At 35.7% G+C, this 104,956-nt stretch overlaps 4 protein-coding genes across 4 annotated transcripts; 2 read left to right on the top strand and 2 right to left on the bottom strand.

The window, feature by feature from the left end:
* The first annotated feature begins 25,381 nt into the window (after nt 1-25,381).
* LOC109107498 (cytochrome P450 26B1) lies at nt 25,382-32,159 on the top strand. The gene is made up of 6 exons (XM_042742075.1): nt 25,382-26,175; nt 27,489-27,713; nt 27,918-28,193; nt 28,358-28,513; nt 29,594-30,019; nt 30,823-32,159. The coding sequence occupies exons 1-6, from the start codon at nt 25,972-25,974 to the stop codon at nt 31,198-31,200; spliced, it is 1,665 nt and encodes a 554-aa protein (XP_042598009.1). The 5' UTR covers nt 25,382-25,971; the 3' UTR covers nt 31,201-32,159.
* Nucleotides 32,160-38,936: 6,777 nt separating this feature from the next.
* Nucleotides 38,937-46,017, bottom strand: LOC109106935 (solute carrier family 22 member 15-like). Its single transcript, XM_042742073.1, has 12 exons — nt 45,774-46,017; nt 44,602-44,745; nt 44,278-44,410; nt 43,715-43,879; nt 43,500-43,629; nt 42,413-42,634; nt 42,143-42,283; nt 41,970-42,052; nt 41,195-41,303; nt 40,881-40,953; nt 40,494-40,652; nt 38,937-39,874 (listed from the first exon to the last, which is right to left on the bottom strand). Exons 1-12 carry the CDS (start codon nt 45,855-45,857, stop codon nt 39,818-39,820), a joined length of 1,500 nt encoding a protein of 499 aa, XP_042598007.1. The 5' UTR covers nt 45,858-46,017; the 3' UTR covers nt 38,937-39,817.
* A 783-nt stretch (nt 46,018-46,800) lies between these two features.
* On the bottom strand, nt 46,801-55,326 carry LOC109106936 (kinesin-like protein KIF11). Its single transcript, XM_042742072.1, has 23 exons — nt 55,166-55,326; nt 54,809-54,935; nt 54,292-54,424; nt 54,086-54,183; nt 53,836-53,914; nt 53,272-53,457; nt 53,031-53,155; nt 52,828-52,918; nt 52,471-52,713; nt 52,289-52,384; nt 52,078-52,166; nt 51,617-51,704; nt 51,296-51,484; nt 51,007-51,214; nt 50,708-50,880; nt 50,021-50,146; nt 49,776-49,934; nt 49,297-49,436; nt 48,942-49,221; nt 47,883-48,105; nt 47,609-47,772; nt 47,367-47,477; nt 46,801-47,167 (listed from the first exon to the last, which is right to left on the bottom strand). Exons 2-23 carry the CDS (start codon nt 54,880-54,882, stop codon nt 47,132-47,134), a joined length of 3,111 nt encoding a protein of 1,036 aa, XP_042598006.1. The 5' UTR covers nt 54,883-54,935; nt 55,166-55,326; the 3' UTR covers nt 46,801-47,131.
* A 2,322-nt stretch (nt 55,327-57,648) lies between these two features.
* On the top strand, nt 57,649-88,063 carry dicer1 (dicer 1, ribonuclease type III). The gene is made up of 29 exons (XM_019120209.2): nt 57,649-57,834; nt 63,398-63,448; nt 64,439-64,542; nt 64,723-64,909; nt 65,883-66,036; nt 66,148-66,275; nt 66,401-66,535; nt 67,451-67,611; nt 67,787-67,955; nt 68,060-68,532; nt 68,954-69,086; nt 69,181-69,423; nt 69,495-69,649; nt 69,735-69,867; nt 70,263-70,338; nt 70,426-70,565; nt 71,105-71,284; nt 71,452-71,665; nt 72,750-72,903; nt 73,030-73,212; nt 73,312-73,417; nt 73,593-73,768; nt 74,704-75,529; nt 76,938-77,090; nt 79,122-79,890; nt 81,051-81,319; nt 81,959-82,121; nt 82,301-82,376; nt 83,881-88,063. The coding sequence occupies exons 4-29, from the start codon at nt 64,763-64,765 to the stop codon at nt 84,044-84,046; spliced, it is 5,682 nt and encodes a 1,893-aa protein (XP_018975754.2). The 5' UTR covers nt 57,649-57,834; nt 63,398-63,448; nt 64,439-64,542; nt 64,723-64,762; the 3' UTR covers nt 84,047-88,063.
* Nucleotides 88,064-104,956: the final 16,893 nt, after the last annotated feature.

The following is a 104,956-nucleotide window of genomic DNA, read 5'->3' as shown; positions in this document are numbered from 1 at the left end:
AATAATAAGAAATGTTTCTTGATCAGCAAATCAACACATTAGATTAAAGAATCATGTGACACTGAAGACTGGAGAAATAGCTGCTAGAATTCAGCTTTGCCATCACAATAATTTAATTTTATTAAATTTATTAAAATAGAAAATCTTCATTATTTTTACTTCATTATTAACTGTTACTGCATTTATTACTATTTATTACTATTTATTACTCCATTATTACTGCATTTTTTAAATCAATGAAAGACTTGGTGAGCATACTGTAAGAGATTTATTTCTAAAACATAAAAAAACATCCTATGGACTCAAAACTTCTGAATGGTAATGTATACAGTTGTATCTTTACAAATGTAATTTACAATTTACATAATGCAGAATTATTAATGCATTGCATTAATGAAAATTGTTTTTTTTTTCTTTTCTTTTTCCACATTAAAGTTGGCTACTAGGGTTTAAATGTGCTTAACTTATGAATTTTTGAATCATGTCAAATCACATCAATCAATTGGCCAAAGTCCTTAGAGAAGATCTGCAGCATAATTGAATTCAAATGTATTTGTTTATACAAGAAAAAAATATTCTGTTAACTGTTCATTACATTTGGCCTGTTTGTCTTCTAGTGTATTTTCTCACCCCTTCAGGCATAATTTGACCATTAAGCAGCGACAAAGCCACTATTATTCAGCACCTTGAGTGACTCCATCCATAAACAACTGACGTCAAAAGACCAGACAGTGAGATTACAGCAAAAGCGTTTTTGGCTTGGGACTGAGGGCCAATGTACATAGGGTACATACTGAACTCTCACTGAAAGACCTGTCCCCTTTCATCACTGTCTGTTAAATCTATTGTGGCAGATCAGGGAAGAGTGCAGCCATTCCAACAGGGCACAATTGACCTTGTGTGGCCTTCCCCAGCAGCTGTCACATTGCCACACTGTAATGGAGGCAATTAGCCGCACTGTGTCTGTTACTATCACAGTCCAATATACCGCACATATCCATGCATACATACAGGTACTGCAGACAGGTCTAATGGATGTGTGAAGTTCACACCATCAGAGTAAACTCAGGTGAAGTTCATCACCAGTGTTGCCAAGTCTGTGGTTTTCCCGCAGAATTGGGCTACATTAACACTGTTGCCGCAGATTGTTTTTCATGTCCGGGGGTTGAAGCAACCCCAATATTGTGATATTTAGCCCCTGGAATGCGAATTTTACTGGAGGATCCCCGCCGAAAAACTTTTATTTTACTCCCCGGAATGCGATTTTTACCTGGGAACCCCCCTTGAAACACGATTGGGCTAGTTTTGAGTAGCAATTGGGCAGGTTCTGTTGCGAATACCTGGCAACCCTGTTCATCACATTAACTATGGACATGATCCAAAAGCATCTGACAGGCAGAAAATTTTTAAATACTTTGACTTAATTGTGAACAATCTATTTATTGTTTTATAATTTGAAAGAAACCTCTTTATGGGAAAATCATGCTTGTGCTATGTTTTTATCTAGTACAATGGTGTCATGCGTTAAAGGAATAGTTTACCCAAAAAATGCACCAGGCCATTCAAGATATAGATGAGTTTGTTTCTTATATAATATATAATATATATATTATCATTTAAGTATTTTAACTTTAAACTGTTCCATCTGTTTACTCCATCAAAAAAAGTCCATCTTCTGTCATCCTCTCACATCAAAATCCACCAAAATGTTTGTTTAGAACTGTTTTGGGATGTTTTCACTTAATCGATGCTTGATCTGTGCATATTTCTGTGCATAGATTATGTAAATTTCAACAAACTGAATGTTTTTTAAAGTGCCCCAGTTATGGATTTTTGAAAATTACCTTTCATGCAGTGTGTAACACAGCTCTAAGTGAAAGAAAACATCCTGCAAAGTTTTAAATCTGAAAGTGCACCATATATAAAGAAAAAGAAAGAGTTGACTCTGAATCATTGAAAGGAGTCGTTTTTAAAATGAATCCCAAGCCATTTCATGTTGACGTTAACATGAAACATTAGCAATGGTCTGAATTAAAATGCACATTTATTCTTTGAATTTGAATTACCCCTAACAGGGGCATTTTAATTTTTAACAAACCTGCTGAAATACAATTCCTCTATCCATAATTCATCTTGTCTGAATCAGGAGTGAAATATGTACAGATCAAGCACCGATCACAAGGATTTTTAATGGACACACAAGACATTTATGGACTGGTGTTATGTGGATTACTTGTGGATTATTGTGGTTGTGTTATCAGCAGTTTGGACTCTCATTTTGACAGCACACATTCACTGTGGTGGATCCAATGGTGAGCAAATAACGTAATGCTGAATTTCTCCAGATCTGTTTTGCTTAAGAAACAAACTCATCTACATCTTGAATGGCTTCAGGGTCTGTTCATTTTCAGCAATTTTTTATTTTTGGATGAACTGTTCCTTTAAATCTGTTTTAAGTGTCCAAACACTTTTTGGGCACTTTCAGATTATGTAAATATAAATGCAAATATAGTTTATCAACTATAGGAAAAGAGGGGATTTAAGGACAACTGCAAGTTAAAATTCTTGGCCAGGAATGAAGGAAATTCCTCTCATACTTTCAAGCATGGGTGTGGCATGTGTCATAGGGTATTGTTGCTTGCTTTTCACAAATGACTGTGCAATACTTTCAAAACACAAACATCCACACCTTAACACATCTCAACTCGAAAGCTCTAGCTCACGGTCGCTCATAGCAGAATTCAGCTCTGAATGGTGGTTGGTTAGTTGAAACATGTTGAAACATTCTTCTCTAAATCTGCACAATGACACAGTTCCTCAATATAAAACCCTCTTGACATCAAAGAGGAGTCCGGGACTGAATCACTCCATTATTTAACATCATTGCCATTCACACAATATCTTAATGAATTAAACAGCTTTCAGATAGTTTAACTTTCCTATGCACCCATCATTCAAATGTTTGGGGGTTTTGTGTTTTAAAAGGAAGTCTTCTATACTCAGTTAGGTAACATTTACTGGATCAATAATACAGTGTAAAAAAAAAGTAATATTGTGAAAGATTTATTAAATAACTGTTTTCTATTTTATAAATGTAATATATTTGTGTAGTGCCAAAGTTGAATTTTCATTACTTCGGTATTCAGTGTCACATGATCCTTCAAAAATCATTCTGATAAGCATATTTTACTGTTCAAGAAACATTATTATTATTATTATTATTATCAATGTTAAAAAACAGTTGTGGCTTAATTCTTTTGTGGAAACTGTGATACATTATTTCAGGATTATTTATTGAATACAAAGTTCAAAAGAACATAATTTACTTGAAATAGATTTTCTTACAGAAAAAAACCTTTACTGTCATTTTTGATTAATTAAATGCATTCTTGGTGAAGAAAAATATTAATTTTAATTTGGTTATACACACAGAGAGTTAACAATTCCTGTCATTCTCTTGGTTGTACTACATGATTAATTTATTATTTATTTTCTAAATTTATTGTAATGACAGAAATGAACACAATTTCAATTTCCTTTCTGAAATTTGAAACTAACCCTATTATCATGTTATCAAAGGACAAATAAGGTCGAAATCTTCCTGTTTCTCTTTTTAATAATGTGGTGTATGGTTTACAGCTGGAAGGCAGAATTCTTTGGGACTTTCCATGTTTCAAACATAGCTGAGGTTAATCTCAGAGCACAACTGTGCTAAGAAATGCAATAATTCTGCTTTTTAAATGTATTAATAAACATTCACAACACCTTAGTCTGATTAGATGTCATAGAGAATTTAACACTGATGAAAACTAAACTGTGAGGGATAGACTAACAGTCTTTACAGGCCTACGTCACATTATTTGTACTTCCATCACTCACAGCCTGTCAAAAATGAAATATGGCGTAATATTGAAGCTAAATCATCAAAAGGTCAGAATGAGTATTATTTTGTATCTGGGATTTTCTTGTAATTCACTTGTGAGGTTGTGAAAAACAAACAAAAATTGTATTACATTTACTTTTTAAATATGAAAATTGACATACTGAATATACATTTTAGCTGTTAATAATGTGAATATATTTGTCGTGATATTAAATGACGGCAGTTTCTTGGAGCTCACGCTGTTTTCTAAAGTCACAGTTATGTTTCTCATTGTCATATGTGAAGATTATTACCATATAAAAGACTAAAAAAGTTCATTCAGGAAAAGAAAAAGAACTTCATTCTATATGACCCGATTCTCAAAGAGGCGACGAGGCCTCAGACAGTTATAATAAAGTTGACCCTGTCCTTGTTTTCTATTGTACTCTAGCGGGTCAGTGGGCCACATAATCTCTGCCTTTGATTTAGGCTTTGAGCTCAACATAGCAAGGCTAGACTGAAGTTTAGCAGTTGGAGACTTGCTCGCTCTCGTTCTTTCTCTCTCTCTGTCCTTTTTTGCAGACATAAGCCTATAGGATGGAGCAAGTGTAATCCTGTGTTCTTAAGACCAGCTCACGGCTGTGCTCCTAATTAGAGTGACCGCACACTCACCCCCAGCAGCAAAAACACACTGAGCTCAAGTATTCAAAGGGAACCTGTTTTTACCATTACGCTTGGTGACTGTTGTGATTTTAATATGCTTTCTTTGGTCATAGATTTGCAAGACTTTGTATTATATATTTTAAATGATAATTGCTTTAGCAATACTGTTGTACATTTAAGGTTAAGGTAAAAATAATTATTATTTATAATAATAATAAATAATTATTATTATTAAAATAAAATATACAAATACATATTAAAAAAAGAATGAATGAACTAGAAAGAAGAATGAAGAAAAATGACAAAAACAACCAATACAATTTAAATAACTAAAACTGAAATTAATAAAAATTATTTCAAAATCTCAATGATACTAAAATAAGTCTTTACAGTTTTATTCCTATCTGTATTAAGCTCTTATAGAGGGGCTGGTTCATTTATCAGTTGCCAGATTTATTTAACATTTTATCTAAAAACAAGGTGATTTTTTTTTCTGGTTGTTGACATTATTTTATGATGAAGTGATAAATGGAAACATCCAAAATCCCCTTTGTAAAAACTCTAATATGTCAAATAAATAAATAAGATTTTTGAACTTGGCTTTAGCCAATTATGTGCTTATTTAATTAGGTAAGTAATTAGATAAACATGAACTAAAACTACAAAAATATTATCAATTCTCCATGTGATCAGTCAGTTCGGGAAGTATGGTTTATAAATCTTATATATCTTAAATGGCCAGTTCACCCAGAAATGAAAATTCTGTCATCATTTACTCACCTTCATGTCATTCTGAACCAATTTAGTTGTTGTTGTTTGCATTTGTGTTGCACAGTAAAAAGAAAGTTTTGGAACAACATGAGGGTGAGTAAATGATACCAGAGTTATTTTGGGGTGAACTATCCTTTTAAGTGATCCTGATAGTATCAGCCCTAGACTTTTCACATCTCTTTCCCATTCCATCTCGAGAACTGGATGAACCTCAAATGTGTTTTAATTAGACCTGCAGATGGAGAAACTGAGAGAGAGACAGACAGAGGCAGAGACAGCAAGACTGCTTTAATCAACAGGCCTTCAGGCAGTGCGTGTCTGTTTCACCCAAGTGGAGGAAAAATCCCCTCTGATCTCACTCCCATCATTTCCTTGTTCTCTCACAGCACCTCTTTTCTACCTTTCTCCCCCTTCACTCTTTCTTTCACCACCAAGCCATGAATCTTTTTCAATTTACCACATAATTTTACTGAATGAATGTTTCCCTGCCTTAAAAACAGCATGTCATGCTCGTTCAGTCTGAGTGCATGGACTCTCTGATTTTCCAATTTTCAAAAACAAACTATAATTTGTGTCTTTGTTAATTTAGCTGCAGGATTTAGTGTAGGTAAAATATGTTTTCCTAAAACACTGTCAGAAATTCATCAGTCCAATCTAGTGTATTTTCTTAGAAGTGATAGAATAGATTTATTGTAAATCTATTAAATTTAATTTTAATGAGTAAATTCTGCTTAATGTACTTCTGGTTGCATTTTTGTCTAAGTAAAAAAATAATAATGTTGGAGCTATTATTATTGTTGTGTTTTATAGATGCACGACATTGCTAAAGTGTGTGTGTGTGTGTGTACATGTGCTCAGAAGTCTTAGATTTCAGTTAGATTTAACATATGCCAACTTTTTGACCCTTGCCTGGTCCCTCATTCAACTTTCTTGGTGTTTCCTTCCCTTCCGTTCTTTCTGTCATTCACCCCTGTTATTCATCTCCTTTCTCCTTCCTTCTTTTCCTTTAAACTCCAGTCAAACACACTCTCTTTCTTTCATATGGGCTTTTTCCCAACGTAAATAATTCCTCAATGTCTCTGCAGAGTTGACAGGTTGAGAGACGTGTGTATGAGGTGATGAACTCTTGCTTAACGCTTAGCGAGTCAGATTCAACAGAGGTCAAAGGAGGCTCAGTGCAGATTCAATTTAGATTACCACCACAGGCAGCTATTGTTTTAACTTGAAATAGAACCTGAGTCGTCTGCTGAAAAAAAAAAAGAGACAGAAGTTCAAGGCTATATATCTGTTGTGACAGAAAGTAATTGGTGGTTTCACAAGTGTTTAATATAAGCAACACTGATAAAGTACTTATTCTGATTGCCAAGTATTTGGATATTATTGCGACCTCCTATTTCACAGTGAAGGTGAAAATGTAATTAATTGATTCACTGATGTTTTCATAAGGGTTTTAAAGGCTCATAATCATCTAGTAACCACCTAGAACACATTGCTAAGTAGACATACAGTAGAACACTAGTTGCAAAGGTGTTCTGGGTGTTATTGCTATAGTGTTCCGAATGTTTTTCCACATTTCTATTCAGTTGCAAAGGTGTTTTGAGTGTTTTTACTCATTTCTATGCAGTTGCTGAGGCGTTTGGTGTATTTTAGCACATACGCAGTTAAGCTGTTCTGAGTGTTTGAGTGGTTTCTATAAGGTTGCTTCAGCAGACATCATTCCTATAAAGTTTATTTTAACTAATTTAACTGTTTAACAAACTCAAGCTTTACACTACTGGTCTAAGGTGTGCCATTTTAACTTAGTCCTTCCTTTGTAGCTACTATATGCTTTTCTGACCACCTGCTACTTGGTGAAAAGACCCATTTGAGACCACCAGGGTAACCTGCAGTCAATACGGTTACCTCCCTACACCCGGTGGCTCCTCAACACCCGGTACACAACACTAGTGCGTGAGTGCAACAGTGCGGAACAGAACATCTGATATTTGAGAGAACATTCTTTCGCCTTTTCTTTCTTTATATATCTCACTCCAAATGCGCTTCTCCCCCACCTCTCCTTTTTTCATTCTTTCTTTCTCTCTATGGCACGTTTTCACTCAGTCTCTCAGTGTGGCATCTGACCTATCACACACTTCAGTGCCCCGTTCGGTTTGTGCTCAAAGCGAAGCTGACATGCTATTCAGCATGTTCACATTCTATACATATTAATGCACACTCATGCACTGATGCTAACAAACTAACACACATAATGGCATAGGGGCCAGCTCTCTGTGCCTGTGTGTGGTACTGGGATTAAATCACGTTTTAGGATAAACGTTCCCATATCTGACCTGTCTGTGCTCTGCTTAATTACCTAATTTCATTGCATGCTTCTCTCATGCCAAAATCTGCAAAGGCAAAGTCTACGATTGTCTGTTTGTGTGCATATATGTTGCATGCTGGGGCAATTCTGTATCTTTCAGCACCCGATAATTAGTCTGAACTAACATGCTCCCCTGTTGTGTAATGCTAGAGAGACAAGTATGTGTTTGTTATGTCCAATAAATGTATGTTCAAATAAGGAGTCAAAGTCAATTTATTTGCTGATTGTGCAACAGTAGAGCTTCATAGTTTGCATTCAGATGTGTAAAAGATTTAGATTTAGGTATAATTTATATAATAATAGAGGTAAACAGTATAAAAAAAGAGTAAGACTAAAAGGCGATGTAAAGTTGTTTGTAAAAAAAAAGGAATTGGTATAATTTTAGGTGTGAAAATCTTTGAAAATGACAAAAGTAGTATACCTGATGAGTGTGAGTGTGAGTGAGAATGTGAGTAATTTTAACAAAATAAGAGAGATCATACAAAATGCATGTTATTTTTTATTTAGTACTGCCCTGAGTACAATATTTTACATAAAAGATGTTTACATTGAGTCCACAGGACAAAAAAATAAAATAAATAAATAGCTGAAATTATTCAAATAACCGCATTCAAAAGATTGTGAACCCTTGGTTCTTAATACTGCGTGTGGTTATCTGGATGATCCACGACTGTTCTTTGTTTTGTGATGGTTGTTCATGAGTCCCTTGTTTGTTCTGAACAGTTAATTGAGGGACTTAAACACAACTATTAAAAAAGGTTCAAACATTCACTGATGCTCCAGAAGGAAACATGATGCATTAAGAGCCTGGGGGTGAAAACTTTTGAACAGGATAAGGATGTCCACATTTTTCTTATTTTGTAGAAATAATAATATTTTTTTTTCCATTTAGTACTGCCCTTCGGAAGCAACAGAAGATACTTGCATGTTTCAAGGAAAACAAATTAAATATAATTTACCTTGATCTTTAAATTCAAAAAGTTTTCAACCCCACCCCAGGGGTTATTTTAATAATTTCAGCAATTTTTATTTTTATTTTTTTTGTCTTGTGGATTAAATTTAAACATCTTTTATGTAAAATATCTTAATCAGGACAGTATTAAATAAAAAATAACATGCATTTTGTATGATCTCTCCTATTTTGTTAAAATTACATTTTCACAGATTCTGCAAGGCGTTCACAAACTTTCAAGTGGCAATGTATATATATAAATATATATATAAAATGTATTTGTCCCCAGCTGCCCCCTCCACGATTTCATAACTAAAGCCATAGGGTGGGACAGATGTCCATCATCTCAGTCTAACTAAGCGCACTCTGAATAGGCACAGTCTAACCCCCCATCAAGACTAGCCGAGACCAGACTGACCTCTGACCTCTCACTAATTACATACGGCTAAGGCAGTGATGATGGCTCAAATCCAGTATTTTCCAAACAAGACGGTAATGGGGATCTAGGAAGTAGAGACACAAAACATGCTTTTAATGTTCACCGAGAGATAAGTCAGACAGACATGGAAATCATAATGCTTAAATGACAAATGTATACAAACATCTATACAAGCTAATATCCAGCCATAATAAACATTATATACATGATAAAAAACAATACGTTTATGTTTGCATAAAAATACATTTTAAATGCATTTTAAGAAAAAAGAAACAAAAGCCAAAATAATAGATGCTGTTGCTTCAGTGATCAGCCTAGTGAACTAGCTTAAGATTTATTTATTTTAAGAATGTATTCATATTTCTGTCTTAATGCTTTCTAAAGCAGAATATGTAAATAAACAAAGAAGCACAACACAACATAATTGTAATCATAATGAGCTATACTGAATCAATTTCCCAGCATTAAAGTGTGTTTATCACTCCTTATTTTAAAACAAAGAAATGCATCTTCTCAGTTCACTATTTACTCTTTGCATGCAATTTTCATCATTTCTCTTTTAAAATGTCAATTTCCTGTCAACTTCTTTCAGATTTAGTTACAAACAGGCTATGCAGTACAGTAGTACATCAGAGGCCAAAGAACATACGGGTCCAATTCCAAAATATTTATATATTACACTTTATGTATCTCATTTCTATTAATCAAACAGAGCACAAATCTATTCTTATTTGCACCCAGATGACCCTCTCCATCATCTTATAACTTAAAAAAAAAAAAGGTGAAAGTGACATGATATACAGCCAAGTATGGTGACCCATACTCAGAATTCATGCTCTGCATTTAACCCATCCAAAGTGCACACAGCAGTGAACACACACACACCCGGAGCAGTGGGCAGCCATTTATGCTGCGCAATCTGGGGAGCAGTTAGGGGTTCAGTGACTTGCTCAAGGGAACCTCACTCGTGGTATTGCTGGCCCGAGACTCAAACCCACAACCTTAGGGCTAGGAGTCAAACTCTCTAACCATTAGGCCATGACTTCCCTTTAAGGTGTAAGTGCTAAGTTGTTATTTGTGGTTAAATTCTGAATAAAACATTTAACAAACATGCTACATTTTAGAACATGTGCAATGCACTTGGTATCAATTTCCTTTGGGATAAATGAACCAGAATATAAGCCGTTTAACATCTGCTTCTTGACATTTGATTGGCCTGCCAAGAGTTGACACTTCTGGATTTTACAAAATTGTTTTATTTCAGATATGAAAACGTCATGTTATTTACTGAATAAAACAGGATGAGGTCATGTGACTATTTTAAATGTTTGTTACACAATGTAGAATGATGTTTTACAGACTATTCTTTAAATATGAGTAGGCAGTATACAGTGGATAATGAACAGTTAGCAGTACGCTAGTATTCCATTCCGGACATTCCTGATCCTGAGTCACGTTATTTGACAGCTTCTGCATGTCTTGACTGCATCTATGTATATATACACATCATCCTCTTTGCCAAAGAACTTTCATAATCTAACGTGCACACAAGGAAAATAGTTTTAGCATTTTTTTCATTTTCAAAACAACCTTTTATTTTTAATCTCATACTTCTCCTGAGTGTAAACGTATTTCTCAACAGAAAGACATCCGCTATATTGAGTAAACATCAGTTGGATGGTGAAATGTCTGTTGTCTAAATGTCTAGATGTTCATGTGGTGTTCTATGGAAGCGCGACTCTAGCAGCCTCAGCATGCTAGCTCATGCCTGGAAAAGAGTGTTTCTTGCTAAGTGTTTCTTGTGCCCCCTTGTGAGGTGGTGCAAAGTTTTGTTGAGTATTACCACAAATATTGTGTTATATCACCTTTAGAATACTTAATAATGCATTGACGGGAATCCTATGAGGTAAAAATTATTTATTCATTTTAAAATATAAAATATCTGTGGTTCTGTAGTTGCAAAAGAGAGACGGAGACAAACTAGATTGTTTTATAGCCTTTTTTTTTGGTTTGTTTGTTTTTTTTACCCCTAAATAAATATTCTATGTATATATGTTGTATATTGTAGTGTTAGTATATAAATGAACACTATTTATATAACTATATGCCATATATATATATATATATATATATATATATATAAAATTTAATAATAGTATTTATTTATTTGTATATAAATATTAACTTATTTGCTTAGAATTATAATTGCTGACATAACATTGTTTCATGTCTCTGTGAATTAAATTCCTTCTTGTTTATGCTTGTGACTCCTATAGTTAACCCTTTTAGCCCTTATTGATTGATTAGTTATCTCTATTCTCTCCTTTCCATCTTGGACCACAACCTTTTGTCCTAAAAAAAAGTTCAGTTGACCGATTAAGCTAATTTTGCAAATGTTTAATTGCATTAAATTGGGGGGGTTCGTATCAGCAGATTTTATCTATGCAGAAGTCAAGACATCAGCTATTCCTGTGGAGCTCTCTACAGGCCGCGGTGCACACTTAGACAATCACACAGATCTGAATGAGAATCAATCCCACAATCCCACCCTCCACAATGACCAACCAATTAACCCTCAGTAAATATTTACCACGACTGAGACCAGAAGCCCCTTAACTACCAGCTGTGGGTGAGAAACCCCTCAAAAAAAGCTGAGGCGGTGTGTGTGAGAATGTCGAATGATTATCAGCTCACTCAACTCCTGCCATGTTAAGACAAGATAAGTACGCTTAGCTTTAACTCTGCTGAAGGACGCTGCAGATTACATAGAAGAAGCACTGAATAAAACAACACACTTTTCCAGCTAATTTGGGTGTCGGTGTCATCGATAATAATTTGTGATAAAGATAAAAACAAAGCAAAAAATTACAGTCTAGAAAATTTCCCTAAAACAGTTCAATGGTTGTCAGACCACATCATCTGCAAAAGATAATTGGTTTGTGGAAATAATCCTGTCAGACTTCATCCTCCGCCCTTTTGAAATCCAGATCCGTACAGCACAACAGCCGTACCAGTGACAGCAGTTCCGCAATCGTGTTTTCATTCAAACTTACACAAACAATCCGTGACAAGTGCACTGTTTAAATAGTCAGCCCTCACCAGAATATGCCATTATCTTCTGTTGTTCCTGAGGTCATAAACTCTGAGCTTCAAGTTCACACTCATCGGAGACTAATTACCATCATGGCATGGGTCTGTAAGAGAAGATCGTCAGAATCGTGCAGTGCGGTGGTAGAAGGAAACAGGCCTTGGGGCAGGCATGAGTAGTGTCGTGTAACTGCTTGTAATTAGTGTAATTAAAGGCAGTGGTGTCTTTAGTGAGAGCAGAGGTTAGAGTCAGGTACGCACAGGGATGGAGGGGAGGGGGTGAGGATGTTTTTGAAATTCAGTCGACCACAAAGCTGTGGAAACACTGGTACTGTGCCAAATGACAACACTGTCTGGAGCTTAATGCGTGTGCGTGGGGGTGGACTGTTCGCCCGTGGGGGTTGTGTATACAGCATATCGAATATAATCATCAAAGGTGTTTTTTAAATCACTGCTTTGTTGTCACAGTTTATTTTAGCAACATATGCTCAGCTATGCGTTAACACCAATGATGCAACAGTTGCCAAATAGTTACGCATTTTTCTATGCCAGGAAAAATCTCTGTTTTTTTTTTTTTAATGTATATCTCTCTGACCAAATATTACATAAATAAAATAAAAAATCTAAGCAGAATCTAGTGATGCAAACTGTGTTGGGTGTCTTTGTCAGTGTTTTCTGGGTGAGCATGTTATGCTTGTTGCTCTGGTAGGTTTTACTCAAGCTCTGCTGATGTAAGGAACCTTAATTTTGATGACTTGAGGATACCTGTTGTTAAGAGAGAGACGCCTAGCAAGGAACCGGGGTCAAGGGGCAAGGGTTATTGGGGTGAGGACAGAGAAATGAATGATACGGAAAGATTGATGAGGTTATTCTGCTGATGTAACACATTTAATGATTGTTTTCCAGTGTATGTGTATGTTGGAGATTGATAGAAATGGAAAGAAATCAGGGGGAAAAGGCTTTTAGATGCAGCAAAGTATGTTGCAAGAATTCTTTTCACAAAGAACAAATTTTCACTGTACTAAAAATGATGGCATATTGAACATTAGATCAATTAGATTAATTCTACATACATTTTTTCCTTAAAAAAAAAACTATAATTAATGGGCTAAAAAAAAAAAAAAAAAAAAATTACTGACTCGACAACCTAAATGAATTTTGGTTACTACTATTCAGAAGTTATTTTGAAAAGAGTCTCTTATTCTCACTAATGCAGCATTTATTTAACCAAAAATACAGTAAAAAGAGTAAAACTGTTGCTGTTATTATTACAGTTTAAAATAACAGTTTTCTATTTTTATATATTTTTTAAATTTGACATTTTCAGCAGCCAATACTCCAGTCTTCAGTGTCACACAATCCTTCAGAAATCATTCTAATATAATGATTTGGTGCTCAAGAAACTTTTCTAATTATAATTAATGCTGAAAACTGATGTGCTGCTTAATATTTTTATGGAAAGCATGATACATTTTTTTTAAAAAAAATACATAATATATGTCTTTATTGCCACTTTTGATCAATTTATTGCATCCTTGCTACTTCTGAAGTGCAATGTATAATGCAACTTCAGATCTATTAGGTGGAATCTAGATTCCATATATTATTATTATTATTATTTTCTCTAAAAACCTATATTGGCCTGATTATTTTAGAACTATTCACCGTGCCACATCTTTCTGACCACCACCTCACTCTTGACATGACCAGGCCTTTACTCTCCAGCTTAGGTTCCTCTTTCTTTCTCTCTCTCCCTCACTCCATCAGTCTTCCAGCAAACAGAAGCGGTGTCACTTAAATTCTGTCAAACGTCTCTCTTTACACAAGCTCAATTTCTAATCCAATTCTAACAGACAAACACAAACTTTCACACTCATCACAGATTAAGTCAGGAGGGTTAAATACCCTTCAGTTTGGTTAGCCTAATGAGCATATAGCAGTTTATCTGGGAGTATAATGAACCCCCTGCTGCTCCAGTACCAACAGGAGTTTCATCTCACTGATAAGACATTTGACACCAGAATGAGCTAAAGGTACTGTTTTGCTGTACACACGATTTCAGTAAACCCTTTCCAAATCTCAAGTCTAACATTAACATTCTTAGGTTTAAGATCTTATAGATCTATAGGATTATATGCACAGAGATGAAGTATTTTTACATAGTCAAGCTACTGTTTCAAAGTTTTGATCATGTGGACAGTTTAGAGGCTTTAGAGATGTGTGTATCAAATAGGATACAGTAGGCATTACAGGGTTAATATACATCAAATCATCACCTATAAGCCTGTATGACTCAGTATATTACACACAATGTTCCAGTTTCCCTTCTGTTATGCTCATTTATAACTAGCATGGTGAGTGTAATCATAGCATACAGCTTCTATAAACAAACACACGTATTGCTATGACCTTAACCCTAGTAACGCCTGATGAAGACTGTATAGTCTGAGCCGGAGGCTTAAGCATTGAGACAGTCAGGCATTAAATGCTGGCACACCCCGGCACACCTGTCTAACTGATAGCGGGCCTCTCGCGGACAGTTCATGAGAACTGTGGTTTTTAGGCGAGAGGAGATATACATCAGGTCTTGTTTGCTATGAAGCAGTACAGGTGATAGGTATAGTTTCTCACCTGAGTGGCCTGCCGTTGAATAGGGCACTAGACATGTCTATAGGGCTTGACACCTTTGGCAATGCTAGTGATACTCTCACAGGTGCTCATACACACAGAATCACTGCGTGTTCATTTACACATAATCATTGATGGCTGTGGATGGGTGGAGTAGAGAGCAATCACTGCGTGTTCATTTACACATGCATGTGTGTCTGTGGATGGGTGGAGTGGAAAGATGTTCTTGCTGGTCATTGTTCACTTGCAAGATTGACAGGTGTATATTGTACCATATTGAGACCTAAAACACACATACACACACACGAGGTCACCAACGCACCTTTTAACCCTCCGCTAAGGTGTCAATCATTTTGAATCAGGCCGGTCTGGGACTGGGCCCTCCAGTCGACCCCCAGCTGAAAAAAGCCCGCCCTCCATCTGCCCCCCAATGGAGTGTGATTGACAGCTTGACTATGAGGATTGATGGTGTATTGAGAGACCCCCTCCTTCCTCTGCTTTGCCCTGTCAGTGCACCAGGCGCTTGGTACATCAATGCTAAAGTAGTTAGCCAGCGGTAGTCATATTTCTCAGTCTGGGAGTTCCCTGAGTCTGAATAACTGCCATAAATCATACTGAGTGACACTGACACAGAGAATAAAAGCCGGCCTGCCACACTCTCAGACTGTATGCCATTTAACCAGGGAAAAGAAGTTGTGTAAAGCTCTCTGAACTTTTACATCCCCTCACTCTATCTATCCTCAAATTATAGCATATTATTCTTTCTTCTTCAAAGAAAAAGTTCTACCTAAATCATTTACTCACCCTAATGTCATTCCAAACCCATAAGACTTATATCTTACATTAAACACAAAAGGTGATTTTGTTGAAGAATACGACCAGTCTTTGAAATATAATGAAAGTGAATGGGTTTGTCAAGCTCTAAGATGATAGACAAAACAAAACAAAACAAAAAACAGAAAGATATGATATAATTGGTCCATATGACTCACAATCTATATTCCAAGTCTTATGAAGTCACAAAATTGATCTGTTTCTTGAGTTTGGATTCAATTTTCCAATCAAAACCATAAACAATGCAGTTGAAGGAAAGATTATCAGGGATGATGTTTGTCACAGAAAGTTATCGCATTCAGCTTCAGGAGACTGGCGTTTTTATTGTGCTTTTGTATCCTTTTTGAAGTTTGAAGAATTTCACTTTGTCATTAATATGTTCCTCTTGCTGTTTTACAGAATAAATAAAGTCATGCAGGTTTGAAACATTGTGTGGGTGAGTAAATAATGGCAGAATTTTCACTGTGCAGTAAATGAATCCTTTAACTAAAAAGAAAGTAAGTGTGAGTGAGAGTGAGAGGAATGTGTTGAATGGGTGTGTGTGACCCCCCACTGAGTGTTTCTCTTTTAAATGTATATCTTGCAGTAATTGTTTTGTCGGTTTTTAAATAGCTTTTGAGCTTCTGTCTGAATAGGGCGACTGAGTCAGCAGGGTTTTTGGGAGCCCGACCTATCTGCGCTGCTAAAGGTTTGGTAGCTAAGGGGAGTACCGGGAATCTCATGCAATGACAGACAGGGAGTGGAGTCTTCCTTTCAGAATAACATTCACTCAGCACAGTGAAACTTAGGTCAGCCGTTAGAATAGATTATGAAAGTGAAAGTCGTGACATTTGTCAAGTATTGTAACCCATACTCGAAATTGGTGCTCTGCATTTAACCCATCCAAGTGCACACACACAGCAGTGAGAAGTGACGAACACACCGTGAACACACACCCGGAGCAGTGGGCAGCTATATCCAGCGTGCGGGGAGCAACTGGGGGTTCAGTGCCTTGCTCAAGGGCACTTCAGCCATGGTATTGAGGGTGGAAGAGAGCGGTAATTCATTCACTCCTTCCCACCTACAACTCCTGCCAGCACCGAGACTCGAACCTGCAACCTTCTGGTTACAAGTCCAAGTCTCTAACCATTAGGCCACAGCTGCCCCCAGATCAGATGTAGTCTAAACTGTAGCTATCTGAGAGTTTGGAGAAGAGCAAATGTCAGTGCAATGTCTGGATTTTTTTTATTCAAGATTTTAGGTTACAGTTATCTATAATATAATCATTGCAGTTAATAGTTTTCACCATCTGTTTAAGTTTAATTTGTTACTAACTGCATGATATGTACTGTGCATTTCTGCTCCTAAATATAATGTAGAAACTTAATATTTTCTGTAAAGCTGCTTTGCAATGATTGGTATCGTGAAAAGTGCTACAAATAAACTTGAATTGAATTGAACTGAAATGAACTACCATGGAAAACTTTGGGGTCAGAAAGATATAACTTTTTTCTTTTGTTTTCTTTTCATTTTAACTTCTTTTTGTTGAAAACAATATGAAATGTTTCTTGAGCACCAAATCAACATATTAGAATAATTTCTGGAGGATCATGTGACACTGAAGGCTGAAGTAATGCCTGCTAAAAAAATCAACCTTTACTTTTTAAAATATAATAAAATAGAAAAGTGTAATAATATTTCACAGTGTTACTGTTTTTGCTATTTTGATCAAATAAATGCAGACTTGGTGAGCATAAGAGACTTCTTTCAAAAATAAAAAAAATCTTACTGACCCTAAACTTCTGAACAGTAATGTGTATTTTTAAAAATTTGATCTTTCATTTATTTATCTTGCTATAGGGTTCTTTAGAACTTAATGCTTCATTCAGGTTCTTCTAATTGGCATATCAGTTTTTGGATTTTTCTAAAGAACTCCTGATAAGTACCATAAGGACTACAATAAAAAAGTTTTTTGTTGAACTTTAAAAACACTCTCCTGTGACATCAGAATGCAAAACACCGTTTGGTTCTAATTGGAACCCAAGGCTGATCAGTCCATGAATCAATGAAACTAAGTGCCTCTTTCTCCGCTGTGTTCATTCTCTATGCCACAAATGTGAATATAATGGATCAGTCAAAGCATGCTTAAGGATTTTACAGAGAGCATCTGAATGTGGCTGATGGATTAGCTCCATGTGGAATGGCCCTTCATCCTCAGATCCGAGATGCTGATCTGCCTTCGATTGACCGAAGAAGCTCATTCATCTGTCTCTGTAACAGGGGGCCACATGTGTGTAATGTGAGTTTGAATGTGAAAGGACAGCAGATAAATCCAGTTAGCTGTGATTAGATTACACTAGGCTAGAATGAATGGGATCAGTTGGAGAGGTGACAGAGAAAGGGGGGTAAAACCACACAGATCCCTTTAACTCAATCCATTAGAGTACAACGACATATTCATTAAGTCAGGCCAGCCCAGGACTGAGGTTTAAAATGAGCTGTGGTCCCCCCTCCCACTGCTTTTCCTTTAAAAACTTCCTTCCTTTTCTCTTTCATATTGATGATCATGGAGAGGGCTTAAAGGTAACCACGGTGGGGGTTTTGTGTGTGTGTGTGTGTGTGTGTGTGTGTGTGTGTGTGTGTGCGTGTGTGCATGTGTGTGTGTACCTTTCTATTGGTTTTTTCCTGACTTTTACAAATCCAATACAGAGTTTTCTCTCTGGCCAATAAGGGCACTTTAAAATGGCCTAATTTTTTCCCATGAATTAAAAGTCATTTGCAGTCATTTTGTAAACATTAACGGGTTCAACTAATCTTGCCTGTTGGTGATTCTTAAGGTAAATCTGTTATATTGTCTGATGTCATGTTAAAAAAGGATATCTCAGGTGTGTTCAGTTTAATAGAGATCTTTTGTCTAAACAATAATTGGTTGTGTTAAAGCTCTTTTTTCAGACATGCAATTAAAAAATTACCGGAGGAATAATACCAGAAGGAATTTACACTTCTTAACTTATTGTACATTTTAAGTAGAGATTTTAAAATGATTTGGAGGGTTTAACTAAACTGAGTTCTTTATTGCAGTCCAGGCCTGTCATTCACCACAGGAAACTCCTGTCAGCGGGGAGGCGGGATGTTGAGTGATTGGCGTTTTGGGCATCCAGACAACTTCCTCTCATCGGAGGAAGAACATTAAAATGTCTGGGTCAAAATAACCTGCCTTTCTAATGTCCTCTTTAACCTCTACCTGCTTTCGAGACAATACCTTTCCATGAGTTTCTCTAGAAAAGTGATCTACAGATATATTACAGATATTGTTTAATTACTTACAGATTATATAATGTGTATACTTGTATATAAATCCATACACACATATTAAATTTAATCTCATTTCCTATATTATCTATTATATTTACATACTTAATGTGAAAAAAAAAAACAATAATGGAAGTTATTTGACATTTCTGCGCTTTTACAATTGAATTATTTCAGTACCAGCTTTGAGCCAAGGTGCTGCATGTTTGGATTTAACTTTCAGTAAGTCTGTCTGTACAAAGACAGACAGAAGGACAGAAAGCGAGGTGCATAGGTAAAGTAGGCTGAAGTGTAGTGGGGTTGGACAGACATCAAATTCACACCCGTCAGAAGTACATTCCAGACAGTGTGTGTCTGTGCAGATTTGTCTGTGTGATATATTCTTGGGTACCACCTACTGTAGCTAAGGGTGAATGTTCAGACAGCTGGAACATAAGACATTCCGACAATGTATTTCCTCTTATATATGATAAGTGTGTGTGTATATGTGTGTGTTTCCCATTTTCAAGTCAAGCTATGATATGTGATCTGCTTGGGAGTATAAATCAAGTCCCTTCTTTCTGACAGATACACACATACTGACACAGTGGTGCTCAACGGGAGGGTCAGGTCTTTTCTGAAAAAAAAAAAAAATGTAAATATTAGATCCCCAATAACCATGAACACACCACACTGACTCCAGTTCTGAAGCAAAAGCAGTTGAGAACCACCAATCTAACACACACGCACAGCCTAAAACCTTTTTGACCTTAGGCCTGAAGACACAGCAAGAGCAGGTGAGTAGAGAGAACAGATAGCTTTAATGGATTCAGTTTTTTTTTTTTTTTTACTAAAACACCTTTTGAAAGCAAGCTTAAAAAACCATTTGAGGGCCTTTTAAAGTCTTTGTCCTCCTCTTTCCTCTCTTCTATCCCTCTGTCTGTCTATCCTTTTTGTACTGAGGTGCATTTGACCTCTTAATCACTGCCTGAGGTGAGCTCCACATGGCTAATGGATCTTTTTCTCTCGCTCACACACACACACACACACACATAGATTGTTGGTGTCTAAGAGTGTAAACAGGGCGCCTCTTCAAATTGCCATTGAAGAGTGTGAGAAGAGAGGGAGATCCTATCCTGGAGCACTGCGACCATGTCATTTTGACCTCAGGAAAAGAAAAGTGTCTTCCTGATGTTAAAATCTCTAGAAATTCCTTTATAATGGATGCATATGTGTTAATTCCACAAAAATACTAAGCAGCACAACTGTTTTCAAATGTTTCTTGAGCACCAAATCAGCATATTAGGATGATTTATCATGAGACACTGAGGACTGGAGTAATGGCTCCTGAGAAATTAGCTTTGCCTTCACAGGAATACATTAAAATGTTAAATATATTTAAATAGAAAACAGTTATTTATAATTGTAATAATATAAAAAATATTTTTTTACTGTGTTTTCAAAACTTTAATATATATATATATATATTTTGTAATTTTATTTGTATTTGTAATAATATTATATATATATATATATATATATTAATAATATTAAAAATATTTTTTTACTGTGTTTTCTAAACTTTATCTTATTTGATAATTAGCCTAATAAGCAAAATTATGTACAGTCAGCTGGTTATCATCGCAAAAGGAATCATTTCAAGGTAATAGAAGACCTGATCACCCAGGTTTAGTTTACTAGATTTTGAATAATTAAACTTTCAACTATTCAGTATTCTCGCAAAAACATGAATCGCGGTATTGTTAATACCGTGTCACTATAGCGGCGGGAGGAAGTGTAGGCCTCAGGGGTCAGCATGTGAGGTCACGGAGCGACACCCAGAACAGAACCTGATACCCGCTCAGCGTCACACCCCTCTGACAGATAAGGAAGTGAGTCGGGTGGTCAGAAGTTGGTACACATCTAAAAACCTCCATCGTGGCCCCAGGGGCTCAATGCGCTTCCCTCAATTCACACGTATACATACAGTGAGATTAAACAGTCTGGGGTTCAAAATCTAATTGAAACCTGAAAAAGTTTTAGGATTTTGAACATTTTAAAACAAAGAAACATTAAGACATTTAATGAATAATAATGTTCCAGATCCTGCACTGTTTTAGGTCACTAATAAAATATGTATAATTGTGCCACTGATCATGTGACTCTATGTACAGACAGTCAGATGAATTTTGGATCATCTCAAATCAAACTAGAGAACATGATCATCAGCTTTTACCCAAACTTGTGAGTTTGAGTGTTTCTGTCATTTAACCAAAAGAGGGACTAAATTCTAAGACATTTCAAATTCATGTTATTTTATTTATTTTTTTCAGCTCAACTTCTCACTTAAATCATTATGCTTATTAGGAAAATTTACAATTTTGGATAGAATTGTAGACTTTTTCAGACTTTGGACCCAGCAATATATCCAACTTGGTATACCGTCCTCTTTTTATCTCAAACACACACACACAGTGATGACAGACAGCGTCTGAGAGGAGGGAAAAACCCTTAAGAATCAAAGCAGGACATCCCGGAGACGAGTATGCATCTGTGTCTCTTTGTGTGTGTGTGTGTGTGTGAGACACACAAGGGTGTTTGGGGACTACCGTGTTGAAAGATTTCTGCAAGTGAAAAAATATTGTCTTCGATTTCTCTTTCTTTCTTTTTCAGTGTTCTTTATCTTTCATTAATAGTCCTTTGTAGTCTTAATAATTCTCTCACTGCATTCTGTTTAGTTATCATACACCTTTATTATAGCATCTGATGGAGCCTGTTCACACTGAGGGGTGTCTCTGTGTTCAACAGGAAGGGTTTTTTGTACCGTTGACAGATGAGGCTGTACCTCTGATCATCGGCCGAGACACTTTCTCTCCCCCTGACCCCTCCACTGAGTCCAGAAGCTGCGGCCGGGAGCTGATGATTGAGCAGCATTAGACAGCGAGGGATAAGGTGACCACTTAAAACGCAGTTGTGTGTGTCTCCTTCTGCATATATCTGTGTTGGTGAGAATTTGTGTGTGCGCTTCTAGATTCCACAGAAACACTATATGGTTTGCCCCTAAGATTCCACATCAGTGAAGTTGTACTTCACTGGAGTTTAGCTTGATCTCCATATGTGCTTTGTTGTCTGTGTTTGACCTAGCTTTACTATATGAAAAATATTACTAGAAACTAGCTAAACTGAAGGTTTAACTAAAGAGAAAATAGCCTATATTTACTTCTGAAAATCCCAAATGGTTGCATGTTTGAAGTCGCAATGAAATGGAAGTAGCAAAAGATCTTTTCTTCCATATTGTGACGTACATCAGAGTAAAACAGGTTTTTAAAAAAAAAAAGGTAGGGCAGACACTTGGTTTTGACTGAATGCGAGTTTGCAGTTGATTGTAAGAAACAGATGGGGTTTAAGTGGAATCAGTGATTGGAGAAGTCTGGCAAATGAGAATCATAACATTTTTAATTAATAATTATGATGTTTATGCACAGATTAATCATTCACAATAAAACCTATAACATGTTTTTAAAAAATAGATGGAGGAATTTTCATTTCACGCCAAATTTAAGGTTTCACTAGGGTTAGTCTGTAAGTTACATTTTCATGAAAAACTCTCCATCATGATCATTGGGGGTGTGGGCTGTTGCTACAGGGTTACTCTGAGTTTTCGTGCATTACTATGTGGTTGCTAGGGTATTTTGAGTAGTTGCTGAGTGATTGTTTACTAGCAAAGAGAGCCTCCAAGTCTGTGTGATTCTCTGATACTTTGATATGCCTAGGGTCTTTACTTTAATATACGTTTATGGCATTTTTGTCGTTTTACCATCTGCCAGGTGAAAAGATACTTAAAAAATAGAAATAGTCTTTTTTAAAAGTATAATCCCAGAATTTGAGATTTTATCTATATGCACAATAGACAACGATTTTAGAAAGGTGTGTGTGTGTGTGTGTGTGTGTGTGTGTGTGTGTGTAGGTAGGTTATATCTGTCATTAAGAGCAAGTCTGAACAAAAAAAGGGACATTTTTAGCACATCACCTAAACAGCCACTGTAAAATGATCCTCCAAATGTATGTCATTACACACAGTTGATCAAAGACAATTGTGATATCAAAGAGCATTGTCATTTAGGGCAACCCTCTTTGTGTGTGTGTTTTAGCTAGGGGAAAAATCAACAAAACAATATTATTGCCTTAGTCAACATCAACAGTTTCAGGTTTCATTAATTATGATAATTTCATAAAGGTAAAATTCTATTCTAATTTATCTGGAGTTGTGATGTGGTTTTGGTGACTTGTTTGATGATGTCATCCTTTGGCATCTTACAAGTGATGGGTAAGTGCTCAGAAAAGTATTTACATAAAAATATTTACATATGCTTTAGCAATTTTGTAAGATTGATATGTATGGAAAAGTATCCATCAAATTATGGCAAATAAAACATAAAAATAAGATCAAAGTATTTATTAGAACTGAGAAGAAGAACAATTACTATAAAAATTAATATAAAATGCAACAGGGTTCCTTTGGCCTTTGCCAAATGATTAATCTTGTATTTGGCACATCTGGAATAAGAATGGTGAATTATCATGACTTTCATTATTTATGTACGTATCTGAACATGAATAGAAATATTTCTGGATATTCTGAAAATAGTAAAAACTACAGATGTTTCAATCTCTGGTTTAAATCTATGCATTAAGGGAAAACGAATTACTCATGAATCACTGATCCTTAAGTGTTTTATTATATAGTGCCTCTGAATGTTTATGTTTGTTGGTGTGCATGTATGTGAGAGGAGACCTGGCCATGAGTGTTTGACTATATGACAAGTCCATGCCTGTCTTTAACCTGACTTCGAGCTTTAGCTGGTATTCTGAGTCTCTGTTGTTAAAATTAATAACGGGATTTGTTCAACCACCCCAGACAGGGATGGTTGTCTTCTGTGCCTCTCTATCTCCTGCCCTTTCTCACTCTGACCTGAAATTATTTAAGAAAGACAAATGCAAACTAGCCAACTTGCACTCTTTGTGTGTGTGTGTGTGTGTGTGTTTGTGTGTGTGTGTGTGTGTGTGTGTGTGTGTGTGTGTCTATAAGTTTTTTATTTTTTTTTTATTTACTGAAATGCAAACTTTTTTTAGACCAATATACAAGTTGCAGTGACTGTGTTCTTATACAATAACAAATCGGCAAGCTTTGATGATTGCAGCCAGAGATACCAGAGCATGAGCGAATGAATTCTAGCACAATTTTAAAACTCTAATAGCCTAATAATAGATATTATTTGTAAGAATCTCAGTGAAAATTGAGCCGCATCCTGATAATTATAGCTTTTAAAAAGTGTGAACCTTTAGACTGTGTATTCAGCGCAGTCTGACCATAATTCAGGATTCGAATTATCTTTAAAAATTAGATTAAAAGTCACACTGCTATAAATATACATTCTAGAAGAAAAATGCTTGAACAATTATAGCAACGATCGTTGTCTGTATCGGACAGTATACATAATACAAATTAGCCTACATTATTTAACACATTTTTATAGATTTAAACATCACAAATATAATACAAAAAACATTAGTTTTAAAATAAGTTAATTGTTCTCGGAGTAACAAAATCAAATAAAAAATGCGCGCATAGACGAAAGTTAAACGATTGGGTTGAGAAACTTACTGATTTTTAAAAGTCGGCCCAAGTAATCCAGAGTCGCTTTAAATACATTGTCGTAAAGTAAAGAACTTTTATTTTTATCGTCTAAACAGTTGTCTCGCATCTTTTGTTACATGCAGCTTCTCTGTAAACACATATAATCATGTTATTTTTGATAGTCTGAAAATAATTCTATCTGACATAATTAAAAGAATAACATAAAACATTTTTTACATAAAACATTTAGGTGTAGCCATTATTGAATGCTTGCCCAAAAAGCCATGCATGAAAATTATGACAAGTGGATCGAAAGGAATTCCACTGAGGAAATAAGTAAACCAATAAGTAAAACCCCTACAATCTCTTTCTTTCTCTCTCTCTCTCTTACCGAATCCCTCTGTGGAACCTACGATCTCAAACGTTTCCCATCCCCTGTGATCTATCCACGACCTCTTCAACTATTAGAGAAAAAACTGCTCACACGTCACTGGTGAAGGTGGATCATAACATGTGCCAATACCTATAAAGCTAGAGCGCGCGAGATGCACAGAAGACAAATAGTTCACCTAAGAGATTCTCGAAGTTTCACTGGATATCTTCGGTATGATTTTACAATCTTGTTGAGGTGAGTACACACTCATTGTCTGTCTCTGTTTCATTTGTAATGTCATTATTAGCTCTGTTATGAAGATAATGTTCTTTTAGATTACTGATTGCATGTTTTAGCCACAGATCTGGGAGACAGATTTTTGTTACACCCTTAAAAATCAAGTATTTGAACTGATTTTAAGGTATAAGAACCATCTTATAAAGAGTGTTTTTTTATGCATATGATACTTCGGAGATTTAAATCTCTTAATGTTTCACTATGTTCTTCAGATAAGAATAAAAAAAATGGATTAACAGAACTGAACTGAAGAATTAATGTAGGCTAGTTTGATGTTAAATACTCTATATTATGATGTTTTTAAGAATTTATGAGTTTTACTTACTCGGAAGTGTTTATAAGCAGAGTGGTCTTCTGTATTAAGCAAAAATGTGTGCTCGTTTCCAAAATTCTCATAATCTCAAGTTCAGTTGGAATCTGATTTACAGTCGGAGTGGGTGAGAGCAGGGCTGTCCAAGGGGTTGCACCCCAAGAAAAGGTGGATAAACTCGGATGAAAGGCATGCCAGCGCATGCAACTTGTAAAAGTGTTTGGAATAGTTATCAGCTTCTGCACTTCTCTGGGAAGCTGGAGAGACTGACAGCACGATAGATCTGCTCTCTTCATAAAGCCCATGTTAGACCCGTGTAATGTCCTGTTCTTATTCCATTCCTAGATATCCAATGAGCGCGTAAAGGGATCTTCTTGCGTGTTACACAACTTTTGGAGGCGCTCCATCAAGAAGAAATCATCATTGGAACAACACGCACAGGCGCACGTGGATTCTTTCTTTTTTGGCTTTGTTCAACGCTGGAGATGTTCGGGCACGATATCTGCCTCGTGTCCGCGTTGCTGGCGGCTGCCGGTGCTGTCTTACCGGCTCTGCTGCTGCTTGTGGTTTCGCGGCTGCTGTGGGAGCTCAGGTGGAGCATCACCCGGGATCGGACGTGTAAACTCCCACTCCCGCAGGGCTCCATGGGCTGGCCGCTGGTCGGAGAAACTTTTCACTGGCTTTTCCAGGTAAGACTTGAGCATATAAATAAAATTCTAGATTACTCTGTTTCTCTCAATTCTTTTTGCTCTTATTTATGATTTATCGATCATGGATTTCATGCACTAGCCTATATTGTAATTTTATATTATTAACGTGCATTAGAAGCAAAATAAATAAATAAATAAATAAAACGAATGAATGAATGAATATAAGTATGATTTAGTTATTTAACAAGGTAAATATAGGCCTAAGTAAAATACTGTTAAAATTAGTTCTCGAATTATTTCGGCGGGGTCATTGTTAAAAAATAAAATGGAATAAAAAAAAAATAAATAAATGAATACAAAATGAAAAAATAAATAAATAAATAGTAGGCTAATTTTATTTATTCGTTCGTTTTACGAAAAACGTAAGTGTATTTGGCGCCCCCAGCGCATTTAACTATCAACAATGCGTTTTAAACAAAATACTGACTTTTCTGATATATATCGTGTAGCTCTATAATAGCTTTAGAAATAATGTCAGTAGGCTACTTACGTTTTATCGATGCACCGTACTTGCAGCGATCAATCACGTGTTGATATGGTTACCTCTGTAACCAAATCCGGGTTCTTTACAGTCATAAACATTAAGGCTAGTGCACTCTGACTCACTTGTGAAACGTAGCTATGAAAATTATACATGAAGGCCCCGGTTAAAATTATGTAGTAGGTAAAAAGTATTAAACGACATATGCTAACTTATGAGGAAAAAATAGAATTCCTTTGCAAACCACCACATTTACGCTATTTAGATTTTATATAGGGCCTAACTTAATTATTTTATCTTATCATTTATGTAGATTAGAGTGATCTATGTTGCATTTTATGTTATTTTGCTAATGTTTTTGCATTACTTTTAGTGCAATGTTTAATGCTTTCTCAAAGGAATATGATGCATATATGAGCCAGTTCCTCTGCTGGCCTGATGTGCAAAATCCACAAGGGGAATTATTCCCTGCATGTGTGAACTTGATGAGGGTGTAATTCTTCACTGTGGTAAAAACAGACGCTTTCACCTTGAATCCATAGCAGAGTGGCAGAACTGATCAATCCATTTCAGAATATGCATTCAATCAATTAATCAATCAATCAATCAATAATATAAATAAATATTACAATATGTAGGCCTGAAAAGTTTATAAAATAGTATGGGAAATTTATATGGAAATATCTTTAGTATGGATATTTTAAAAAATCCTTATTGTCATAACAACTGGAAAAGTCTTAGGGAAGTAGTGGGGACTTGGGGTATTGCGTCGATCTAAAAGGTTTGCCATGAAACTCTTGTTTTGTAACAGGGATCCAGCTTTCACATCTCCAGACGCGAGAAACATGGAAATGTTTTCAAAACTCACCTTTTGGGCAAACCCCTCATCCGAGTGACCGGTCCAGAAAACATCCGTAAGATTCTGCTGGGTGAACACACGCTGGTGTGCACGCAGTGGCCCCAGAGCACACGCATCATCCTGGGGCCCAACACTCTGGTAAACTCAGTTGGTGACCTGCACAAGAGGAAGAGAAAAGTAAGTGTATCTGAAAGGCATGCACCCTGGAAGACGTTTCAGTAAAAAAGGCATCTGATCGAAAGGATTAACCCATTAATTGTTTTATTTCTCCTAAATATCCTTGTAAAGATGAATGCTCACAAAAAAATGAATCTTTCATTTCCAGCCGTTAATGTTGCAATGAATAGCTCAGCATTTGATCAATAAAATTTTGTTTTCTAGATCCTTGCAAAAGTGTTCAGTCGTGGGGCGCTGGAGGCCTATCTGACACGTCTTCAAGATGTCGTCAAGACTGAAATTGCTAAGTGGTGCTCCGAGGCCGGGTCTATGGACGTTTACACCGCAGCCAAGTCACTCACTTTTCGCATTGCAGTGCGAGTCCTGCTTGGTCTGCGTCTGGAGGAGCAGCAAATCACTTCTCTCTCCAAAACCTTTGAACAGCTCATGAACAACCTCTTTTCTCTTCCTATTGACACCCCCATAAGCGGCCTGCGTAAGGTGAGAATGAGTCCAGTTCTGATCTTTCATCAACAAGCCAAAAGTCACATTGGTTCACAGCTTGAGCAAACAAACTCAATTTCCAAGTCACTAGATGAATGTCTAAATTTCATCTACTTTGAAGAACTTTTATGTATGAACATAGTCTGTTTGTTTTGTTGTAGGGAATCAGGGCCCGTGAGATTCTGCACTCTGCCATGGAGAAGATCATAGAGGAGAAACTGAAAAAGCAGCAATCCAGTGATTATTGTGATGCTTTTGACTATATGCTGAGCAGTGCAAAGGAAGATGACTATGAGCTTACAATGCAAGAGCTCAAGGTAAACCATAGAAGGCCAAATCCAAATTTATTGTGCACTCTTAAAAATAAAGGTTCTTTATTGGCATCAGTGGTTCCACAAAGAACCTTTACCAAAGAACCTTACCTATGGACCTTTTCATTCCACAAAAGGTTTTTTACAGTGGAAAAAGGTTCTTTAGATTATTAAAATGTTCTTCACACTAATAAAAAAAAAATGGTTCTTTTAAGAACTGTTCACTGAAAGTTTCTTTGGATAACCAAAACTGGTTCTTCTATGGCATGGCTGTGAAAACCCCCTTTTGGAACCTTTATTTTTTAAGAGTATGTGCTATTTTTGTAATATTACCTAGTTTTAATTATTTTATTTTGCAATATTATATTTAGCTTTCATCACAGATGATGAACCCATGATAATGTTTAGATCCAATTATATGCATTTATTCATTCATACATTCATTCATATATATGTATATATACATACACATGCATACACGTACACATATACATACATTCTGTACACATATAAAACTGGCCAAAAGTTTGGAATAATTAAGATTCAATGTTCTTGCATGGCTGCATTTATTAGATCAAAAATGCAGCAAAACAGTGTTGTAAATATTATGAAAAGAATCATATTTAAAATAAGAAATTAATATCTTTATTCAACAAGGATGCGCTTAACCGATCAAAAGTAACAGTATAGACATTTGTAATGATACAAAAGATTTATATTACAATAAAAATGCTGTTCTTCTGAACTTTCTATTTATCAGAGAATTCTTAAAAATTTATTATTTTTCACAAAAATAATAAGCAGCAAAATCTGTTTTTAGCTCTGATAATAATAGCCATATTATTATTATTATTATTTTTACTGTATTTTTGAACAAATAAATGCAGCCTTAAGCATAAGAGACTTAAAAAAAAAAAGAAAAATGAAAAAATTCTAATGATTCCTAACTTTTGACCTGTAGTGAGTGTGTATATGAGCAGAACTAAAAAAAAATTGCTATTCTCGGTTGTTTGCATGTAATTTTTTTTCCTTTCAGTTTCATTTGGATTCATGTTTGCAAAATAAATAAATGAAAATGCATTTCAGGAAACTGCGGTAGAGTTAATCTTCGCTGCTCACTCCACTACTGCCAGCGCATCAACATCCCTCATCCTGCAGCTGCTGCGTCATCCAGATGTGAGTGAGCGCGCCAGAGCAGAGCTGGAAAGCGAGGGACTGATCGGCGATGTGCACGGATACTGCCGCTCTCGTTGCCATGGGAACGTCATCAGCGAGGAAAGTGATGCTGCTGAGAAGAGTACCTGCGAGGGGAGATCATCTATGAATAAAACACCATGTTTTGAAGCAGGAGACAAGGAAGAGGGGCATCGCTCTCGCACCCACGTCCCTTACCTGAGTTTGGAGAAACTGAGTCAACTTTCTTACCTGGACTGTGTGGTCAAAGAGGTGCTTCGGTTCCTCCCACCAGTGTCTGGCGGATACAGGACAGTCCTGCAAACATTTGAATTAAATGTAAGTGTTGTTTTGTGCAAAATAATTACTGCAAATACCATTTTATGGATAGTGCATTCATACATTGTCTGCAAAAGCAAGTTCATTTTTTTCAGTAACATTTTATATTAGAAACAGAAATTACTACATTATAATATTTGTGAAATTGTACATTATAAAACCATGATATTGTGCAAATAATAATTATAATTATAATTTTTATTATATTAAATCAGATGTTGCTGGTAAAAAAAATGAACTAAAAATAACAGTAAAATATTTTGTGCACAGAAAAAAAAGATATTAGCAACATTAAAATTATTACATTATGAAATGTGTAAAATTATACATTTATTAATATAGTGTGAATGTTCATATAGAATAATAATTGTTTGTGCACTGAACCTTAAAATAGTGTAAAAAAATGTACATTTTATTTTAGAAATATAAATTCAAATTATTACATCATAAAATTGTATTACATTATAATTTTTAATCATAAAAGTATTAAATCACAATATGGTGTGAATTTTTTTATATAATTATTTAATAATAATTACATTTTAAAAAATTTGTAAAATGTTTTTTGTGCATCAAACGTTGAAAATGGTGTTGAAAAAATGAAATGATTTTGTCAGTAATATTTATTTCAGGAACATTAATAAAACAATTTATTTTTAATTATAAAATCATGATCATGATATAATGTGAATAATAATGCTAATAATAAACAGATTTTGCTGATGAAAAACATGGTTTCAAAAACTTTAAATTTTACACAAAAAGCTGTCTAACGTAATCATTCATATATTGTGCATTTGCAGGGTTATCAGATTCCGAAGGGCTGGAGCGTCATGTACAGCATCCGTGACACGCATGAGACAGCAGAAGCATATCAGAACCCAGATCTCTTCGACCCAGACCGGTTCTGCGCAGATCGAAACGAGAGCAAAACCGACCGCTTCAGTTACGTCCCATTTGGAGGAGGTGTAAGGAGGTGCATCGGCCGGGAGCTCGCTTTGATTGTGCTCAAAACTCTTGCAGTGGAGTTGCTTGCCACAGTAGATTGCACTCTGGCAACAAAAACATATCCAAGGATGCAGACGGTGCCAATCGTGCATCCGGTCAATGGATTGCATGTGTTTTTTAACTACAGAACCCACGGAGTTGAGAGAAATCGGAGGGAATCCACGCATATATAGACAAAAAACATCATTTAGACACTGTACCACATAGAACGCCAATGCATAGATGTCAAACTGCTTTTGTGAATCATATGCAGTTATCTTTATAATGTTTATGTAAAGCAAACCATCTGGAAATGGATGAAAAGATGAACCTGACCCATTCATTAGATAATGCAGTCTTGAACTCTTGTTTTTAGTGAACTTGTGGAAAGGGTAAATATCCACTAGAATTCATGAAAAAGTTAATTAAACCTGTGTAAAAGTCTGTTAGGTTTGAATAGCCAAGCCATTGTGATGTGCATGAGGAAATCTAAAAAAAAAAAATAATAATTCTTAAAAAACTATAAAAATAGAAATGCATTTAAATTCATTTATTCTTTCATCTCAGCCTTGTATGTGATATATAAACAAAACCTGTTTTTGTTTTATGACATGAAGTAGGAACACAAATAAGCTCTATTTATATATTTTTTTTCTCAAGTGAATAGGATAGCTCACTAAATAAAAAATTATATTATGCCACTTTCTAATTTCTAGGCCACTGTACTACTAAAATGACTAGTTATCTATACATGCTGTCCTTGCGGCTCTAGTACTTACAGAAGTTACATATTGCTTTAAACCATGTAAATAGATGACTAATGCATAGTTATTTGTGTTTATCATGAATGTAAGCTGTGAAAAATGACCCTTGCGCTGTGAACTGGGGGATCAGTTTAAATACAGGGAAGGAGAAAACAAGCAGCACTTTTTCTCCAAATTAGGAGTATTTGTTGTGTACATGTTGTATATGTTCAATACTTGTGTAATACTTCTTGTAGTTCCTGTGCTCTTGTGTTTGTCTTGTTGAATAGTGCTCATGTTAATTTTATATCTTTTATGGTATCTATTTTGAAATGTGTATTTGGAGCTGTTATAGTGTTTAAGATGTCTTTGTTCAATAAAGAGATTTAATGCGTTTATTTGCACTTTGTTGAGCATTATGTTTGGGGTCAGTATGTTACATATATGTAAACATTTAACAAGATAAATTATACTCCCATTCAAAAGTTTGAGGTCAGTAAAATACGAAAAAATAAAGAATACTTATTTTCAGCAAGGATGCATTAAACTGATCAAATGTGACAGCAAAGACATTATGTTATAAATAAACATTTTCAAACTTTATATTCATCAAAGAATCCTGAAAAAAAAAATTATGACAAAAACATTTGGCAGCACAACTGTTTTCAACTGAAATAATAAAAATAAATGTTTCTTAATCAGTATATTATGAGTTCTGAAGGATCATGTGTCACTGAAAATTGGTGTAAAGACTGCTGAATATTCAGCTTTGCCATCACAGGAATAAATTACATTTTAAAATTACATTAGAAATAATTTTTTTAATTATAATACCACTTAACTGTTTTACTAAAACATAAATGCAGCCTTGTTCAGAAAATGAGGCTTCTATATTTGATACATTGGGGTTTATAAAACAAATTTGGCTACGTTACTGCAATTTCTACTGAGTAAAGGTTTCCTTTTGTCTCATTAAGCATTAAGATTTTATGATGTTAAGATGTACGAAACCACTTGAAAACATGAAGGTCGAGACCGTAGTGTTTAGATAAAGCAGAGCTGTGCCTGAATCCACCAACAGTAGACATGCAGCCTCTCTTATCAATACGGGTCTCTGCGCAAAAGAGGAAGCAGCTTTCACACATGTATGGACATAAAGCTGACAAAATAATCTGTCATGGACTGACACACACACACACACACACACGCACACACATCCTTAAGACTAGCAGCTGTAGGGCACACAGAGATACCAGATGGAGAACATTCAGTGTGCTTCAGTGTTAAGGATGGAAGAGATATTAGAGAGGATGTGAGTGGTGAGAGAGTTGTGATGAAGAAAGGTTATAGTTAAGAAGAAACAAAGAGGGGAAATTGTCTTGAAATCCTAATGGAATCATGTGACTTGTGTCTCTATTGTGATCTTGACCTTTGACATTGCTCTAATAAAAATTAAGGGAAAAAGCACAATATATATAGGCTACAAATATATGTACAATGAATGAGCAAAACAAAAACACAATTTGTTTCTGCTCTGCTGATGAAGTCGATGTTAACATCTTTCTTTCCCTTTCAGCTTGTTTGATCAAACAATCAAATTTCCATCGAAATCCATGCAGTATCATTTCATTTCTCTCTTTATTGTTCCATCGTGCCCTTGAGGCAGGATCATAGTTCACCTGAACTTCTGAACCGGATTACTTTTTGTGTATGCGTGTATACATAATGTCCCACTTTTAATCATCTGACTGCCAGCGGGATAAACAGCATGATTTGTAAATGATGATTTCTTAAACATTTTTATGGTTTTTATATGAGATATTATATATACTTCTCTAAATACGGGCTGGTGAAGAGTTTAGATGTCAAAATCAAAATTCTAAATATTCTTTGAGCTAAATAAAACCATTGAAGCATGGACGTCAGCAGCTACAGGTAAGATGTGAAGTGTTTGTCGGGGATCAGTCATGGTGGAAGCTGTGTGTGATGTGTCATGACTTCTGTTGGCAGCATCAGTGTGTTTTTGGAATGCAGAAGCAGCAGCTGGTGTCTACACTGTAATTACCCCACAGCACAAATGCTTCCTGACCCAAACACGCACACACACATACACACACTTCAGCTACATGTACTCACACCACCCCTCTGTAGTCAAGAGTTCAGAAAACAAGGGCAAAGGTGAGTGCGCACATATTTATATAGACAATTCTCAGCTGCACATCCTTCATCGTCCAGTGTATATATTATTAGACAGACAGATAGATAGATAGAGTGAGTGAATGATAAACAAATAAATAGATAGATAGATAGATAGATATATAGATAGATAGATAGATAGATAGATAGATAGATAGATAGATAGATAGAGTGAGTGAATGATACACAAATAGATGATAGATAGATCGATAGATAGATAGATAGATAGATAGATAGATAGATAGATCGATAGATAGATAGATAGATAGATAGATAGATAGATAGATAGATAGATAGATAGATAGATAGATAGATAGATAGATAGATAGATAGATAGATAGATAGATAGATAGATAGATAGATAGATAGATAGATAGATGTAATACTGTATGTATTTGTAAAAAATATATACATTGAAAAATCAAAAGCGATAGATAATATTTATTTGAGGGCTATAATATTTTAAAATAATATTTTAAATGTATACATTTAAAAAAAAACATTTATGCATTCATATTAAAATATTCATATAAATATATTTAAGTTTTTCAATATTAGCACAAGATGGTCTTTGCCACACCAGGCGTCAACTTCAAATATTTGGCTAAGTTCAGTGGAAGTGTCAAGATTGTCACAGAAAAAAAATGCTTTGACTCTGAACTCACTCTCTAAGCATCCCATCACAGTGAAACGGTGTCTGGTGACAATTCAGCCTTCGTAAGAATGAGGATATCACCTCGACATGACTCCTACAGCTTACTGCAACTTTAGATGTGACAGGTTATAAATCACTTTATTTCCTGTTGTTCTCTGGAACATAATCATCCTCACCTCAGGTGCACAGCATTGCCTACTGTACTTTCCTTAAGGGGAATATTCATTCATGAGAAAAATATGAGGGAAAATATCCAGCTAACTGTGACAAGACTTGCTGTTGTCCCGAGTTGACTGAATTTGAGTTATACAGAAATTCTTCCCACAGCCTTTGGGTGAATCACAGCAAATGGCAGTGCTGCATTTCTAAAGTCATTCATCAGACACAGATACAGAAGTTGGGTGGGTTTTCAGGGTTCAATAACAGAGTGATTGACATGCTTTAATAAAGAAGAATCAGCGCACTGATAATGCTACACCCTCTTTCAGAACATCTGCATAAGCTTTTGATGCAGCAAAAATGCTTATGAATGAATAGGTTCAGCTCGACTGAGTGTCTACAAAAATTCAGGGAGGACTTGGTGGATTTTCATGGGTAAATGCACTTTTTAGAGCTAAAATCGAATGGGATTATAAGTACAGTACAGTGGAATTTCAATTCACAAATCTGTCATCAGACCTGATGGTTAGTAGTGATACTGTCACATAATAATAAAGAAGCTTTTCAAATGTCATTCAGACTGGCTTGGCTAAATTCAGGCATTTGCATTGCATTACATGTGTTTGTGTCTGCATGTTTTACTAAATAATATTCTGAATTAATTCCTTCATTTCCATTCAAGCATTTGAGATATGAATCATCACTCCGTTTCTGGAAAAAATGCTGCATGAACGCAAAATGCACATTGTGTATGGATCATCTAAATGGGCACATAACAGAAACAGGGGTTCCCAACCTTTTTTGTCCATTGAATCCCTTTGATCTAACCCAGACATGTGCAGACCTCCTGGAGAGGCACGTTCAAGTTTAACACCAACCGTCTCCAGCACACCTGTGTGGAAGCTTCTAGTGACCTTGGAGGCCTTGTTTACCAGCTTCAGGTGTTAATTAGGGTTAGAGATCAATCAGGCAGGAAAACAGCCATCCAGGATTGGTGTTGGAAATTTTTAATGTTGTTGTAACTTTTCAATACTCTTAATTATATTTACATAATACTTTCTGTATGTTGTTAAGTCTTGAAATACATGTAAATAAGATAGCATAATAAAAGGCAATATTTTATTGCTTATTAAAAATAAAATAAAAGGTATAAAATAACATGTTTATTTCTGTTATTCTCATATTTTATTCTAAAGACATTATTTTCACAGGTTCTTTTGCTTATTTATTTTTGCGTATTTACAGACAGAACAATAAATAGATTGAATGATATATATATACTAAAACAGAACAAAACAAAGCGCAAACATTTCAGTTTGGATAAGTAAGCCCAGTACCAGCTGTTTATTCCTGTTATTTTCATCCTTTATTCATAAGACATTGTTTGCACAGGTTCTTTTGCTTATTTATACAGACAGAACCGGTACAGTCTGGCCTGCAGCAATGATCTTGCGAGTTCAGTCTCAGGTCATATTGTTCTATGATTTTCCAGAAATCTGGCTTCCTCCTCGGGCTTCATACCTGTGTTGATGGCTCACCTCTCCAACACACTCTTCCCACACCCATATATGAACACAGACAAATGAGCACGCACATGCACACCTGTAAGCTGATAACTCACAAATATCAGCTTATTAAAATAACCAGGTTTCCCCGTTTACATGCACATCAGTAACCTCAAAACACAAGTAAGCTGCGTTTACATGACTTTAATAAATCAGGTTAATTCCCTTCAGTGGCGTCAAAATAGAATTATTTGCGTATCTGACTGCGAGTATTCCATGTTTGCCAGTTGTGATGTTAAATAAAGCTTGCAACATGTCAGCGTTAAACTTGCAGCTCATATTATCCCCTAACCATAACGGTTTAAGTACGTGCATGTAAACGTGCTCACGATACTGACCTGATATTGAACCTGAACTACTTTTCTGTACAGGTGTGTGACAGTTGTTGTGCTTTCTGAATGTGATGAGCTGAAAGCAGGAAAGTCACATTACCCCAGGCTTATAGCCTTCCATTACAAAAATTGTTGGCCCGCTTCCTGATTTTTTTTTTGCATGTTTGTCACACTTTAATGTTTCAGATCAAACAAATTTAAACATTAGTAGAAGATAAGTGAACACAACATGCAGTTTAAAAAAAAAAAAAAAAAAAAAAAAAAAAAAAAAAAAAAGTTTTTTTTTAATTATTAAGGGAAAACAAACTCCAAAACTACATGGCCCTGTGTGAAAAAGTGTTGCCCCCTAAACCTAATAACTTGTTGGGCCACCCTTAGCAGCAACAACTGCAATCAAGCGTTTGCGATAACTTGCAATGAGTCTGTTACAGCGCTGTGGAGGAATTTTTGTCCACTCATCTATTCAGAATTGTTGTAATTCAGCCACATTGGAGGGTTTGAGAGCATGAACCGCCTTTAAGTTCATGCCACGGCATTTCAATAGGATTCAGGCAAGGACTTTGACTAGGCCACTGAAGAAAAAAAAAAAAAAAAAAAAAAAAAAAAAGGAAGTTGTTTTTCTTCAGCCATTCAGAGGTGGAATTGCTGGTGTTTTGGATCATCGTCCTGCTGAAGAACCCATGTTCGCTTCAGCTTGAGGTCACAAACAGATGGCCGGACATTCTTCTCCAGGCTTTTTTGGTGAACAGCAGAATTCATGGTTCCATTTTTCACAGCAAGTCTTCCAGGTCCTGAAGCAGCAAAACAGCCCCAGACCATCACACTAACACCACCATATTTTACTGCTGGTATGATGTTCTTTTTCTGAAATGCGGTGTTACTTTTATGCCAGACATAATGGGACACACACCTTTCAAAAACTTCAACTTTTGTCTCATCAGTCCACAGAGTATTTTCCCAAAAGTCTTGGGAATCATCAAGACCATGCAGACCATTTTTGCCCAGTCTCTTTCTTATGGTGGAGTCATGAACACTGACCTTAACTGAGGCAAGTGAGGCCTGCAGTTCTTTGGGATGTTGTTGTGGGGTCTTTTGTGACCTCTTTGATGAGTCGTCGCTGTGCTCTTGGGGTAATTTTGGTCAGCCGGCCACTTCTGGGAAGCTTCTCCAACTGTTCCATGTTTTTGGCATTTGTGAATAATGGCTCTCACTGTGGTTCGCTGGAGTCCCAAACCTTTAGAAATGGCTTTATAACCTTTTCCAGACTGATAGATCTCAGTTACGTTCTTTCTCATTTGTCTCTGAATTTCTTTGGATCTCGGCATGATGTCTAGCTTTTGACGATCTTTTGGTCTACTTCACTTTGTCAGGCAGGTCCTATTTGAGAGATTTCTTGATTGCGAACAGGTGGGGCAGTAATCAGGCCTGGGTGTGGCTAGAGAAATTGAACTCAGGTGTGATAAACTACAGTTTTAACAGGGGGGAAACACTTCTTCACACAGGGCCATGTAGCTTTGGATTTTGTTTTCCCTTAATAAAAAAAAAACCTTCACAACTGCATGTTGTGTTAACTTGTGTTATCTTTGACTAATATTTAAATTTGTTTTATGATCTGAAACATTAAAGTGTGACAAACGTGGCAAAAAATAAGAAATCAGGAAGGGGGCCAACACTTTCACACCACTGTGTGTGTATGTATATATATATATATATATATATATGTATGACTTACTTTGATGATTTATTTTGTTAAACAATTCTTCATTTAAATTTTGCAAATTAATTGCAATATTACAAACAAACATAACATACAAAATAATTTAATTAAGTTCAATTATAAATTGAACACAGGGTATAGATGATGCACTCAAGAGACCACACCTTCTGTACCTGCTGTTTATCTCCTTGTGCAGGGTGATATAACGCCCGCCAGGCCTTGGAGGAAGACTTACAGAATGAAAACAGTTATTAAAGTTAATGCCTGCTCTCTCTCAACCTGTTCCGTCAGCTAAGTTACATGCAGCGCCACAGGCTGCGATTACAGCAAGGAAAGAGAGACGGAAACCCCAAAAAAACAGGTTTGTGGTTGAAAGTTTTGTGCCAGCTTTTTTGAAACTCCCAGCTCCTGAATCCTGTGGTTTACCTGAGCGCTGCTCGCCTGCGTCAAAGCTGACATCATCACCAAGAGGCCTGGAACAGGTCAAAGGTAACTTCAGTTCAGTGGGGGTGGCCTTCAACACAGTGCCATCTACTGGTGACAAATAGACAGGAACGCTCATGCGCAATAGACATGTGGCATTTATTTCAAAGCTTTTCCCTTAAATCTCAGGATAAACACAAATGCATGTTTAGCTCTGTACAGAAATATACACAAATATATGTGCTTAACACTTCACTTATCCCTTTGGAGAAAAATACCAATCAATAATGGTAAAAAAGAAAAAGAAAAAAAAAAGGGGTCTCTTAAAACAACAGTTCACCCCAAATTTTAAATTCTACTATTATTCACCCCCGCATTGATTCAAACCAACATGCTGATATTTTTTAGTAAAACACCAATGGCAAAAAAAAATAAAAGAAAAAAAAGTATGCATCCCAAATCTAATTTATTCACTGATAATATTTATTGATTTTCAAATCAAGTGTCCAAAATCCAAATTACTTGTGTGTTGCACAGAAAAAATATCAGCATATGAGTATGATAGAAAAATGTTGTCAGTAAAGTTTTAAAATAGTAAATAAATGAAACCTGTAATTTTCGGTTGAACCATTTCTTTAAAACAACCTAAAACTAAGATTCAGTATCACTGAAATTTGCAGCCATTATTGATTAATAATTGAATGCTAATATATAAACTCTGGTGAATGTAATGGCACAGCTCACAAAAAAATAAGAAATTTTTTTCATAAATGGCAGTAAACACATGAAATTAATTGTCATAATTGTCAGACAATATGAGAAAAGCATTAACAAATGAGAATCTGGTCCCTTTTCCATTATTTTCAATTAGCCCTGACAGTTGCTGAACTGATCCTTTGAGCAGACAGATTTCTTCTGGAAGGCACCTTCAGTCTTTCAGTGAGTGTATGGCACGACATTCTGACCATGGTCAAGGAATGTATGTAAACAGGTGTAATAAAATGTTTTCAAGGTCTTTGTCTCAGTCACTATCAGCCCCGTTGTGGTCAATTAAATGCTTTTCTTCCAAAAGATGAACCTATAAAACATACAACAACCCATTATAAAGAAAAGGTCTCACTGGGAGTCTTGTACAGCAATATAAAAAAAAAAAAAAAAAAAAAAACTCAAGAGTTTGATGTGGCATACAGCCAAGTATGGTGACCCATACTCAGAATTCGTGCTCTGCATTTAACCCATCCAAAGTACACACACACACACCGTGAACACACACCCGGAGCAGTGGGGGCCAGGGACACATGAAACGTGGATTTCAGCTGAATGTATTTATACTGCAGTTTTTATTATAATTTTATTTACAATACACTTATTATAATAATTACAATAAATAATTATGCATTCAATAATTATTTATAATGTATTCCTGTATCACGAACAGCAGAGCACGGTGCTACCAATGTCAAAGTCATGGGCTCTATGAAATAAGTATTCAATATAAATCACTTTGGATAAAACATCTGCCGAAAGCATAACAGTAAGAGTAAGAAGACTGTTATATAAGAGACATGAAACTATACAAAAACATTTGGCGGCAGAATGCCGTGATCAACCAACCAGAAGTAAGTATTCCAGGGAGTTATGTAATTAGACAATTTTATAATCTTATGAAATTACAATTCTGTCATGCTCATGTTTACCTGCGGCTGTAAGATTCGCTGGTAGGTGGGGCTGGACAGTTCATCAAGTGTTTCAGCAGCTGGTTTATTAAGTGTCTCCGGCAGAAGAAGCCCCAGGCAGCCCGCGGAGATACCACTCAAACAGAACACCATAAATGGCATGGAGGTGTGCAATGATTTCTGGACAATTACCAATTAATCAGTACACAATCAATCAGTATAATAATAATAATAAAGCTGATAAGATATATTTACAATATTAATTAATTTTATTGATTTTTTCCACATTGTATTAATAACATCTATGAATGCATATATTAATACTTAAATAATTATTCAGCACACAAGAAAATATTATTTAGGGGGAAAAATGGCATTTCTTAAGTCAGACAGCTTACAGCTACTTACCATACTTGGCACAAATGGTGCCAGAATTCCTCCAACTCTACAGGACATGGAACACACACCCAGTCCTGCATTCCTAACACACACAAACACACTTCATCAGAATTCACCCAGCACATGCAGTGAGGGACTTTTGGGTTGTAAGTTGATTATATAATAGCATACACTAGAGAGCGCTGTTTGCTCAAGCACAGAATCTTATTCTGTAAGGAATTAAAAAACATTTCATACAATTAAACACATTTTAATAATATTTTTTATTAAAAATGACAATTGTAAAAGAGACATCACACATGCAGCAAAAGCGTTGGCTGTACCTGATCACGGTTGGGTAGAGCTCTGACGTATACACATACGCAATATTAAACGCAGCACTGACCATCAGTTTTCCCAGTAGAGCCAGTGACGTGGCACTTATTAAGGTCCCTGAGGAAAGCAAACAACAGGCTTTAGACAACCAAATAAGAAATGGGTGATGTATGCTTACAAAGAATATTAGCACTACTGGTCAAAAGTTTGAAATTAGATTTTTTTTAATATATATATATAAATGTTGGTAACAGTTGTGCTACTTATTTTTTTGTGGAATCCTTGATACACTACCATTCTAAGTCTGGGGTTTAAAATAGAAAGGAAGAAAATGTATGTTTTTATTCAGCAATGACTTAAAAATTCAAAAGTGACAATAAAGACATTTATGTGTATTATTAAAAAATATAAAAAATTCATCAAAGAATCTTTAAATAAATGTGTCATGGCTTCCACAATAATAATAATAATAATAATAATAATAATAATAACAACCATTATTAATAATAATGTGAGAAGATTTGTTGATTTCATCACAGGAATAAATTACATTTCACAGTTTTAATAAAAAAAAAAAAATAAGTTCTTTTAAATTTTAATAATATTTATATAATATTACCATTTTACTGATTAAATAAATGCAGCATCATTTTTTTTTTTTAAATGTTAATTATTTCACTTTTGACCAATTGTGTGTGCGGACCCAAAATGTATAATTCCTGAAGCATAAATAACAAAAAATAAGCCAAGTGGCAAGCCTAATGTATTTGGAAAGATGATCACCTGATACAGGTACGAACATTGTGAGCAGACAGGATACGCCTGCAAATGTAAGAAAATTGGCCATAGACTTCCTCCGGCCTGCCCTAAAAAAAAAACAAACAAAAACACTAAGCTAATAATGTGAGAGAGTCTGCTACTGCAGCGTGTGGATGTGATCGAGCGAGTGCATTTACCACTGTTTGTTAATGAAGTACATGCAGAGAGGGTATGCAGGGAGTTCCACCAGACCATACATGGCAACGCTAAGGTAACGATTACCTTTATCTTCACTGGCAATGAGGGTCAACCCGTAATACACAAGGCTACACGAATACCTGCATTATACACAAATACACACACACAGGATGAGTACTTTAAAATGCACAGATCTTTGGCATAATACTATTAGATTGAAATAAAGATGTAGCTTTTGGAAATATTACAGACTTCTATAAAATACTCACCACACATACATGAGCACCACAGTCCTCCAGCGCAGTATGGGATGTGTGATCAGCTGGAAAACCCCAGGGCTGGATGCATCCGGAGAGCAGGTGCTGACGGTCCGCCGGAGCTTCACTGGAATTCTGCCTTTCCCGTTCCTCACAGCAAAATCCTTCAGGATGTCTTCAGCCTTCTCCGTCTGACCCCGAGAATAAAGCCAGCGCGGAGATTCTGGCAAAGTCCTGCCACAGTCATGGAAATTAGACAGACATATTCTTATATCTCATGTTCAAGAGACCTTATGACATTTTAGATAAGATTCCAATATGATTTGAACCTTTTGACGGGGAATATTTTCTGAGAGTGTTTTTGATACAGGCTTAATATTTTTCCTGGAGCTTTTTGCCCCATTTATTCAATGGAATACAAGGAAAAGCACAGAAAAGAATGGGAAGAAGGGGAATGAAATCAGAAAATCATGCAAGTCAGACTTAAACTTGCTTTGCCTATGTATTTGCTCTTTGACTATTAAGCTAGTAATTACCTTCTGACAATGATATTTGTATAACATGCTTTTATGTATTTATTATAAGTGCAAAATGTAAAATGTAAATCAAAATATTGAAAAAATCCCCTTTAAAGTTGTTCAAATCAAGTCCTTAAGTTCTGATATATTTACGTCAGGAAATGTACAAAATATCTTCATGGAACATGATCTTTACTTAATATCCTAATGATTTTTGACATAAAAGAATAATCAATAATTGTGAGTGTGACACTTAAGACTGGAGTAATTCAGCTTCACTATCACAGGAATAAATATTTTTTTTATATTACATATAACAGAAAACAGTTATTTTAATTGTCTTAATTTTCTTCCAAAAAAATATTAACAACCACAAACTTTTGAACGGTAGTGTGTATCCTTTTTTTGTACTTTCTTCAACAGAACACACACACACACAAAAAAACTCTTCTAAACTTTGTTTTTGTTCAAGATTTACTTTTACAAATGCTTAAAGTGTCCTAAAAGCAACACCAAGTGCAGCTTTACAAAGCACTGTTAGTTAAACAGGAAGTAGCTATCTGACTGCACCGCTCACTTACACACAGAACAGGAAGAGCAGAAGTCCAGGACAGTTGGCTGCAGTTGCAAGGTTCCGCCACGACTGAACATAATAACCCAACGCAGCAAACAGAGCGATGCCCACTGCAAAGGTCATATTAGTCAAGGTCCCTGAAACACAGACAATCACATTAGCTTTACATGACTACTATGACAGTAAACAACACAACTGTTTTAAATCTTAATTCATGTGTACCTGTCATAGCCCAGTAGGACTTTCCCACATATTCCTGAGTAAGAACAAAACAGACCAGCGCCATTCCTCCGTTCATCATTCCCACCAGCAGCCGAGACACAGCAAACACCACATAACTTGGTGCTAACGCTGTTCCGTACCCAAACAAGACCTCAAAAAACAGACCTGAGAGAGAACAGATGATTTAATAGAGGTCACCAGAACAGCAACACATTCAACTGTAGCTTTAGGAAAGTTTAGGCCTTATGTTTGTCTGTTTCTTTGCTTTTGGTTTTCAGTTGGTTGTGCATGAAAATCACATGTAAACCAGTTATAGATGATTGAATAGATGCAAAAAAGATAAGACCTATCACAAAGCAGTGTGCAAATATTACAATGATGTAATCCCTTCTTATAAAGCATTCTATCAACTGACACATTTTCCAGTTTTAGTCCTACATTACTTAAAATTAACACTTACTATAAGACGGACATTCTACAATCAAACATTTACCCAGACTGCAGAATTAGGGTTTTATTATAGACTATTATGAAGAAGAGAAACCAGTTCAGTTCCATCTTACCAGTAAGGAAAACCGGCTTCCTGCCAATCTTATCGGAGAGTGGTCCAAATAGGACATTTCCGATCAGCACACCCGCAAAGAACAGAGACCCAGCCAAGTTGACTTTGTAGGCTTCATGCTTAATCAGGTACCACTGCATAAAAAGACCAGAATATCAAACAGTTCAAATATTTATGCATATACTTGCTCTCCTGACCAAACACAAAGATTAATAGACAGTTCTTTCTTATCTGATATCAAGTATAGGTGTGATTGGTATTTGAAAGGATGAGCAAAGTTTAAGACTAATTAGTTTAATGTGCTAAATTGACGACAGTCTCTTACCTCAGTCACGATTGAGCTGATGTCCTCTGTGAATTTCACCCTTTGTGTTATATCATCATCCAGATCTCCAGTAACAGGTTCTATGTGATATTCTGGCACAGCACCCACTAAAATTATAAGCATGGTCTGACATGCCATGTAAATCTGTAAAAACAAGACAAATATTTCAGGTTAATTAGCTTTTAAGGATCTAGATCCAGTTTCCTACCAGTAAATGAACAATATCCACTCTGATCTCAAATCAGTTCAAATAAAAACCCTGATATAGAGATGATCACTAGAATGTTAATATCATCTAATTATCTCTTTATTTAACAATATGGTCATAACTCCGTTAGGTTATTTCAAATATATTAAAGCGAAGAAAAACAGATATATAAAGTGCATCTTTGAAAGAAACCTTATTACTATATCCTACCTAACCAATGCAGTAGAAAAAGATAATTTAGAAAATACAGACTTCTTTTATGATGTAAATTGTATCCGTTCTCACCACAAAATAATTTATAACTTCATATCCATATTCACCTGCTATAAGACAAACAACATTAGACAGATTTCGGTGAGTTTCATAGATTTTTTTTTTTTTTAATATCTTTAAATCAATTAAATATGGATTGTTCCATAAACATAACATTTAAGCTACATCACACAAATTGTAAAGAAACTGTAGGTTCTAATAGTTCCATCCTATCATATTTCTAAATATTTATGACTTACTACTTTGTTTTTAGACACTATTGACTCATATTGAGTAATAGGCAACACACTTTTTGAAATGAAAGTCTTAAAGTTAAATCAAAGCAGGAGATACAACTCTGAAAACGAATCCAAAATACAAACATTTTCAGTTTTCAGAGCCAACAAAGCAATATCACTGCTGGATGAGAATTCTTCAGGTTCCAGGGTCTTAAAATGGAAACCCAAAACTAATGACATAATAAGTAAACACGTGTTAAAGTAAATGATTCACTGAAACCAGGTCGAATTAAAGCAAAGACATCCCATCGCATGAAGATAAGATGCAAATATGACACGGCTTCAAAGGTTTGATCCATCAAATATAAATTTTGCATAGATTACTGGCTTGTGTGATCAGAAATATAAAGGGATTTAACTACACAAACACATATCTGTCCAGTATTTATGGATTTGCATCTATCATCTGTTACCTGAAGGAGAACCAGGATGGTGATCATCCGCTTCTGGTGTCTACCGAATTCTCCAACCACCTGGTAAGCCTCCTCTAAATCCATTCCAGGGTCAAATCATCCGACTGCATATCATTGTATGTATGTTTACATTTTTAATAATGGCTTTGAGAACAAACGGGGTTTTGAGATGTTCCGCTGTAATCTGGTTTCCCTACGCAGACGTGGATTGAAACCACGTGGTACAGAGCGGTCCTGATTGGGCGAGATTGTTATTCAAACACGTGGTACAGACCGCTGTTCTGATTGGACCTCAAGAATGAACGCTTAGTGGAAAAATAAATTGAAATTAATTTAGACTAAAACTTAAGGGTCTAAATCTGTTCTTATATTTTTATTTTCAAATCAATGGTTATTGTTAAAGTTCACTACCAAATCATTATTATAATCTTTGTCATCATCATTCAGTTGTAAATTATTATCCAGACAGTAGAACGTTCCAGATATAACGTCACATATTCGGAGAAACAAAGTACACGTTTAAGTTAAGATAGGCCTGTTTTAGTGCAGGCAAATCAAAATATGAAAAGCTTATTTGTGCACAAATTCAGGGACGAGAAAAATCAATCATCAAAAATCATAAATGTAAAGAAAAACATTTAAAATAATTCGCGTTGGATAAAAGCGTCTGCTAAATGATTACATGTAAAATAAATCAATAGGATTTTATATTGTTTTTCTACTTGGCTCCTCAGATTAAACACTTGATTTTTAAAACTTTGATTGATGCATTTATCTTCCACAGTACATAAAGTTTGCTAAAATAAGGTTACAACAATTCTTACGTTTCAATTTCTTTATTAAATGCAGCAAACCGCAAACATGATTTTCTTGTAATTAATAAGAACCTTATGTCTCTCGAATGAGGAAAACATACATCTACAAAGAGCACCAATGTTACAGTCAAACTAAATGTAATAGAAAGAAACTTTATACAAACAGAACAATACTTTAAAAATATTTATATTGATTCATATATGGAGTGGATCATTTTCTTTTAGCTTTTAATTAAGCATACATGTTTAACAAAAACAAGCTCTAAACTCTAGTGAAACTAACAGAAAAGGTAAAAAAAAAATAATAATAATTTCACCCTGAGGTTAAAACATTTATTATTGAACTGTGACAGAGGAAACAGACATGAAAGCTACATACATAGACAAGTCATATTTAAAAAGACATACACAGGTAAAACAATGCTCTTTAAGACATACACGGAAAGAATAAAAACCAGAATATAATTTGTTAGTTCTGACACCTGAGTGGTAGTTTAGAACGTGGTGGCGTAGACGTGCTTTCATTCTCCACCTTTGAACGGTTCAGTGACTTATTGCAGTTTTCCTTCTTGCTTTTTTCTGATCAGACAAAAAAAGAACAAAGTATTGTCAATAATTGCCAATTTTGCTTGAGGGCAAAACATTTCCCAACACAGATTTTGCAATGGGTTCAGTGTTTTTCACGTTGACCTACAGAAAGCTGCTGAAAATTTCGCTAATGTGACCGGACCATAAGCCTGTGCTGCGCATGACAATAAATGGGTCCAAATTGTCTCACCTTGAAAAAGGGAACCCTTCCATTTTCGTAGCACATCAGGTTCTCATCACAGCACGACTGTTCAATGACATTTCCATCACTAGAAACACTGACTTCATCCTCCAGAGAGTCCTAAAAACAGAATTGAGGTTACAACAGTCCACACAAGAGCATCTACAGCTTCTTAATAAAATGTAAAAGCAGACAGTATTTCCACTGACTAGCTCTGGAATATGGCTGGTCAAAACTTATGATTGTTATACCTGGTCGAGAGGTTTCTCTTCTGCCTCTATGACAGTCTCACACTGGCTCAGTGCACACTGAAGCTGCTCCTGCTGAGTTCTGAACTCATCTTCCAGCTCCTCTCGACTCCTCGGCTTGTTCAGCACACGTGGATACACATACTCCTTACGCTGAGGAGTCGTTCCTGCAAAAATACACGTCACGTGAGCACCCAATACATATGGACAGAATAGCTGCTTTTGAGCCGTGACTCCATTCAAAATGTCACATTTCCCCTCACAGCTTCTTGTGTACCTGTTGGTAAATCTTGCCGCAGCTCTGAGCTGATGAAGTTGTGTACTACGTCCAGTGCCTGAGTGTTGATGGAGGAGAGGATCTCTTTCTGCTCCTGCAAGGTAGCATCATCTTTGCCAGTCTGCAATTCCACACGACCCAGAATTCCTTCTATTTCCTGCTGCATGTGATTCAAACGGGCTTCACAGTCTTTAACAGCTTTCTCGCCCTTTTCTTCAACAGACTGCATGCACACATAAGAGTAAAAAAAGATTTAGCACAGGCACTTACTTTCATTAACTTTCTCCATTCAACAGGTTCAGACACAAAGGGCAGTTTTGGCCACATGACAGGAAGCAAGCAAGACTGTCCCAAACCTGATAAATACCAAAGCTTAATGCCCTTAAATGCACACCATTTAGGCTAAGCATATTCCATCACACATCCCAAAATTGCAAGATGTTGAGGAAAACTTTAGTGCAAGTTAAATAAATAAGACATTACATATAGCAAAACGTAAAGTGTGCCACGTTTCACTGGTAAAGAGATGAGTTCAATAATTTTCATCTACTTTTTCACCACTTAAATAGAAGCATGGGGACTACTGAACAGAGAAGTTTTATTATTTCATAAGTACAAAGTGTTAAATAAAAATGTGTAAATAAGGCTCTGTAAAGTTTTTGTTTTATATTTATTTTTAGCAACACTATAACAGGCCATTCACACAGAACACATTTTTCTATTCCACTGTGCTATTATTTCTCAATTGTCTTTCTATGTAAAAACACAAGAGACAAATATCTTTGACCGTTACGCTTTCGAGTTTCGCAGCATCCTGTTCATGAACAATGTCCTGAAAAACTTAAAAGGGTGTCGAGACTGGTCTACTTCTTGTAAATAAATAATAAATACTTTCTGTGTGAGTGGCCCCTAGGTGTGTCCCATCAGTTCTACACACTTGAGGTCTTTACACCCACTTGAACACATACGCCAAACACAGGAAATTTGCCATGCAAAGAGACAAGTGGTCAAGTGAAAAGACCACAGATGTGGACATTTTTGGGACAAGCCCAAACTAACCTTTAGCAGGTCTTGCACAGCTGTGTCTGTCTCCCTGATGAGTTTGAGCTGTTCCTGGGCTTTATTCTCAGCTGAACCTCTGGCTTCATCACACCACTTGAGTCCCGATTCAGCCAATGAGTCCACTGATGTCTGCAGGTGTCTGCAGTAACCAGCACATTCCTCCAGCGTCCTCTCTCCCTCTTCAGTCACCCCATTCATCTCAGTTATAACTCCATCCACAGAGGCACCCAGCCGGGCACGGACAGACACAGTGTGCTCCTCAGACACAGTGCATTTACTGCAATAAAGAAGAGATTTGTTAGGGTCTTGTCATAGAAAACTTGAATGTATTTGTTTGTGAATGCCCTCTCACCTCTGTATGGAGCTCTGTAGCGTTTCTAGTGGAACAATCTGGGCCGATGCTGTCTGTGCAAGACCCTCAAAGTCAGTCTGAGTGTCCAGCGCCAAGAGATTCATTTGGTTCTGCAAACACTGAACCAGCTCTGCCACACGCTGTAGAAAGGAACATTTAAGCAGTTTTAGAACCTTCTAGTGGTCTAGTGTTGATTTTGGCAAGTTATGAGACCACATGTTCTCATTATAAGGTTTCAAGTTCTCTCATGTTTAAAAAGTGTTTTTCTTGGTCTAGTTTGGAAAAGCGACTGATTGTAAACCATTTTTAAAACACTCAGCATTTCAGCATGTACAGAACCAGCCTACCTGTGGCCAATAGGTGACATTAACAGCACCCACAAAGCTTGTGAACATCTGAGCAAATCAGTTTAAAGAAATGTGATCACTTGGTTTAAACAAACCTCCTCTTCAAGAAACTGTCAGTGGGAGTAGACTTACTGCCTGATGGTTGTTTCCAGCTTGGCTGATCTGTTGCTTGAGCTTGTCGTGCTCGGCACGCAGAGTATTGAAGCCTTGCACAGCACACTCTTGCATACTGGCCAATGATTTCACATAAGAGTCAAAAAACAACATCATCTCTGATTTCAGACCCTGCATCTGTAAAAGACATTTTAATTTGAACAATTGCAAATCTCAAAATAGTCAAACTGGCATAAGAGCATGTAAATTCTTCTGAAACATACCTGCTCAGCCAGAGAGTTGTATCTGTGAAGGGTTTGCTTCAGATTGTCATTCATGGCCATGACAGATCTGATACCTGGCACCGCCTGGGCAACCAAAATCTCCTCTAAATGCTGTTTGTGTTCATCCTGGAGAAAAAATAAAAATGTTATTAACCCTCTAGAGCCATGTGGAGTACTTTTTATGATTGATGGATGCACCTTTTAGTGCTTCAAAATCTCGATCACTATAAAGCATGGAAGAGCCATGATATTTTTTAACTCCGATTGTATTGAACTGAATGAATAAAGTCATATACACCTAGGACGGCTTGAGAGTGAGTAAATCATGGGGTAATTTTCATTTTTGGGTGAACTTTCCCTTTAATCCATTAATCATTATTTACGGGAAGTAGGAGGGACCATAGCTTTGTTTTCAAAACTTATTTTAAACTAAGTCTATGGGGTCTTTGAATATTTTTGTAAATAAATGGAGGGCCTTGGAGTCCCCAAAAAAAAAAAAAAAAAAAAAAAAAAAAAAAAAAAAGAGACCAAAAAAAAAAAAAAAACTGCGTATATATATATATATATATATATATATATATATATATATATTGATATAAAAAAAAAAAAAAGAGACCATTGATGGATTCAAGACTGAAATGTTTTATATATATATATTTAGATTTTGAAAATTTATGGAGTTCTTACCAGTATTTCCAGCATGCTATTCTGAGCTTCCTGAGAGAGTTTCTTCTGATGTAACACTTGTTCCTTGCACCGCTCCACACCTTCTCCCACAGCCCCTTTAATACTGCTGTAAGATTCACAGACGGCACCTAACGTCTCTTTAAACACTGTTCCATTTGTATTCAGCAGCTCACCTACAGAGAGACATAAACAGACATTAACGTGACTGTTTTCCTGGAGATACTTTCTTGCTGGAAGGGATTTTAAACCCCCCAAAAGAGCATATTCCACTTTGAGAGTGGAGGCACGTAACATCTTACCCACAGAAGAGCGGTAATAGTCAATCATAGCAGCATGTTTGTGGCTCTGCTCCTGCAGTGAGGTCTGCATGCTGTTGTAGCAGTTCTCCATACGCTGGGCAAAGCTCTGCTGGACCTCCCCGTTATGAAGATCAACTTCCCTCTTCCTTTGCAGCTTAGCGTGGAGACCATTAACATCCTGTGTGCTGACCTCAGCAGTGTTCAAGAGCTGGATGAGAGAGATCGAGTTAACACTTTTTGCATACTATCCTATCATTGCATCACCAAACACCACATCTGATTCACAGACCTGATCAGCAGTGTTGTAAAGTTGACACTCATTGCTTTGGAGCTGTGAAGTGATGTACTCCTCTTGAGTGAGGCGGTGCCTGGTCTCTGTTAGGTCCTTGTGAGTCTCCTCCAGTCTCTGGTTCTTGTCCTGCAGGTCCTCAGTGCACTGGTCCAATTTCTGCTTACTGTCTGTAAACAAGTCCACAATCTGCCAACACAAGCACAATTTATCAGATGCATCACTCATTGTCATGACATCACACAAACACTCAAAAGTGGAAGTTGGCAGGACTTGTACACACAGAAAAGCAGAAGTAGAATGAATTTGAAAGACGCTCACCTTTTTGAGCTCCTCCTCCACAGCAGCAATCCGCTCTGTGTACTCTGTAATCTGCTCTTCCTGAGACATCAGTTTACTGTTCATATTCCTGTAAATAGAATTCTGAATAATCACCTCCAATCAAACTAAAAACAAGTCAATTCAAGAAAGGAAAAAATGTTTTCTAAAGAAAATGGTGACTATTTAATTTGAGGCATCATCGCAGTTTTTTTTTTTTTTTTAAAAGAATTTAAGCAAAGACATTAAATTGATCAAGTGACAGGAAAACTGTATGTTGTTACGAAAAAAAAAAAACCTGTACCATCACAGGAATAAACTACATTTTAAACTAAAATAGAATAATGTCATTAAATTATAATAATATTTAACCATTTTTTGATCAAACAAATGCAGCTCTGGTGAGAATAAAAAAAAAAAAAAAAAAAAAAAAAAAAAAAAAAAAAAAGATATGGAGAACTCACTCATAGTTATCAACAGAGATGTACACTCCGTGTTTATCACGGGTGGCAGCCAAATCTCTTTTCAGTCGCTCAATCTCCTCTGTGTATTCCTACAACATTTATTTTAGAAACATGAATTGTTTGGTCAGTGCTGCATGAACAAGTAGAAATTAGGAATACAGTTCAGGAATCTTATGAAAATGTATAATGTACAAACAATAAAGAAACTTGCCTTGATCAGAGTTCTCTTGGTGAGTTTTTGGTTGACCTCTGGCTTATTCATGATACTCTTGGCCCTGTTAGCGTAGTCCAGAGTGCTCAGAGTTTCCTACAATTAAACTATAAATCAATATTCCTAATAACAAGGACAAAATAAGTAAGAAACAGCACAAAGTCTAGCAGCACAAGACACACCTCCAGATTGACGGAGGCAGGAGACACAGTGGCAATAATGGAGGTTTTGGTGCGTCCTCCCAGTGAGTCTTGCAGAATACGAGTGAGTTTGGACTCTCTGTAGGGTACGTGAGGCCCTCTCTCCACAAGAGCCTTGATTACACGACCCAGAGTCAGCAGAGACTGGTTTATGTTGCCAGCTTCACGTGCACGCTTGTCCACGGCACCAGATCGCCCAATGTTCTCACTACCCGCAAGATCCACCTAAACAGAATAAAACAAGAGTTGCTGGTTTAAAAACACTTCAATGAACTTTGAACACTTTTTTTTAACCATAGTTGTAGATTAAAACACTGTGTCTGAAGAAAGTAAACTCACCAAGTTCAGTTTTCCTATCTTAACCAGCTCTTCTCCATCCAGTGTGATCTCTTTCATATGAATAGTCACAGAGAACACTGAATGAGATCGACTGGTGGAAAAAAAAAAATAAATAAGAGGAGAGGAGTTATAAACCTTAAACAAAACACCACAAAGGCATACATTTAGTCTTCTGTCCGTTTAAATTGGGAAGCATGGATTACCTGGAATAAGCATTCATGAGCGTGGAGGCTGTCTTTCTCTTGGCAGCTCCTCTCTCCAGGATCTGATACACCTCGTTCTTATTGTGTACAGTGATCTCCTCCAGACCTTTAATAGTCACACCCCTCTGACAGATATACAGAACGTCTTATTTTTACAAACAAACACATGGCATTTTTCAAAGGAATCATCTATGGATATTATAGGTATAATACATTACAGAAACAAAACAAAGAAGCATACTTTATTTCTGGGATCATCAAACAGTTGTAGCCTCTCTGTGACATCTGGAGCAGGGCTGAGAAGGTCAAACAGTTCCTCATTATAGATTTCCAGCAGAGAAACCTTCACTGAGAACTCGGTGCCATTACTGGACAGTTTCTCGAAGATCTGATGAAGAGTTCTGGGAATGATTCCAGCAAGAGGGTCCTGTAAGAGAAACCATGAAAGAAAGAAGGAAGGAAAAACCCTGATCAATCCCTGAACAAATCATATCATGCAAATAATGGCATTTATATTGTAGCCCAAGACCAAAACCTCAGTAAACAAGCACTTATTTCTATATTTTAAATGCAATATATGCATAACACATTATCATTATTCTCAAAGGTAAAGTTGTAAATACAAGCAGTTTATTCAGAAAGAGTCAAAAATGAGGACTTAAAATTGTTACTGGTGCAAGAAAACTTTAACATTAGAAGTCTTTAGAAAATAAATCAAACATTAAATGAACGTATAAGGCCCCTTTAATCAACACTGGTTTCACACATGCTGCAGAAGCGCCAAACTTTGAATTTGAAATATTACCTCTTCCCAAGTAAACTCCTCATTGGGTGATCTTTCACCCTCCATTGTGAAGGTTTTCCCTGTTCCAGTTTGTCCATATTAAACCAATAAGAAGATTTTTTATTTAATACCATGCCAGCTTTGTATCTATTCTAACGGCAAAAATCTAACTTTAGTTAAGGTGTACAATAGAAATCAAATAAAATTACTATGCCTAAAAACTCAGAATAAAAAAAGTTGAATGATTTAATATTTAAATACAGATACTCACGCAAAGACAGTACAGTTATAGCCCATGATAACTTCATCTAATATGGGGCAAACCACACTCCTATAAACGTCGATTTGTTTGGCAGAAGGACCAAAAACCTAAACCAATTGAAATGTGACAAATTTAATGAGCATTACTACACACTGAAAAAAAATTCAATGGCATTAATACTCAGGACGTGCGTGGAAAACAAGCCAAACACTCACCATGTCAAAAGTGTATGCTTTTCTCGCTGCTTTGTCTGTGGCGCCTCCAGTACGGACTATCACCTCTTTTCGGTTCTGGTCACATTCAACAACCGTATGAGAGGCAGATTTACGCTCCACTGTGTTGAAGGGTCTGTAAATCACACGTCAGATATGAGAATGGTATAGATATTAATTTCCATCTCATTATATATATATATATATAAATAAATCAATTACACAAATTGGTATTTAAATTGTGTCATGAAGGGGGCAAACTGTTATTATATATATATATATATAAATAAATACAAACAAACAAAAATAAATAAACAAACAAACACAATGTTTGCAGGGTATAATTTAATAAATAAATAAAGAGGATTTTAAATTAGGAATATAAAAATCATACATATGCAAGTTGGTTATTGGTCATACATACAGCACAATATACTATACTACGATATGATATTGAGGCATTCTTACACTATTTGCAAAAACATAATTAACTGTTACACATAAAACCTGTAACATGTACCTGCATCGCACAACCACTTGTATATTTCTGCCTTTTTCATCTTTTTTAACAGCTGGTAACTGTGATGAAGCCATGCTGAAGGAGCGTCTTCCGTGCTCCAGGTCTGAAAATGCCCTTTAAATGTAACCTTTAAACAAAATTAAGTTTTAAAAAGGCAAATATAAGTCACACCGGAAATCATTTATATAAACATTCAGCCATTTAAAAAATATAAACGTACACAAATATACTGCAAACAGCCACAGATAACGTAACGCTAACGTTACATTAGTATGACATTGTCTAGCCTAAATGGCGCCTAACTAAAATAAGTCACAAAACTAAACTAATAAGAACAAAATTAGCAAATGCACGTACCGTTCACCTGATCTCCTTTAAACGCAGATCAAATAAGCTGCCAAAGTCGTTTAAAATCCCACCAATATCGCAAATTAATGGAATACACTATATTAGCTGTACGCTCTGACTACGAGTCTCTCCTCCAAGCGCTGCAGTTGCCGACTTTGAAAATTGCGCATCTGCTGATTTAAGCCAATCAGAGCAGAGGGTTTTTTCACCATGGTTCTGATTGGTCTAAAGGAGACGAGCTAGAACGGATGCATCTCGGGAAAGTGTAGTGTTTTTAAAATAGTACTGGACGACGAGAGCGAGATTCAGTTAATAAATTAAATAACGTTTAATTAATAAATAACTTTTAACAGTACTATGTTTATTTTTCAATAAAGCTGGCGTAATAATTCAGCATTTTCAAATTGAAATATACAAGGCGTAAATAAAACTAATTAGATAAAGAATTGACATTTCATATTTCATTTCAGTAAGTCATAAACAATTAATATTTATTTAATAATAGTTAATGTCTTTTTTTGTTAGACTAACGTTTGTGTTATGTTTATTATGATTGCTTTAAAATGTGATGTTGTACCAAGTTGATAAGTGTGGGGTCTCTCTTTTTATGTCACTTTTTAATATGCTCTAAAATTATTTTCCTACATAAATATTATTTTCCGCAGGTCTCATTACATCAAAGCATGAACTGTGATAGAGATTCAAATAAACATGTTTGTCTTTCTGACACTGACACCGCCTTTTGCTTGAAACGACTGTAGTTCCTAAAGTTACCAGTAGATGGAGGTAAGAAACCATGACACACTTGTGTTCTTAGTAAACAGATCTAGGCATTTTAGGCCTTCCTGGTACTATTTTAATAGTATTTGGACTGCAGAGCAAATCATACAGTGGAAATTCATATTTGTATAAATATATTCAAGCACTTTTCTAGCCGTTGCCTTACATGATTAATTGTCACTCTGTCATCTATTTATCAACTGCGTGAAGATTTGTTTATTCACACCAGTCTTATTTTAAGGAAATATCCTTTGTAAATGTATTCATAATCATCACATATCATAATCTCCTTTTCTATCATTCTTATATTTGTACTTCTTATTCTTAGTTGAAGAATTAATTAATTTTTTTTATTTCCTGATTGTTGACTTTGTACTAGCCAGGGTTTGATAAAAAATAATAATAATAATAAAAAGATTTCAACTTGTTATCATGTTATTATAATTTATTTTTGCTATTAAATGTCTTTTGTGTAAATTTTTAAGTTTTACTGCCTTGTATTAGACCCAGACATAAAAGTAAATAGAAAAACATAAAAGTAAATGTTCGAAAACTATTTAGTTAGTGTACTTGTTTAAAAGTGAAGACAAACGGTGTCATTAAAAAACATGCTTGAGGTGCGATGTGATGTGTGAAGAAAACAAAGAAAATAAAATATTATTTGATTAGTTTTAAAAAATCGAGATGTGCTTCAAATGCAGACACTGTTGTGGAATTGTGTATGACTTTAACAAGAATTACACCAGTTCAAGATTTTTCTTATGATCGTATATCAAATAATAGACAATGTCAGCATACAATTAAATACACTAGTTTGAGTGTAAATAAATATAGAAATAAGTGGAAAAATAAATAAAAGAATAAATAAATAAAAAACACCTGCCCAACTCAATCTGAGCAACTGAATCCTTAGCCATCTTCAAGAATCGGCTCAAAACACATCTCTTCCATCTTTATGTGACCCTCTAACTCTAGCACTCTCTATTCTAATTCTATTCTTAAAAATTGCCCCATTTAGACTTGCACTATTCATTTACTAACTGCTTGATTTCTTAAAAAAAACTAACAGCTTCCCAATTCTTTTTGTATTCTATCTATTTCTTTTCTTTTTATTTATTATGCAATCAACAAAAGCATAAAAAGGCATCTAACACTAGCTTGCGCTATTCTATTTTTATTCTATCTGATTTCTTTTTATTTATTATATAATAAAAAAAACTTGGCATGTGTACTATGTTAAGCTAAAACTGAGACTTGTTATAGCACTTGCGTATCATTGCTCTTTTGTTGATTTTGATTGCTTCCGTTGTTCTCATTTGTAAGTAAAAGCGTCTGCTAAATGAATAAATGTAAATGTAAATGAAATACATATGAAAAAGTAAATGCAGAAAATAATAAATGAAGGGAAATTTGATACTAAATAAATGTACAATTAAATGTAATTTAAAATGAATTATATTTGTTTTATTAAATTATATATTAATCGGAATACTTTATTTATTTCTTATTATTACATTTATTTATTTGTCTATCTATTTATTTGTACATTTCTTTCTTTCTTTCTTTTTAATTTCTGCAGGTTTGGTCCTCCATATGAGTGTACGAAATGCGTTTCTTTTTCTCAAAGGTTTACGGGGCCAAAAGTGCCCTTTCTGTCAAAGAACGTTTGAGACTTTTATTTTAAAGTAGTATCATTGCTATGGACTTGTTGTGTTGTCATAGTAGCTGTGCTCACGTTTTGGCGTTCCTCGAAGTCGCAGGCTTCACACGCGTGCAGTAGCCTGACAACAACAGCAGCAGCAGCAGCAGCAGGAGGAGGGAATGGGGAGAGAGGGGCACCGCACCGTTTAACAAGACACTCTTCAACACAACACGACCAATAAAACAATTCACCATCGGTGAGCACGCGCCTAAATCTACAGATTCCTTGCGCGCTGATCGCTTGTGTTTTTCCTCTCGTGATTTTGAAATTATCAATAAAAACAACCGAGGCTAACGCGAGCTCGCGTGCTAACCACTATCACCCTAAAAACCGAGCTGTCAGGCGTACATTTGTTGAAAACTGTTTATGCATTCAATCCCTGGCGGTGTAAATGCAATACGTGGTTTATTATAAGAGGTTTTAAGTGAGGTAAATCAATGCATAATGTGATTTCTGCTTGCATGACGGTGCCTTTTTAGCTACACGCGTCTGTTAGCCCCTGAAAGACTGATTTCACATGGACTGATTCATATCGATTATTAGAACCGTTTCAGATAGGGTGATGTGTTCCATATGCACTCAAATAGTAGCACCGTGCAAGATTCACGTTTGTGATTGGCAAAGCGACAGATGCATGATTTTTGGGGGGCTCGGGTGTGTTGCTGGTTTCAAGGCCAAGGTCGCAATGAGGCCTAACTGATATGAATAAATAATAATTTTTAGCATATGATGGATAGTGTTTAGATGCATCTGTGATTGTTGTGATGGGTGTAGTGCAGAAAATATGTTGCTGGAGGGCACTGGTTTTCATCTGGTTGGCGTCCAAAACGTGGGTGATTTTTTTTTCTTTTCTTGTGTGCCACCAAAGATCATTAAAAGGGTTTTATGCCTTTTTAAGTTTTAGAATATAGTAAATGTGGTGTTGCATTAAGTTTATATATTAATTATAATTTTAGTGATCTATTATTATATATTTTTTTGTCTTTCCATGGTTATTCCATGCTATTTGGACATTTAGTAAAACCACAGGTGTCTTATAAATACTATGGGAAATCAATGTGATTATGATATCGCTTGACAAAAAGTAACATACTGATACTTCAAAATGTGTAAATGTTGACATGGAACTCCAGATTATATGTCCCAAAACTATAATGGTAACTTTTTTTTAAAGTGGTAAATCTCAGAATAGTACTGTACAGTCAGGTGGTACTATAGTACTTTGATGTAAATCATGGTCCTGAAACAGAATGAGTATAATGTGCAGGATAAACCTTAATAATATGGTTTATTTTAACATGTTAACTGACTAATATTTGTTGTGAGGTTGATTTGTTGATCATGTATTGTGTGTGTGTGTGTGTGTACATATATATATACATATACATACACTCACATACATATCTACATACACGCTACATAGATACATACATATACAGACTTACATTGTAAACCAGTTATTAATATTGATTTAAAAAATGCTGTGTCATTAAAAGCTGCAACATTTTTTTTTAGATTGGAAAATTTAAATATTAAAAAAGGGTCATAAATTGTCTTCCACAAAAGCAGTATGAGCAATTATTATTTAGTTTTTTTGTAGTGTTTTTAATCTTTTTTTTTCTTTCTTTTTTTTAATATATATATATAAATGTGGATAGAACCATTAGAATAGAACATACTGTGTGATATGTCAAAGTCTTCAAACTCTAAGTAAAGTTTTATGCCATTTGATATGTGCTTATTCCATAATCGGTTAAGGTTTATTCTGAAGTTGAAATTTACCATCAGGTTTATGCTGACATATGAATAATAAAGTTGTGTACCCGTTCACCAAGTTCATAAATTGCTCGCTGCAGCATTTTATTAGAATATTTCACACTTGCAAACACATGCACTGCAAATGCAATATCCTGCTGAATCAACTAGTTGCATTCTTCAAAATAAAGTGACAGTAATGTAAGCAGAATGAATAATTAATGAGAATTTATGAGCGCATGTGAGACGGGGGTTACAGAGACCTGCCCTTTATTTTCAGGGTCAAATCAGGTGACCTGCTGGATAGGTTGGCCCGAGGGGTCCTTTCATATGACAAGTTTGGAGGCGGTGTTGGAAATCAGGTGTTGGGCACATTTATGTTGGTACTCCTGCATGAGGAATTACTTTGAAACTAGTTTTTGTCATGTTTGTCTGTGAATATTTTCTAATTGGTAATGAAGTCGATTGGATTTATAATGAAGCTCATAATTCTCCTTAACTGATAGTTCAGTATATAGATTTTTCTCTGATTGCTTCTGTTTTTGTTCCATAGCGCAATTTCTCTTTTCTATGTATTTTGAGAGATTTTAGCTGTTTTATCTTGGACTGAATGTTACTAGTAAACAGTCAGTCCTCTCAGGATCATAGCAGCTGCTATATTCAGAGTCATTCACATGGCAATATAGGTCATACTGAGTGCTTTGTTCGACTTGACTGGGTATGCAGCCAGTCTGGCCTGCCGTTTTGCCTACAGTGTAGCTAGAGGTTAACAGGAAGTCTAGATGTCTACGCTTTTTTGACCAAGTGGACATAGTTCTGCTTAGTTGAAACAAGAGCTAATAACTTTACTAGTCTCCTTTGCAGTAAATCAACATTGAAAAAAGATTTTAGAAATGCTGAAATTACCAAAATTAACCATTGTCTATAATGGTGTGTGAATGTGTGTGTGTATATATTTATATATAAATCTCTACACGTGCGTGCTTTGACGTGGAGCAACATTTACTACACAGAGCTGTTGTTCACTGACAAGCTGCACAAAACCACAATCATATTTTGCACATGTTTTGTGCAGCTTGTCAGTGAACAACGGCGCTGTGTAATGAATGCTGCTCCATGTGAAAGCACACACGTGTAGAGATTTACCGCTGATTACAGAACTGGCTTTACTGACGAGATGCGCATTAATATATATATTAGGGATGGAACGGTTCACAGAAAAAAATCTAACTGGATGGTTCTCCACACACGGTTCGGCACACGGTTGGAGAGAGGTTAAACTTAAGTTTCTTAACGAATTTGTTGAGTGGTTTGCTATAAATAACACGTAGCTCGCGCGCACAGAGAGTAGATTTGTCCGTGCGTTCATCCGAGTCGTGCAAACCGTGTCTCAGAATGCGCACAAATACTAAGCTCTCTGTGAAGTATTGTGTTTAAATATACAAATTCACACAAAATTAAGTCAAAATGCCCGCCTGGATAAGTATCGTATAGCAGATATAGCCGGCTGAACGTACTGGATCAGTGCATTCTCTTAATGTGACAGCACTTTCTTAATATTAATCAAACAGCAACAACAAAGAAATCATTCACTGCTCTTCATTGAATAGCTTTTGTAACTTTACTAAAGGTTAATCTTTAATTTTTACAGTCATATATGCAATGCTGTTTTACATTTCATTACTTTATTAAATTTTTGTACCTAAAAACTGTTAGACTTACCTAAAAAACCTGCAAATCATGGTTTATTTTATTTGTATCTTTACTCTATTGTTTATATTTGTGCTGTTGCTTGTAGTTAGATTATTCTTATATTCTTTATTTTAATTTGACAGTATAGTTTTTCCCTAAACATAGCACATGCCGAACCATACCGAAACCGGGACTCTAAAACTGTGATACCAACCGATCCGTGAGTAAGTTGATCCGTTCCATCCCTAATATATATATAAGCACAGTTTAGGTTTGCAAAGTTGCATCTAGGTTTGCAAAGTTGCATCTAAACAAACCGTTAGACTTCTAGAGCAATGTCCTTTGTACAGATAAGACCAAGCTGGAGATGTTTAGCCATAAAGAACACCACCACGTTTGGTGAAAACCTAAAGAGCATATCCGCACAAACACCTCATCCCAAAAGATACACATGCTGGTGATTTTGGGCTTGGTTTGTAACCACAGGACCTGGGCACCTCACACTCATTAACTCCTCTGTATCCCAAAATATTCTAGAGTCAAATGTGAGGACATCCGTTCGACAGCTAAAGCTTGGCCAAGATTGGGTCATGCAGCAGCACAATGAATTCAAGCAAAGCAAACAAGCAAATCTACAACAGAATGGCAGAAAATAAAAGAATCAAGGGGTTACAGTAGTCCAGAGCTCATCCTGACTGAAATGAGAGTCAGTGGTGAGAGCTGTGCATAAACAAATGCCCTCAAACCTTAATAAACTGGAGCAACGTTGTAAAGAAGAGTGGGACGAAATTCCTCCAGAACGATGTGAGAGACTGATTAAGTCATACAGAAAATGATTAATTCAAGTTTTTGCTGCTAAAAGTGGATCTACAGGGGACTGAATCATAGGGTGTCCTGTTTGTCACACATGGTTTTTCCATTTTGGCTTAATTTTTGTAATTAAATAACACAGTGTGAAATGTAATGTGATGTTTTTAATATGAGGTTTTACTTTCAAAATTTTAAGACTATGTGTGTGTGTATGTGTGTGTGTGTGTGTAGTCCAACTATACTATTTGTAATTCTTTAGAACTCTGCTAATTTGTTATTAATTGGCCACTACTGATATCTAAAAAAGAAATAAATTACACCAGCAACTATAAAGTATTTTGATTATAGATTATTCTGATGATTATTTCCATCTTTAATTGTGAAATCTAGATATGTAATGGAACATTTAATTTTATACAGTAATGGATTCCCTTCCTGTTTCTTTAGCTATGTTTCCATCCACCTATTTTTATGCACATTTTGGGATATCGCATAAGAAAACGCTGGATGGATACACCAAGATGCGCATAAATTCTAAAAATGTACTTAAAAAACGAAGTAGGATAAATTTCTTAATTTCATGAAAATATCTCATTTCACAGCATCTGAAATGCTAGTTTGGTCATTCTAATGCTTGAGCAAAGTCTCGTCAAAGTACTTCGTTATAATTAACTCCCAGAACTGCGTTCCTAAACAGCAGGCTCAGAAAATAAGATAACATGACTGTGTTTTGTCTGTGCGGTCAGAAGCTTGTAATTTATTGTATACAAAAAATATTATATACAGTGCCTTCTACTATACTGCAGCAAATTTAAATTTTCTTTATGATATTTACAATTTATGATTTTTGTGGATCATTTTTATTGTTTGTTTTCATTTAATTGATCAGTTAGTAAAATGACAGATTCTGGAAGCTCTTACACTATTTGAAGGAGATCTCATTGATTTTATTTTGTATGGCTCTATGATGATTTAATTACTGTAGGAACTGTTTTTGTGATGGTATTGATCTCACTAATTAAGATAAAGTACCAGTAACAAGTTGTCTTGAGCCTTGAGTTTCAACACTGGAAATCTGCTTGTGCATAGTCGAATCGGGCAGCCGTGACCTGGCCAGCTGTTTTGCAGTCAAGCATTTAACATCAAATGTTTCGTTCACCGAAACAGATGTGTGTCAGCGTTTTCAAAATCTGAAAGTAAATAACCTATGTGGTTGCATTAGACATTCATGAACCCGAACATGGAGTCTGAGAGCAGATTTTTAACCAAGAGCAAATGTGTTCGCTCACTGAAAATGAAGCCTTGTGTTACTTGAGCTGAAATGACTTGTGGTGATTTGTTGCAGCTGTGTCGAACAGCGGTGGTCAGGAGGAGAGTGTGGACTCGATCCTGAGTGGCAAAAATGTGTTGACAAGCCAGTTGTCCTCCAAATTCAGCTGTCCTCTCCTTGCCAGAGATATGTCCATTATCACAAGCTATGTTTCCTCTCTCTCCATTTTCAGAGTATTAAAAGAATATTGTCTCAGGCCCCCTCCCCCATCTGCAGCATTAAGGTACTGTGATCGTTTCTGTCTGCTCTCTTCATAATCAGTATGTGTAGTCCACGGTTATTTGGTCAAAGCAATGAAAAATATACATGTATGATTAAGACAACTCTGTAGTGCAAGTAAGAAATTACTGAGGTATTTAATTTACTGTTGTTATATTGTTTATTAGAAGATACACCACTGTCCAAACATTTGGGACCAGTAAGTTTTTTTGTTTGTTTTTGAAATAAATAAAATAATAGTACTTTCACTAAGAATGACATTTATAATGTTACAAAGATTTGTATTTTAAGTAAATGCTGTTACTTAAAATTTCTGCTCACTAAAGAATTCTCAAAATAAATTTCTTTCTACAAAAAAGAAACCTGTTTTTAACATTGAAAAATATTTCTTCAGCACCAAATAAGCATATTAGAATGATTTCTGAAAAATCCTGTTGCACTGAAGACTAGAGTAATGCTGCTTTATTTTGTCAGATAAATGCAGCATTGTCTTAAAATCTTACTGATCCCAAACTTGAATAGTAGTGTTTAAAAAAAAATATATATATATATATATACATATACATATACTTTGCTTCCACATATAAATTATGATTAGTATGAATAGTGCTTTGAGGAAGAAGTAATCATTAGAAATGGCAAAGTTTGTTCAATCAAGATCTGAATGTCAATTAAGCCTTACATAAAACTGTTGGTCATTTTACATGTCTAACAGTTATTTTGTTTCTGGATTGTTTTTGACCAGAATAAAATGTTTACCCAACCTTATGCCAAATGTAAAATTTACCTACAGTTAATTTTTGTTATATCATTGTAATAAGGTGCTTAATTCCATAATTTGATAAATTGATAAATACAGTATAATCTCAGACCTGTTTGCTTTATATGTAAAACACATTTATTATTGGTTTGCTGCTGTACAGTTGTGCAGATTCTAAATATTTTTGCTTTAGAGTTGTGCAGATTGTAAATGTATGTCTGTTTTTCATAGCAGAGTAACTCGAGGGGAAAAAGAATGAGCTGATTTTAAGAGCTCTGATAATGATGCCCAGAATAAGTGCGGCCTGGTCACGCAGCAAAGTGGGAAACATACACGCTGTGAGTAAACACTCTCATCTATAATCAGTAACCCACCTGATCCAGATGGCCTCTAACAAGAACTAAATAACATGTCGCTCAAAATACCACCAGACGTAACAGCAACGTGACATAGTTGATTTTAGCGCTGTTGTTTGTGACATCCTACTGAATTGATGTTACGTGGTGTGTCTCTTGCAGTGAGCATTAGAAGGACATGATGCAATGAGATAAACACTGGATGACTGGAGGTCCCCTGCTTAAGTCTCTAAGCATGGCTGGCCTACAGCTGGTGACCCCTGCCTCCTCACCCATGGGGCCCTTCTTCGGTCTTCCGTGGCAACAGGAAGCTATCCATGACAACATATACACACCAAGGAAATATCAGGCAAGTCCTTTGAAATGGTTTGACTCTGATATTTAAGCTAGTCTGAGTGCTTTTAACTCCATTAAAGTAGCATACAAATACTCTGTACAGCTCATTTCCTATATTTAAAATATACTTGAGACATACTATAGCTTTTTGTGAGGAAGAGATGGAAATATTAGCCATTAACCACTGAAGATCAATGTAACCTGATGTGTGAAGATGTTTTGCTGTTACTCACACAAAGCTATTGTTTTAGGAGGCTTGAAATATTGTGCACAGGTCATATGGACTGTTTTTTACAATGTTTTTGATGGTGCTTCACTCTGTTACTTTCATTGTATGGAAAAGAGCAGCTTGGACATTTTGCTAAACATCTCCTTTTTGGTTTCATTGGAAATTAAATGAAAATCATGCATCAAAGTAATCACAATTCATTTGTATTGCAGTTCTACAACTATTTTCATATTATTTATACATGTTATTTATTATTTTTGAAATAAGTTTTTATGCTTTCCAGGCTGCATTTGTTTGATCAAAAAACAAAAAAACAACTGTAAGACTGTGAAATATGATTACGATTTTATTACAGTTTTATATGTTAATATATTTCTAAATGTAATTTATTTCTGCCCTGGTACTGCTGATTTTTCTCAGTAACCATTATTTCGTTCTTCAGTGTCACATGATCTTTCATAAATCATTCTAATATGCAGATTTGGCAGTGAAATCACAAGAAACATTTTTTATTATCAATGCTGAAAGCAGTTGTGTGTTATATATTTGTGGAATCCATTCTATATTTTATTTCAAGAATCTTTTATGAATAGAAAGTTCCAAAGAACAGCATTTAATTGAAAGGTAACATTAAAAATGTCTTTACTGTCACTTTTGATCAAATGAATGCACCTTTGCTGAAAATCTTTCTGACCACAGACTTTTAAAACTTTTTGCTGATTCTAAATAGTTTCATCTAATTGTATTTTCCCACCAGGTTGAACTTCTTGAAGCAGCTCTTGAACACAATACTATAGTCTGCTTAAATACTGGCTCAGGGAAGACCTTTATCGCAGTACTCCTAATCAAAGAACTCTCCCACCAAATCCGAGGAGAGAATGGGAAGAGAACAGTTTTCCTGGTGAATGCAGGTGAGGAATTGTCTAGCCTGCCAAGTCACGTAAAAACATTAAAACATGATCAAACTCTTTCTGTATGTTTATTCGTTTTAATTCTGCTTTGTTCATTTTTCCCGATTGCAGCATCATCTGTGGTTCAGCAAGCATCTACTGTAAGAACCCACTCTGATCTCCATGTAGGCGACTACATGTCACAGGACATGACATCATGGCCCGAGGAGATGTGGAACAGAGAGATGATAGAGAATCAGGTGTGATTATACATGTTCCATTTAACAAGCCTATGAATTTATTCATATAATTGCTGAATGGTTTGATGAGGTGTCATGTTCACCCGTCCTCATCCCTCTTTTTTCCATAATGTCTGTTCTTTCAGGTGCTGGTCATGACGTGCCACATCTTCCTGCATGTGTTAAAAAATGGAGTCTTGCCACTATCAAAAATCAACCTGCTGGTTTTTGACGAATGCCACCTTGCAATCACAGACCATCCTTATCGGGAAATAATGAAGGTAAAATTGCAGTCTTTTACAGCATTGAATGGGTGCAATGAAATCACATCTGTCAGTGTAAAGAGAGGGATGACAGAGGTCTCATCTAACTGTCACTCCACACAGGTGCTAAAAAGATGTTGATCCATTATTATAGTATTAATGGGCATGTATTTAGTCCTGGAGATTGAAGATAGGCACGGATAAGATATTGTTGCTCATCTGAAACCCATTAAAACAGGTTGTTTTTATTTTGAAGGCTAACACTTAGTAGCACAACCTAAGTTCAGAGTAAGACAGATAGTCCACCCAAAAATAACCAAAAAAAATTCTGTTATCATTTACTCAACCCTCGCTCCAAATCTGAATGACTTACTTTTGACTGTGGAACATAAAAGAAGATATTTTTGAGAACTTTATCCATGCAATGAAAGTCAGTTGGCCTTAGTGTTGTTTGGTTCCCAACATTATTCAAAATATCTTATTTTGTGCCGAAAAAAAAAAGTCATACAGGTTTGGAATAACAATTTGCATTTTTGGGTGAATTATCCCTTTAACTTTGAAGACTGTCTGAATGCAGATGCTTTGACTTCACTTTTCATAGGAGAATAATATTTTAGTCATAACACCTGCCAGTTTACAAAATGCAGGCCATCACTATGGAAGATACGTTCATATAACACATTAGTTATAATTAGAGCTGTGCTGAAACAATACAATAATGCATTGAGATGGATGTTTTTTTCCGTAAGATATTAAAACACATTTGCTGGAAATATTAATCAGATTACACAGTTGTTTTCATGACTGATCACTGCTGTCAATTTTGAGTGCTTTGTCCAACTGTAATTCCAGATGGATATCATATTGTAGGTAGTTGGTGATGATAATACCTAGTTATAATGCTTTATTAAACAGTATCAGTCTTCTTTACAGATTTGTGAGGGTTGTCCAGGTTGTCCGCGCATTTTGGGTCTGACTGCTTCCATTTTAAATGGCAAATGTGACCCTTGTGATCTGGAGGAGAAGATTCAGAACCTGGAGAAGATTCTGCAGAGCAGTGCAGAAACTGCCACTGATCTTGTGGTGCTTGATAGGTATGTTTCTGATTTGCAATCTGGTGTATTTCTGGTGTTATTGCAGTTTGTTGAACTGAATTGTTTCCTTGTAAAACTATCTGTATCTAATTTACACAATATGACTGAAAAATGTTTATCTGTCCTTTAAGTATCATTTATTATAGATGTTTTTTACATGTGTGTTTCCCTCGAGGTATGCATCCCAGCCTCGTGAGGTTGTGCTGGACTGTGGGCTATATCAGGATCAGAGTGGGCTCTCTGAGAGGCTTTTGAGTGAGCTGGATGAAGCCCTTAATTTTCTTTATGACTGCAACTTATCTGCTCACCGAGAAGATAGAGATCCCACATTCATCTCCAGACAGGTTCTCCTTTAGGATCTTGTATTAAAGCATCAATACTCTTGACAGGAACCTCTTGCAGTGATTTCAGATTACTGTGTTTTGATTGTGTGATTGTTTATCTGTAGGTGCTGAATGACTGTCGTGCCGTGTTAACTGTGCTGGGCCCTTGGTGTGCTGATAAAGCTGCAGGAATCATGGTCCGGGAGCTGCAGAAATATATCAAACATGAACAGGAAGAGCTGAACCGCAAGTTCTTGTTGTTCACAGACACCATTCTGAGAAAAATCCACGCCTTATGTGAGGAGCATTTCTCTCCAGCTTCCCTAGACCTGAAGTATGTCACTCCCAAGGTCATCAAACTTCTGGAGATTCTGCACGAGTACAAGCCTTTCGAACGACAGCAGTTTGAGAGTGTGGAGTGGTACAATAATCGCAATCAGGACAATTATGTTTCTTGGAGTGATTCTGAGGACGAAGATGAGGATGAAGAGGCGGAGGCAAAGGAGAAGCCCGAAGCTAATTTTCCATCACCTTTCACCAACATCCTCTGTGGAATCATCTTTGTGGAAAGGCGATATACAGCGGTTGTTTTAAACAGGTTTGTCTTAATAATAAATGCACTAAAACTACAATCAATCATTTTCAATGCTAAAATGAATTTAGGAGTCACAATATTATAATGCACATTATGAAAAATGGATATTTATTTTGTAATTCACTGTAGATCCCAATTAAGAGTGTTATTAAATTATTAGTGTTTTAATAGTAAATGGTTAAGAAACATTGATTATTGTTATCAATACTGAAAACGGTCATGCTGTGTAATATTTTTGTGGAAACCATGATACATTTTTTCAAGATTCTTTGATCAGAAAGTTCAAAAGAATAGCATTTATATGAAAAAATTTAAAAGCTTGATGGCCCGAATCTTATATATATATTTAGTTATATTTGACAGATTGCTTATTTAAATTATCTGAAGGTACTTGAATGCAACCTGTGTTATTTGTGTGTATCAGGCTTATTAAGGAGGCAGGGAAGCAGGACCCAGAGCTGGCCTACATCAGTAGCAACTTCATCACAGGTCACAGCATCGGCAAGAACCAGCCTCGCAACAAACAAATGGAGGTGGAGTTCAGAAAGCAAGAGGAGGTAAGATAATTCAGTAGTCCTAGGTAGTCTCTTGTGCCACTTCTTTAGCTTGTGCTAATCATGACTGTTTTTGCTGATTGATATTATTGTCCAGGTCCTGAGGAAATTCAGAGCACATGAAACCAACTTGCTCATTGCAACCAGCATTGTGGAAGAAGGCGTTGATATTCCAAAGTGCAATTTGGTCGTTCGGTTTGACCTGCCGACAGAGTACCGGTCGTACGTGCAATCCAAAGGTCGCGCCCGGGCTCCAGTCTCCAATTACATCATGCTAGCTGACAGCGAACGGACAAAAACATTTGAAGAAGACCTCAAGACCTACAAGGCCATAGAGAAGGTCAGCAGGTTTAATGAGATTACCTGCGTGTACATTAAAATGTGTTATCCTAAGAGTTGTACGTCTTTTAGATCCTCCGAAATAAGTGCTCAAAGTCAGCAGAATGCAGTGAGTTTGAACTGGAGCCGGTGACCGATGATGACAACGTTCTACCACCTTATGTCCTGCGCTCAGAGGACGGCGGCCCACGTGTCACGATTAACACAGCCATTGGGCACGTCAACAGGTCAGTACTCTTTACGGAGATTTCAAAGATTGCTATATTTTGTTGCACATAATGTCATGTTTAAATGCTTTTGTGTGTTGTGCAGATATTGTGCGCGTTTGCCTAGTGATCCGTTCACTCATCTAGCTCCGAAGTGTAAAACTGTGGAGCTAAAGACTGGCGTTTATCAATCCACACTCTTCCTACCCATTAACTCACCACTCAGAGTTCCTGTCACCGTGAGTTCTCGCCAAAATATATTTGAACATTTTTCAAAATATTCAGAGATTTGTGTCTTCTTTGCTAGGAGTTTACACAGACTGTCAGAATTTCCGCACCCGTGTGTTATTCCAAACCTGTTAGACTGATTTTCTTTCATGGAACACAAAAGGAGATGTTTTGAAGAATATTCACACTGCTCTTTTCCATACAATGAAAGTGGATGGAAACTATGAGCTGTCAAACTCCAAAAAAGAAAAAAGCGTCGAAAAAGTTGTCTATATGATTTGGAAAAAGTATTTTTTGTTCCATGGAAGAAAGTCATACAGGTTTTGAAAGACATGATGTATGCAATTTTTCTATGAATTCCTTATTGAAAGTACAACGCCTTCTAAATGTTTCTTCATCCCTTTAGGGGCCAACAATGAATTGTGCAAGACTTGCAGAGAAAGCTGTCGCTCTTTTTTGTTGTGAAAAGCTGCACAAAATTGGTGAGCATGAAAAAGTCCAAATATATGAGATTTCTGATGCGTTCTGAGACTGAGAGTTGCTGACTGATGTGTGATGCCCATGTCTAGGTGAACTGGATGATCATTTGATGCCAGTGGGAAAGGAAACTGTGAAGTATGAGGAGGAGCTGGACCTTCATGATGAAGAGGAGACGAATGTGCCAGGAAGACCAGGCTCCACCAAACGGAGACAGTGTTACCCAAAAGCCGTAAGAGTCACGATCCCAAAATATATTTTTAAAAGTCTGTCAGGATTCATGTTTTTGTTGGTACCACCATACATAGTTTGTGGTCGGTAAGTGATTGTGAAAAATGTTTCTTATGCACTAATTGCATTTATTTGATTAGAAATACAGTCGAACAGTAATATTGTGAAATATTACAATTTAGAATAACTTTTTTTGTATTTTAAAATATATGTAATTTATTCATGTGATTGCAAAGCTGGAATTTCAGCATCATTACTCCAGTCTTCAGTGTCACATGATCCTTCAGAAACCATTCTAATATGCTGATTTGGTGCTCACGAAATTTAATTTTCTTTTATTTTGTCAGATTGTTCATATATAGGAGGATTTTAAAATTCTCTGAAGAGAATGTTTAAAAGAAATTGCTAATAGACATTTTTTGAAACTTTATATTAGCATCTTTACAATCATTATAATTCATCCTTGCTGAATAAAGGATTTTTTTTAAAAATACAATGTGTATAAAGGTATAGAATCATGTTGAGTTTCCTGTCTTGCAGATACCGGAGTGTCTGAGGGGGTGTTACCCGCTGCCAGAGCAGCCTTGCTACCTTTATGTCATAGGGATGGTCCTCACCACCCCTCTTCCTGATGAGCTCAACTTCCGGCGGAGGAAGCTGTACCCACCAGAGGACACTACTCGATGTTTTGGCATTCTGACAGCTAAACCAATACCTCGGGTAAACAGACTTTGATTTAACTTCTCTTTCTGAATCCGCAGATCCTTGGAGAAGAACTTATCAATCTTCATTTATCGTGTAATACTTTGATAATTATTTATAATACAGTCAAGTGTATTCTTCAGTTGATTATATCTGCAATTCATTAACTTGCCTTGAACTTTCAGATCCCTCACTTTCCTGTGTATACACGTTCTGGTGAGGTGACTATTTCAATTGAGCTGCAGAAGTCGGGCTTCACTTTGAGCGCGGAGCAGCTGGAGCTGATCACACGTCTCCACCAGTACATCTTCTCCCACATCCTCCGTCTGGAAAAGCCAGCACTGGAGTTTAAGCCCGTAGAGGCAGATTCTGCCTACTGCGTTCTACCTCTCAACATTGGTGAGTGCTGCTGCTGCTGCAGTCAGTCACAGCGAGATGTTGTCTTGTTTGAATGTGAGATTAAAGTTAGTCCTTCCTCTGATTGTCATTTTAGGATATGGTCTTATCTAAATCTGCAATGAATCTGTCAAATATTTATTTGATTATTTGGACAAAAAGCCTAATTTTATGACCTGTATTTTACTGAGCAGTCATGGGCATTCCATATCCATTTTTTCGATTAAAAAAAAATTAATCTGAGTTAATCCATTCCACAGCATACGGACCCAACTAATAATGAAAAGCAGGACTTTTTGACAGCACTGTGACTTTTATTTTGACAGCACTGACATGCACAGGACCTTGCATTCTTCATCATCATTAGTTAACAGTTCTGTCAAAGAAATTATTACAGAGAAAACTGTCAAACAAAGAAACTCAATGATATATATTAAAGTATTATAAAATTCTTAGTGTTAATAGTCTTTAAATATCTAATAAATATTTAATTCCAAAAAACCTAATTGAAACATTAGTGAATCCAGCTGTTAGATCATCTGAAGTGTGCATTTTTACACAAATGAGCAACAAACTTTAAATCCTTGCTTTTTGCTGTATACAGTTAGTCACTGTCATATACTTATTTTCATTGAAATTAGAATAACCTAGTTTTCGAGAAAATATGATTTCTGGTGCAGACTTAGACCAGATTAGTGCACTGTTGGTAATTATATATATATATATATATATATATATATATATATATATATATATATATATATATATATATATATATATATATATATATATATATATATAAAATCATAAATATGAATGAGTAAATATATTTCATTGCAACTTATTATTAACTTACTATATTTTTAAAGTATATATATATATATATATATATATATATATATATATATATATATATATATGTGTGTGTGTGTGTGTGTGTGTGTGTGTATGTGTATATATATATATATATACACACACACACACACACACGTGTCTTATGTACACCATCGGCCCCCTGCTCTCCAAGATATTGGCTATAAAATATTTATTAGTTGACCACTTGTCGTGTAACTTCTGTTCTTTTTAGTTGAGGATTCCAATACGTTGGACCTGGATTTCAAGTTCATGGAGGATATTGAAAAGTCTGAAGCACGCATTGGCATTCCAAATACTCAGTACACCAAGCAAAACCCATTTATTTTCAAATTGGAGGACTACCAGGATGCTGTCATCATTCCAAGGTACAAAAGTAACTTGTGAACTCTGAGTCTTATTGCCCTTGCAATTAAGCTCTCATTGATGACTTATACTTTGCTTTTGTTTTCACTGAAGTTGAACTCTACCCTTCTGTCCCATTCCTCCCTCTAGTATCGTAATTTTGACCAGCCACATCGGTTCTACGTGGCTGACGTTTACACAGACCTCACCCCGCTCAGTAAATTCCCCTCTCCAGAGTACGAGACTTTCGCTGAGTACTACAAAACCAAGTACAACCTGGACCTGTCTAATGTTAACCAGCCCCTACTGGATGTGGACCACACATCTTCAAGGTAGGAAGTCAAAAAAAAAAAAAGACAAATTCTGGTATGTGCTCTTTTTTTTTCTCCCTAAGAAATTCATTATATGTCCATGGTGGGCTTTTCCTGTAGATTGAATCTTTTAACTCCCCGGCACCTTAATCAAAAGGGGAAAGCCCTTCCTCTCAGCAGTGCAGAGAAGAGAAAGGCCAAGTGGGAAAGTCTACAAAACAAACAGGTATTAACTGACGGAAAGAATTTGTGGTGATAATTATAAGTCATCATACCTGAATTAAGTCTAATCACACCGCTTGTTCGAGTATTTCCTCCCACTGAGAGCAGTAACGGACGAACAGCGGTTTGACTCACATCAGATAACAGGTTTTGGTTGTATTTCTCTTCTCTCTGCTTAGATTTTAGTTCCAGAGCTCTGTGCCATTCACCCCATCCCAGCCTCTTTGTGGAGGAAAGCCGTCTGCCTTCCCAGCATTCTCTACAGACTTCACTGCCTTCTGACGGCCGAAGAGCTGCGGTCTCAGACAGCCATTGACGCTGGTGTAGGGGCTCAGACCCTGCCTCCTGATTTCAGGTCAGTTAAAAAAAATCCGCAAATCATATGCATATCATTCATTCACTGTTTTCCAAAACCTAGTGAGCTCTCTCCATAGACATCATTTTAAGGCATTGTAGGCACACTCTTGATACAAAGGCTGAACTAAAAGGTATTACACATAGTTTTGACAATTCATAATCATAGGAAAATTTACTTTGCAGTGGAGAAAAAGTGGCAGAAAATGTTTTATTCTGTAATAAAAAGCATTGTTAAAAAGGTTTGTCTAATTAGTGGTTAAAAAAATATACCGCAAAGGCTGATTAATTGACCATTATTTACCAAATTTTAATTCAATTGGCATTAGCTGATGATTTTTTTCTGTTTGGCCGATAAATTTGAAAGAAGGTCCTCTATTTTGACACCGTTGATAATGCAGGACTTTTATTTTGACAACATTAAAAATGCTGGCACCTGAGTGCAGTTTAAATGTATTTTTAATTTGTTTCTTTTAAAGGCTCTTTTTTTTTTTTTTTTCAATTTCCATTTTTTTGTAAATTTCGCAAATTCCGTTTTTAATTTAGTAAATATAAAGTAACGTGTGCAAATTTTAATGCAGCATTTGTTTTTTGTTTTTTTTTTCCTATTAAATAGTGATATCATATGTCAACTTTATATCTGGGATATAATGAAATGAAATCCATTGTGATCAACCACTAATTTCAAAATGATAATATCAGCATGTGCAGTTTACGTTTATTCTTATTAGTGTTGTGTAGTTAGCTTAGCGACATGCTAACATCAAAATCTATTGGATTCATTTGTAACTCAAGTCATATAGTTACTGCCTTTATAAAGTGTTCCAATTAATTTGTACGGTAACATCTACCTTAGAAAGCAGCTGGCTTCAGCACTCTCTGCATTAAAGAAAGTGCTCCTGTTTGAGTCCTAAACTCACTGAATATAAACCCCAGGTATCCAAATTTGGATTTCGGATGGAAGAAATCCATCGACAGCAAGTCTTTCATTTCCTGCCCCAGTGCATGTATGGAAGACGACGATCACTGTAAACACGGCACAAGCTCAGATACAGACCACACTGCCCTGGAGGGCTGCAGCACGGAGGCCTCCCAGCCTCCAGAGGGTGCTCTCCCCTGTGAGAACTGCAACACACCAGATGAAAAGCTAGAAACCCACACGCTCCCTGTGACTGATCTCCAGACACCGAACAAAGACAAGAGCGACTGCGTTTGTTCTCGAAACCTCCCTAATGGCACTCGGGGCGACAGCGATGACCTTCCACATAGACATGACATTTGCCAATGCTCTCAGCTGGGCCCTCTGGAGAGTGACCTATCAACACAAACCACTACCTCAGTTCCTGTGCAGCCCTCTCCAGCCGGCCAGCCCCAGCCCCAGCCCCAGCCCAGTGATGAATGTATCCCAGGCAGGAACTCAGATCTCTGTGACAGACATGTGAAAAAACCTACCTCAAACTGTTGCCCCAAACCAGAGCCGGCAACCAGCACCACAGCACCTTCAGAAGTGTCATCAGAGGTCTCTGACGTGGCATCTACACCAGCCTGCACAGGTCCAGCCTGGGATTCTCCCAAAACCTTGGGCCCCAACCCCGGCCTCATCTTGCAGGCCCTGACCCTCTCCAATGCCAGTGACGGCTTTAATCTGGAGAGGTTGGAGATGTTGGGTGACTCTTTCCTGAAACACGGCATTACCACCTACCTGTTCTGCACTTACCCTGACGCCCATGAGGGCAGGCTGTCATACATGAGAAGCAAGAAGGTAAGATCCAGCCATAATGACAAAGACCATTAGAGTAACTGCAAAGCAGAAGTCACCACATAATAATGCATTGCAAGTTTTACATCTTATATATTATATACTTGTATATACTTATATATATAATCTTATACATTTGCAATTCAAGAAAAAAAAACGTTTGATCGTTTTTTTTATTTTAATTCTCTTTTAAATATCCTTAAATAGTATACTTAGTAGTATGCACTATTCTTGAATTTTTATTGAATATTGTTAGTGCACTAAAAAAGGTTTTTTGAACTTGTAAATAAAAACAGATTACTGGAGTGCATTTAACGAGAAAATATGATTGAATTTTTTCTTCTTCAGAATTTCAAGTTCAACTCGATGTGTTACTTGCTGTTTCTTTGTAATTGTGAAATTTCTATTGAATTGTTTCTATTCCTGTTTTTTCAGCATATAAAATTTATTTGAAAAATTTATACTTTGACGTTTATTTTTAATACAGTATACTTAAATATGCATAATACTAAGCAATATTCTTCTGTATCAATAAATAGTATCATTAAATATTGTTATGTATTATTATATATTTATTAGTATTCTTATGTATGAATAATTATTATCATTATTTTTTTTTATTAATTATTATTATTTTTTTTATTTATATTTTTTATCCATAATCTAGGTTGAAATTAGTGCTGGGCAGCGATTAATCACGATTAATCACATCCAAAATAAGTTTTTGTTTATAATGTATGTGTGTGTACTGTGTACATTTATTATGTATATATAAAGACACAAACATACAGTATGTATTTTGAAAATATTTACATGTGTATATTTGTATTCATATAATTTATATTATATATAAATATATTTCATATATAAACAACATATTTTTCTTAAATATATACATGCATGTGTGTGTATTTATGTATACATAATAAATATACACAGTACACACATACGTTATGTACAAAAAAAAAGGTTTATTTTGGATGTGATTTAATCGCGATTAATCGTTGCCCAGCACTAGTTTAAATTAATTCGGCTACTGGTGTTAAATGTATTTTGTTTTGTTGTTGGTAATGTCAGCCTTAGTTGTGCTATGTATGTTTACTTTTTATAAATTAGATAATTACTTTTAAGTTAATTCTTGTAAAAGAGTTTCCCTTTGCTTTGTGCTAATAGAATATTCACCATTTGAAGTCTTAACTGATGAATTTGTAAGACTTGCATATTGAACTGTGTTTGGTTTTCATCACACAAAGCTTTGCAGTTTCTGGTGTTTTATTGAAAAGATTATAATTTTATTTAAATTACTGTTACCATTTATATAAAGCCTCATGTTTATTTGAATTCTGTTTAATTTATTTTTACTTCACATGTTAAATGAGAAAACAAATTTCTTTTGCTCCAATGTCTCCAGGTCAGCAACTGTAACCTTTATCGTCTGGGGAAGAAAAAGGGCCTTCCTAGTCGAATGGTGGTATCCATATTTGATCCCCCGGTAAACTGGCTTCCCCCGGGCTACGTCGTGAATCAGGACAAAAGCAGCACAGACAAGTGGGACTCAGATGAGGTATGAGTCAGAGAGCGTCTCCGTTTGTTTACCAGATAGCTCAAGTCAAGCTTAACCCAATATCAACATGCATCTTCATGCACAATTACAAGTTTGTTTACATGGCTCTGTGCCTTCAGCTGAGGAACATCTTGGCAGCGTTGAGCTGCAGCTGTTTCCTGTCATTGCCACTAGGGGGCAGGTTCATCCTTTTTCGGTGAAGCAGGTTTCAGAAAGGAATTTATGTGTGCAATTGTTTATTTATTATACATGGAAAAGATTAGAAAGTTCAGCATGACACACCTTTGGTTTGATTTGAAACTAATGGCAACAATTCGCTTGTCATCTCCAGGGCAATTACTTCCAAACCTCTGCGCACAAGAAATGGATATAAAGTAAAAGGTAGAAGCTTAACTAATTTTAGATTAAATATAGTAATGCCAACCTACTGAAATGTTTGAGTTAGGAAATGACTCTTGAAAAAAAATTATTTGTTTGTAAAGTAAAAATTGTTAATAATAATTATAATGATAATTCAATGACAACATACAACAGAACAAACCTAATAACCTAACCTAATTGTCTATCATTCAAACCATGTGCAAATATGAAGACCTTAAAAACTACTTTCAGTGTATGAATTTATTTTTTGGGAAGAACATTTTAAAATTTAGGCTAATATTTGTATTTTGAACTATATAAATTGAAGATACACTACCATTAAACAATAAATAAATAAATATATATATATATGTATATATAAATACACACACACACACACACACACACACACACACACACACACACACACACACACATTTAGATACATTAAATTGACAGCAAAGACATTTATAATGTTACAAAAGATTTCTATTTCAAATTAATTCTGTTGAGCTTAAAATAAAAGATGTCATGGTTTCCACAGAAATATTAATCAGCACAATGGTTTTCAACATTCATAATAAGAAATGTTTCCTTGACTTCAAATCAGAAGTATTAGAATGATTTCTGAAGGATCATGTGACACTGAAGACTGAAGTAGTGGCTGCTAAAGCTTATATCAAAAATATAAAACAGTTGTTATAAATGGTAATACATTTCACAATATTACACAGTTTTTAGTGTAATTTTGATCAAATAATTGCAGTTTTGGTGGGCATTAGAGACTTAAAAAAAATTACAAAATTCTAATTTTCCAATCCCCTAATTTTTTTTTACATTGAGATAAAAGCAACTTTTATTCTGTCATTTGAAAAAAATATTCTTATATATATTGTTATATTGTGTTTATAGATTGTAAAAATCTTATCACAGTGCATAAATATATCATGGAATTTAATATATCTGCAGACCTTAACCCAAGGCACAATTCAAAGAAGCATGTCAGGTCAGGAAGAGGTGCCACAATTATTTAAAATGAAATATCTGAAATATTAAGTAGAAGCCACAGTTTTCCATCTGTGTTTAAGCATATGTGATGTATTAGGACATGTGCACAGAACCAAGTAAGAAAAATGGAAAGAACTCTGCTTCTGGTTTCTACCAGCCCTCTCCATGGTTTCGACGGAGACTGGCTGTATGTTTTGGGTGGCTCTGTGTGGTTCAGGGTGTATATGTATGGTATGTGTGTACTAAATTTGCCTCGGGTGCTGTAATTTTAAGTGTCACTTCCATGTATTATTACAGTATAAGGTGTCAAGGGTATTAACATTTTAATGAATATGCAATAGACGTTTTCTCATATGGTCAGCGTTATGGCATATTAATGATTAAAAAAAAAAGATTTTTAGGGTACATTTCAACTTTTGAATCACATTAGATTGGATGAGTCATGGACTTGGACTGGAAGCCCCGGCTCTGTTAGAGCTCTCCTGAGCAAACATAATACTGTGGTTGAACTAAAACACTTTTAAATTGTAATCTTTGCAAATCTGTTGTAGATACTGAGCCTTGGCTTTACAGAGCTCTTGGACTCAACGTTCCTTTCGTGATGTTGTTTGGTTTGTTTTTGTTTAAGCTCTAAGACATTGGGAAATCTGTTTTGTTTCTCAGAATAAAGATTTGGCCAACGGAAAAGCCAGTGATGATGAGGATGACATCGACGAGGCAGAGGATGTGGAGGTCGAGCCATCTAAAGAAGAGGTCAGTGTGGAAGATGAGCTGGAGTACTACTATGAGCACATCAGATTCATCGATAACATGCTGATTGGCTCTGGCGCCTTTGGGAAGAAGATCTCCCTCCAGCCGGCCGAGCCTGGTTACGAATGGAAAGCTCCCAAAAAAGCCCACAACTCCCACTTTTCCCCAGACGGCGGCGCTGACGAGTTCGATTACAGTTCCTGGGACGCCATGTGCTACCTGGACCCCAGCAAAGCTGGAGAGGAGGATGACTTTGTGGTGGGCTTCTGGAACCCCTCCGAGGAAAACTGTGGCACGGATATTGGGAAGCAGTCCATCTCCTACGACCTCCACACCGAGCAGTGCATCGCCGATAAGAGCATAGCCGACTGTGTGGAGGCCCTGCTGGGGTGCTACCTCACCAGCTGTGGGGAGAGGGCGGCCCAGCTGTTCCTGTGCTCCCTCGGCCTGAAGGTGCTCCCGATGGAGAAGCAGAGTTCAGGGGGGTCGGCCGAGCTGCAGTACGGCTGGCTGAAGATCCCTCCGCGCTGCATGTTTGACCACCCGGATGCCGAGCGGACCCTCAACCACCTCATCTCTGGCTTCGAGAACTTCGAGAAGAAGATAAACTACACGTTTCAAAACAAGGCATATCTTCTGCAGGCTTTCACTCACGCCTCGTATCATTACAACACCATCACAGGTCCGTGGATGTTATTTACACAGCACATTTCTTTTAGGATCGTGGTCTGAGTTCAACAATATTTCCTTTAGTAATTTTAATGAAACTTTCGCTTCACAACCTTACTAAACACAAACAGTACTGCTTTGGGAATTTTTCATACTACTTAATTTAAATAACCACTCATTACAACATATACAAGTATTATTATGGTATTTTATGTTATATAATGTATAAGAATAATAAATGTATAGTTTATTATAACAATATATTATTTATTGTTAGAATTAATAATACAAATAATAAGAATAGTAATAATAAACTAATTAAAACGTAATTTAATATAATGTACAATATTATATTAAATTGTTTTAATTTATTATATTTTATATTATAGAATTCATAATAATAAATGAAATGTAAAATTTTATATAATAATTACTTAGTTATAATTAATAATAAATTCATTAAAACAATTGAATGTAATATATAATATTATATTAAATTGTTTTAATTTAGTACTGTTGTTATTATTATTATTATTATGTTAAATTCTATAATAATTTGATGATGACCTGCTATTTAGAATTAACTATTATCTTTATTATTAATATTATTTTTATTTTATTATTTATTATTATTACTACTACGACTACTTCAACGTATTTTTATGTAATTAGTTGTCATTTAAAGAAAGGGTTTACATTATGGCTTATATTTAATATAATGATTATTATATACAATTATATAATAAAAACTTCTTGTAGTTAACACTTTCATTTCCACAGTTGATTTGGGTTACTCACATAAAATATATTACATAGAATTTACAAAAAATAAAATTTAGTCCTGGTATGCTAAGCAACTCCAAGTGTGAGATGAAGTATTCTGATTTATATAAGTATCTTTTTCATTTTATGATTTTTTTTATTATTTTATATTTTATTCATTTTTTTTTTTTAATTCAGCATGTTTTATATTACATCAAAAATCAGACTTGTTTTTATTTTTTTGCATTGCACTGTATGTTTGTTGCACCTGGCAAAAACAAATACTTTATTTTCAGTTGTGTTTTTTACAATCACTTCATATTTCTTGTGCTGTGACCCTGTTCTATTACTGTTCTGTGATATTAATGGCCTCTTTTTAACCTTCTTTGTTCAACTCTGAACTTTGAACAGATTGTTATCAGCGGTTGGAGTTCCTCGGTGATGCAATTTTAGACTACCTCATAACAAAGCACCTTTATGAAGATCCCAGGCAGCACTCCCCAGGCGTGCTGACCGACCTGCGCTCAGCACTTGTCAACAACACCATATTTGCTTCCCTGGCTGTCAAGTACGATTACCACAAGTACTTCAAAGCTGTCTCACCCGAACTGTTCCACGTGATCGATGATTTTGTGCAATTTCAGCTGGAGAAGAACGAAATGCAAGGAATGGATTCGGAGGTGAGCTATCATCTCGGCGTTATCTGTTAAAGATATTAGGCCTTGGAAATGATCGTTTCATTTATGCCATTGTCAGCATATATATGGATAATATTTCATAAAGATTTAGTACCGTGACATCCTATCACTAGCAGTCATCTGGAATCTGGTCTGTGTTTGTATTTGTTTTCGTTTTTGGATTGTAAAAATGCAGTTGGATTTAATTTATTTTGAAATGGTTATCTTGGCACTGAATCGGGTCTTGTTTGAATGGAAAGCATTTTATGCCTAAGGGACAACACTGGATACTGAAAGAGGAAAGACAAATTGAATAAAATAAGTAATGTTCCCCTTAATTACATAGCTGGGTAATGTTGTCCCCAGTATTGGACATTTAGGTCTTTTAAGCGTAATACTAAAAGTAATTGATCGCAGTTCAATTTGAGAGGAAATACCATTACAGTACAGCAATGCTGTCAGTTCACATTTTAAGTTATGACCGCAGTTTTTCTTTTCTGCTGTTGTTGTTGTGTGTGATTAGTTTGGGGATGTGAATTTGACATGGATAAGCACAGTTTTCTGTCCTGAGAGGAAACACTTATTTTCTGAGTATGTGAATAAAAAAAAAAAAAAAGTGGAATTGTTTTTGCTCTCTCATAGCTTCGCCGATCGGAGGAAGATGAGGAGAAGGAGGAAGACATTGAGGTCCCCAAAGCAATGGGAGACATCTTTGAATCGCTAGCTGGTGCAATTTACATGGATAGCGGGATGTCACTTGAGACCGTTTGGCAAGTGTATTATCCAATGATGAGGCCGCTCATAGGTAAGGGCCAAAGACGTACAGACGAGTAAATCAGTTCTGCATTTCTATTCCGTCTGATTGTCTGCCGGCTCATGTGGCGAAGACCATAAGTTCAGTCATTTCCAAAAGTCATGCCATTTTTATGCGTGATGAAATGCCAGATTGAAACGCTCTGCTTTTGTTTTCACCTCGTTTTCTAGAAAAATTCTCCGCTAATGTCCCTCGATCCCCAGTGCGTGAACTCCTGGAGATGGAACCGGAGACGGCTAAGTTCAGGTGGGGATGTCTTTCCCTTATACGCAAGCAACCTCTTAACATAATCACCAGCAAAATACATACACAGTAGCCATAATTTGAATAAAAGTTACTGTATAAGTGTGTGGATGAGAGCAGTATGAGGTCATTTTAAAAATACAGAATCTCGACTCAATTTCCAAGTTCCTGCAACGTCCCTATAAGAGTTTGAAAGCTGTAATTTGAGTACGACTGGATTGATACTAAAATTTTGGCTTTGGTGTATCAATATAAACACTAAATGAGCATTTTAGCCTTGTGGGAATTATTTTTAATATTATTATCAAAAATATGTAGTTTTTTATCATTTATATTTATTAGAAATATGTATATTTAAAAAACTATTAAATTATTAATTATATATACATCATTATTATTATTATTACATTAAAATAATTTAATAAATATAAGTAAATTGTTTTGCAAATTATATTGTGAATGGTAAATTTCTGTTTTACTACCAATATACCCCACAATATAAATTATGCTTGATGGTTGCTTAAACCTAATTTATCTTAATTTGTCATTATTATTAGTCTGTAGTCATTTTTTTTATGTTAATCTCAATATACATGATATATTATTATTAAGAGTATTGATGATAATAATAATTATTATTGTTGCTAATAAATATTATTAGTGCTGTCAAATGATTAATCGCATCTAAAATAAACGTTTTTGTTTACATAATATATGTGTGTGTACTGTGTATATTTATTATGTATATATAAATACACACACATACAGTATATATTTCAAATATTTACATGTGTATATATTTATATTCAGATAATTTATATTATATATAAATATAAACATAACTTATTTTTCTTAAATATATGTGACCCTGTCTGTGAAATCCAGGCTAATGTCTCCAAATCTAATTATGAGATAACAAGCATCAAAGTTTGATTTCAACCATTAGTTTCACTATGATTTCAATCTTTGACATGGCTTTACTCAGTCAATATTAAAGATATAAAGGTTATATTTTCACAGAATGTTCTAAATCTTTATGAAGAATGATTTTATGTAGAAAACAGTAAATCATAAAAAAAGGCAGGGTCACATATACATGCATGTGTGTGTATTTTTATATACATAATACATATACACAGTTCACACACATTATGTAAACAAAAACTTTTATTTTTGATGCGATTAATCGTTTGACAGCACTAATCATTGTTGTTATTGTTATTGTAAATAATTACATTTAATATATAAATAAATGCTCTTTGTTTTGCAGCCCAGGTAAGATACTGTAATTATATGGTGAATGGTAAATTTCTTTTTTACCACCAGTATACCACATAGTATATAGTATTCTTAATTGTAGTTATAGCTTTATTAAACCTAATTGAAATGTATTTATTATTCATTATTTTAACAGGTCTTTGTAGTTATCAATAATTATTGTCATTGTTTGTCATATATTTCAATAGTCATAGTCATATCTCTGTTTTTCTTTCTCTCCCTCCAACAGCCCCGCGGAGAGAACCTATGATGGAAAAGTACGGGTGACGGTGGAAGTGGTGGGCAAAGGCAAGTTCAAAGGCGTGGGACGCAGCTACCGTATAGCCAAGTCAGCGGCCGCCCGCCGAGCCCTCCGCAGTCTCAAAGCCAATCAACCTCAGGTCCAAAACAACTGAGCTTCAGACAGCAGACACCCCAACGCACCAGTCAAAAACACAGCAGAACCCCTCTCGGCACCAGTTTACGGCCGAGCCAAGAATCGTGGCCGACAGCGTTCTCACTGGGGTTGTCAAACTCAAATGAATCGAGTCAAAAGATTTCAGCGTAATTCACATGGGGTTCATTTTTCATTTTATTCTTTACGTGCGCAAACACAATCTTTTTTTTTTTTCTATCCCCAGCTTTGTTTGATCACGAGTGCTTTTTAATGTATTGCAAGTGTTAAGAAAAAGGTCAGGTCTTCTTTTCCCCCCTCCCTTCCCTATTTTTATTAACATTAAAAAAAGATATATGCTCTGCTTTGTGGTAGTGGTTAAAAAAGCTAAAGCTTATAGGTAGTATTACAGTGTACATAGTTTAAACTCCAAGGTATCAACTAAATAAGAGAAAAGACAGTGACATAAAAACAGAATTCCTCAATCTGTGCACTAGTGCCAGTTTTGCTGCCGTTTGGCAGAAGGGCACACGGAAAGAAAGATGGTGTTGGTGTGAAGTGTTTTTCTCTATCTTGAGATGATATATTCTCAATCAAAATTGCACTTCACTAGGATCCGCTTTATTTTGATGAGAGTCATGAGCAAATAATTTTTTTTTTTTTTTCAGATCACAGCAAAATCATTTAGCTCTGTATTTTATTGAGAGAGAAATGCCCTTGCATCCTTAAGACGGATAGGAATTTGACATTCCCGATTACTGTAATCAACATACTTGTAAACGGCACTTGAGGATGCATGTTTGTGTAGCCAACCGGAAGGGGTTGTATAGACGTCATATATAAAAAAAAAAAAAAAAAATGATATTAAATGTTTATTATGACATATTCGTTGATACTTGGGTTTCAGTAATGTCTTTTGATATTGATATTGATGATATTTAGTTCACAGTCTTTATGAACATTAGATGTCTGCATAGACTGACTTGACTGACTTAGTTTTGATATAATGACACGAACGATATACAGGAGGACATATCACCTGGGAAAATATGCTGCAGATTTTATATTAAAAAAAATAGAAAGAGAAAAATAGGATCTGATAATTCTGTAAGACACAAAGCACCTTTACGTATCGTCTTTAGGACAAACCGATATTTCGCTAGATGACTTCACGTGCATCGCTTACCAAAGTCGATACTGATGCAGCGTTGTGAGGTTGCACCTGTTAAATCAATCCCTCAACATTCACACGTTTGGAGATGTGGTAACCAGCCTTTGTTTTAGTGGAAATGTGTTGTAGCCTTTTGTCTAGTCTAAATGTTTTCATTTTAATAGGCATTCTTCACTTGAATACCTCAGTTAATTGCATGCATTTTTTTTTTTTTTGGTGCTATGTTTAAGCTTGAATTTCTCATCTTTTTGCACTGTAACTGTATTACCTCTTAATTTTACCTTTTTGAAATCTGTTGGGTTGGTTTTCTGTTCTGTCAGCTCGTCAAGCTGTAGATATTGTTTCCCCATTTGTCATTTCTTTTGGTTTTTATGCTTGAAGGGGAAATGCTGAGGAAAAAAAAAAAAACGTTCTCCGCACATAACCTTGATGCCTCTCTGATGAGCTCGGATTTTCCTTCACATGAAAATAATTGTGCATCCGATCAGAAGGGTTACTTAACACTTGAGAAAATTGATAGATTGCACTCTGATACATTCTTATAAGGCATGCATCTCGCCTTTGTTACTTTCCTCCCTTGCAGTCTTACCAACTCTAACTATTTTTCAGTCAATAAATTAATCATAAAAAACAGGACGCCCTTATCTATCATTGCTACCCCAGGAATAAGGGTGCAAATTTGAATATGTAAATTTTAACATCTTGAAGGTTACCTAACTTCCCCCTCCTAGTTTTGTCTATACTTCAGTTATGTTACGGACAAACTATTCCTCAAGTTACATAATCCCAGGCATTGCTACCTCAGAAGACCCTTGCGAATAGTTTGGCCTTATCATTGGTTAATATATTTGCCTTTTTACAAATCTGAATGGCATTGAGGCACTATAGTGTATATGCTCATCAGCACCTTAAAGGGGGATAAATATATATTCTCACAACTGTTTGCACTAGAATACATTCCCACTGACATTGAATTTGCATTTTTCAAATGGAGTTTGCTCTAAAGTGGTGCCTTTCAACCCTGATGTAACATCTATACTCTCTCATCCTTTGCTATTGTAGCAATTCTTCACATTATGGTTTGTATATAGTAAAGAACATTTGGTGCCATGCTTTACACTGCATATTGCCTACCGATTTTAGTTTTTCTGGCATTTAAGTTTGACATTTTCCTACTTCTATATCTCATAGGCTATTCAAACGATGTTCTAGCCCAATATAGCCAAGAATTCACAAACATTTGAAGCTCCAACCGAAGTTCGCCCAGTCTTGAGAGTGAGTGCAATCTGGTTCCGTTTTAGCAAGAGTTGAGTGACCCTCTTTACATGATCTCAGTCGCAACCCCAGAGCTGAGTATTGAAAGTCATTGGAAACGAATGGGTTTCCATATTCCCTCAACCAATGGCGTGATTTTGCATATCAGGGTCAATGTGTGCCAGCTCTGCGATATGACACTGTTTCCGTAACCCATAACCCTCAGACTATTGCAATTTTTTTTGTTTGTTTGTGTGTTTTTTCCAGCTTGTTAGGTTTTTTGTTTTTGTTTTTTCAAGCCTCTGAAAGGCGCACACTTTTTTCCTTCACTTTTTGTTTAAGCTTTCTTCTCACTGTTGGTTATTAACTTTCAGAGAATGTGAATCACACATATGGTGCCACCGCATGAATATGGAGTATTTTTTATTTTTTTTTCCAGGCTTTTATTTTAACAACCAATAATCAATCGTCATGCCACAACTAGTCCCACAGAACAGATATCATTGTAAAAAAAAGGAAAGAATTGGAGTCTTTCATCATCTGTGGGAGTGTTTTCTTAAAGTGGTCCTCCATCGTATCATATGCTGCAGATTGTATTTTCCTTCATGGTGGAGAATAATTTTTGTGTGTGTTGTTTTCTTTTTCTTTTAAAACATGTAGCACAAATAAGCATTGCACTCGGGCGCCATACTTTACCTCATGTCAGAACGAGAAAAAAATACAAAGCATGTATATATGATGCCGTAACGTTTAAAGGAATAACTTGTGGTTTTGGCCTTGCTGCTGTTTGCATCGCTGGTATTTTACCAATGTATTTAAAAGTGATCAGAGAGATACAATGTGCCTGCAGGATATCATCAGAGAAAATACACTGTAGAAAAGTAGTTTCCAATCTCTATAATCTGGGGCTAAATATGTTTCCTACATGTACATTCATGTCCTGCCTTAATGTAATACTTGGAATATGGAATTGTAACGTTAACGCGTCAAGTCCTTCGACTGGCATGATTTTAATATGTTGGGACGGCACTGTCCCTCACCCATCACCCCCTTCCCACCCATATTAATTTTAGCTTGTATAAATCCATGTATTAGTGCATGTCAGTGAACACTCTCCCTTCTCACCCACCTGTATTTCCTTTTTAGACTAAACATATTGTATAGATCTGAATAAATCAGCCTTAACATTTATTTCAAATGGCTTTATTTCATAGCAAAGTGTCATACTTTTTTTTTTCTAAGGACGAAAATGCCTGATTTAAAGTCAAATGCACTCTTAGCAGCAGCAAGGTGTTCAGTGACAACATAGCAGGAATGGAATGAGTGGCGAGCTCCTCTTGAAGGGGTTTATGGAAGTGTTGAGCACTAACAGTAAGGGATTTTAAACGGGGAATTATGGGCCACAAACTGCAGCTCGATTTCTGTATTTTTAAGGGACGTGCATTTAAAAGACTATTTCTCATTCATACTGTATCAGTGCTGCAGTGGTTTGCATTCTGCACCTTATGGATCTCAAAAACCTTTAAAAATTCTGTTTCCCCCCTTTTTTTTTTTTTTTTTTTAAAGTAATTGTAGCTGAGTATATCTACAATAAAGTTATGGTATGGTCGTTCATTTGTGGCGTATGTGTGTTCTTTATGCTGTGTCCATAGATCCTGAAATGATGTATTAGATTGCTTTATGAGCTGCGTGGCTGCGGCTACTAATACTGTGTGAAAAGCCGGTCACAGGCCACAGTGTAAGTGTGGGCTTTGCAGTGATGACCTCAGTATTTTCCTAACCCAAGGAGAGCTCTAGCCTCCCGTTTATGAGTGTTTGGAGGCTGCTCGGGTTTAGATGGACTCGGCAACCATGACCGATGTTTTAATCACATTTGCACAGAGCCTTATGTAATAGATGAAGTAGGTATGAACTGTGTTTGCAAGTGTACTTTTTCACTCTCGACGGGCCTTTTTATGTTCTTGTGTATCCATTTCGTTGCTTACACATTTCGTATGGCTGCATCAATGTTTGCCAAGAAGTAAAAAGAAAAAAGTTGGCACGCTCACTCTTGGTAGGTGAGAAATGACCTCACATCAGCTGTGCAAGCATTGGCATGTGTATTCTGATAACCCGGGGAGTTTTGCCACGGTATTACTATTTCTAATTAAAATTTGGATTCAGAAAGACGTTCAGCAGTATTTTATGAATTCTGATTTGTAGTGTGACGTTTATTGATTTGAGACGGTTGGAGACTCATAACCCCAGCATGATGCTCTGAGTGTACCTACAGTAAGGTCCAGAAGTCTGAGACCACACTGAAAACCTGAAAAAGATTTAGGGTTTTGAAAACCGAAAAACAAAGATAATTTATGAATTTAAATAAGAAATATAAAATGAAAATTATATTGCATATTCTCGTTTTCTTGCACTGATAGGAACACACAATCTGAAGGTATGAAAGTTAGATGTGTTGAGAGAAGAAGTCCATTTCTAGATCAAATCAGGCACTTGTAAACCATCTACTTTAATAGCAATGAAGCTCAGTCAGAATTGGGTTCAATTTAGAAAACCAAAATACCAGAACCACATGTTTGTCATGGTGTTTAATTCCATTAATGGTGCTCGCACCCTCTAAAAAATGTTTTGGAAAAATTAACACAATAGTTTGCATCAATTTTTTTTGTGTGTGTGTTATGACAACTTCTAATGAAATTTTGTTCAAACATAATTTGTAGCATAAATACAATTTTTTTTCATTTTATCTCAAAAAAAGTTGTGAGTTTGTGAAAAATTGAGTTGAGGCCCTGGAACCAATTAATCTTACTTCAGTTCAAAACAGCTAGCATTACACATGCTAAATGTAACTTATGTACCATGTAAATTGAACAAGCAAGTAAGATATTACTTGTCACTGGCATTAATATAGCTATTGCTCTTAGAGTTAATGTAGTGTGTACTTTCCTGTAGCTACCTACAACAGAACCATGAGCATAATGGTAACCACAAAAACTTATTTTGTGTGTTGAAAAATACAATGCACTTAATTTAAACATTTACTTTCCTTATCCTGTCCAATGCAAATTACTAGAAATCTACTTACAAGTTGTATTTTTTAAAGACAATTTAATTGTTGCTGCTTTAAAAAAAAAAAAAAAAAAAAAAAAAAAAGATGCAGGAAAGAGTTTAAATTACACTTAACATTAAGTTGATGTAATGAAAATAATGTTTTACATTTTATAAGGTTTAATTAGAATTTGTATTCAGGTTTTGGTAATATGTCTCCTGAATTTCTTTTTAGAGTGCAATATTTTGCCGATTCAGATGAAACTAAATACTCGTAAAGCGCTCACTGCATAACCATTCAGCAACACCAGTGAAGAGTGATTCTTATAAGCCAGTTATTTTTAGTGAATCACAAATGCTTATGAATCATTCAGAAAAGTTTCTTAATTAATCTGAATCACTGATGTCATGTCTGACTTCATGACCAAGAACTGATACTGTTGTTTTGTAGGCTACGTAAGGCTAGTAAGACTTTAGTGTAGTTATTGACTTATGTGATAATGCATTTGTATGCATTGACAGATTAAAAAAAAAATAATATGCAATTTTTTTTTTACGTTTATTAAAATAAAAAAAATTGCATTTCTGTTTTTTTTTTTTCCTCAAATTCAAAATAACTGTTGAAGGCATTGTAACCAAAATCATTACATTTCTTTAAATTTTCATTCCTAATGAAGATTTTTTTCCTAAAGCCTAATGGTGTAGTTACAATATCTACCAGCAGGGGTTAACAGGGTCATACTAACCCGCCAAATGTTGACCCCTTGATCCAAATAACGGCAGAGGGTGCAAAAATGCTGAACACACACTTCGCTTTTAAAATGTACATCCTTGGTCTTGAGTCTTTGCGGCTCTGCTCATGACTTCAGCTCTGACAAGGAGTTGATTAAACTGCTTTGCGTCATTTTAAAGCAAAAAAACAGTCTTGAACAGATTTTACCTAAGTTCAGCGCTGTTGATGAAGTGCTTGTAGCAGATCACCTGGGCCATGTCTGCTGAGATAATCTAGAAGGGAAAAGTTGAACAAGGCTTTGTTCATCAAAATGTAGATAAAGGAGGAAAAGAAATATCTATAGCTGTTGAAAAGACATACATATGCTTCTCTGGGTAATATATGTAGGTGGAATGCAAATGGCAGCCAGTGCGCTGGGCCGGGATCAGGCGGGGCTGATATGCTGAGTGTGGGAATGAGAGGCTAATGGTGACTTATTACCTGTGTTGACAATGTGCAGGCTTGTGCCGTGTCATTTGAGCCATTTATTCTCCGCGCTATAAAAACAAAGAGATGACGAATAAATATGCAGAGGGGGCTCATTGTTTTCCGCTTGCTTGGTTGCCAAAACTTTTTACTGACCTTTTGAGCGCAGGTCCCAAACCAGCGCTAAACTGTCTGTCACTCAGCGCACACGCGCTTACACAAGACGCCCTTTTGACCTCAGCATCTTGTTTTTCTCTCTTTTAAGCTTCGGGAGCAGGCGACAATCGAAATCGAGCATAGCAGGCATTCCGTGCCGTGCTCACATGGTCATTTGTTTCCCTCTTTTGTACAGTCGCTTTTAATTCCCCTTCACGTGAGGATTACAGTGCATTGCAGTCAGGCCGTTACAATGCACAGAACTCTTACTGGTTATTAATGCACAGGTTTACTGATGGCCCTTCAGCTTCAGGAACGGGCCTGTGCTTCCTCATGTGTAATTAGATCCAGATCCGTGCACCCTGTCTTAAGGGCAGGCCGAGGAATAACCCCGGCATCAGGAGAGATAAGGATCGCACGCGCTTCCACAAATACAGCCCCAAATCAGCAATCACATTTAGCATCACTCTATTAGTCAAATCGCTTTTTCTCCATTGGTTTGTGGTTCATTCTGTGTCTGTTGGTGACAGAGTAGTCTTTCTAGGAATTGCTGGTTGGGCGCTTTGGACCATAGAGTTGAGTTGATTTGCATCATCAGTTTGAGAGACTACCTTTATTCATTTAGCAGATGCTTTTATCCAAAGGGACTTGTAAATGAGGAATACTACAACAAAAGTGGTTTATCATTGGGAGACTAATGTGAGATGTGCTGCAATACAGATTTTAGTGAGATGAGAGAATGAGCTATTAATACTTAAATTCATCACTAATTCATTAATTTGATCAAAAGGCACAATAAAGACTTTTACATTGTTACCAAAAATTCTATTTCACATGAATGCAGTTCCTTTGCACTTACTATTTATCAAAGAATCCTAATAGTATTTTTTTACCACAGTTTCCACAAAATGATTCAGCAGCATAACTGATTTCAACATTGATAACAATAAAAAATGTTTCTTGCGCGCCAAATCAGCATATTAGTATGATTTCTGAAGGATCATGTGACACTGAAGACTGGAGTAATAGCTGCTGTAAATTCATCTTTGCCATCACAGAAATAAATTATATTATAAGAGAGGCTATATTAATATAAAAACAGTTATTTTAAATTGTAATAATATTATATATATATATAACACACACAACCACTCTCCTTCCTCTTAATGTTGTTCATTAGCGGAGTAAACAGTGAGGGTCCTGGGCCCCTGCCAGCATATGTATGTCTGTGTGCTGCATCTGAAAGCTCTGTCTCACAGGGGGATTATCTCTCGGGGGCTCAGGTGTTAATGGAGTGTCAGAATAAACACACTCTTAATCCCCACAATCTTTTCACTTGTTCAATTAGGAAGTCAGTTGTTAGCTGGCTAATACACCACTGGAACCATTATCTCCCTATTTAGGATGAATTTGCTCATGCTAATTGATTCATCTCATTATGTATGGAGAGTTTTGTAAGCTGTTTAGAATGGGAGCGTCCCCAGCACCCCGTTAACACTGGATTTTGTTTGGGAACATTATGGATGTGTAACAACAGGAAATGCATTTACACAGCTATTAATAGCTTGCATATTTAGTTCATTCTCCTTTTTGCTTTAGTAACCAGCAGCAATGTGGAAAACCAGATGTAGTAATATAATTGTAAAATTTCATAATAATACTCTTTTTATTTTATTTTTGATCAAATTGATGCAGCATTGGTGAACATAACAGAAAAACAATTTAAGAATTTAACCAAACACAAATTTTGAACAGCTTTGTGTGTGTGTGTGTGTGTGTGTGTGTGTGTGTATATATATATATATATATATATATATATATATATATATATACACATACACACACACACCAGGTTTTACATATATTGCAGTTACTAGTATATGTGTATGTGCAATTTATATCTTTGAGGATTTTACTTTAATGAGGCATCAGTAAAAAGTAGAACTGAAGTATTTGTATGTAACTTTGTGTGTGTATCATGTAATAATAATTAATGATTCAAACTTGATTTTCATGTTCTCCAGCGTGAACATGAAAATCAAGCGTGATTTGAGCGTGGAGGTAAGAACATCTCATTATTTGTACAATGATCAATGAGGCAAAAATGCTTATTTGATTAAAAAAAAATGTTGCAGAATGTTCAATAATTATAATACTAATGAATTTTTTCCTTTATTTACAGGTGTATATTTGATTTTTAATTCTAGATTTTCAATATGGTCTCACACTTTTGGACTCCACTGTGTATGTGTACATATCTCCAATATAGAGAAAATGCTTCGATACAGCTGTATTTCTTCATCAGCTTGAACAGAATTGAACCATCATGCAATTCCCTATTAATCTGCACCATGGACGTATTTTGCAAACACATTAGAGCAACAATGCAGGCGGGCATATTTGTAATCTCTCATTTTCCGATTCTTAAATGCTGAACAGAAATGGAATATGAATATTTCTGAAAGCAAATCCCCAAAGAGCCCAGGTTATAATGTCCACAGTTAGCAGTAATGAGAGCAGGATGAAAGCCATGATCAGATGGTAATTACTATACACTGGGTATGTTTGATTTGTCATCATCACCTGTCGTCAGCTCAGACAAGTCTGCCTCCCTTCTCCTCTCACTCCTGGCCACGCACCCATTTTCTTCTCTCATGAACCACAAAAGCAATCTGGGGAATATTGAAATGAAGTCTGAGCAGGGGGCTTTCGAACAGCATGACATCTCGGGCTGGCGAGATGCAGAAATAATTAGCAGAATCATTTGGGTCCCAGGGCCTATTTCCATTTGCAATAACAGTGTTTTAGTCTTGAGTGGTGTCTGTAAATTGCCCCCACTGTTTGCAGAGGCAAGTAATGAGAGTTTAGTCTAACGGTCATGTTCCCCTCGTTTAACTCGAATGAGAAATGTCATCCGTCTGAGATGCAATCAGGGGTCCGTCAGAATGGCATGTGCCAGTCCAAAAAGCAATGATTGAAGGAATACAGGATGTGCGAAATTGACTTTCCTGACACATTTTAGCCTGGCTAAATTTTATTTAAAAAACAAAAAACAAAGTGTTATGATTTTGCATTACAATAAGCGTCATTGTTTTAAGCTAATTTTATGGTTCAAATACTTTTTTCAAATGAAATTCTCTGCCTGGTCTTTTCAATCGACACCTGTTATCCTCAACTCAACCATCTGTGTTTCTACCCGCTTCATATCGGTTGTTATGGACACGGATTATGATATTTTATTTTTCACAGCCCACGCAGTTGTGTTCAGTGAAGTGGTTCAGTCTCTAATGCCTAACATCAGGTTTGTGGTCAGTCATGTTCCCTTTCATCTGAAGGTAATTACCCTTGTACGCTGAACCTCCTGAGCAGAAACGCAGTGTTTGTTGAGACGTGATACAAAGCAGTCGTGTGTCCCAGCCTTGTCTTCTCGAGAGGGCCTGTACGGATGGACAAGTCCACCCAGCTGAACAGCACCTTTTGCTTTTCTCTCAGGACTTTCTCCCACCCACGTCATTTCTGGATAAATGGTTGCAGATTGTCTCACTGCAAAGTGAGTGAGTGCCCTTGTTTCCAATGAAATAACATAGCCTTTTTAATATTTGTGGATAAGATAACGGAGAGTAGTGGCCCTCACGCATTTTAGATTGTTGTAAAAATCACCAATAACAAGGAATAACTATGTTCAGTGTAGTTATGGTTCCAGGGAGAGCTGGTTATTTGTTCCAGATGCTGAGAGGTGAGAAGACAAGAGTGGAAGATTTGTTTTCGTTGAACATAAGAATGTTTGATCCTTCCTGTCTGAGAGAGCAACTCGTGTCACGGATAGACTGGGTCTTAAAAATTAGGTTTCTCTGTACAGAAATATATATTATATACTATGTTTTTTCACTCTTGATGTATTACCATTTTATATTTAAGGCCTTGTTATTATTTGCAGTTTTATTATTTACCCTTGTGTCATTCAGAATTGTTTGCTATTAAGAGATTGTAAGAATCTTTTGATAATAGATTATTTCTGTCTCAGGCCATTAAGTTTTAAAAATACAAAATAAAATGCACAGGTTTGACATCTTGATGTTTTTAACAGTTAAACAAAAATCTTTATGAATTTGTTTATTAAAAACAGTTTTCTCTTCACAGGATGTTAATTGATGAACTAGAGTTCTGTGGATTATTGTACATTTTTTTTTTTCAGCTGTTTGGGCTCTTGTTCTGACGGCACCCATTCACTACAGAGGATCAATTGGTGAGCAAGTGATGTAATAAAAAATTATAATTTTTGAGGTGAACTGTTTCTTTAAGGCTTCGCTCATTACTAAACTGACCAACCAGAGTTTATATTCAACGTCCTGTACTTCTGTCAAAAATGCAGTAGATAAATGGCACCGAACCATGAGGCTTCATGAAATTCCCCTTTTCGCACGTATATACCCAATCATTGCCAGTGTTAACCATTTGAGCCAATCAGCTATCAGTATCGCATGTCATAAAACAAACCTGGGTGTGGTTGAAATCAGGTACAGAGAAACTTTGAAAATGTTGCAAAATATTAATAAAATACTAAAGTGAGGGATATGTATACATTTGCAATAATGATGGAGTGGAGAATGACGTTCGTCTACAAAAAGGTAGAATGTTATGATATATGGCTTTTCATTCATGTATAAATGGTTATAATCGTCATAGTCTTATTATGCCGTTGCTTATATGTTTCCACTAATTTACTGTATTGACAAGTGTTGTATTAGTGATCGGAAAGATTATAGCACATCGTTTAGTATCAATACTATTAAAAAATAGTAAAAAAGGGGTATAGTTTGTGTACCCAGCATAATTATCACCAAATGTGTAATAAAAACAGTGCTTATATATAGATTATAAGGCTTGACAGCCCTCTATAGGCCACTATGAAATTTCATTATGTAGAAAAGATAAATATGACTAATCTGTTAAAATGGTAAGCATGAGAGTAAATAATGACAGAATTATATGCAGTTATATGTGTGTGTGTGTGTGTGTGTGTGTGTGTGTGTGTATGCACCATGGTTGCTTTTGTATGTATGTTTCTATATTCTTCAAAGATACTGAGAACTTGTCTCTGACATAAACAAAAAATAATAAAAAAAACTATGTTAGAAATATGTTAAGAACTGATGTTATAATCATAATCCCTCCCAGCCTTTCATGTGAGCCCACATATTGTGATTAGACGGTCCAATCTTCAAACACTGGTTATTTAGTCCTCTTTTTACTCAAAGTCATGAGTAACTCGATACAGATCCTTGAGCTTGATTGTGCCGAAAGCCCTGTGAACACACAGCCATCAGGCATGTATTATTAAATGGGATGAATTCGAATAATTGTTGTCTGCTTCAAAAATTAAACCACTGTAATTTATGTGTCCATTTGAATTAGGAATTGATAACGTCACATATTTTGTTTGGCGTATCATGTTTACGCCACAAATTGGGACTCACCGCAAGACTGACAAGAGCGTGAGGAGGCCGATGACTGGTGTGCCAGGCGGGAAATGCAGGGAAAATTACTTCCATTGGAAACTCATGAGTGGCTATAATATCTGCACACTCCAACAGAGAAGGTAAAAACTCCTGCATTTCTTTTTAGAACCATCAGCCTGGTGAAGTAGACTTTTTAGTGAGAATCAAATTGTTAATGGACAGAAACCCATTAGGCTTGATTTAACTGCCGAACTTGATTTTGCACATGCCAGATGATCATTGATGGAGCCTCAATCACACACGCCTGAAGTGACATCGATATCTGTAAGATAAGCCGCAATATTCCACCCATACCCTAAAAAGTAACCACAGCTCACTATGGATAGATGCTGTGATTGCTAATACAATGCAGCTGTGACCATGAAATCAGGACTTAGTGTAATGAGCTACTTTGAAGTCGAGACTTGATACTAAAATCTGCTACAAAATACAGGGGTAACTTGTGCTACTTGATGATAATCTGATATCCAAACCCTTCATCTATATATTTTTCCTTTTAAGAAGGCCAGATTTTCACCAAGAGGCAACCTGGGATAGATTTGGACTGTCTATTTTCTGTCTAGGCAAACATACGCAGTGAAATTCCTGCCGGCTGAACTTAACACAACACATGTATTCTTAAGGAAAAGAAAAATAAGCCAATATATAAAATTACAGTACTATTAGAGCACATATTCTCTTACTGTACGTAAAGTGCTCCACGCAGGCATGTCTGAGGACAGGGCTTGAATTGATTTTGTATGCTCGCAACGCTTGAGAATATAAGGCTGGTATGTAGCTTAAATAAACCAACGGGCCGACAATTAGCCAGAACTGTCATGGGGCGAGTATAATCGATGTGTTTTGCGGATGATGGAATCAGAAGAACTGTGACATTCATGTCAAAAATATGGCCTAGACAAAAAAAAAAAAAAAAAAAAAAACCTTTTGGCTTGCACATGCTGCAGTTAAACCGATTTTTATACTTAAATGTGTTTTGTTAAATGTAACGTCTGCCACTATGCATGAACGTCAAAATGATTTTAGCAATATTCCGGGTTGAGTACAAGTTAAGCTCACCGAACAGCACTTAACGAAATAATGTTGATTACATTATTACATCCACTTGTCCCTCATTTTCTTAAAAAAAAGCACAAATCTGTACAGTGAGGCACTCACAACGGAAGTATAAAGGGCCCATGGATTCATGTTAAAATACCCATTAAGATAATATAGCCACAAGATGTAAACACTAAAATGACCATAAAATTTCAAAATTAGTGTGGTATTGACAAAGGATGTATATTTTTTTTTTTTTTTTCTTTTAATCCTGCAAAAATGGAAAATGACCATAAAATTTCAAAAATTTTATGGTCCCCATTCACTTTCAGTGAAAGTGACTCACTGTAATATACTTTTTTTAATATAAGGAAACAAGTGACAAGTCAAAAATATTTTTTTGTACTAATTAACTTTATGCCACATATGCAGTAATTGAGTTTAAGTTGTATTGAAACTGGACTATTCCTTTAAGACCTACTTGGCCATCAGGAGTATTTCACTAACCGGTGCTTTTCAAAATGAACCAGAGGGCTGATTCAGACAAAGTAATCCCTCTAAACTAGCAATTGGTTGTTTATACAATTATCCTAAAAGCCATCAAAGCTGATTTAAATGGCTCTTGCCTCTCAGATAACATTTGAGTTAAGACCGCAACAGCTGATGATGATACACAAACACAAGCCTGTTAGGTCCCACCACAACAAAATCACCATGTCAACTTCTTAATGCCTGTGCTTGGAACAGCGGGGCATAGTTTTGGGAGCCCTAATTAAGTGGTTTCATATGTAAGGCCCTTTCAGACCAGGCCTTTTTTCCCCATAGCACTGCACAAGAGCATTTAGGGTTTGCTGAGTGTTGGGAGGTTGAATCATTTATTTTCTGGTGTAAGTTACCGCAGTGTCCAGATTTAATGAAGCTATGATATATTTATGGCTTGCCAAATCCTACCCTAATCCTACCCTTGATAATAAGTAGAGTATATTAAGCTCAGTGACTGTTTTGTTAAACACGCTTCACAGGGTCGACTAGGACCCGAGGGCCACTGCTCTGTGTACACTACTGGGTAACCTAATTTTCACTTGGTGTGTAATGTGTACCTATAAATAGCAGGGGAGCTGATTCTCTGGGTCAACTCTGAGGTTCCCCAGTGATGTGTAGCTCTGCGAGTAACGTTTTTTTTTTTTTTTTTTTAGCTTCATGAAGTGGGCATCCATTTAGGCACACCTGAGAGGGTACTTGCGAGTTTTTAATGAGGTGTTTCTGGGCCAGGCTCTCAGTTTAAATTACACAGATGTTAGGTATGTCACTGCAAGAGTGCAATCTGAAAACTGAATAAAGAAATGAATAAAGGTAAGTTGGCTTTATTTTTTGGAATCTAATGACTTCATAACTCAACTACGATTTTATATTTTATATTTGCAACTTCATTTTTTTGTAATTGCTACTTTGTTACAATGTGATTGACAATGTACATCTCACAGTTATAACTCATAATTGCAACTTTATATCTTGAAATTGAACTATTTCTCAGAATTTTGACTTTGTGTTTAACAATTGTGACTTTGTAATAATTGTTACTTTATATCTCGCAATTATGACTTTAAATCTCATAGTTGCAACTATTTCTTACAAATGTGATCTTGCAATTGTGACAATTGTGAATTTATCTCAGTTGCTACACATCTTTCAATTATGACTTTATCAAATTGACTATTTCTCAGAATAGCTGTAACAATAACTTTATATACTAATTGCAACTTAATATTTAACCCTTGCAACTTTATATCTCCAAATTGTGACTTTATATCTCAAAATTATTATACATTTTATTATTTCTCAGAAATGTGATCATATTTCACATGTAAATTTTTTTTTTTATTTTGGTCTCACAATTACATGTTTATTTTTGTGCTCATCAAATCTCTAAAATCAAGGAAAGTACACAAATTAATACTAGATTCAATTTCCAGTGTCTTTGTCTTAGAAATCACTTACCATTACAAGATTTTGCACGAGATGGGCATTTCACACCTGGTCAGGCGGGAAGTGTGATCTGAGCTGCAGTCACGTTGGGAGGCTCTCGGCCTGAGAAAGAGCAGAGGCCGTCCTGCAAATTGTTGATGCCAGCCTCAGCACACTGTTTATTTTCAGCATCTCACACAGGAATTTTAATTTATTTCTTCATTCTTTCATTTTTTTTCTTTGCAAAGGCTTTGACCGTTGTTTAAGGATACCTCGTTCCCCTGTGCACAGCCCTGGGCAATTACTGTGTCAAAAGACTTAAACAACTACAGTGGAGTGAAAGGGAGCTTTACATTTGGATTTTATGTGCCGCTTCTCACTGCAGCTTGTGTGAGTCCACCTCCCCGAAGCCCCAGAAATTGTTATAATCCCTGAAATAAAATCCTGATGTATTTTCATCACTGCTAGACGTTATGATAATATCAAACAAGACACTTTTGAATCCCAATCCCTCAAACGTGCTAGAAACTCAACTGCAAATATTAGCGAACTCAAAACAGGCTGTACGCTTGGATGTGAACTGCATTAGAAAATTGCTGTGTGTTTATGCGTTTTGTGTGATCCTTATAATCAAAACCTTAAAACCAGCCCTTGGCTCATGATTCGTCCATTTTTTTCTTCTTCTTTTCACAGCTGTGAGAGAATATCCTGCTGGCATTTTTGTGGAGCAATAGTCGTGGCTAAAAGATGGATTAGCATTCTTTTACCAGAAATGTGCCTCTGTTAGCTCATTATCTTTTGACAATTTTAGGAGATATGCCTTTAGAGTCTGTCTTTGTTTAAGCTAGGAGCTTTCCTATAAGAGCCAGTCAGCTGGATGTATATGGCCAGTGTCAGGCATAATTAACTCTGACAGGGGCATTTAGTGGTTGTAATTCAAATCTAATTCAGAACATCTTAACCTTCAATCTGTCAGAAGTTGAAATGTGCTGGAAAACCCACGGCCCCAATCATGGCCTTGTGTAGCGGTACAATGATGTGTCAACATGCTTGCTTAGAAAAACAGCTTCCCTTGAGCACAGAAAACTCCCTTTCAGTACACATGAAATAAAACAAAGGCCTCAGATAGTCATGGCCAGGTTTGTGCGAATTGAGCTCGTAATTGGCTGACGCTGTTTAAAGTCACAAGACCAGAATAATGTAAATACAAGAAATCTGCTTCAGATTTTCCCATTCCCAGTTTGATTGGCTTTAACGTCTCATCACCACATGCTGTATGTTCTGTACTTGCTGCCGCGCTCTTTTGAAGTAAACTCATAAGAACATCAGCGGGAGTGAGCTTAGCTTTGCCAAAAGAACAAAGATAAGGAAGAAAATGAAAGGTTGTGATGCTCAAACAAGTGGTATTTTTTTATAAATAAAATAATTCAATACATTTTTTATTTAATCAATATTGTAATTCAATATCAAATTTTCTTTTGGAAAATGTTTGTGACTCTACCACAACAGCAGAAAAATAAATGTTTTGAAATAAACTCATAAGAAGATGAGCGGGAGTGACCTTAGCTTTGCCAAAAGGATGAAGATAAAGAAGGAAATTAAAATGAAGTCACAGAACAGAATATGAGACAAAATATTTTGATATCTTAAATATTAACATCATTTTGATTAGAGCACAGATTGCCTAAATGGAAATACAGGAATATTAAGGTGAACTGTGTCATTTATGCACAAAGTCATGCCAAAATAATTACTGTTTTCAAACAGGTTTCTAATTATTTATTTATCAGTATTCTATGAGTACTGCAAACAGTAATGTACACACAGCACTGCTAAATATCTTAGCTTAGCTTTGCCAAAAGAATGAAGATGAAGAAGTTTATCACATTTCATTTAAATGAAAAACACACAGAATAACATGGCACCTAATATTGTAATATGAAATGTAGGTGTACCATTGTAATAAAAGCATCTATTATCTGAGTTTAAAACAGGAATGTAAAGAGTGTAATTAATGCTTAAAGTCATTTGGAAACAACTACTGTTTTCAAACAGGTTTCCCAAGATCTCTGCTTACTTTTCATTGGATGTCAAACCCATGTCCTTGCCCCAAATTGAGTTACTTTGTCATGCTGGTCATGATGCTCAAACGAGAGGTATGTTTTAAAAAATAATCGTTTCATTCTAGAAAAAAAAAATAATAATATAAATTCTCAGTAAATCTGATCATATTAAACACAATGAACGAATATAACTCTTCCATTTTTAAAGACAACTGTGATTTACCAACATCCCTGCTCATTATGAAATTTTCTTTTGGAAAATGTTTGTGACTCAATTACCTCGACAAGAGAAAAAAACTCTTCTGCCAGAGGGATCACTTATTTCAACAGGACAAATAAGGTACCAGAGGACGTCTTGTAATTATCTTTACAGTAAAAACAGTGTGTATGCATTGAAAGAGAGGAAGTGAGCTGTCTGACAGTATTCATTCAGCTCAGCACACTTCACCCGCGTGCACGCTATTGCCCCGGCACTCAATGACGGATGATTGATGATGCTAAGACCGGTGGCTTTTCTAACCCTGTTAAGTGCTCTGAAAACAAATTACACCTTTCATCCTGACAACATGTCAATTACTAGATTTGGTAATAGCTGTCGGTCTATCAAATATTTTGTGTGTCTGAATAATTCGTAGAAATTAAACTATTAATCATCCTGGAAAGAAGTTGGTGAAAGATCATGCATTATGGCCATCTGAGAATGTGACCCCAGCTGCAATACACTTAGAAGTGTTTATGGCTTATTCTGTAAAATAGTTTTAATTGCCACGTTGCTGCTGGTTCCAGCTCAGGGAGGGAGGCTTCGAATTATCAAAAGTAAAACCAAATGCTGTTTCTGGAGTGTGTTAGCAAAATCAATCACTGTTTTTATTTTTTCCACCCCACCTTTCCTTAATTTTGCAATAATAATATTAGAAATGTGTTTCTTTCTATTTGCGTGGGTGTGTTTAGGTGTAAAGTGGCAGCTTGTTTATCTCTGTAATGATCTCCTCTGTGTTCTTGAGAAGGAGTATCGGATTCGAAAGCAAAAAAACCTTTGCAGATGGTGGCAAGCCGAATCGCCAAAGCCTGTGCCCTCAGCAAGCCGTTCACTTAGACCACTCAGACTTCTCTTTGTTATAAAGCAGGTCCAATAAAAATACAAAGGGATACTGTTTTTTGTATGAGTAATGCATTAACCTGCTTGGGAAAAAGTTCACGTTGAAAGTATAGGCTCGGACAGCACAAGATTTATGGCGATGGCTGCAGAAATTATGCTTTTTTCCCCCCATAGGCACTTTAATTATGTAATTATTAGCAGCTGGTTTTCATTTGTGGTGGGTTGTTAATTAGGGGTAGAGGTCTCCAGTTCAAGTGCTCTGACTCTTGCGATAAGTTGAGAATTGTCCGGGGGGCTTCGAGGCCTGGGATGATTAGCCAAATCCGCAGCAAACTCATTTGTTATTCAGGCTTTATCCAGGAGCCTCCCGCCGGGTCCACGGAAAAGACTTGGGTGTACCATTTCCTCTGAGTGGTACCTTCCTTATCAGCCGCTCTCATCAGCTACAATTGTCCATAGATAAGATCCAGAGATAACGCTGTTTGTTTTACTTATTAAGCCTAAAGGTGGAGTAATCAGATTGGGTTTGGCTCATGGCACTGATAATCTAAATTAATCTCTCAATCTTGGGTTATGGAATGTCTTCTAGCAGAACCGCAGGGGGGTGTGGGGCCCGGAGCCGTCCCTTCCAGTGATCCCTCCGTCTAATTATTGGATTGAGAGTCAAGTCAAGGGCAGTCTACTTGAGAAGCTGCAGGGCTATTCAATCGGCTGTCTTAGAGCGCAACCTCTGAGCAAACACAGATATATGTTAAAGAGTTCAGTTTGAAACCAATAAAGTTTTTTTTTCCCAGTGTGTGTGTGTATATATATATATATATATATATATATATCTATATATATATATATATATATATATACATATACACATACACATATACATATACACATATACATATACACATATATATATATATACATATACATATACACATATATATATACATACATATACATATACATATACATATACATATATATACATATATATACATATATATATACATACATACAGTAGTCAACATTTGAAGTGGATTAGAACCTTTCATCAAAGTTCTCCTAAAACCTAAAAATAAATGCGTTCTTGTTTTAGGACAACTTTGATTAATTTTTTATATAATAAAAAATAAACATAATATAACATAATATAACATAATATTTGGTTCTATATATTTGTGTATGTTTTTTTAAAGTTTCCTGAACAAATTTCTTTAATGAGCTAGTTCTTTTTAGTGAATTAAAAATATACATGGTCAGTGTATTTTGATTCCTAGACTACTAGATGCTTATGAGCCTGTTTTTTAGTTTAGTTTTGTTTTTTAGTGAATCAAACACATATACACTTCATTTTACAGCGATATCGTTGACTTGATTGCACAGATACTATTTAAACTGAACTGAGCTGGATGATGACATCACTGAAATCAATGATGAACTGCCTTTAACTAAAAAATTAGTGTTTACTATTGTGATTTTGCATTATTGACACAGTATTTTCCTAATTAATGCTGTACAGTTGCTTTGACACAATCTGTATTTTTAAAAGCACTATATAAATAAAGGTGACTTGACTTTACTTGCCATATTGCTTATGTAGCAAATACGGATTTGAATGATTTTTAAATTTGACAAATATTTTATTTAATGAATGAAATATGGTATTTGTTTATATATATATATATATATATATATATATATATATATATATATAGTTTAAGGCAATTAAAGAATTTTATGCTGCCTCTAAAATTACTGTAAAAATATCTACATACATCTTTTTAGTGAGATTTTTGTTTTCCAGAATGTTTCCAAAAATAAATAAATAAAATATACAACTGAATGACATTCGTTAACAGTTTTTGCCTAATTCATTTTTGCTAATAAACACACTAAAATACTACAACTGGCCTGTGCTTGTTTCCAGTTTAGTCTGATTCCTGAACAAATGACTCTTATGAGCTGGTTATTTTTAGTGAATGAATCTTATTTTTTTGTTATTGTTTTTTTTATTGAATTAATTGTATAGTTGTTCACATGACAACGTTAAAGATACATACAAAAACTTTTTTTTTCCAGTAATATTTCATTTTAAAAAAATATCAGTAAAATATGTTGTTTTAGTATTTTTCTTTTAAATATTGTTTTAATTCAATCTTAAGCTATACTGCATTTTATGCTGCCTCTAAAAGACAGTCATTAAAATGTCTATTTAAATACCGTTTACAAAAGTCCTATTAGTGATTTTTTTTTTCTTCATTTGGCAACCAAATTTAATTTATTTTTCTGAATATTTATTCCTTTAAAGTACTAAAAATCAGCAATGGAGCTGTTGAAGAATCAGAATTGTTAAATTCTTTATGATGATCCTATACATAGATAAACACACACATAATCCCTTATACAGTATATTAAGGGAACAGTATT

The sequence above is a fragment of the Cyprinus carpio genome, chromosome B17 (assembly GCF_018340385.1).
Source record: "Cyprinus carpio isolate SPL01 chromosome B17, ASM1834038v1, whole genome shotgun sequence".
Taxonomy (NCBI): Eukaryota; Metazoa; Chordata; class Actinopteri; order Cypriniformes; family Cyprinidae; genus Cyprinus; species Cyprinus carpio.
Note: the sequence above shows the minus strand (reverse complement) of the source record. Positions and strands in the feature narration are given on the sequence as shown.

Coding starts and splice junctions, on each gene's coding strand:
- LOC109107498 (XM_042742075.1), top strand. CDS start 25,972: ATGTTCGGGCACGATATCTGCCTCGTGTCCGCGTTGCTGGCGGCTGCC. Junction 27,714..27,917: donor TGCACAAGAGGAAGAGAAAA/GTAAGTGTATCT, acceptor TTTGTTTTCTAG/ATCCTTGCAAAAGTGTTCAG. Junction 28,514..29,593: donor TTACAATGCAAGAGCTCAAG/GTAAACCATAGA, acceptor AATGCATTTCAG/GAAACTGCGGTAGAGTTAAT.
- dicer1 (XM_019120209.2), top strand. CDS start 64,763: ATGACTGGAGGTCCCCTGCTTAAGTCTCTAAGCATGGCTGGCCTACAG. Junction 82,122..82,300: donor AATGATGAGGCCGCTCATAG/GTAAGGGCCAAA, acceptor CTCGTTTTCTAG/AAAAATTCTCCGCTAATGTC. Junction 82,377..83,880: donor CCGGAGACGGCTAAGTTCAG/GTGGGGATGTCT, acceptor TCCCTCCAACAG/CCCCGCGGAGAGAACCTATG.
- LOC109106935 (XM_042742073.1), bottom strand. CDS start 45,857: ATGGATTTAGAGGAGGCTTACCAGGTGGTTGGAGAATTCGGTAGACAC. Junction 44,746..45,773: donor CCATCCTGGTTCTCCTTCAG/GTAACAGATGAT, acceptor TTGTTTTTACAG/ATTTACATGGCATGTCAGAC. Junction 44,411..44,601: donor TCAGCTCAATCGTGACTGAG/GTAAGAGACTGT, acceptor CTTTTTATGCAG/TGGTACCTGATTAAGCATGA.
- LOC109106936 (XM_042742072.1), bottom strand. CDS start 54,882: ATGGCTTCATCACAGTTACCAGCTGTTAAAAAAGATGAAAAAGGCAGA. Junction 53,915..54,085: donor TATAACTGTACTGTCTTTGC/GTGAGTATCTGT, acceptor CTTATTGGTTTA/ATATGGACAAACTGGAACAG. Junction 48,106..48,941: donor CTGTGCAAGACCTGCTAAAG/GTTAGTTTGGGC, acceptor GTGTGCATGCAG/TCTGTTGAAGAAAAGGGCGA.